Source organism: Equus quagga, chromosome 6, assembly GCF_021613505.1.
Source record: "Equus quagga isolate Etosha38 chromosome 6, UCLA_HA_Equagga_1.0, whole genome shotgun sequence".
NCBI lineage: Eukaryota > Metazoa > Chordata > Mammalia > Perissodactyla > Equidae > Equus > Equus quagga.
In genome coordinates this window covers 123087898-123232076 of record NC_060272.1, presented here as the reverse complement: position 1 = coordinate 123232076, position 144179 = coordinate 123087898, and the positions used below count along the sequence as shown (strand labels likewise).

General features: G+C 39.8%; 1 protein-coding gene across 1 annotated transcript; it reads left to right on the top strand.

The window, feature by feature from the left end:
* Positions 1-50395: 50395 nt before the first annotated feature.
* Positions 50396-121629, top strand: ELAVL2 (ELAV like RNA binding protein 2). Its single transcript, XM_046664876.1, has 7 exons — positions 50396-50467; positions 53232-53475; positions 84963-85066; positions 109882-110035; positions 113149-113374; positions 120692-120730; positions 121302-121629. Exons 1-7 carry the CDS (start codon positions 50396-50398, stop codon positions 121627-121629), a joined length of 1167 nt encoding a protein of 388 aa, XP_046520832.1.
* The last annotated feature ends 22550 nt before the right edge of the window (positions 121630-144179 follow it).

Below are 144179 nucleotides of genomic sequence, written 5' to 3'. Positions count from 1 at the left end.
GTGAGATGATGTGGGCCTGGATGGTGTGCCACCCTGTGGAAAACCTGCCCATAGCAGTCCATCCCAGCTCTTCCTGATTCTGTGGATAATCAGCAGGACAGGCCAATAATCGTAATAAGCTACCACATTTAAGTTTTTTCTTAAGCATGGGTACTTGATTGGAGGCATAGCCACTTTATGGTCATGTGACCTGTACAGTCATAACCCCTCCCCTTTGAAATTCTTAAAAAATTTTGAACAAGGGGACCCCGTACTTTCATTTTTGCACTGGGACCCACAGATTATGTAGTTTAATTGGGTTAGAGGCTTTCTCGATTGTTAATATTTAGCTGCCAGGGTTACTGCTCTATGCTAATACAGTATAGAACTGTTGGAAATCAAAGGCTGTATGTGCTGATGTGGCCACACCCAACTCTTGAATTAACTCTATGAAGGATATTAGATGCATGGAATATTCATAGGTTTTGTTCAGTTTCATATTACAGATGTGGAAGTCTTCATTGGTTCTGGTTACTCACAGAACCCACATATTGTGTTCTTTAATGCCAAATCCATTGTCTTCTATGTTTCCAATTTGGGAAGCCCATTTATCATCTATTTATTTTATTCTAGATAGTAGTTGGTTTGTAACGCTAGTTGATTTTTCTTGATTTTAAGTAATATAAATCTGTTAAGTAGAAACAGGCACTTAAGCCTGAAGGCAATAATTTAAGGCTTTTGTACATTGAAAGATACTTTTTTGTGGTTTAAATAGGATTGGTAACTTGGAATCTGAACTAAAAATAGAAATTAGTCTAGTAAAATCCTATAGAGGTTTTGTGGAGCAGTTAGAAATTTTTTCCCTAACGAGAAATGAACAGGTTAGGCTTTTAGTGTGCATGATGGATATCATAGCTTGAATTTTAGTAAGATCACGGGAGAATTTTTTTTTAAGGGGAGATGACTTTCTGTATCTATAGCCTTGTATTCCATTGTCTAAAACAAAAGGCGACTTCTGTGAGCAGCTCTGTACTAGGTGCCTTCCCAGAGGCATCCTGCCCCTGAATACCCATGCTAAGTGTCCAGGGATTAGTCTACATAAAAATAATCCGTTTTCGGTAAAGGTGTTAGTATTTAGTTTCTCTGAGCTATGGGTTAGGCTTTTAATGTATCCGTTTCATTGATACTCTTAACTGCCTACTTCCCTTTTGAATGTTGCTGAATAGTTGTGTGTGAGGACATTTAAGGGTTTTGCTTGTAAGAGATCTTCATGCAGAGAAGGATGGGTGCTTTGGGAAGGAGTGGAATAGGTAAAGTAACGAAGGAGGTCGTAGGAATAGGTGGTGTAGGATTAAAACCAAACTAATTCGGAGGTTGCCGTGTTAATCACACGTAACTCTGGTTTGTTTCCTTTTTTAACTTGCACTTTCCTAGTACTTGTCTGCATTACTCATTTCCATTTTGTCAGTTTCTGACTGAAAATGAATAGATTTGACCCCCTTTCCCACTTTTAGAAATTCTTTATTTGAAAAAACTTGACAGTTTTTCTCAATAGACTTATTTATTGTGAGACAGTTGTAGTAAAACGGTAGTGTTTTGTTTTTTTTTTTAAACATGTTGAAGGGTTTACTTTAGATAAGTTTTGAACTCCCAGGTTGAAGTATCTATATTTTTCCTGCATCTAATATCATAGTTGTAGATTCATATTCGCTTTTTTACCTTGAATTAAAAAGGGAATCTGTCCCATAAAAAGCAAATTTATATTCTACATGACTAGCTTTTCTTTTCCTGTAGAATTTTTGTTGTTGTGGGCTGTTTATTACCGGAGACAGTTTCAGCAACTTTAAAGACATATGGATGAAATATCACAGAAATCCCTGTTTTCGTAAATATCGGACAGATTAAGTATTCTGTTAGGGTGGGTTTTCATTTTACTTCATTTTCCTTTTGGTTAGCAGTGGGCAAATGCACTTCAAGCTTCAGTAGTCATTTTCTGGACTGATTTTTATCTGCTTATGAGAATAAGGGCACTTGTCCTAGGATTCTTAGCTTTTCTGTATTTCCTTATTATGGAGTCACTGTAAAATTGAAATTTCTTGTTAATATTGAGAAGTTCTGAGTCTCTTTAGGCATCTGGAGAAAGCTGTGGGCCCTCTCTCTCTAGAGAAGTGCCCATACGCAGAAATTCCCATACAATTTTTGCCGTCTTTCCCTCTGGAGTAAAGACTGTTAAAATGAGGTTCTATTTGGGAAATAGATCTTTGAAAATTGGAGTTGTCTTCTTACCCCTGTGAGAGTGGGGCGAGGTCACTCTGAGGAGTTCTCATCAGCCGTAGTCTTAGCCGTATGGGCTCTTAGCTTTCACCCAAGGTGGACTCTAAGCATCCTTGTTTCCTCAGGGTTTGTTTTAAAATCCATTCTGGTTTTGCAAACAAATATTACACATGTAAGGTCTTCTTGTGAGCCTAGTGCTGCCAGTTTAGCTGCCGAGTTGTCTTGCCTCAGTAGGTTTTGTCACTTGGTTCAAATTCTTAATGTAGCAGAGCCAGGTGGAAAATACTAGGCTGGAAGTCGGACGTTTCTCTCATCTGGCTTTGGCTCAATTACCAATGTCCTTGGTTTCTTAACCTTTGTTTGAGTATGAGACCTCCCCCTCCACATCTCAAGGACAGGGCAAAGAAGAGCAAATTGAATTATGAGGTTTTTGGCAGTGGAATGGCAGTGTTTACTGAATTGGAAAGATGGTAATAGGTGGTCCCCATAGATTAGTTATATCTATTTGGTCTTTGATGTGTTATTATGAACCGATGTTTTTAGTGATTCTTTATAACATACCATCATGTAATGTAAATTTCTGCCATGGAAAAAGAGAAAATTCCCAGACTGCAGGGAGGTTTTTGGGAGAATTATGACTTCGAACGTTTCAGTATGGAAATAGATACAAATATATCTATGATAATGGAATTTGGAAGGGAAGCTTAAAATTCATTTCTTCTTGAAAGTATAAATAATGCTAAAAGATTACATGTGAAATTATGAGAATTTAGCCAGCTAACATTCCAGGAATATAAATGTCTTAATTTAAATTTTCCATCTTTTTTCAATGAGAAATCAAATTTTTAAATTTAAGCATTTACATTAAAATAATCAGTCTATATTTTCTTGATTTGAATTGTTTAATCTCTTATGAAGGATCTATTCCTATACATCACAAAATGGAGTTTACACAGAAATGCATTTTTTTCCTGCTTGTTTCAATTCCCTCTCGCCACCCCAAGTGAAAAGTCACTGATGGATGCCCTGTCAAGTAAGTTATTGGAAATTGCTCACTTGTTCAGTTTTTAAAGAATGCTTAACACTTTTTTATTCTTTAGGCGTCATTTGTGTATATCAGAAGTACAAGAAGTATTTCTCAAAGCAAATAAATCACAGTGTATTTGAAAATAAATTCGGTGAATTGGATAAGGAGGAGGAAATATTCCTGGAATTGATCGTACTTGATCTTGAGTTTCCCCTGAACTGCTTTTCAAAAGTGAGATTTTTCCGTCTCACTGATGCTGCCTCTCTACAGGAGGGACCTCTGGTGACGTGAGGATCACCCACCTTTACTGCTCAGCTATCCAGAATGTTTTAAATAAACAAAGTTTATTATAGAGTGAGCAAGTTTTTATAGCTTATTGCCAGGTAAGGCCTATTTCCGGAACATCATTTTCTCTCCCCTACGTGCTTCTTAGTGGTTCAGCTGGCTTATTTTGTTTAAACCCTTGGGGTCCTTTCTGGCCTCTGGCTGTGAATGACTCATGGACTTTTTCCAAATACCAGATCATCAGTGCTTTTGACTTTCATCCCTTCCCTGTCATTGTCTCTGCAAGGAACTTGAACTACGCACAGCCTTTCTCTCCTCTTTCTGACAGCCCTCAGTCCTTTAGTCTCCTGTCTATGCTTCTGAGCCTTGTGCTAGTTCTACTTCTAGCCTGGCACTTCTGGGTCACTTGTCCCTTTGTTTTCTTATCTGGCTCGCAGTTTTGCATTGATGGTTAAGAATATTGTTACATTTTACTCAGTGAAGAGTATCTTCTATGACCACGTGAGTTGCTGCTATTAGACGATGAAGGGGAGAAATGGGTATCAAAGGACCGATAGGACCAGTTTCTGCCACGGTCCCATATGGTGGCCCATGGGCTGTGTATGGTCTGTAGCTGTTTTATTTGGCCTAAACTGTAATTAAAACAAAATAGTGAATTGTTGATTTAGGTGTTGGGAAATATCACGTAAAGATCTACAGCCGTGTTTCATGTCTCTTGAGAAGTTGAGGGGGTGGAGCAACACTGAGCCCCTATTTGCCAACTGCAGCCTTTATATGGAGCATGGTTTGTTGGACTTCAGAATAAGATACTGCCTGGTTTTCGTGGGTATTTAAGTTGGTGACTCTAGCTGCAGTCCTAAAGCCATGGGAATTAAAAAATTGACTCAAATGTAAAGGCAGAGGCAGTAGTTCTAAAGACTTCATATTCTTTTGGTTTTCTTTGTGTTTGCAGATACAGTTTGAATTATGTTAGATGGCTCCTTATGAGTTTGGATCTTGTAGTCTCCTTTACTTCTGTTGGAGAAGTCTTGTCTTGGACCTCTCCTTCCTTAATCCCTGGTTGCAAGACAGTTTCTCCTTGTGTTACAAGATGTGCTTCCCTCACTGTATCTTACCTTTTCCCCCTCCCCCTGGGATTTTAGACCTGCCCTCCTTGGGAACAGGGATTTCCTCCTGCCTGTTGCCTGCTTGTATCTGTTCAGATGCTTTGGGGTCAGCAGAAGTTGCTTGGTGCTGTGAAAACTAGTTGGATGTGATGAGCTGTTTAAAAAGGCCGGTGGCCCACCTGCTCACCTCATTGCTGATGGTGTCTGCTTAGAAAAGGCTTTCTCCTCTCAGATCGCTGTAAGAAAGAGCTGATATGAGAGGTTACCAGGTGTGAGGTTTATATATGTGTTGTTTCTCTCTCCTCTTCCCCCTTATTTTTGTCAGTCTTCAGCCTTTTCTCCCCCTTTCTAGAAATGGCAGGGCAGCTTCAGCAAAGGTTTCTCCCACATGTGAAGTAGAGCAAGCTGATGCGCCAGCAGAAGGAGAAAGAGGCTCCACATGTCATGTTTGGACCAATGCTGTAATTTTATTTTACAATAAGGAAGGTGGATATTATTAATCTACTCCTGAGCATAATAGCACGATTTGAATAGCAGAGAGCAACTTTGGTGTGTGTTAATAATGTCTGGTGAGATGAATACAGATGAATGCTAAGTAGGTAGAAACTGTCAGTGTAGAGCCTTCCTTTTGGTGACTTCAAGCACTTATATTTCTAGTTAACTTTTTGTTCAGCCTGGCAACAGATAGGAAGATCTGTTTTATCAACCCAGCATTAATGTAGCTTCTGAGGATGGAACAATGCTTATAAAGCCCCGCTCTCCTGGCAGCCACTTGAGCTAGGCCAGTCATAACGAGGAATTAGAACGTCTTCCCTGTATTGAACATCTTAGCAAAACCCTTCAGAATAATAGGAGCTTAATGCTGGTACTTTTAAAAATTGGCACAGTCTCCAGCCCAGCCACATTTTTTTGTTTGGGGTGTGAGTAAAAGTGTATGCTTATTTAAAAAACTAATTTTGAATTGACTGTATATTTCAAAAAAAAAATTATTGTAGGTATATTCTGAACTTACTTTTAAGAGGCACTTAAAATAACTCTTGATATCACGCATATCACGCATCTTCGATGATTAATATTCTTTTAGATGAATATGTTGCTTATTTTGATATGCCCGGGATCATCTGGTGCAGGGACTTGCAGGTGTCTTCGTTTTTGGGTGGGGGGGGGGAATTGAGAATTGGTAAAAAAAAAACAAAACAAAACAACCCAGAACGGTGTTTTATTTCCCCAAAGGTAGCGAATCATTGTCATGGAGCTTCTGTTGTGTGATAAGAAAGGCTTTGGTATATGTGGGCTAGTAGTTAACTTGGAGTCTAGACCTTTTCCAAATTCATGTAAAATTTTTTCCTTTTAGTTTTGTTAAAGGATCTTAAGAAATGTCTTCAAGTTTTTTTCTACTGGGACTAAGCTCAGAAGCCAGGAAGGTTGTGTAATGGTTATTGTTTCATCCCACATTAATACTACGTACTAACGTACTGAGAGCTTTAGAGAAATTTATAAAGCATCCTTGACCTCATATTCCTTGGCGCTTCTGCTTAAGGAGATGTGGCAGAAAATAACAATTTAAAAGATGTCACAAGCGCGCCCCCGCCCGTTTAGTAGTGTTTGAAGAATTGAGAAAAGAGACTGTGGTGTTGGCATTAGGGGTACGTGCAGGTCGTGGATATTGCTTTGGGGACAGGAGTGTGTGGCTTTTCTTGGTCAGCTTTCTGTGTCTATTTGCCTAGTTTTTGTCTCCCCCTCGTCCCCTCCCATGTCATTTTTATTCCTTTGGGTTCTCTTTTGTAGTATGAGTAACCGTTTCCTGGTTTGCCAGGAGCCATCACAGGCGAAGAATATTTATGCCGTGCAGAAGCTGCTGTGTTTTAAGTTATGGCTGGAGAGGCGCCGCTGTGACTGTCCGAATTCTGCTCTTGTCCCAGGAAGAACGGATCCCAGGCACATGTGTGTGAACTACAGGCCCGAGCCTTGCCCCCAGAGTTTTATTCTCTCACCAGCATGGTGTGCCAGCAGCCTCCTCTGGGCATAACATTTATTTTTCAAAACACCTAGGAAAAAGTCATGAAGATGGTAATGTTTCTTTGGCTGCTTCCATCTTAGTATAGTTCCAGTAGCAGAAAGCAAGGAAGGGGTCTGAGCTGGCGAGCTTTGAAGAGCACTGGTCTGCACCTTCTTCTTGAGTCTTCGTCGTGCCTGAGACCGTATCTGCTGGGAGCATGGGTTCTCAAGGCTGCCGATTGTATGTAGCTTTCTCATGCCCCTTCTTGGTGTTCTCAACTCTTCCTGTTGCTTTCCTGCATTAATGGTATTTACGTTCCTTTTTCCCCCCTTACTTCTGAAAGGTGATTGAACAGATTATATGCTGCTTCATCTCCTTGGTTTGCTGGGGAGGCTCATTCCCTCATTTGGAACTGGCTGTTTGGGAATAATATGTGTTCTTGCTTCTTGGGCTTTCTTTTAAAAGAGTTTGGCTAATTTATCGGTATTATTTTATGGACAGTAGGGGGCAAAGTTTGATTTCATGGTGAGCAACATAGCTTGTGATCTAGACAAGAAAAGTGAAGAGATCATTTTTTTTTTCCTTTTGTACAACTAAGTTATTGCCTCTTAAGAATGCAGTTAGAGAAAGAAATTTTGTAGTGGACAGTCAAGTTGGCAATGGATTGGGAGCTCCTTGCTGCCTGTTTTTAGTTGCGGAGGGACCTGACTATTCGACAGAAAAACGGATGGAATCAGTAATTGAAGGTGGTGCTCCACGCAAGTCGATGGAACCCAGCTCCCTGGGATAATGACTTTATAGATGAGGGAAATGAGGCTCAGAGGTCAGGTGGTTTGCCCGAGAATTCAACCTACTGAGTGGGGAAGTAGACCCTAGGTCTGTGGTTCTTGGTTTAGTACCATTGACCCCGGACTCCAGAGTGATGTTCTTTCTATCTCTGGTAGTTCTGGTTGTAGTTTAAGGTGGCTGAGGCTAGAGAGACAGATCCAAGAGGCATCTCAGCGAATGTGTTTCATATCCAGACCTTATTGTTTGCCTCCTTAGTGATGGGGCTGTCGTAACAGGTTTTTGTCTTAAAAGCTTCACGCTGGTCCCCATAGCACTCCCAGAAGAACGCCCACCACCTGTTTCCCCAGGGCCAGGATTCTAACCTTGCATTATTTTAGGTCTGCGACTAGGTGACTTCCTGAAGGATTGCATCACAGGCTGCTGTCTTCTTGATGCCAGCTGGCGCTCTGGACTTACAGGATTACTTTTTGGAACCATATGAAGTATGGATAGGTTATTTTCTATAAGAGAGGGAATGAAGACACTGTCTTCAGACTGTTAAAATCAAGAAAAAAGATTAAAATACTGTATGTTCTATTCCCGGTGAAAGTGACATTCAGATAACCCTAGCTCATTGTAGAAGAGAATCAGTAAGGGCTATTCCTTAAACTTGTTAAGTTTCTGAAACTAATATGTTCCCAATCTGGTGGACTTTTAGAAACACCACTGTTTTTGTTCTGAGAGAAAAAAGTCACAGGTCAGGTATTTAATAGGATGTCTGATGTCCAAACTTGAATCAACAAGATATCCACCCAGTAAAGATTGTTATTGATTCATCTTGTTTCTCCAACATAACTGTCAGAAAAATTGTTTGGAGGGTGGATGGGGAAGAATACAGATTGAAGATAATCTTTTTGTTCTTCCCTAGAAAGGGGACATCTGTCTTATTATTTTCTCTCTTATCTAGTATGCTACTTGTTTGCAGTAGAAATTCGGGAAATATTTCGTTCACTTGAATTCAGAGTTTGGAATAGAGATAATAATATAGAGGAAAAGTGAGATAATAGGGTCTTTGGAACTATCAATTGAGTAAGTTTTATTTGCGTCTGTAGGTAAACCATGAATGATAGGTGATCTTATTAGAATTTTAATCACTACAGGGAATTTTTAGCAAAAAATATTGCTTTAACTAATTCTATATTTCCTCAAATCTTAGATGTGCAATTTTTACATTGTTTTTGAATCTCATAAATGTGTCCACTTAATGTAGTGAGTTTTTATTTCCTTCATAGCTGTGTAGTTAGTGGTGCATCTTTCAATCCATGATGTGTTGGAGTTGAGAAGCTGAAGTAGTTGCTTGTTAACAAGTCCTCTGGTTTCTTATCCCTGTGTGTATTTTACTCCTTCAAGCCTATAAATGTCATCCTTGTGCTCTGTGAAGCTGGTGTAAACCTAAATAAAATCAAATAGTCTTTACGTATTTCAAGCAGGTGTCTCTGCTGTAAAATTGGTCCAACAGGCTGTGCACACAGCAGAGAGCAGAGCATAGCAGTCGGGTGGAATCCTGCCAGGGATGCTCCATACTGTTTGGCCATGGTTTAGGACATCACAGGATCAAGCAGAAGTTAGGATAGGTGTTGCGAATTCAAAGCAGAATAGCTTTTTACGTCATTTCATTTTACAGGACACCACGATCCTAAACTTTGGCTTTAATATGCACCACTTCTCTTTAATTTCTGTTTTTTGTTTTTTCTGAGTTGGCCTAGACTACCAAAGATTTTTGATTAACATGTTTCTGTAGTTCCCTAGTTCTCTAAGATTCAGAAACATAAAGAGATCCAGGGATTTGTTGTGAAGTCTGGCTGTCCTATTTTATTTCACAGTTTCCCTGAGGAGTTTTATGGAACGTTATCTGTAAGGAATTTTTCATTATGGCTGGCATTTCTTTCTCGTCTCCATTCCCCATGTTTATTCTTGTATATTCTTGTCTAAAGAAATGAAGCAAATTTAGTGACAGTTTGTGAAATAGCTCATGAATATTTGAAAGTGTTCACTATACCTTTTTGGCAAAATCTAAAATTTTTATTAGTGGCTTCCTTAAAACTTGAAACTTTTCCCTGCCCTACACCTTCATAGGATTTAAATTTTGGGGATTGTATTGTGCCTGCTGACCTTCATGGTATTTTGCTTGGCTATTATTGTGTATTGTTGCTCAACCTTTTCTGCCCTGCAGTAGTTTAAAAACATTTTTCTAGCATGTATGTGAAAATTTCTTGGTTTTCTGTGCAGAAGTTCATTTACTTAGTAAATATTTGTGTTCATACTATATGCTGTGCACTGTCTTAGATATTGAGATCCAGTAGTGAATGTGATTCAGTCCTTACTAACATGAAACTTAGAGTTTCTTGGAGGAGACACATGTGAAAGTTCTGGAAGTTATTTTTTATAATTGTGATTTGTGCAATGGAGGAAGAGTCTTTGGGGTTCCTAAATTAGTGTGGGTGGTTAAGGAACTTCATTTGTTAACTTTATCTTCCCTCCCATCTCCCCTCTCCCTACCTTACGCAGAGGCAAACTTTTTAGTTTTTAATTTTATGGGCATTAGAATATTAGACTAGAAAGGGGTCCTCAAGTTGAACTCTCTTCTTCCTGATAAATTCATGGTGAGCTTTGAGTCCTGGATCTGATCCTGTCACCTCGCTTGTAACCACCATAGATCTGATCTGGCTTTTTCTTTTTTAAACAGCTAAGAAACACATTTTTATGTTCTCTTAAGAACACTAAATGTCCTTAAGCACAGCAATAATTAGGCAGCCTTCACACTTAAGACTATACAATGAATGCCAAGTCCAGCAGCGAGATCTGCAGTCTGCATTCTTTATTCTCTTCGCTTATGGGTTTGAAAATGTGCACTCTCTGTCTGGTTTTGAAGTATAATTTATCAGTATTCTTTTTTGATAGCGCTTTTCCAGTGTATTGATTGAAGTGGTAAACGCTAAAGTGGACTGTCTCTTAAGCATTTTGCTTGGCTAAGAGACTTTACCAACTTACCCAAAATTGTAGTTTGTGATTGGTTGAATTATCTGGTTAGTTTATGAATAACCTTTTACAGAGCTGCTGTCTGCCAGATCTTGGCAGCCCACCCCATTTTTTCACAATACTGTGTTCCTCCCAGTATTTGTTTAAATTTAAATGAAAAACAAGTACCATATTAAGTTGGAATTGGTTTTAAAACATTTGTTGGGATGGGAGAGGCTTAGGCAGTTTTCTTTGTAGAAACCTTGGTAGATGTTTATTGAGAAATACTTTTTCTTAAAATGACCTGACTGGCTTTTGGGCAGTCCCTTAATCCTAAAGGGCTATGTATGTTTGTAAGAGTTTGGTAAAATCTGGGAAATTGCTCAGAGTAATTAGACAAAGACAAGGAGGAAGAAAAGAGGTTAAAGAAAATGAAGAGGAAGTGAATTCTCCATGTGGCTTGTTTCCTCATCCACACAGGTTGTCAGAACTAAACAGCACAGTGAATTTATGATATGGTATTTTAAAATAATATCTTACTTGCTTATTAGATTATTACACTTACTAGAATATATTCTTTACTCACTTTCCAAAGAGAGGTGGACTCTAGTGGCTAAAACAGTTGTTTTCTCTTGTTTTTAATATTATGTGGTTTTTTGGAAGGTAATCAAACTTTGAGTCCCTTTTAGTTTATATCATCTAGAATTGTTTAACATGGATATGGCATTTTTTCTAGTTGGATCTAATTTCATCACAGCTTTTGGATCTCAGCCTTTTTTTCTTTAGTTGTAGAAAGAAGCCTTTGAAAATATACACAATAATCTCCACTCTTAAGTGAGGGAACTTGGAGAGAAGTAAAACAAGTTTCAATTCAGGACACGAGAATTCTAATGTTAACTTCTGGCATCGCATGGACAGTAGGGATGAGAGTTAAGGGGTAGGTGAGGGGAGGGAAGTGGCTGGGATAACAACTACCCATTGTCTTGTCTCTTCTTAATGACTCTTTAAATTGGCTTGCATTTTTAGGACACTTCTTAAATGTTATTTTCAACTACATTGGAACCTCCTCGATGTCAGTGATCCTGTCTTGTTTCTTGAGGTCCTATTTCTTTAAAATAAAGATAAAAATTATAAAATTACACATGGCAAAGTAAGTGTTTCTTTTTTTTTTTAAGTGGTATGCTCAGCCTTGGTACTCTGGTTTCTGTGAAGTTGCCATGTGTAACATACATATTTGACCAATTGGAGTTAATCAAAATTCTTAATGTTTAAACTGAGCATTTTGATTTTTTCATTGTTATATTCTTTTTTAAATTTTTTTCAGTAATTTTATTGGGATTATTATGGTTTATAACATTGTATAATTTCTGGGTTACATTATTATTTATCAGTTTCTGAATAACACTGCAGCGTGCTCACCCCTAGTAGTCTAATTCTTATCCATCACCCTACGTATGTGCCCCTTTGTCCCTTTCGCCCACCATGCTACCCTTTTCCTCTCTGGTAACCGCTAATCTGTTCTCTTTATCCATGTATCAGTTATCTTCCACATATGAGTAAAATCATGCAGTATTTGTCTTTCTCGGTCTGGCTTATTTCAGCTTAACATCATACCCTCAGGGTCCATCCTTGTTGTTGCAAATGGGACAATTTTGTCTTTTTTATGGCTGATAGTATTCAATTGTGTATATATACCACATCTTCTTTATCTATTCATCTGTAGACGGACATTTGGGTTGCTTCCACATTTTGGCTATTGTGAGTAATACTGCACTGAACATAGGGGTGCATATATCTCTTTGGATCACTGATTTCAAGCTGTTTGGATAAATACCTGGTAGTGGGATAGCTGGATCATATGTTATTTCTATTTTTAATTTTTTGAGAAATGTCCATACTGTTTTCCACAGTAGCTGCACCAGTTTGCATTCCTACCAGCAGTATATGAGCGTTCCCTTTTCTCCACATCCTTTCCAACATTTGTTGTCTTTTGTCTTGGTAATTATAGCCATTCTTACCAGCGTAAAGTGATAGCTCATAGTTTTGATTTGAATTTCCCTAGTAATTAGTGATGTTGAGCATCATTTCATGTGTCTGTTGGCCACCTGTATATCTTCCTTGGAAAAATATCTGTTCATATCCTCTGCCGTTTCCTTATTGGGTTTTTTTTTTGTTGTTGAGCTGTATGAGTTCATTATATGTTTTGGAGATCAACCCCTTGTCTGATAAATGATTTGCAAATATTTTCTCCCAGTTGGTGGATTGTCTTTCCATTTTGTTCCTGGTTTCCTTTGCTTTGCAGAAGCTTTTTGGTCTGATGTGGTCCCATTTGTTAACTTTTTCTTTTGTTTCCTTTGCCTGAGTAGACATGGTATTTGAAAAGATGTTGCTAAGACTAATGTCAAAGAGTGTACTGCCTATATTTTCTTCTAGGAGTTTTATGGTTTCAGGTCTTACTTTCAAATCTTTAATCCATTTTGAGTTAATTTTTGTGTACAGTGCAAAATAATGATCTACTTTCCTCCTTTTGCATTGCGGCTGTCCAGTTTTCCCAGCATCATTTATTGAAGAGACTTTCCTTTCTCCATTGTATGTTCTTGGCTCCTTTGTCAAAGATTAACTGTCCATAGATATGTGGTTTTATTTCTGGGCTTTCAGTTCTGTGCCATTGATCTGTTTGTCTGTTTTTGTGTCAGTACCATGCTCTTTTGATTACTGTAGCGATGTAGTATGTTTTGAACCCGGAGATTGTGATGCCTCCAGCTTTGTTCTTTTTTCTCAGGATTGCTTTGGCTATTCGGGGTCTTTTGCTGTTCCATATAAATTTTTGGATTCTTTGTTCTATTTCTGTGAAGAATGTCATTGGGATTCTGATTGGGATTGCATTGTATCTGTAGATTGCTTTGGGTAATATGGACATTTTAGCTATGTTTATTCTTCTGACCCATGAATATGGAATATCTTTACACTTCTTTGTCATCTTCAGTTTCTTTCAATAATGTCTTATAGTTTTCAGTGTACAGGTCTTTCACCTCTTTGGTTAAGTTTATTCCTAGGTATTTTGTTCTTTTTGTTGCAGTTGTAAATGGGATTGTATTCTTGATTTATCTTTCTGCTAGTTCATTGTTAGTGTATAGGAATGCAACTGATTTTTCTAAATTGATTTTGTATCCTGAAACTTTGCTGTAGTTGTTAGTTTTAATAGTTTTCTGGTGAATTCTTTAGGGTTTTCTATGTATAGAATCATGTCATCTGCACATAGCAAAAGTTTCACTTCTTCCTTTCCAATTTGGATTCCTTTTGTTTCTTTTTCTTCCCTAATTGCTCCAGCTGACACCTCCAGTACTATGTTGAATAGGAGTGGTGAGAGTGGGCACCCTTGTCTTGTTTCTGTTCTCAGAGGGATGGCTTTCACTTTTTCACCATTAAGTATGATGTTGGCTGTGAGTTTGTCATATATGACCTTTATTATGTTGAGGTACTTTCCTAGCATTTTGATGTTTTTTACAGACATTAATTATTACTATACAATAGTAATTAAGTGCTCGATAGTAGATAATTTAATGTTTTAAGATGATTTTGTATTAACACTCCATCCATCCCTGTGAATAATTAAGACCTTTCTGTATCTATTTGCAGTCTTCTGGTGGTGAGTTTAACAATTTACATGGACCATGCAAGAAGATGTATCTCATCTGGTGTGATGCTTCTGTAATGTAACCACTTTGACTAGACTGAGGCTATGCCTTTTCCATGTATTTATGAGCTGTTTTAGACGGCTTCAAACCTGCTATATTAAAGAAGTAATTGCTGCTTCAGGACTGGACTGAAGTGGCTGTGTTTGCCAGGATTAAGGAGGCAGGCTCCAGGGATGACCGCCAGGCCAGTCATTTAATAGCAGTGTGAAACCTCCTTAGGCTGTCGGGAAGAATGGCTGCTGTCTGCTCAACACGGCGTCTTTTTAGCAGCAGATAGAGAAGTTGAGGTCTGAGGTGGATGCTGTGATCACGGAAAGCTAACCTTAAGAAGGGTTAGTGGGCTGTACTCCTGTGGTACACGCCTGGCCCCTGCACACACACGCACACAGTCCGGGGTGCAGCAGCAGCTCCATCTGGTATGTGGTAGGCCTGCCGTGACACAGAACTGTTTGTTCTAAAGCAACTCATTTTAAAGCTGCAATATGTTAAATGGGCTGCCCTTCATTGAAGGCCTCGGGTATGTTGGCAGTTTATCAGCAGCAGGGTTGTGATCTTGTCACTTCTTGTTAATGAAGGCTTTTATTTAGCTTAGCAAATCATATCTCCTGTTAACATCCGCTCTTTCAATTGGTAAAATTGAAAGGGATGTTTATGACTTTTTATTAATTAGTAGCCATCGGGGTGCTTGGTCCTCTGGTCCTTGCTGGTGATAGCCATTTAGCTGTATTTCTTCTACTGAGATGCAGCTTGTCTTAAACTAGGAAAACCCCCAAATGATTAAAATAATCCTTTTGTTTGTTTGTTATGTTTGAAATAGTTTTTTATTTTTCCTCTTAGGTAGCCATTTCCTCCAGGTCTCAATTTCACTTCCATTTTAAATTCCTAGCTGGGGTTTTATCAGAGCACATGCCTTCCCACTGTAGCAGTTTTACTTTCCCAGTGCTTGTTTATTTCTGGGCAGCCCAAGAGAATAAGTATTTTGTCTTCAGATTTAATGTGCATTTCTTATAAATAGCAAATTCGAGGACATCAGAGAATATTAGAGCTGAAGGGACCCTTACCCATGGTGTTGACCAACACTCATTTTCTACATGCAGAACTGATGCTAAGGATGTGTTGCTTAATTTCTTATGAATGGTGATGGTGGTTGGTGCCTCTGGACCCATGGTTGGTTCCTAACTTGCCTTTTCTTCTCGTAATCCCATCTGTTCTGTACACCGCTGCATTATTTCTGTTTCACTTTTTAAAATGCAGGCGATGCCTTGGTGGGATTATAAATTGGTAAGTTTTTAGAGGGCTTTTTGGCAGCAACTAGCATAATCAAAAATGCAAATAGACTATGAACCAGCAATTTCTATCTTTAAATTTTTATTTTTGCCTCTTGTGTAAGGTATTTATTGCAAGCATTGTTTGAAATAATGAAACCTTGGATGTTTATCAGCAGGACATTGGTTAAATTAATTTGGGCATATCTCTATTATGTAGTCATCTATAAAGAAAGAATTCTTGATGTGCTGATATTTAAATGTAAAAAGCAGGATACAAAGAGCATTATAGAAAGTCTCTCTCTCTCTGTGTATTAAAGTATTTGCTTTCCTCACCTGTGCTTGTACACATTTATATTCTCTTTGAATGTTAAAATTGTTAATGAAACTGTTAACCTCTGGGGCGTGGGTTGGAGGAATTAGACTTCTGTCTTTAATTTTATGAGGTTCAGCAGTTATGATCTTTTTGCATCACATATATGTTTTTTAATTTGCAAAAATGTTAACATCTAATTACTAATTACTTCAAAAGATAATCCCTCATATTTTTGAGAGCGTTTTAATAGATTTTCCCTATCCTCTACATCTGAACTGTTTGTTAGTGTTCAGTGCCTCTGTTGAGCCCAGCTTTGTGCCCTGTCTTTGGAGTTCAGAATCAGTAGGATATGGATGCTGTCCTTCAATCAATTGTTTAAGTCTGGTTGACAGCCCATAGGCAGGAAATGCCATGAGTTGATTATGGGGGAAGGGGCCTGGTGAGGGCTGCTGCCCAGTGGGAAAAAGTTCATGAAACTAGGTACATGTGTGGTGGCACTCTTGGGAGCTTCTGTATAGGTAGAGGGAGACTCTTTTTTTCTAGGAGAAAAAGAGGAGAGTTAAGCACGATGTACTCAGTACATCGAGTAAACAGTTTTGAATATTAGAGGATGGTTAGGTTTCTAGAGGGTCTTGAAACCCAGGAAGGAACTTTTCCATTTCTGTATGGTAAAGCCTTTGGATATGGAAGTAGTAGAAAGGAAACTTGAGAGAAGCCAGATTGGGGACAGTTTTGTAGGATGGCTTGTGAAAGGAAAGGTGAAGTAAAGGACATAGGCTGATAGGGCAGAAGCAGCCCAGGGAAGGAAAGAGCAGGGCTTCAGGAGGAAAATGGGACGGGACTTGGTGCCCGACTACAGTGCAACTGCCAAATGCAAAACAGCTACTTGACATCCTGTGTACTCCTTCTAGGAGAGACTCGTAAGATTCCCAAGCCTTTTCTAAACCAAAGTAAGTGTGCAACACGAATGATGCTTTATGAAGGTCTTTTCTGAGAACCAGAATATAAAGTTGGAGTCATGGTTCCCTTATTGTGGTTTTATAAAAATTCTATATCAAACAAAGTTAAAGTGATTAAAATAACTCCTGGGCATAAGAAGTAGTTTACGCACTCCCAGGGCTGGAGGAACGTGTCTTTGAAGGTAAGGAAAGCAGTAGGAATTTGTTCTAAGGTTTATCCGTATGTGTTAAAGAAATCCACCATTTAAGAAAACCCATGTTGCAATGAGTTAGACCACTGATTCTCAAACTTTCTGGTGTTAGGACCCCTTTATATACTTAAGTTGTTGAAGACTCCAGAGACCTTTTGTTTATTAAGTTATGTTTCCCAATGTTTATTGTGTTGGAAATTAAGATGAAAAAGCTTAAAAATACTTGTTTAGTTAAAAAAACCCATAACATATTAACTAAAATAGCATTTAAAAAATGAAGGATATGCACATTTTTCTAAAACGCAAAAAATAGTCATGAGTGGCACGGTTTCATTTTTTTCATCTCTTTTCTATCTGGCTGAATAGAAGTCAGCTTGTTCTCATTGCACCAGACTGAATGCAGAAGCAGGTTTCACACATCGCAGAACCTTTGGAAAGCTCTACTATGCATTTATGAGAGAATGAGAGGAAAAAAGATATTGTTTTGACCTCCTGGATCGATGAAAAGGTCTCTGGGGTTCCCAGACCCCACTTTGAGACCTGCTAGGTTGGATGAATTGTGTCTTGGAAGAAACAGAGCGGGGCTCATTTGAACCTTAAAAGAAAATTTAGAATCTGTATTACAGGGAGGAGTGGATAGTCATCTCTCCGGGAAGTGTAAATTTAAGAACAAATGCATGGAATTAGAATAATTGAAGGTGAGACTGTGCTGGCTGTGGAGGACTTCAATGCTGTGACCAGATTCTGTCACTACCAAGTTTTACTTTGGTCCAAGTCTTGGGTCTTACTTTCCTTACCTAAAAATTGAGGCTGTGGACTAGCTCTCAGGAGTCTCTTGTAGCACTAGCGTTCTATGATTTATTCATATATTTTTTTATAGTGCTCTCAGTACTTTCTATAAATACACACATGCCCACACATCTGCGTACACACATTTGGAGCACTTTGGAAGGTCCAAAGTGAGCTAAAAATGAGCGAAAAATGCACCTTGGAGTAGTTCACCTAAGCATTTTCTTTTTCCTTCATTGGTTTCATTGTCCTAGTTTGTTTCTTAAATAGAAATTGACTAAATGGTACTGTGGGTGTATATAGAATCTTAACCTCTTTTGTCAGCTGTTGAACACACCTGCAGTTTTTTTTTTTTTAAGCCTTCCACTGCATTTATTCCCCCTGCTGATTAGTCACAGGATTAGGTGGGTAAGGAGGAAGGTGAGATGTCATTCTAACCGCCCGCCATTGTCAGGCAGAGCTCCACTTGTACCTTCCAGGTTGGGAGAAATGCCACAGTGGTCCCTTCCCCCTTTAAAATGCTAAATGGGGTTGGTGGTGGTAAGGGGGATACTCATTTATTTTTCTGTATATGATTCCACATTTCTTTAATATTTTGATAGAATTAGTTTCCTTCAAGTTTCAAATTTGCTCATTTAGACATTTTCTGCATTTTAATTTGGATAACAAATTCCTGAGCATTTTGTTGTCACATATTGAGACCTGGGATGCCCTGACCTGACCAAGATATATCCACAGCAGTGGCATCTAGCATTCTTAATAGGGTTGATTTCTATTTAAAACTAAAGTCCCTTTGCTAGGATGCCTCTGGTGGGTGTTGGTGAGGATTACTGGTATTTTGGAATTTGAGGTTGCAAGAAACTTACTTCTCTGAAAACTCTGAAGTCCTTGAGGCCCAAGAGACACTTTTATATTCTGATAGTTCCTTGTATACAGAGCTTAATATTTATTGAATGAATGACCGTAAAACTTTTATTTCCTTTCAGACACAAAATTCAAGATAAGAAAGATTAATCACTTTTTTATTTTGGAAATCCCTTGTGGCGATAAAAATGAAATCTTCAAGCTGAGAAGATTTCTGCCTAGTTTAAAAGATATCAGGCAGCTTAATATATACATTAAATTTGAGATGATTTTCAGTGGTGCTGCTTTTGTATTTCTTCTGGGCTGTGATATTTCATACCTTCAGGGGTCTCTGGGTAAGGGTATGTCTAAAGGGAAAGGGCTTTTTTGAGAAAGTCTGGAGGGCAACTGTGTCTGTGTTGATACAGCTCCAAATTGGAAGGAAAAGTAGAAATGGGAGGAAGGGGGCCATCCCCATGGTGTAGTGGTTAAGTCCGGCACGTGCTCTCCTTTGGCGGCCGTGGTTCACAGGTTGGGATCCCAGGCGCAGACCTATATCACTCATCAGCTGTCCTGTGGTGGTGACCCAAGTTCAAAATAGAGAAAGATTGACACAGATGTTAGCTGAGGGCTAATCTTCCTCAAGCATAAAAAGAGGAAGATTGGCAATAGATGTTAGCTCAGAGCAAATCTTCCTCACAAAAAAAAAAAAAAGAAAAAGGAGGAAGGGTTGCTATACAACTCACAATATTTAGTCTGGAAACTGGGTCCAACTGGAAGGTTTATTGGTATATAATGTGTTCTTGATCTGAAAAGCCCAAACGAGGTGCTCTTGTTTCCAAAGAGCGGGAAGAGGATGTTAATGCCAGTTTTTCTGCAGGTTAATAAAGGAATATGGGATCTTCTGAGGAGATATTTTTTTTAAATTGAAGTATAGTTGACGTACAATATTATTTTAGTTTCAGGTGTACAACATGGTGATTCGATATTTTTATATATTATGAAATGGTCATCACAATCTGACAGCATACAAAGTTATTACAATATTGTTGACTGTATTCCCTACATTGCACATTACATCCCCGTGACTTGTTTTATGAGCAGAAATTTGTACCTCCTAATCCCTTTCGCCTATTTCACCCATCCCCCCTACCCCCTCTGGTAGCCACCAGTTTGTTCTATGTATCTGTGAATCTGTTTTGTTTGTTTTGTTTTTTAGATTCGACATGTAAGTTAAATCATACGGTATTCTTATTTCTCTGTCTGACTTGTTTCACTTTGCCTAATATCCTCTAGGTCCATCCATGTTGTGGCAAATGGCAGAGGAGATTTAAGAAGGATATTCATTGCCCTTGAGAGCACTCATATCAAATGAAGATAGATCTAAATTAGTATTTGAATATGAATTCCAAACATTGCATCATCTAAATTTAAAATTTAGTTTTAAACTTTTGCTCTAGCTTATTTTAAATAGGTCGAGTTTTTCTAATTTTGTAGGTTCGTTTGCTGAGAAGGATTCTGTACTGATTCTGCACTCACAGAAACCAAGTAGTCTGGAGTAGCTTTCTGTTCTCGTACTCCTTAAAGATGGGGATGATACTTAGGTCCTTTGAAAGGCTTTTTAAAATTTCATTTTAGCTTTTTAAGAAAGCAAATGGGGCTGCAATCCACGTCAAGTTATCCTTGGATGAGAGGAAAAGGAGCTGGGGGAGAACGTGTGCTAAAAGTTTGCAGGGTCGCCTGTGGCGTTGAGCATGCCACCACTGGTCCTGGCAGTTTAGCAGGGCCACTCTTTGGCTGCACCATTTCGGTTGTGAAGTGGCGCATTTAGGCCCCTGCGTGAGCTGAAAGCCTGGTCACATCTGCCAATGCTGGATAAACTAAGAGTGAGGAATAGAAACTCTTCTGTTTCAGAACTTGATTGTTACACTTGAGGTGAAGAATTCAGGGTCCTTATTCAAGTCACCCAGCCTCTCCAGGCTTAAAGTTTCTGACCTGCAAAATGGGGATAATGATGATACCTATGAGGAAAGATTGATTGGGATGCTATAGTAAAACTCTCAAAAACAGTGGCCATTTTCCTTTCTCATTCCTGAGTTGGAGTTCTTCAGAAGACTGAAGATACTCACCAATGTCAATCAGATTTTTTTAGGAGAAATTGACTGTAAAGGCTTTGTTTCTACAGTATTCAGAATCCTTCAGATTTCACGTAGAGATCCCACCTGTCCTCTGCACCACAGAAACCTTGGACAGCTAAGTTTTTTAAAGTCAAGGGCTTGGGTAGATTTGCTAGGCGACCTGCTCATCTGTTTTGGGAGAGGAAAGAGAATGGAAAACTAAAGAGCTTAGATTTCTCTTTTCAATGATAAATAGAGCCCTTGCAGGGTTTTCTAATTCTTAATGGATTTCTTGCCCAACTGTGTGTCTCTTATTTTGTGTATTAGGTCTGTAAAGAAGCTTAGTCTAGCCAGGAGGGACTTGGGTGTGGTTAGGCAATTACAGGCTCTCAATAGCTGATGCACTAATTAGTGGTCTGCATCCCTTTCAGACTGGGGTGTTGGCTGCTGGGAGTAGCAGGAGTTACTATTAAGCATCAGTGACTAAGAATTAATCTTATTTAGCTGGAAATGGGGATAGATATTGTAATTAGATATGAGAGAGACAGAGATCAGACTTGACAATGGAAGTCCTCTAAATGATTTCAGTTTTCCCCAGCCAGCTGGTGGGGTGGGGAATCTTGTTTTGTGCTGGAGGAGACCTGGGTTCTAGTGCTGGTTTGGCCTGAGTGTCTTAGCATGTCACTCCTCAGGGTCGGTTTCTTAGATCGAAAATATGGGATGAGAAACAAGCATGGGGGTTCCTTTTCTCCTTTAAAGATCTGATTTGCAGATGTTAGAACCAGGGGAACAGTTGGGTGCTGTTACCGGTGGCTCGTTTTCTTGTTTCAGAGTAGTAGGTGAGTGTTAAATACAACCGTCTATTTTGGGCTTTTGTGGGCAGTTGTTTGGAGATGAAGGTGAAAAATTAAAAAAAAAAAGCTGCTGTGAGATTCTGTTAGGCTCTCTCCTCTCGGATTGTCTGTCATAATTGGGTAATAATTAGCACTTTAGAAGGTCATTATGATAAGGGTTTTCATAGTTCTTCCGCCCTTCGCTTTACGTGGCCACCACCTGGGAGAAAATTTTGTGCACCTATCAAGGAAGAAAATGATCAAGTTTTAGATTTAAGAACCTAATTGTTAAGTCTTGATTAAATGATGCCTATTAGGTTGTAATTATATCTATCCATAAAAAAGGATGATAGCAGATTTGATTGCTGCGTTTCCTAAAGCAGTCTTTTAAGATGATGAGTTTTAATTACATACGTGTGCCTGGGAACCATTTTAAGCCATTGAGAGGGGAAAAATGGACAAGACATATTGAAAAAGAAAAGTGTTCACCTAGGTATATAGTTTTTAGCTTGTTTAGGAAGAAACGAACAGAAAAATCGGACTCCTGCCTGCCTGCCTTCTCCCTCTCCATGCAGGTACACCTCATCAAAGGCTCCTGAATCCACATTCCTTTATTCTATATGAAATGTTACACTAACACTGATCAGCTGTCAGAAGTTGAAGCAGTTGGATTAGCATCACTTGGAAACTTTTTCTTTGTGCCTGGCACTGTTCTAAGTAACCTGCATTCTTTCACTCAAATTCTCAGAACTCTGAGATGTAGGTAGTAAAATTTCCCCCGTTTTACAGATAAGAAACTGCAGCACACAGAGGTTTAAGTTACTGGCCCAAAGACACAGTAAATGCAGAGCTAGAATTAGAACTCATGCGTTCTGGCTCCAGAGTGCGTGATTTTAACTATAATAGAATTCTTTGTGCCCAGGTATTAGCCCTAAATTGTTCATCAATGGGAGTACTGATTTTCATGAATGAGCTTCTTGGATAAAAGTAGCCTTGTAGGGTTTAGACACCTTTGAGTTAGAACTTTATATGTAAGAGACAGATAAAGGACAGCTCTGCCTCTCTTGCTCCTGCTTGAGACCATCAGTGGCTCCCTATAACCTACAGAACAGATTTCAAGCACTTTTAGGCATTCAGAGTTCTCCATTCTTCCGTAAGTGTAATGTTCACTTTATGAACTAGCCAAATAATTTTTTCCCTTGAACATGGTCGTTGAATTCTTAGCCCATACTTTTTATTCATTCACATATCTCATTACAGCAACCCTAAATCCTACACATGATATCCTTTTTCATCTCCTCTCAGCCCCTATCTTTTATTAGTTGTCTCATTTTCTCCTCCTCCCCCACAGCACCCTAACTTTCTGTTTTCAATTCCCAGTGCCCAGCATTCAGGGCTCATTTTAGTGTGTATTACATGACATTTACCTTGTGTAAGGCATCTGCATGTCATATTTCTTCACTTAGTTTGTGTTTCTATTTACACTGCTCCTACGATGTAGTAAGGGCTTACTCAGGGAGCATAGATTTACTTTAGGCTGCTTATGTTTTAAGATTCAATGTAATGATTTTTAGAAAACAGTTGTCTTTTGAAGTGCTTTGGTTGGTTGCATTTTTGGAAAGTGCTTTTGTGTTTTTTTTAACAGGATGGAGGTTCACTTTCAGGTTTATGGAAAAAGTAGGATTCGTTCTGCATTTGGGTTGATTTTTGTCTCAAATCTTAAACTGTTCAAACCCTGTTTTAGCAGCTCAGGACTCAGCTGGGCAGATAGTAACCATTGCGCAAGTCAGGACGTTGAAGCATAAAGGTCGGGTTAGTTCAGCCTGCGTCCACTTGGCTAAATTGGCTACTGTGTCCTGCTTGTGGGTTGGACTCTACATCAGCCAGCTTTGCTTTCCACCATCCCATTCCTCATCCTTTGTTGTTTACTGTCTATCAAATGCATCCTTATGATTGGCCGTAAAGAGAACAGGGTTAAAGTGAGTGGATAAGCAAACCCTAAATTTATTCCCTCTATTGCATTCCACGATCATGATATTCAATCAGTAGGGCAACCATGGGACAGAGGCAAGTGCAGTTGTTCTCAGAATAGCTTTCGAATATTTGAGTATCACTCTTTGTTTTGAAGAGACTTAATTATAGAACGATGATTAAATACCTTCTTGTTCAGGGAGCCAATTCTGTACATAGATTTGACAACGATAGTGTCAAGGCTCCCTGTAAGAATGGTAAACCCCTGAATACCTTTCCTATAGAAAATCATTGCCCTGGTGAGGTCAGCCACAGATCTTTGGACCCTAATGACTATACAGCAGAATGATATGTGGCATGATGAGTGATATGATATCTGGCAAATTTGTAGGTTTACCGTTAGAGTGTGAAACTGTTTTTGCCTTTTGGCAGTATTTTGCTTTCATCAAGATGATCTCAGCTTTCATTAAGTTTTCATCTAATTGAAAAGATTGATTTTTGAGTAGGTGAGAGTCTTTTTATGTGATGTCTCAAAGGACAGACTGTGGGTCAAATCACTCTTCAAATGGATGGTAATTGTGAGGAAGAGGCTTTTAAAATCGAGATAGCAAGTTACCCAGAGCTTGTTGGAACTAAGAGCTTTTATATGTAATAAGCTTCCACATTCATAAATAACTGGAACCTTAATAACCCAGTGAAAGCCTGAGACCAAGGCTTGAAGCAGAGCTGTGCTTTCATTTTTATCACCCTTCTAACACTAGCGTTTTGTATTAGGCCCTCCTTCTGTAGGAGGACCTAGAAAGTTCATCATTCTTCCTTGGATTGCTGAAGTGTTCTGCTCTTCATCGTTGTGTTTCTTAAGACTCAGTAGAAAATCTAAAGACCAAAATGAGTACACTTCCTTTGTATGGTACTTCGCAACCTGGTGGGAAAAAATATTGAGGTCAAGTAAGTCTTGGAAGCATTTTTCCCAGTCTGTAAGGAGGTGGTGGTGCCACAGAGCAGGTTGTGAAGAGGAGTCAGTATTAAAATCTATTGCTTGGCTCTTGGAAATACTTTCCTGGAAACACTTAGAAGAAATAAATCAGCTTTCAGGGAGGAAACACATTGCCATTAAATGTCTTGTTTTTCTGTCAGCTTTATAATGAGCAAAGAAATGTTCTTTCTAAAATATGTGGAATCTTGAGATTTTTAAATTCCATCTTAATACTGGCAATTTAAAATTTATTCGCTGTGTAAGATATTCTGTGTTTTATGAGAGTCTGTTCTCTTTGGGGTCATTTTATATGCTATGGATGATTACGGACATATTATTGTCCAGTATTTAAAATTATGTCTTCTCAGTATCTGAAGTAGTCACTGGTAGGATCTTGGACTTTTTGAGACTCTTTATATAAAATAGAAACAAATTACCCATTTAATCATGAGCTTAATACTCATGGTCTATGAAGGTAGGGGCTTAATTTGTTTTTCAATGTTGTTGGCCTTGAAAATATTGCTTAGAAATGTGCTTTAATGACTGAAGAGCAATAATGTTATTTTACTTCTGTAGCTTATTTTGATCACTGTTGATATGTAGGGTGTGTATACCGTTGTTTTCTCTGTGTGTGTGTGTGTGTGTGTGTGTGTGTGTGTGTAAGACAAAATAAGGGGGAAAATTTGATTAAAGAGAAATGTTACTTTTTAGCTTTTGTTAAATTTTATTTTTCTAGGAGCTACATGTAACCTGTCATATATGGTCCTGGCTCTCTGCTTATCCTAACCATAGAGGGTGGAAGCCTTAATCCTTACTTTGCCATATTTATCTGCATTGTTCCTAGATTTTAGAGAACAATGCCAGGTGGTTGGCGTACCGGCTCTGAAAAGATTAGGTTGCATTTTAACCGCATGAATTTTAAAATGATTTTCCTAAACACTGGGGATTGATTGTACAAGCATTGTGTAATTTTAATAATTAGTCTGGTTTGACTAATGTAATTATTTGATCCTGAAAGGGTTGGTATTTTGGAATACTCAAATTCTAGGAATTTTTAAAACTGAAAAGTATTTTATTAAGCCTTAAATTTGAGAAAGGGGGCTATCTATCCTGTATGGGTTAGAATATATCTTTAATCTCTTGAAAAAATTGTTGTCCTCAGAAGCTTTTAAGAACTCTGGCAGGACAGCTTGCCTTTTCTCCTGCAAGAGGCCTGCTGTACATATGTTTAACAGTCAATCTGTCTTAGAAAGTGGGTGGTTCTTTCCCGCTTTTGATGGGAAGCTGATGGCCCAGCCCTCTTGGGCACTTGCTGTTCCAGGAAATGAGAAACGTGAAACAGTCCCTGAAGTCCCCGAATGTTATACTGTCAGCTTGCTTTTGATTCTGGGCCCCGATCTGCTTGGCATCTTTTCTCTGACCTTTCACCCCTAAGTTAGGGTGGGAAAGATGAGCTCCTCAAGCATTTGGAGTGCCCTTAGTGTGCTCATCCATGATGGTCGAGTATCTGGGTGCTCCTGACTTCAGGGCACTTGGATTTGGGTTGGAGCAGTAGAGCTAAGGCTCTTCTAACTGAAGTCTCCACGCTGGTTAGGACTCTCTAAAAACTACCACATATAGGTGCAGTCATTATTGGTGAGGTCTTAAGTGTTTGCATGATATAGTGTATGCTAAGTAGCCAGAAAAGAGCTCCTGGAGGACGTTTTTAAAGGGAAGGAGGGATTTGAAGGTGAGTGAAGTTTTTATAGTGAAGAGCATGTGTGTGAATTGGAACTAGGGGAGAAAGTAGAGCAAATAGCAGTTACAAGAGTATGGGGGCAGAAAGCCCAGCGAGAGGGCCAGAGGCTGTTTGGGGACATATAAGATTAAGAGCCAGGCATTCGGTTTGTGTAAAGCTTTATATATTACTGTTTTCGTCACCCACATGAGGAAAATCAATTAGGATCTAGTGTAGGTCAGGAAGCTCAGTTGTGTCCTCACAAAAAGAGGGTTGACGAGGTGCCTGAAGTTCTTTGGAGGATGGATAGGGGAGGGGATCATTGCAAATTGGGAAAAGCTGACAGATTCCGTTAATCGGAAGTTTTGTTGCTGGGATATAGGTGGTGGCTTTGGAAGTAAAACCATGGGTGTGAGAGGAGAACTGGTTGAATTCAGAGATCAGGTCTGTTGGTGCCTCATGGTGTGTCTAGACCTTCTGTGATGCTTAGGATGGTAAGACTTGTGGGGGGTGAGGCTCTGAAAACTTGCTGAATTTCAGTTATCTACACTCTCCCCCATTTCCTATTTATATGGAGCTGAAATTTTTCTGTGTTGTGTCAGTTAAACATCATTGACTTTAAGGAGAGCACATAGTCTGTTTTCATGTGCCTGTTTTCAGGGGCCAGTTGAAATCTCACGGATTTTCTCTTTCCTTCTCTCAAACCATAAACAGTATGTACATGTTATGTAATTTGCGATTTTCCATTTCCTATTTCTCTCTTACTAGATGATACCATCAGATCTTGTGTAAGAACTTGGCATGATGTCTTGGTGGGGCAAACAGCTTATTTGAATAAAACAAATTGTGTGGCAGAGCGGCATTTTGGGCTGGAAGGTTTTGCCACAGCCCTGTGAGCGTACAGTGTTCTTCAGTAACTTCTCTCTTCCAGCCACCATTTAGAAAGAGGAAGTAGAGCAGAGAGGGCATTCCAAGCTGTTGCGACAGTGAGAATAAAAGTAAGGAAATAGGAAAATAGAAGAGATATTCACAGGATGGCTATGGATCATTTTGACCTAGAGCAGAGTTTTTGCATGAGAAGCTGGGAGAAAACATTAGGGTGGATAAGTTGTTAGAAAATGGAAGATCTTCAGTGCAGATCTGTCTGTACGCAATTGATGGTGTTGAGCAGGTGATGGAGTAAGATGTTTTTGGGACGTTGAAGCAAGCCAGATTGGAATGAAGTGCAGGCGATGGCGGGGAGAGGGACAGGAAGCAATGTGCATGGTGATAAAGGCTTGTCCTGTGTCATGGGAGTTGGAAGATGGAAGGGTAGGTGTTGGTGATAGTGAAGGAAAAATTAACAATTGTGCATTCAGAAGTAAGGAGGTGTGGTTCAGTGGATATATACACAAAATTCAGATCCCAGGAGCCTGAAGGTTCGGTGGCAGCAAGAAAAAGATAACTGAGAGAAAGAACTGGTTTGGGGGTTGTATCAGTCTCCTCAGGCTGCCATTATAGAAAGAACAGAAACCCACAGACTGGGTTGCTTAAACTCAAGAAGTATTTTTTCTCACAGTTCCTGGAGGCTGGAAGTCCAAGATCACAGTGCTGGCAGGGTTGGTTTCTGATAAGGCTTCTCTTCCTAGCTTGTAGATGGCGTAGCTTCTCACTGTGTCCTCAGATGGCGTTTGCTCTGTATGTGAACACTCCTGATAAATCTTCCTCTTCTTTTATGGGCACCAGTCTTGTTGGATTAGGAACCCACTCTTATGACCTCATTAACCTTGATTACCTCTTTAAGGACCCTGTCTCCACATACTCACACTGGGAGTTAGGATGTCAACATAGCAATTTTGGGAGACACATTCAGGCCATAACAGGGCTAAAGGATTTAATTCTTCTGTGGATGAAGAGAAATTACCCTCTTTTCCTTGCATTTCTGATCTATAGTTTTCAGTTTTTCAGTGCAGAAGAGAAATGCTTTCTGATCTTTACAGCTGGTCAAAGGCTCCCACCCCAGGGAGTAGGCATTTCCAATGTGGAGATTTTTTTTTCCCCCTTTCCCCCTGTACAAGCTCTACCTTTTAAAGTTGGATTTTGACAATTGATATACAATTGATTTCTTCTCTCCTCTCTTCAATTTTATAGTCTGACCTCTTGTTACAACTGCTTTTAAAGGCATTGTGCTCATGCTGTAAAAGCCACTTCAACAGAACGTATATTTAGAAGACATGATGCTTTGCCACAGGTGTCAGCAGGGCCTTGGCAGTGTTTTCTCTGAATGTCTGCTGAAGTGTCTGTAGACCTGGGAGACTCTCTGTGCCCCCTTCACTTGGAGAACATCAAGAGGTCAAGGGTTCATTGTGAACCTGTGATATTTGTGTTGGAAACGCTAAGAGATGTGAGATTTGGTGTTTTTCCTTCTTTTGCTGTGTGTACTTACCCGGAGCATACATCTGCAAGTCAAACTTCTTAATAAGGCCCTGGTTTTCAGACTTAAAGAGAAAATTAGCAGTGGACCCTATAGGAAATAGGAAATCAAAGCTCTGGGGTAAATGACTGACACCTAGTTACATTAGCTAGTCAGTGTATAGTTACTGGCCCCGACCTGGCTTAACTGTTGCTTTCCTGCCTCTTCTGGGTAACTGTCAGAGATGCACACCTTTAACTTTTAACTTTCTTCTCTTGGGGGGATCCAGAAAGATTTTTAGCTTTCTCTAGGCTGAGGTTTATACGTGTTTGTCAGATGGGGTTGTGAGAGGGGGATGGCTCCTGAGATGGGTATTATCCCATTTCCTTCAGTCAGGTTCTTAGCGTGGCCTCATTTTGTTTGAAAGTGAACTCCCAGGGCAGCCGATATGCCTGTAATTAATCCTAAGTAAAAAATCCATTCCAAAGCCAAAACTGTATTTTTGCTTTACCTGTACTAGCACAGAAGGGAAAGGGGGTGTGGGGGTCTCTGAGAATGAGAATTCAAGTGGTTTGGCCAAAGTATGCACTGTCCTTTCATCTAAGTACACATTTCAGTCTGTTTTTGTGTCCTCGCTCCCCTACCTTTTCACCACGAAAGACTGTCAAATTCAAGATTCCCTCTCTGATCTCATTATAACTGTTAGATCTATTTTGTTTCCAGTACAAAACAAGAGAACAGCAGTAGGACCCTTCACTTCTTTTAGAGCTGTTCTTTAGCCAAAGAATGATTTAGGAGAAAATTTCTCATTTGCTGGAAGGCTTTTTTTCTTCTTACCAGCAACTGCCATTTTATGTTTGTCTTAATGGTTTGTCTAAGCATTATAGCTGTTTCTCTTTGAAAACTTTGGTTTCAGGCATTAGAAATTAATGTGATTTTTCACTCTAGGAACATAGTTCCCCATTGCCTCTGAGCACCCACCTCTAAGTCAAGAGAGGGTTAAAAGAACGTGGGCCTCTTTTATATACAGCTTCAAATATCTTTCTCATTTGTAAGCTATACTTAGTAACGGCTTGAAAGATATAAGAAGTTAACTCTTTTTTACAACTATACTTTTTTTTTCGTGTGGCCCCCCCCCCCCCCCCCCTTTTAAGAATGTTTATTTTCTTGGAGAAGCAGAGATACCATAGTCAATCATAATGACAGGACATGATAGCTTGTATAATGGAACAAATTATTCAGCAAGCAGTTTCTTACCATTCAGAGGGGGGGTTTAAAGATCACTTAGCTAAAGGATTACCTACTAAGTGTGTAGGAAATTGTCTTTAAGACAAAAATAAGGTATGTGAAAATGAAAGTTAAGTAGGAAATCTTGCAGACTAGTAAGGTTTTATCATGAGGGAGGTGCCAGATTTTAAGTTGTGTGGGTCATTTTGACTAATACTTGAAAGTTTAACCAATCCTATGACTAGATTTAACTGTTTCCTAAATAATATTTGGCTCCAAGATTCAGTTGAGGACATACAGAGTATCATTTAATACATAATTTTATATATAAATTAAATGTATCACTTAGTATATAAATTCACCAACCATTTGTGAAATGACACACACTTTCGCACGTAGAGGGATATGTTGCACCTTACCATTTAGGGAAAATTGCCTTTTTTTCATGGCTGCGTCTAGCTTCTGGATACTGGTCTGGACTGATGTAGAGAGTAATTGAAAATAAAAACCGAATAGGCAGGTCAAGCTTCTTTTCTACATTTACTGAGTCTTTAAAACTATCAAGGCCATCTAAAGCTGTAATGGTAAGAAGGGAAAAATGGGGATACTTTTTTCTTATACTGCACTCTATTAGAATACAGAAGCTCTGGATCTGTTTTCTTTTATTTGGATTATCTCATTTCTTTCAATAAGCCAGCAAGATGTGATTATTGTCTCCATTTTCCAAATGGAGAAATTGAGGTTAGAATGGTGAATGTGAGAAGGCGTCTCCACAGAGCCCAGGGTTGTAACGATTATACTACATCGGACTGCTCAGCAAGCCCTGCTCATTCTCTGTCCCTTCGTGTATTTTATATCTCTGCCCATTGGCTTTAGATTAGTCACCCATTATTTCTTATCTTCCTAAAGTTCATGTCCCTTTTGTTACATTCGTTATGAAAATCATTTTGTGCCCATTTCTTACCTACAGTCTTAAAAGTACAAATTCCCTGACCGTACCTTGTGTTCTCAGCGAAAAGATTCCAGTCGACTTTCTCTGCCTTTTTCGTCACTGCTCTGGTCAGACTTCCCCTGCACGTGCTGTTTTCTGGCTGTGCTGCCTCTGAAACTTCACTGATGCTCACGGTCCTGTTTCCCTGTAAAAGCTGGATGCTTTCCACCATCTCTGATTATTTGACTCTTGACTGTTCTGTAGGATGCAGCTGATATTCCGCTTGTTTTATGAAGGTCTTTGTAGTGGCTCTCAACCTTGGCTGCACATTAGAATCAAATGGGGTGCTTTTAAAAATCCCAGTGTCTGGGCCGTTAGGAGAAATTCTTATTAATTGGTCTGGGGTGAAGCCAGGCATTGGTTGTTTTAACTGCTTTACTGATGTGGTGCAAAGAGCATGTGCTTTACAGTCTGATAAACCTGGATTTGCAAGATTTGTAGTTCTGGGTAAATTAATCTTTTCTAAGCCCATTTCCTCATCTGAAAAATAGGGATAAAATGACCCATTTCCTTAGGTTGTTAGGATTGCATGGGGATAGTGCCCCTTAAAAGGGTTTAACGCACTGCCTGGCACTCCTTAAGTTAAACCAATAATAGTTGTTTTCTTTCTCACCCCAACCAACAATATTGTCTTCCTTTTCCAAATGCCCATATTCTTTCTCACATTTGCCATTTATGTCTTGCCTTTCCCTGGTATTTGAATTCGGTCTTTCCTGTTAAAATTTGTTTACAGGTCCAAGGTCCTCAATGGTGTTTCATTCCATCGTGTGCTTAAGTAAAAGCATGCCTTTTACCTTTTAAAATATATTAGACATGAAAAGCTTGCAAAGAAAAATAGGTATATAGCATCAAAATTCTTTGACTAGGAAACTAAACTGGGTCATGTGGGTGTCATTTTAAAATTTCAGTGGCTTAGATTTTTAAAAGGCTCTCTTTTCATTCTCTCACCACTAAAGACTGTTACTGAATCCACTGCAAGTTCCCGGCTAATACACTTTTTGAACATTTATGTCTTAGTTTTTTTGTCTTAATAGGCTCCTAGTCCTATCCTTACCTGAAGTTTAATTTTTGCCCCCAAGCTGCTTATAGCTTCAGGGTGACTTTTTGAGTGATATATTCTATCTCCAGTGATACAGGGCAGATCAACACCAGTTGAAAAGGATAACTGTCTTTCTATTTTTAAAAGATGGGTTTTTATTGAACTGCGTTTTTTTTTTTTTTTGAGAGTAAAAGACACTCTTTCTCTCCCTCAAAACTCCCATTGTTGTTCTTCTGATATGTCAGTCATCACCTTTCGAGTGTCATCATTTTAGTAGTTCAGGGTCCATGTATATTTCTAAATCATTCATGTCTTATAAATCTCGGTATGAAATAAGCACCCATCTGAGTTCCTTGCCGGAATAGTCTGAGCTGTCTAGTTTATCTCAAAATAAATTAGATCTTTATTGCTTATATCATTTTGATAAAATTAGATATCAGCCTTTTAATTTTCTTAAAGTTCACCTTGACTTTCCTGGTTTATAATAGAATTGTGTTGTTAAACTACTTTTCTGTGTTACTTTTTTATTGGTGCATATGATGTGGGCTTTCACTGCTGGTCTTCTGGAAGGTGACTTTTCTTCAGTAACAGAGATAAATGCGCTGGTACAGACACAAATGTTTCTGATGTCCTTGGAAAGATTTAGAAATTTCTCAAGTTCAGCTAGCTTGAGACAGTGTCCAAAATATAGTGTAGCATCAGTGAAGACCAGCCAGGCTGTGCTTCCAGTAGATCAGTCAGCATGTGGGGAGAATTCCTCTTCAGGGTGACCTCATTTGGTGACCTTCCGGGCACGAAGGTCTGGAATTCTTACTTAGGTCAATATTTCTTCTTTGGGACTATGAATTGAGTGAAAAGGTTGAAATAAGCCTTCTTTGAGTCAGACTCAGTGTCTCTCCAACTCTGCAGAATTCTGTAAACTGATTAACGATTTTCCCGTTGTGTGCCCTCTCCAGCTTTAACCTGTTGTTCTGCTCAGGCTGAACCTCGTCGTACACTTTAGAAATACTTGTTTACAGGTTGACCTGGACCTTGAGTAGCTACAAATTGGCAGAATAGGTCCAGGTTTCTGTGTTAGAGCTGATTAGTGCCTGTAGTGGGAGTTTTGGGTTAACCAGACATGAGTCAGTGATGGGTGAGATACAGCGGCTCCAATTTGAAGGGCATTTTCCTCCTTGTTATTTTTGTTTCCACGCTATCCTTAAAAAAGTATAATGCAAGATTTGGAAAATATGTGAAGGAAAATATGCCAAGGAAAGGCATTTTAAAAAATCTGACAGAATCTCTTTTATTACCATCATTTCCTGCATGCTTAGACACCCAAAAGTAGGGTGCACATAATTTCAGAAGACAAATTGAGTATATTTCACTTTACGAAAAACTCACTACATTTTTCATTTTTTCCTGAACCAGGGAATATTATTCCACAACGTCTCATGAGGTGTTTGGCACTTAGACTCGAGTCTCCTCTTTTCCTATAGACATTGTGTTCCTTCTGTGTTACTAGTTTACTGAGCTCTGTTTTCCAAATGAATTTTCTGATTTAAAAGCTAATGGGCAGTGCAGAGTAAAGGGAGTTAATAGGCTTGGGCTCCACCTCTGGCCGTACCTAGTTCAGTGACCTGAGCCAGTCTCTGGGCTTTATTGCCTTCATTTGAAAACAAGAATGGTTGAATTGGATGGGTTTCAAGGTATCTCTAGGTTCTGAAGGTTCCATAATGGTGAAATTCTGCTTACTGGGGCTCCCTGATTCTGCACGTGATTGCTTCCCTAGGATGAGATTCCTTGGGGCACGGGTCGTATCTTATTTACCACCTCCCTCCCCACACCTAGCATGTTGCATGGCACCCTCACCTCCCTCCAAAGACCAAGTATTACATATGTCTAAACGTGTTCCTTATCTTTAGGTCTCAGTTTAAATGTCACTTCCATATAGAGGCCTTTTCTGATTGCCCTCCCCATTTTATTCCTATGGATTTCTGGGTTTTTTTCCTGGCATGGATTTAAACTGTAGCTGTCCCTCCCATGAAGTTCTCTGAGCGCTGTCTTGTGGACTCTCACAGTAGACATTTACTAAATGGTTGAATCCATGTGTGGCTTGTTCTCTATTTGAATGTATGACAGTGAATAGCCTAGTGCATATGCCCTTTCTCTATTCTCTGAACCTCTGACTTTTTTTTTCTCTGTCATCCAGATATAATCCCTCTTTCTCACACTTGCCAGATTGTGTCCTATGTTGTGGTTCTGCATGTGTTCATTCTTTGCCAGACACTAAATGGGAACTCCTTATCTGAGTCATCTTGAGTATCCAGCACAGTGCCCTGCATGTTACAGGATTTGCATATTAGAATGAATGTGAATGTCTTTGTCCTTCAAATGTGTTGATATTTGAGGCACATCTATTTTTTCCATGTCCTTTCAGTTGTGACTTAAGCCTCGTTCAAAAAGCTGCATCTCAGAGGATCCCTGATGCCTTTTATTTGGTAATGAATCTCCTTGTTTTCAGGTTGGTGTATGGCCACTTTGTAGTCATCCAGAATTGTACAGGTTTGTCATGCTGTCTGAAGTTACGTTTTCTTCAGTTTAGCTTCTTTGGTTTTGCTTGTAGTCACTTCATTTAAGTGGCTCCTGGATTGTAAGCTGAAATCTTGCTGTCTTCCATCCTTGGCATTTTGAGCATTTTTAATGTTCACTTTGGCTATTTTTACTTGAGCAGTAAAGGTTAACAGATGAGGTAAGGATAATTCTGCCCCATGGACCATCTGGGAGTGGTACCACTCCATCCTCCAGAGAGTAGATGTTGGCTACCTTTCACAAGTATTGGAACAAATTTCCAGATATTTCCTGCCTTTTGAGGTATGTTTGTTGAATGCATATAAAATGGGATCGGCTCTCTCCCTCTAGCCAAATATGTATTAGTTAGTGTCTTGGGATATTTGGGAACCCAGCTGCGCTCTCAAATGGGAGAGGGCATGAGAGTCCATCGAACAGCTAGATAAGCTAGGAGGGAAGAAAAGGGCTGATAAGATACATACAAGACTATTGAAGAAATTTGGCCTCTTGCTTTTCTTCTTAGTCTTCCCCACCGCTCCGCCAATGCCACCTTCACCTTCAGTGCTCTGGGGTTTCTGTCTTCAGTTATGCTTTCCCCTTGTGCGCAAGTCTGTTTGGTAGGCTTGTAAGTGGTTTCTTTATCAGTAAATTCAAGTAGGATTGCCTCATCCACAGACAAAACCAGGAAGTATTTGGCTGTGTAAAGTGGTTTTCTTGGTGTGGTATGGTACATACTAATCATCTTCAGGCTTAATTTTAGTTTGTAGTTCAAGTTCTTTAAAATGGCCTAATCTCTTGTACGTATTCAAGAATGCTGAGCAACTAATATTAATCACAGATTACCATCAATTTGTTGACCATGCTAAGACCCTGTGTTAAGCACTATGCTAGGCTCTGAGCAGGTACCCAGCATGTATTTTAACTATGAGTTATTGCAGGATATCTATAGTGTATGGTTCTTAAATTGCCATCTGAACATCACCATCAGCTATTTAGCAAGAAAGTGTTTTGAATCGGTATCTGCTTAAACATTTTTAGGTTAAACAAACTTTACTCAAATAGTCTATTCTGTGTGCAGTAGTGGTTTAAATATTTGGTAGTTGGAACTTAGTATACGGGAATTCTTGGTCTGCTTGCAGATAAGCTTAAGGTAGAAAATGGCCCTATTTTTGTCAGTGAAGAAGGTGCAGCCTGGTCTCTGTGCAACAGATCTATATGTGTGTATCTTTGTTAATTTGGATTTTCCAAGTTACAGTCATTGTGACAGCTTGACCTAAGCATGAATTAGAAATGTGCTGTTAGAAGGGAGAACGTGAGAGCAGAAAACAGTTTTCAAGAAGGTTAGTGTCTTAAGAACAATACTTTGTATAGTATCTCACAATTTTTGTAAGCCATTCTTTTATCTATTTAACTTATGCCTTACAAAAGCCCTGTTTGGTAGGCAGAGTGGGAAAAGTCTCTGCTTTTTAGATGAGGGAAGTTATTGAGGTTAAAAATTTGTCAGAGATCACAAAACTGCTAAGTAATACACTTAGGACTGGCAGCTAACTTCTTAACCTCAGATGGGCTTTTACTTTTAGCCTCCTCTGTTTCCATACCCTCATCAGTTGTCTGTTGGACTAGGACCTGGGAACGAGATGTTTGCCCCCTGAGGTCATGCCCAGCCTCGACTTTGCTTGATGTGAAAGCTTAAATTCCACATTTCTCCTGCCTGCTGCGTAGCAGTGAGCCTTATCTCTCTTTTCATGACCTTGATATACCTGGCCATCTCTGAAGACATGAACTGAAGCCTTCATTTTCATGCAAATAGATGCATTTCGTTCTGGTATTTTAGATATGGGAAACAGTAGCTATACTTGGGAGCTGCTGTGTGTTACACATGATAATTTTGATTTGAGTTTAGACTGATCCACAGTGTTGATTTCTGTGACCTTGGCCCTTAATGATCTTAGTGCGGGCCTACGTAAATTAATGATGTGAGCTACGAGGTGATCTGTTACCTGATATTCGTGTATCCTAGAGTTGAACTCTTATAAGGTCACAGTAAATTGACCAAAAATATCACGAGGAAGTGATTATGTAAAGACCCATAAAGACTCGATGCTTAAACTTTTGTCCAGTTAGAGGTATTTAGTATGTGAAAAGCCATTTTTCAAAGTTTATTAGCCTATAAAAACTTGGTAAGGGTTAATAACAAGTAGCTGTCAGGTGAGAACATAAATACTTGCCAGTGTTTTTATTTAAATAAAATATGAGAATTTTAGATTCTTTTTAGTAAGTTTCTATTATTTGAATGCTTTTGCTTTGGAATCTAATACGTCATTTTTATAAATAAATATAAATTGATTATTATAATGTACTGCTATTTAATGCCAAATGTTGACCTGTTCCCAGTTCATCTTTTATAATACAGCCCTGGAAGAAGAGAGAATTGACGTCGGTTGCCTCTGAGGTTTTGCAGAATGGGTAGTATGTTTTATACATTTAGGAAGCCATACCTCCTTCCCTCGTAATAGATATCGGACTGGAAGTTCATGAGGATTTTTTTTTTTTTAAGGAAAATTACTATGGATTCTGGAAAAAAAATCAATTGCATCAAAGTACTACCCGGTGACCTTAAAGATTTGCAGTTGATACAGAATAATTTAATGTGCCCTATAAAACCCTCAATTTCGCAGTTCCTCTGGCTTTTTATTTTTAGCTGTGGCTTTTAGTTAACAAGAAGAGGTGAAAAGTATAGTTTTCTCCTAGTCTCTGCCTGAGTTACTGAAACTTTCAATGCTAACAGACTTCTCAGTTCAGGAGATTCTTGGGACTCTATTATTATGTATTGTGTGGTGGTGGCTCTTACTCTTAGTTCAGACCTCTATTTTGGGAGAGTTCTCTATTCCTAGAGAATTGGAAAGAATGGTGAATTAATTACCTCAGGATTTTAACCAAATTGTAATTGTTCTAATATTGCCGAATAGAGCTAGGGGCGATTTTTGCTTTAAACACTGTAAAAACAACATAGCGGCTTCGAGGGGCGTGGGAGACTGCATTCAGCCTACCCTCTAGTGTTTGTTCCATCAACCAGCTCCCAATGGGAGCTTTCACCCTGTGGGTGAAGCAGCCGGTCTTCAGTCAGGGCTTTCTCCTCAACCTCCAGAAGGGACAGGATGGACTTAATTCTTTGTGGACGAGATGGCCTTCTAGTCCCAATCCAGAACAGTATCACATGCAACATGGATCTCATTTTAGAGTGCGTCATTCTTTGTTATGGTTATTCAGTGGAATATTCATAGATGATTAGGTCAAAAATTAAACATCCTGAGTTCAGATGAATATGATGGGTCAAAGTAGGTACGATTAATTCAGCCCTTCTCCAGCCCATCGTTAGTTGTACCTCTGTGCTGTGTCTACAGGGAAGTTTCAAGCATTTCGTACTAGGGATTCTTGTCATTTCTGTCCCCCACCCACACACCAATTCTCTGGTCTCTGAACCGCCGCCACCATGATGGCAAGCTGTGCATCCTTCAGCATGTTTGACTTTTAATCTGATGTTTTACTTGAGACCCAACTCTTGCAGGGACCAGGACATTTAGGCAAAGGAGTAAAGCTGGTATTGGGAGAACTGTGGAGAACATGGTCCATTTAAAGGATAGCCTGCTGGCTAATAGCTCTGCGGAAATGTGGCCTCTCTTGCCAGTCTTTTTTTTTTCAGATAGAAGGCAGAATTTTTTTATGTGAAAAATTTTTATGTGAAGAATTTTTTATTTTTAAATGTGAAATTGCCAAATGGATAAAGTTCTAAATGTTGAACACTACTGATTAAAAAAAAGACATTGGATGGACCAAATAACATGTTTGCAGACTTAATCAACCCGCTGGCTTCCATTTGGGACTCTGGCCTGGAGATCTTGAGAAGCATTCATTGCCCTACTGCTTGATTCCACCTATCTGTTGCCTTTCCTCCAAGAGGCTTGTGCATGATCATATGTGGTTACTGATGACTCTTTTTTGGGCCCCTTTCCTTAGTCCTTTTTTCAGATGTGATCTGTAACCTCTTTTTGATTTAGTAGACGAAGCAGGGTCCATTGTTGTCTTTTAATTTTATTTTTGGTTTTACTACTGTGGCTATTGGATCCTGCTATTTATTTGAATGCATAATACTTTAATTAGCAAGACTTTTGACTGTTTCCCTCCTTATGCTCTGTGGCTCCCTCTCTCCCCAACTTTTCTTCTTGCTAGTTAGAGCCACTCTTGAGCCTTGTTCACCATGCCATTGGGTGTATGATCAAGTTTATACCATGAAGAATGTCGAAAGTGGACACCCAGCTGTTGTTGTTTTTGTTGGCCATGTTGAGTAGTAGGTGTTAGTTAATGTGTAGCCAACCTTGACAGATAAATAAGAGGATTCATTTGTTTGCATTTTGGTCAGTTCTTAATATAGGAGGCCAACTGTCTTTAGTTTCAGCAAGTCAAGATATAGGTCATTTTCAGTTAGAACAAGAAGTTACTTTGGAGAAATACCGCTGTGTCTTGGCCAGTGATGCATAATTGTTCTTTCTTGATCTGATGTCAGTGAAATTCACTCTAATGAGTGTTACAATGCAGTGGAAGTTTTCTCCAGTCTTAATTTACTACTCCTGCTTCTACCTCAATGCTTCCCTTCCCCTGTTCTTGTTCTTCTCGAGATGGAGAATGAAAAATAGTGTCCTGACTCGTTAACTCCGTTCCAAGGCCTGCAGTCCTTGGATCTTGCTGTGAATCTTGGCTGTTAGCCTGACACAGAGTGGCTTTAACAAGCCTGCTTGGGTGGGGCTGAGGGTATAGGAAAATCACGTTTCTAAACAATTCCACTCCCCTTACAGTGAGGATTCTCAGCCAGAGAGCGGCAATCAAAATCAAGTCAAGGAACTCTGAAGTCTAAGAAAGAGTGCACTTGTGTAGATTTCTGCTCTCTTTACAGAAAAAGAGTGAAAAATTTGGGTTTGGGGCCATAGCCTCAAGAATGGCTTGAGGATCCTTTTTTTCCAAATCCACCTGAGATTAAAGTAGTAGATGATGGTAAAAATTTCTTTCCTTTTAGGCTGATCTGAAAGAGATTGCTGTCATAACTGCTCTAGACTAGCATATTGCCCGTTCCAAAGTACCTACTTTCTGAAAGTCTTGTCCGCAATAAAATACTGTGTATTTACTGCCAAGCAATTTACGTATTAAATCTGCTATACTGAGAGAGTTCTTTTAAAGAAACTTGCTCTTTATGTGGGATAAATGTATAGCAGGAAATGGGTACCAAGAAACACTTAGCAGTCCTAAATCCGAGAAACTTTAGCTTGTGCTTCTTGGTAATTTCAAATTTTCATAATGAGGCAGACATCCAGTTTAATGTTTAAATGTGAAAGCTCTGCACAATCTCCTATCGTTCTCTGGCATTTTAAACGTTGGGAAGCAAAATGCTTCATTTCTGCTGAAATATGTGTCCAAGCTCAGATGTTTAAGTTAGAGGTGGTAGTTGCCATAGCAGCAATGCCTTTGCCCTTTTATCTTTTTCTTAGAAGCACAATATTTAGCCGAGGTCGTCCAGAGAGATTCTTATTCCTGGCTGTGGGTTCTTAAAGACTGCCTTGGAAGCCTTGATTTCTCTGGGTGCAGGTGTGGTTCCTCAGAAGCTCCATGAGAGGTGGAATTTGAGTATGTTTGGGGCATCCTTGTTTTCCTAGAGTCTGGCACGGTGTGCCGGTCCCACCCAGTGAATCAGGGATGTTGCTTTTCTGGCCCTGGCTGTTTCTTCTGTACGGCAGCTTTGTGAGACTTTGGCTGGGCTGCAAGAGAGAGGGAGTGAACTTCTGGTGTGCTCTTGGTTTTTCACATAGGTGGTGAGGTTTGCTTATTTTCAACTGTGATGTAATGACAGTAGGCCCCTTCCGTCTCTCCCTCCAAAGGCTTGTAGCTAGGGATTAGAGAAAAAGCTGATTCGACTTGAAGCTTGAGCCTATAATATAAGAATTAGTAAGTGTATCTGGAAAGGGGTGTGTGGGTGTGTTAGTGAGGGGCATGGCAGCCTACTATGTCTGCCTTTCCCTTTATTAACAACCTGAGGTGTCTTTGACTGGCTCCTCCAGGTAAATGTAGTTGCACTGGCAAGTTTCCTGCTTGGCGGGGAGTGTGAAACCACATGAAAAATCCCGTAAATAAGTGAGAATTTTATTTGCTCACCACCTTGAATTGCACTTCACGGCATCGATGCTCTTTCTCTTTATGGATCTCTGTGCGTGGTCATTGCTGAGGAGACAAAGGTGAGTGCATGGGCAGACAGGAGCACAGAGGAGGAGTATCTGGCCCAGCTCAGCAGTTCACAGAAGGCTTCCTGGAGGCGTTGTGCCTTCTTTTCAAGTGCTGAGGATGTTTTCATTACCAGAAGAAGAAAGGTAGTGAGGCTGTTGGCAGGCGGAGAAAAGAGCATGAGTAACAGTGGGAAGCAGCCTGGGCGTGGGGGGAACCATGGGGCATTGGTTAGAGCCTCGTGTGCAGTGTGGAGTGGTGGGCATCCGTGGAGAGGAGGTGGGAACCAGGTCAAGTTGGATGCCTCACTGCGGAGTGGAGTTGCTGCTTTGTGGGCAGTGTGGAGGCACTGAAGGTCTTAGAGAGAAACGGTCATGGGATACTGACTGTTTTAGGTAGATCACTGTAGCTCTGGGATGGAGGATGGGATGGAGAAGGGGTGAGCCTAGAAGCAGAGACATCATTTAGGAGGCTTTACGTGGAGTCTTAGCACTGGCTTCAAATCCCAGTTTCTCTACTAAATAGTAGCTTTATGGATTCATGAAGCTTTGAAATCCTCATTTGTAAACTGAAGATAATGTGTATAGCTCATAGTGCACAAAAGGATTAAGTGGGATTTTGTTTGTAAAATACCTAGCTTGAGGCCTTGCCTGGAATAAGAAATCAATAAATGCTGCTTTCTTTTTCTTCCCAACTTTCCCCTGCCCTCTTTTAGTAGTGGGTTTCATTAAATCTACTACAGGAGGCAGTCAGATAATCTGAACCTCTTTCCCGTAGCAAAAGATATCCAAATCCTGTGGAGAGTTCAGGAGGATGCCTTATTTATTTTTATTTTCTTTTAATTAAATGGGTTCTTAAAACCGAAGTTAGTGCAGGCTTCAAAAAAGAATGTTTAAATTCAGGTCATTTTAAAAATCATAATAGGAGAAAGATGGCAGGAGACTGTACAGTTGTGGATGGATGTGTATGAGTCATTTCCATGATCTGTGAATTGTAGAAACTGTGACACCATGTGATACATCTCATTATACACATTATCAGTCTAGACTCTAGAGGACAATCATGGATGCGACTCTGCACTCCCCTTCTCCCTGTCCTGTAAATAATAGATCTGAATATAGGTAGAAGATGCTTGTATCATCCTTGGAGTTCTCAGCAAAAGGAACAGTGAGATAGCAATTTCTAATCTTAAATATTAAAATTCCTGGAGGCTGAGGATGGGAAGACCAAGTTGGGGAGGATGGAAGGCACGTGTACTCATGTGTGTGTGTGTACACTTTTTAAAGTAAGGTAAATTAAAATAGACAAGGCTGTAATTCTGATGTGAAACACTTAGGCTGTTAGCCCTGTATATATTTAAATATAGTCTAGAGGTCTGGGGTTAAAAATTGCAGCATTTCAAGTAAAAATTCTTATCCTCCTTAGTCACCATTTGTGACTGTGTGCTAAATGTAGTTTAACATAGCATCTGCCTCAGAGGCCCTGCACAGGAGTCGACAGTCATGATGGAGCAAAGTCTGCGTGCTGTACTTCCTGTCCACAGTGTTCCCTTTTTATATTAAGAAGCTCCCAACACAAGTCTGCACCCTTGTTGCCCACTTAGACATATTTAAATAAAAAAAAAAGACTAAGCCTTAACCTAAGAGACAGATAAGCACATTCTCTATGAACGTTTTAAAAGAAGCATCTTCCTTTGTCCAACAATAATGATAATAGCCCCGATATTCACTTAGCACTGCAGAATTTGTAAAGTGCTTTGACATATTATCTGACTAAATTATATGTATATAATTAAAGCTTTTAAAGAAAACAGACCTCTTGATCACCTCTCCCTCTTATCAGAGTGGAAATAATTCAAAGGCTAGACACTTTTGTGCTTTGAGTCTTAAGAAAAATTTTCCTATGTTAAAATGTTGTCTGTGATTTCATATGCTCCCCCTTTCTCCACGTCAACTTCTGGGAGATTGATACTGCTTCTCATCAGCTCTTGGAAATATGTATGACATACATAAGTAGGTTCTATATGCATATAGATGCTCACACACCTGCTTCAATGTTCATTTATACAGTGGGGGGCACTTGCCCCAGTGTATTTTGAGAGATCCTTAAGCATTTATTTAAAATGCACTTTACTTTAGTGATATTAAGGTAACTTGCACAGTGAGAAGCCTGACGAACATTGAAGTGACAGTCATTGACAGGGCACCTAAGCACCTTGACTCCCTTCCCTGTTAGGTTATCTGAGATCTGGGATTGGGTGTATGTGCCTGCTACATACAAAGTCTGAAGCTAAGAAAGGCCTTACTTGCTCCGTAGCGTATAGCATTAACTTACTTTGTGCGTGTGTGTGTTTTTCAAAGTATTAACTCTTATACACATTCTTAGGCAGCAGATTAACCAGAAATTTCCTTGTGATCCTCCACTCAGGCCCCCACCCCAAATTGGAATCACTAGGAGTAGAAATAACACTTTAATTGAATGCCACTTCTTGCCCCCCCCCCTTCCCCTCTTGAAATTTAGTGAATAACCAGGAGCTTAATTACATCAGAAGTCACAGATGGACCTAGGTTTTTTTTGTAGCTGGGATGTAGCTTTTAAAGAAGGCTTTTTGGGAGGAAGGATAAGAGGTGGGCCAAAGGAAATAAAGTATCTTTCTTTGTGTGAATCTTGTTTTTTAAGATGCTCCAACTTTCCGTACTAAATAATTCATAGTCATATTTCTAAATCAAAAGTATGTATCTCTTGGGAACGGCAGGACTTTAAACATCAGCTGAAAAGAAAAAGACATTTCATAGGTGAATACCAGTGAGATGATCCCCTTTTCAGAGAGGAAGGGAGCTAGCCGTCTGTATTGATCAAGGTTTATACTCGCACAGTGGACGGTGGGGAGAGCCCGTTATTCTGCTCTCCACAATGCATTAATGTGTTACAGGATTTTATATGTCGAGGGTAGCCTCTCTTTATTTTCAGTTTCTCTGAAGTTCACCTGAAATGTTTGTAGCCTCCCAACATTATTAAGAAAATATACCCTGTTTTGTTGACATTTTGGATACCTTTGTTTTCGTATACAACTACTTGGGGTTAAACTCGGTGGTTTTTGGTTTTCTATCTGAAAGTCTTGCTAAATGACAGTGAAGGGGAAATGTTAACCTTAGGGGCCAGATGGAGTATTGTGGCCCTTTGTAGCCTTCGTGAGTTAAAAACGGTATTTGTGACTGTAAGCCTTCCTTGTCTTATATTTTATTCCCTTTAAGACTAGGCATACTTTCTGTTTTGGAGCTTGAATATGACAGTATTTTAGTGTCTATATTCTGCAGAGGAGCTATGTTTTAACCTACCTAATGAAAATCCTCAACTACAGGGATTAATTTAAGGATTTCCAATCAGCCTTTCACAATTTTTTACTACCCTGAGGGGGTTCCCCTTAGCTGTGACTTTTGTAGAATAATGTGAAGATAATCCAATTTCTGTGTTGATTACTATGTTAACTGTCTTAATTCAGCAATTCAAGTTTATCTGCCTATACCAAACAAGAACTCTGCTACAAAACTGTGGGAGTAGTTGATTTTATTCTTATTATACTCATATCCCTTTTTAGGTTCTATAGCCAAATAATGGCATGGAAATTAATTAGGCCCACTGAGGATGGAATGAAAGAATGAGGTTGGAATGATTCATCACTAGAAAGTAGTGTATTCCAGCCTGTAACCAAGATTGGGTTAACTCCTAAGTTAACCTTCACTACTGTGGAGGTATATAAATGGCCCTGTGGAAGAATATAGATTTTAAAGTTTACTTCCATTTCACAAAATGTAACTTGTGCTCATTACCTTCATTTACTTTGCCTTAAACCTTTGGAGGGAACTTTGAGATATTTTCTTATTTTCAATCCTGACAGCTTTAAAGAAGCTCTCCTAGGTTACGAATCAATTTCTGACATCCTCTTCTCTGTTTTGTAGATGCTTCTTTTAGGTTACAGTCATGCACCGCATGATGATGTTGCGATGTTGGAAAGGTCAACGATGGACCGCAAAAATGACAGTGGTCCCATAAGATTAGTACTAGATAGTGTAGGTGTATAGTAGGCTATACCATCCAGGTTTGTGTAAATATACTCTACGATGTTTGCACAACAATGAAATCGCCTAATGGTGCATTTCTCAGAACATACCTTCATCTTTAATGGATGCATGACTGTGTAAGGACTCTTCTGTTCACATTGGGCCTACCTCGATAATCCAGGATAATCTCCCTATCTCAAGGTCATCTGATTAGCAACCTTAATTCCATCTGCAATTTAAATCCCTTTTGTCATTGTCAGCCTATAAAAATCAGAAACCAGTTCAAGAGGCAGAGTGTTTATTTGGGAGCACAGAATTGGAATTTGGGGAGACAGATTCAGGAAGAAACCCAAATAGTGTCCTGATTACAGGAGGGGTTCAGGGTTTTTATGGGGAGAAGGGGGAAGATGAGGTAAGATGTTTTTAAGAAGAGTTCATCAGTACTGACAACCTGAGCTACTCTTGGCTGTCCATGATTGGTTATTGATTCTATCTTCAGAAAGTCCACAATCATCAGTCTTGTGATCAGGATGTCTGACTTCTCAAACAATTGCTTATAAAACAGTTGCTGTTTTGGCCCAGTCCAAAGGTTGTCCCATTTCCAGATTCAAGGAACAAGACGAACAAGATAGTTCGTCTGGAATGGCTGCTCTGACTCTATTGTAAAATGGCTCAATTTATGTCCAAGTTTTTGCATTATGCAGCATACCATATTCACAGATTTCAGGGTTAGGATGTGAACATCTAAGGTGGACCATTACTCTATCTACCATAGTGGCTAGCTTGCAACTCCTTCAAACTTTAGCTCAAAGCTCACCTTCTCACTGAGGCCTCCTGCTTAATCCTGCAAACTACCCCTCCCCCATCTCCACATTCTCAATCCCCTTACTCAATCCCCCTTACTCTGCATTTTCTTTTATTCCAAAGCACACTTCCTTCTAGCTAATATCTTGTTTTCTTACATATGTTCGTTATTGGTCTGCTGCACACACCTCCCATTGTAAATATACACTCCAGGGTACTTCTTCATTGCTGTATCTCAAGTACCCAGGATGGTCCTTAGCTCTTGGGAGTTATGTACAAATGTTTGTTGAGTGAATGGATGAATGAACAGTGTGTGAAGCTTAAGCAAATCTTTCTGAGCATATCTTTACTTTCCTGTTGCCTAGCCTGGATGCCTGAAAATGGACCTAGAATGAAGGGAAGGACTTGGGACCCCTAAATTCATTAGCTTTACTCTCTAACCTCGAAGTTTTTAATCCTGCCAGCTCTAGAACTACAAAACGTCAGAAAGACTGGCGTTGGAAAGAGTCCGTAGTTGGTCTGTAGGAGCCGTCAAGGGCCAAGAGACAGAGAGATGTTAGTGTTCACTGCCAAAGAACATTCTCCCTGTGACTCCTGCAGCTGTTCGGTGCATTGTCTTTGGCAGCTCTTGGACCCTTGTTAGCCCCAAAGCCAAAAATCTGAGCTTCACAAGGCGGAGGCATCCATAGAGCTGGTGAGGCAGCTAAAATGGTGTGGGGGTTCTGTGGGGAGTTGCCAGGATTCTAGGATGGAGGAAGCCCCATGAAGTTTAAAGCCACAAAGCTTTATTATTTTAGGAACCACAAAGCAAAGTGAAGAGGTTTAAAGAAAACAAACAAATGGCTCATTCTTGTAGCTGACACGTCAGCCTCATGATTTTAGTGCTTGATTGACTCTTCTGTTGCTTAATTCAGTAAAGCTGAAACGTGTCCTTAAATCCCATTTTAGTGGTAAAGATAAAACAGTATTCTGTAGGAATGGCGTCTGCTGGATAGGTGACCCCATCAGTTGCTTACCCAGTTCTCGTATGTATCTAAGTTCTCATTACTCACTTCACTTATTATTGCAGTGCTTTAGCTCCCTGCTTTGAGTTCCCCAAAGCAAGATGTTTCTTGACCAAGGTTTCTGTCTTTATTTTGCTAGGTTCTGATCTTAAAGTTTAGAGACAAGTGGCTTCTGTTTATCTTGTAACTTGGCCTTTAGAGAGGTTTGATGTGGTCAAGGGAAAGACTGCGCTATGCTGGTTCTGTGCTACTCTAGGTATTGAGAACCCTCTGGCTGCAAATAAGTGTCCAGACTAAGGTCACTGTCCAAGCTGGGCCCTTTGAGTGTGAGAGAGATGGTTGTCCTTCACTATAGCCATGATTCCTTTTAGAGATGCTACCTTTTATATTTGCTTAAACTTTTTAGTCTGTATCAAATTAAAACTGTTGGAGATCTGTAACTTAATTATTACGGATTTTTAAACATCTTTTTGTTAAAATCTGCTTAGTTTTTTCACATATACCTCTGCCTCTGCCATTTTCCTCAAGTTAGACCCAGGTTCCAGATGCTACATCTCAGTAACCCTGCTGGCCAGAGACTTGGAGCTACCACGTGTACCATGTTTTTGGATTTGTCTTGGCTTCCAGTTTTTTTGTAGTTGGCAAGTTGGTGTGATAGGCTCTTGGAATAAAAATACACAAGTGATCACTCAAGATAGTTTGCTTTGTTACGCCGTTTAACAAAAATATGGATTTCAGTGGGTGAGGGTGGCTGATGGAGTGTGCCAAAAATTGAAAATAATGCTTTCGTAATTATCTCTGCTTTGAAATACTTGAGGTGGGATAGAAAAACAAGCTGGTAAGTTTGCGTGCATTTAGGGAGGTGATCGCCCTTTCATGCTCCAGTTCTTTTAAAGGAACTGTTCTTGTCCTTACATATGTTTTTGAATGCTTAGTCTGTACAAACCCCGGAAATGGATATAGGGTGGGTATGGCTGAGGCCCTTCCAGGCAGGTGGAACTGCCTGAGCAAAGTCAGGGGACATACAGCTTTGCATGTACTATGAATGTTTGAGGCACAAAGAGTGGTTCAGACTTTTAGGTGCTTGAATAAATGGGCTGGGAAAAGTAGTTAGAGAGGGTCTCAGCTGTTTATACTGTTCATACTGAGTAGTTCCTACTTAATTTGATAGGCAGCAGGGAGCTATCTGTTGAGGGTTTAGGAATATCTGTCTGGGGTTAGTGTGGATTAGGATGATGAGGGACCTTTTGGGATGCTCTTATTCAGTGGTCCAGAAGAGAGATGAGGGTCCAGATCAGGCTGGTAACCATAGCAATGGAGCGGCCCATGCAGAGGGGCAGGCCTTGTCAGGGGATGTGCAGTGACCCTTTCGGCACTCCTGCTATGACTTTAACCTGCAGGGGTCTGGTCCCCAAATCAGGTGGGTTCTAGGTCTTGGACACCTTTTTTTCCCTTGCAGACGTTGTACTTAATGAGAATTCTCAGGATATATTTAGGATGTTTTTCATTAGCAGTCTGCCTTGTTAGGTGGCTGTCTGCAGGAAAGAAGCTGATAACTGTGGTTTTCAGAATTTTTTATTACAAAGTTTGGAAAATAAGGACTTTTCCTTTTCTTTCTTATGACCAGAAAACCGTGGTCCCAGATATGAGAAATCCAGCAGCAGCATTGGTTTCCTAAAAATCCACTGTTGTAAGAAACTTTAGAAATTAAAGTACATAGAGGGCCATTTAAATAAAAAGGGAAAAAAATCAATTTAAAAAGTTTTTACGGATTTTTAAAAGTAAATTGTGTGAGTGTGAAAACAGAGGCCACTCCCCCTCCTCCCAGTAAAATCACGCTCTTACCAAACTAACACCTCATCATTAGCTCTTGGAGCCCTGGGAAAGTTTAGAATATTCTAGATTGATCTATGCTCAAGTGCCTTTTCATAAATTATTACATGGAGAATAACAGGAGAAAAAGCAGTCTCAATTGGCACAACTGACATCTAAATTAAGACATGAACATATATTCAAACATTATTTTTTTAAGCCTTAAAATTAATGGTTCTGTGTTGCTGGAATATGGCCTTTTTTCTCTTCCAAAGAGTTTCAGAGCCAGTAGAATCTATAAATAGTGCACAGCCCGGTTGTCTGTGGTAGATTGAGTAGAGCAGAATCGCCCGTCCTTAAGTGAAGGGGAAGTAGCTTTACATTTTTAGTAACTGAATTGTTGGCCAGCATAAAGGTTGAGGGCCATGTGAGCAACTTATTTATAACTTCCCATAAAGGTATGTGTCTGCCTCAAGCAGAGGAACTATCTGGGGTGCTTGAAATGTAAAAGTACAATAGAATCATTTTCCATACACAGCCTTCCTAGCTAGTTGGTGCAGTGAAGTGATTGTCCCCGTCCCTGGGGCTTTCAGAAAGAGGGCTGTTAATAGATTGGCTCATTAGTGTGCGCCTTCTGTGGAATAGAAAGGACTGAGGCCGTTACGGTTGACTCTGTGGTTTTATGTAGTGAAGAATGTTTAAAGACTAACTCCTGAGGACATTCGGGATGTAAATTTAAGCTTGGGTTAACCTGTTGGGTGTGGTCCTCTTCTTCTACCCATGTAGTCTAACCACAGTTAGGTTCTTGGCAAAATATTTCATGGGTATAAAAGCACTTTGTTTTTTCACAGGTTGAGTTCAACTATAGTGGGTTTTTTTTTTTTTTTTTAATAATATAGAATCAGACTGCGTTCTTTGGCAACAGTGGGAGAAAGGAAGAAGAGTAAAACATTTTCATGGCATCCTGTAAAGAGTATGTTAAACCCTTTTGGTAGATGTCAGAAAATGGAATCCGTTGTTACAGGTTATTAATGTGGTCGCTTGCATCAAATCACAGCCAGGTTTAACTCTAAGGTTGAAATTTTTCTAATTGTAAATCCTCAAGTAAAAGGTGTTTTCTGCCCTCCTTTGTTGCTCATTGTTTATTGTCAGAGACTGAGTTTTTCTGAATATTATGTTGACCATTTAAAGCATCTGCATGTGTGGCTAAAATGTAAACTTTGGCTTTTGTGCCAATGTCGGTGGCTCTGTTTAGTATTCGGGCAAGTTGTGTAAGTGGAAAATGGCCCATTAACTATATTGGAGGCCTCATAGCAGCACTAATTTCAAATCGTGCTGGGTTTACAATTTACATATTAAAAAATGTTCACTTGATTTCGTTCAGGGACAAAGCTGACATCCTATACAAGCATTACTCCAAACAATCCTATTTATTGGTCCAATTATTTCAATTGAAAGATGCTGGTTTACTGCCTCTTAGTATACGTGAACAATTCTCAATGAAACTGTTAGAGAGCGGTTTAACTATAGTGGCAGAATAACCTCACGGGGTTTCGACTCGCTTTTAATTTTAAGTCCCAGGATTAAGGATCATTTATAGTATAACATAACAGTGTGGGCAAATATAGCTTCTCTTAATGCCCTTCTGATATTTTGGGGAACGAGTGCTTTTATGCAAAGCATTCACTTATGAATTGCATGGCTGCCTTTCCTCACTACAAAATTTCATTCACTTTTCCTCCCTTCTCCCACATCCTTAAGAGACAGGACAGCATGCAGTGTTTTGCTTCATTTTATTATTATTTTTAAAAATTTTTGAGATGTGTAAGGTTAGTTCTTTAGGATAGATGCCAAGGTAACTAGTTAATACTGTTTTAAAATCAGGCTCTTAATTAAAAATGCTTAATTTGTGCAAGAAAACGACATGTTAAAGTGAATTTGGAAAGATTAGATTGGAATTGCCTCAAATTCAATTAAGCCACACTGCATGGACGTGCTGGGAATATCAATACAAACACTGTAAATTTTGTACAAACTGATTTGTTGCATTATCTTGCTCATCTAACATACGGTACTTTTTGTGTCCATATTGCAGACGGCAACTCCAAACTAACATGGCAGTCAGACTGTGTGATGTGGCTTCTCTGCTTAGAAGTGGTTCGTGGGCAGCAGAGCCTTGGACCGGGGTCTGTGGGAATTTTCTTAAATTCTGTAGGCTACCTTTTTTAGCATGTTGCAGGAGTGCTGAGGCCATACCAAACACTTGAACTTTTCATTTGGCATTCTAATTATTACATTTAACCTATTGCGGTATGGCCATCATTAGGACTTAAAGCACATTGCAATTTTATCCATAGTGGTATATGTAGCATCAGAACCATGCTTTTGTATGTGATTTTTTATAATCGAAATTAGGATTTAGTGCAGACTCAAAAGAGTGACAAGCTTTTTTTAAAAAAAAAAAAAAAGTTTTGGTATGGTCTGAATACTAAGTTACCGTAATTCTTTAAATTCTGTTTACTATGTATTTTTTTGGTTACTAAATTTTGAAGTTATTTACAATTCCTGATGCTCAAAAAAAAAACATTGTTGAAACTGTAAATCTGGCTGAAAATTATTTGCCCAGTAACTGTTGAAAGAGTTTGCATTCTGTGAACAGTTGTGTTGAGCCTATCAATGGAATATGCATTATTTGTAAAATATAGCACATTAGTATCATTTTATTCTGAGCAGATGGTCCTATAGCTGAGAGATGCTGTAATTTTCAGCGCACACAGCCTACTGCAGCTGTTCACTTGAATGTTGGCTTAGGAGCTCATTCTTGCCACCTGAACATGGAAATAAATGTGCAATTAAGTGAGGAGTGTTTGTTGTCCTTGCTAAATCCTGCTAATTTCAGTCAATGAACACTTTATATTTCAAATGCTATCCCAATGAGCTTTAGTCCGAATCTCATATTTGGGGCGCTTATATAGTTTCTAAATATATCCTGACTTTTGAATAGCAATTTGTTTTAATTGGTTTTGGCCACTTTCATCTTGCAACTCATTGTTTTCATAACTTCTGGGCAAAGGTTAATCCCTCAAGTTTTTGCTGCGAGAAGTGACCCACAGCTAATACTCCACAAACCGAAACAGTTATGCTTTATTAGGTAATCTGAAACCTCCTTTTTCAGTTTCAGATAAATTTGTTAATTATAATAAAGTACATATTTTGAGTTGTTTCAGATATTTTTCATACAGATTTCCAAAGATTTCTTTATTTTCCTTTACTCCTTTAAGTATTCCCTGAGAAAACTTACTGGAGAGAGAGAGTTTGCAGCTTGTAGAATAAATACGTGTTTCTTTGAAAAGGAGGTGAAGTCATGGAGGGGTTCTCGGTTGTTTGATACTCATGGATAGCCTGGATTGTGTCTTCTATTGTTTATCATGATGACACGGATTCTGTCCACTCTGACCAGTCTCAGTCTGTCCTGTGCTGCCTTCTTTATAAACATCTCTTGGCAGTAGAGAGTTCTTCCTATAGGCATAGCCACTGTTGGGCCCTTGTATTTTTCTTAGGCAATATGCTTTTTAAAAGATTCTTTTTTCTCCTTTCTTGTAACGCTCTTTCCCTCTACTTTGCTTTTTTTGTTTTGCCTCAAATTCTTTGCCTTATATATTAAAACTTCCCTGAAACTAACGTCCCATCACTTTAGAATTATCAGTTTGAGAAGGAGTTCTTTGTGGAGATGAGAGATGTATTGGATAAATATGGATAATCCTTTCAGTGATGCTTTCCCCCCAGTCTTGGCTGTCCAAAGTAGATTGTTGTTGGATGATGATTTTAGAAAATTTGGGGTTGTGATTTGTGACTCTTTTGCTCAAAGGGCATAGGATTGATTTTTTAGGACACCAGATCCAAATTTGCTTAATAAGTGATTTTTAGAGTACCCTGAACAGTTTGAGGCCATTTTCCCTGACTGCTGTTTATCCTGTATTTGAAGTGTGTAGGTTCCTTACTTACTGGCATTTTCAACAGGCTCATATGCTCAAATCAAAATTTCTTGGGCTGGTCTGTTTGCAGAAGTTGATATATTTATGTTGTTGTTTTGGTGGATTGGATAGGGTTTTGTTTTTTCCTTTAAAGTCAGAGTCAAAGCAAAATATCATATTGAATTATTTGGGGATTTTATTTTGATGCTATAGACAGTTGCCTTGTTGGTGATCTTTAGTTGCCAAGGTTGACAAGAATGACTTTTAGATTCTACAAGGTGTACACTAAGTGTACGTTAGCTTCTTTCCCAAGTTATCCTATAAATTCCTTTCATGCCCTAAGATATAACAGCTGAGACGATTCTTATTTCTTACCAACATTAGAGGTATAAGATATTGTTAATCAAAAACATTTTCCATATGTAACCAAAACAGTACATGTTGACAAATTTATATTTTTTTTAAAGTACTCTTGCTCCTTGATTTTAAGTTAATGGATGTCTGTCAGTTTTAGAATATTGAAACTCTTAGGCTAACTGAAAATCTCTTCAAAGTGAGGTAGACCATTTTTTGGTTTGTTTTTGGTAGCATGTTAATCACTTTTATTTTCTTGTATGATTTTTAGTCAGGGTTCAATTCTGTGCCCTTTGGTACTAAATTTCCTCAAGTCAGTGGACACTGCAGGTGAGTAAGGGTATGTGAATAGACCCAGAATGCGGTTCTAGAGAATGTTTAAGATTTAAATTGTGCTTATGTGCATGTATGGACTATGTATGTGAAAGTATAATTGTGTTCTTAAATTGAATAGCTTAATATGCTGTAAAAATTAGCGTAGGTGTTGCACTTTTTGTTGGAGCTTTGTTGTAATTTCAGCAGAACGACTTGTGTTTAGTGACAAGTGTTTAAATTCTTGGATGGCATCTCAAATAGTTTGTGCAATATGAATTCTGACATTTCTTATTTTCTCTGTTTTCAGCAGGTAATTGCTGCCATGGAAACACAACTGTCTAATGGACCAACTTGCAATAACACGGCCAATGGTCCAACCACCATCAACAATAACTGCTCGTCACCAGTTGACTCTGGGAACACAGAGGACAGCAAGACCAACTTAATAGTCAACTACCTTCCTCAGAACATGACACAGGAGGAGCTCAAGAGTCTTTTTGGGAGCATCGGTGAGATAGAGTCCTGTAAGCTTGTAAGAGACAAAATAACAGGTATGCAGTTTTATGTAGGTTACTCACATTTAAAGGATTGTGAGAAAATAATAAGTTTACTACTTGTAAACCATTCATTGCTGCAGTTTGTACATCTAGGTATTCTGTTACACTGCATCAGCAGTATGAAACTTAGTTTTAAGAGTTTTATTTCCCTTTTAATGCATAAAATATTTTTATTGGCAGTATATATTATAACTAGACTTTTGTATACTCAGAATGTGCAATAATGTCTTTGAAAAATGTTTTAGAAGTGTACGTGTGTCTTGGCAGCAAGTGTCATGTTAACCTTTAGTTTTTGGTTCTCTGAGCTTACATGATTTAGCATTTCAGCAATGAGATGTAAGGAGAATATTGTGTTTGGGAGAGGAAAAAGACCTCTTAAATGTCCTTTCCCTGAAGTCTGTATGGGCCTTCTGCTTGTAATGTATATGACAGAGTAAATGGTAATATTCATGTTGTCAGTGTGTAAATATTTGCGCTGATAGAGTTTGAGTGTAGCGAGATCTTATGTTCTGTTCCCTGTCAAGGAGAGGAAAAAGTGGTGTATGAGTGCTCCTCTTATAAAGATAAGAATGAAAGGGATGGGTAATTAGGCCTTTAATGATGGTACATTTTGAATATTAGGTAGTGGAAAATCTCCTTAGTATTTTGTAAGATTTGACCTAATTTTTAGAATAAGCCAAAACTTAATTAAGGAGCATGTTCTTGGCATACAAAGGTTACTGCTCCCTGCAGGCATTGTTTTCAGACACTGAAAATGTATGGAGTTAAGTGTAGACAGACTCCTTAGCATTTTCATGTTATTGTTAAATGTGAGTGATTGTGTATATCAAATTGCTTTTACATGGCTTATAACCAAACATATAAAACTACTTGAAATGAGTAAAAAATACAGTTTGTACATCTAGGTATTCTGTTAGGTATTGCTAGGTATTGTGTATTCGGCAGTGTGACGAGTTGGACCAGGAGTCTGAACTTTACTTAGTCATATGACCTTGGACAAGTCGGCTCTTGGCTTCAGGTTTCCCTTGGGTAAAGCGAAGTAGAGGACAGAGGCAGGGTCACACTAGGTGATTTCTGGGGTCCTTTTGACTTTTTCTGAGATGGTACCGTTAGCTCTTCTTGTATCAAGCCAGCAGGCCTTGCTCCCTCCAGGATGAGTGAGTGAGTTCTTGCCGTGCGTGCCTGGGCCTGGCCTCACAGTCACGTTTTCTTGAGCTACAGATTGAGGTTCACAGAGAAAACGTACTCATTGAAACCAAGTAAAAACTAAGTAAAACCTGGTTGTCATCAATCCATACTGAATAACTGTATCATAACTACTAATGTTACTTAGATGTTGACCATGATATCATCCGGGAGAGTTGTCTTTTGTTTATGAGTACTGATAACCAAATGGATGAGATTTCTCCAAAATCAATGTGAGCAGCATACACGAAATTTATAAAGAAACAGTTTTTAAACAGTTGGAACAGGTAGAGAACAAAAGGCTTTTATTATATATGTCCTGATACTGAACTTTATTTTTTTAGCAAAACTCTATCCTTTATATGTGAATTCTGCAACCTCTTTGGCATAAATGACTGATAATGGTATGCAGGCTGTGACATAGCTGATGTGATTTCTGGTTTGATTGCTTAGTAGCTGTCCCTACCGTTAAAAAAAAAAAATGCTTGAAGAAGGCGTATTTACACTCACGTTTTTTGTAGGATACTGGGAGTAGATGAAAACATTAAATAAATCATACAGCCTTTGTATCAGGCATTTTCCACAGGAAACATCTCAGATTTTCATCTCTCATTTCTGGTCAGTCTTGAATTATCTTACTCTCTTGTGAACCTTTTACTAGAGCTGTTAGGTGGTGCAGTAGGGTAAGTTTGAGTTCTGTATCTTCACACCCTTTGCCTCCCCAACTGTAGTGTGGTGGACAGTGGAAATAGACCCACAGTGCATGAGTAATCTGAAATACATGGTGAGATACTGGCAAACTGCATGAATGTTTGTGGTGTGTTTCTTTCAGCCCCCTCCCTCCTGCCGCCCCTCCATTGGTTTTGCAGTGAGAGGGGGCTAACGGAGTTCTCCACCGTGGTAAAATTTCTGTTTAAAACCTCTGGTAAGGAAGTGGAGTACCCAAGAAAATCCACAGTGGGCATGAGGATTGAAAGATGTTTTCTAAACTTCATTCCATGAGATATAGTCACAAATATTCCTCAATATAAGTGTTCCATTGACAGACAAGTTTGAGAAATGCTGCCCTCCGCAGTTTCCTAAGATCCACACTGCAGATCATCAGCATATTAAAAACTGTTAAAATTCTGCAGTAGAGAAACCGGTTTGACTTAGAGTTCCCTGGCCTTGTTTGACCACAGAACTCATTTTGGGGGATATGTCCCTGACACTAGATTTCCACTGAGTAGGTTGCTACAGAAGACTTTGAAGTCATTTGTTAGCTGGTTACCAGACAATCTGAAAACTCTTCCATAACCTGTTCATGTCAAAAAATATGAGCATGTTTCATAAAATGAAGATCCATGATAAACTATAAAAAGTTGGACAGGTACATCTGAATACAAAGGACCTCTTCTTCTAGTAACCCTGCTTTGATGTGACCCACCGACATCTTATTCTCAGTATGGGTTAAAAGTGTTTTTCTAAGAGTTCAACCCTTAGAAGGGTCTGACTCATTTAACATCGAGCATAAATTACCTTAGATTTGTTTTTTTATTCTGAATTTCTTAGGAAATATTTATATTGAACAAAATAGTCTAGTAAATGGTAGATTTCTAAAACTGGGTTTTGAATGGTTGCACTTTGCAATGTGGGCATATCTTCCTAAGAAGCTACTATTAACATGGGTCTAGAAAGGTTTTGAAAGAATTTGTGAAGATTTGGGCCCTGCCCTGTGAGTGAGGAGCATTAGCCAGCTTATACAGCTTATCAGTGCCCATTTTTAGGGTCAAGTCAGATTTCCTTGGTCCCTCTCTGATTATCCAACTTATCCTACTTTCTGGGGAGCTATTGGGCCAGCTCTTTGTGTTCTAATTTTGTAGAAGGTGAGCATTAATTGTCTGGGTTGTAAGAAAACTCTGGGGTCACTCTTTGGGAAGAAAATTTAAATCCCTCCTTTTCGCTTTTCTTAAATCTTTCCTTACTTAAATAATGCTGAATTAGGAAACTGTATTTCAGCTACAGAATATCCGGTGAGGAAAGTGTGCACCTCTTTCCTAAGTCCTAAAAGAGAGTGTATGATTTTTAGATTGTGTTGGTGTTAGCAAATTAATGTCACCTTTTTGATAGAATGAAGGTTAGGAAGATACATTAAGAAACATCTTCAGTAGCAAACACAATAATCTTCTCCCTAGCCTAAATTCTATTTATTATGTTGTTTTTTAGGCACTCTCTTTGGGCTCATGCCCAGCTTTATGCTTCATCCTGTGTCCTATCTATAGGCATTCATCATGAGAAGTTACTGCTGCTTGTACGGCCTAGCTGATGTCGGTCCATCCCTTTGAGTTGTTAAATGCACATCAGAGTCCTTGACACCTGCTGATGCTGCATTCTAGAGGAGTGGAATGGATTTTATGATGCAAGGAATGAATAATAGAGCGTTAGACTCAGAAAAGCCCTTGAGGTGACCTTAGCCAACTCCTTCACTTAACAGGTGATGAGAGCCCAGGTTTGTTGAAATGACTAGTTGAAGGCCCACATGGCTGTTAAGTGGTAGAGTGGTGAACAGAATTCTGGTTTTCTAATTCTTTCTTGGAACGTTTCCTCCTTGCTCTTGTTAGAGGCCAGAACTCTTTAAAATTAAGCACAGGACCAACTGATGAATTTATAGTGAGACATGTAACTTGTTTAGGATCACTGAGGGGCATCTTCTGGTGAGTGTGTCTTCTTCAGAAGGAGAATGGGAGACTTTGAGAGTCAAGGACTGAGGGATACATGACATGAATGAGAACATCCATGCTTCTCTAGAAACTTTATAATCTGTGACTGTGAATTCAGATATTCTAGCCCAGTGATTCCTAACTCTAGCTGTATGTCTTCTCCTGAGGGAGTTTTAAAATTACAGATTCTGGGGGCTTTTGGAATCTGTTGTCGGAAAGCTCCCCAGGAGATTTTGCTGGGCAAGCAAGCAGTTTTGGGAATCAGTCTTTTGAAGTATAGTCAGTAGAGTTTTTGAATTGAGATCACTTGAGTTGACTGCCAGAAATGCAGGTTCCTGGGCCCTGCCCAGACTTACTGAATCAGAATCTCCATAGGTAGGGCCTAGAATGTTCCAGTTACCTGGGAGTTATCCACTTCTTTTCCTGAACATTTTGCAGGGAGATAGAACCAGAGATTTCCAGGTTAATCTGAATTCTGGCTGGAGATGGGTGGGAGAGGCGTTATAACGGCAGTGCCTAATTCTGTGGCAAACTGTTTCAGGTGCTGCTTCCTCCCCAGCATTGGTCCCTGATGGGTTAATTCCTCGGGTGCTGGACGAGAGATGTGGAGTTTAAAAGTCACTGGGCTTCGTCTTTACTGAATGCTTGTCTGTCCCTAAAAGAGTGTGTGTGTGTGTAAGTGTGTAACTAGTTTTTGAAACTCCAGGATTGAGAGAATTAGAGTTAGTTGAAGACCTCAGGTAATGAGTGGTTCTCTTTTTGTCTTGATGCGATGTCTTTTTAATCTGAGAACTGTTTGAGGTGGGTCCTATGCTGACCCCATCAGCTGCCAACTAGAAGCTTTCGGGCAAAACGGAGAAACAGAGACCAAAACAAACAAACACATACAAACTACAGGGGGCTGGAGGAGCGACCTTGCTGATGCTGAATACCTGTGAACAGGCAGTGTCTTGGATGGTACACAGACCTCTTTTTTTTTTTCCTTAGGACCTGTGCAGTAAAATCATTTTTTATATGAGAGTTAGCTAGGTTTAAGTTAAGTCTCTGTTGCTTCCCGAGAACTTTAAAGTTGGTTTTGATCCTGGTTTATCAGAATAATGTGATTTTCAAACTTCATTTAATGGCATTAGAGGCATCCTCGCCTCTTTTTAAAAACAAATACAATCTTAGCTCTCAGGATTGAAACAGATGAGTGGTGTTTTATTAGTCTAATGTATGCCTTCAAATTTAATAGCATTTATTTACTGTTATGCCGTCAGTCAGTCAGTCACAGTGAGCAAGAGGCTATTTTGATGAACACTAATTTTAAAAAGGTGGTTGTGGGGTTGACCTGGTGGCACAGCGGTTAAGTTCGCATGTTCCGCTTCAGTGGCCCAGGGTTTGCTGGTTCGGATACGGGGTGCAGACCTACGCACTGCTTATCAAGCCATGCTGTGGCAGGTCTCCCACAGATAAAGTAGAGGAAGATGGGCACGGATGTGAGCTCAGGCCCAGTCTTGCTCAGTAAAAAGAGGAGGTTTGGTGGCAGCTGTTAGCTCAGGGCTAATCTTCCTCAAGAAAAAAAAAGTGGTTGTGTGTGTCAGTTACATTTTTAAGGTCAGCTCTTAGGTGTCCATAGTATCAAGAGATCAAAAATTCTGATTCTTGCAGACAAGTGATTGAAAAGAGCAGACTGATTGGGTGGTAATGGCTTTGCAGACTCTGGGTGCTGTTTAATTAGAAATTGGGCAGAAGGGCTGGATGTGCGCCCAGATCTTCAAGAAACAAGATAACTTGGCTGCACGGGATAAATGCTTTGGTGGTCCCTACTGTATTAACTATGGAATATAATGCATTTGAGTATGGCTATCTTTAGATTTTAGTGGCTAAATTTATATAAAATGAAATTAGTATAAAATGAAATGAACTTCATTTGTTGGTGGTACTGAAGAAACTTTATTTGCATGTATTTATCAATATATTTGTAAACCTAATTATTTTTCCATTGTACTTTTGTCTTTTCCAAAGGTCATGGCTAATGAGTCATTTCAAACATTTGATGGTATTACTATAGAAGCTTTTAAAAAAGTTTTGGGGGAAAACTTTAAAGTTTATTTTTCTAGGTTCATGTTTTCCCCTCAAACCTTGAACTTGGGTGTGTTAATAGAACAATTTTCACAGTGTCAGTGCTGATTAATTTAGACAAAGGATTTCAGGATGATGAAATCAGAAAATTATAAAATTTAAGAACTCAAATATAGTTATTTACCATTGTTAGGGAGAAAAAACTTTTCCTCTGCCCTCTTAGTTTAATTTGCAGATCCTTAGTCACTGAACCTAACAAAAGACAGAGTATACGATATTATATGTCAGTTATATCTCAGTAAAACTGAGGGAAAAAGAGATTAACAGGAGAAGAGGCACACAATTTTTATTAATATTTGACGTGCACTTGAGTTCACAGGAAAGAAGTGAAACTCGAAGTCGTTACCTTTGGGGGCTTATATACCATTTTAACAAAAGAAAGGGGGTTTGAGTTCCAAGAGACTATAAAACATGGAAAGTGACCAGGAAATATATGGGGGAAACTCATGGAAGATAAGAGCTATTTTAGCAAGGCTCGTTTACACAGACTCATCTTGTGCTAGCCAGCTCTCCATCAACAGTGGTGGGGAGGATTTGCTCTCTTCTTCCTGATACAGGAAAGGGGGACACCTTCACAAGGGAAATGTATGACTTGCTTTTAGGTAGAAAAGGGGAGGGCAGAGAACTCTTCCTGCATGTGTTGATTCTTAATTACCTTCAGCTCAAAATATTCCTGATGCCAAAGTGGCATATTTGGAATGGCATATTCTGGACCCCTTCACCATAAAATAAATTAAACTTAAACGAAACAGTTTCTTCTTTGGATATCCTATAGTAATGAAACCTTAAATTGCTAGTTCTTGGGAAGAAAAAACATGTATTATGAGGATATAGAAAAGTATGAAACAGGCATTCCTGATTAATTTGTTAATCATCTGGATTTTTGTTTCTCTGATTTCTTGATGTTGATATTTGTATTACTTTATTTTTTATTTTTAATTTTTTTGCTGTGGAAGATTGGCCCTGGACTAACATCTGTGGCAGTCTTCCTCTATTTTGTATGTGAGTTGCCACCTCTGCATGGCTTGATGAGCAGAGTGTAGGTCTGCGCCTGGCATCTGAACCTGCAAACCTTGGGCTGGTGAAGCAGAGCGCGTGAACTTAACCACTTTGCCACTGGGCTGGCCCATGTATTACTTTGTATTTTATTCCATTAGAAGAAAATGAAGAAAAGTATTGCAACTCGTAAGAGCTGGTTACACAGTTTTCCAACTGCTTTTTAAGAACGTTTACTGGGAAAATGAGATTGAACCTGTTGGGTCTATGAGGTTTAGAAGTTTGCATTCTGTGCTTTCTTGGCCTTGTTGTCACTGGGGCTTCTAGAATGACCATATTGTCTTGCCGGTAGATTAGGGACAGTATTTAACAGCTTTGACTTTATTCCTTATTAGTTTGGTATAAAACACAAACTTCGTTAATGTGTTCAAATTCATAGAAAATAAAATACAGTTGAAGCTCTCCCATAAGGATTTACCCCGATTATAATTTGGCAGGTTATGAGGGCTTGGGTGCTATTATTTGCTATTCCAGACTTTTTGACTGTTTCACACTATTTTTTTCAGGTTTTTGTGTACTTTTGCATCAGGAGATTGGTGGTATAGAATAGAAACCATGGGGCTGGCTGTGTGGCTGAGTGGTTAAGTTTGTGTGCTCTGCTTCGGTGGCCCAGGGTTTTGCTGGTTTGGATCCTGGGCGCGAACATGGCACCACTCGTCAGGCCACATTGAGGCGGCGTCCCACATGCCACAACTAGAAGGACCCACGACTAAAATATACAACTGTGTACTGGGGGGATTTGGGGAGAAGAAGCAGAGTTAAAAAAAGATTGGCAACAGTTGTTAGCTCAGGTGTCAATCTTTAAAAAAAACAAAAGAAGTCATTTTCAATTTATTGTTTAGTGGCTGTCTTAGTAATAATTGGAAAAATGTAGATTGAATAGATAGTGAACTAAATGGGAGAAGATGAGGAGCAATTAAATTGATACAAGATTACTTCTTTTAGTAATCTGTAAAATGTTAAAATCCTGTTGCTCCTCACGTATGAAATTGACTTACCTCCCCCACTCCCAATTTCATGGTGTTACGCAAAATTAACCTGTTTCTCTTCTGACGGTTTTCATTCTATTACCTTATGTATTACTTTAGCACCAGCCTTTGTTTTTTTTTTTAACTTTCTGTCTAAATTCTGAATAGAGCAAAGCATTTTTATTTTGTACCTGTTGGAACATTTCCTTTCAAACATTTCCTGACAGAGTAGTTGATCATTGAAGCTAAAGCTGTGCTCCAGAACTCGTCAGCTTCTTTGAGGCTTGTTCTGAGCTAATTGACTTTCCGTGAAGTCTGCTGCTCCTGGATTCTGAGAGCTGTGGAAACCCAGAGAGCGTGCCTTTCCAACTAAAAAGGTCAACTTTAAAAAATATTTTCTGGCATTTTACTTTGTCAGGCCTTTGCAGTGGCTCATTTTAGCATGTTTTACTCTTTAACGTATTTGGTTTTGCTTGTTAAAGTTTTAAAGTGTCAATATTATGACACCATTGGATGTCCCTTTTATTGGTGATGATATCTGTCATCAGATATTTTTTCTGAGGGGCTTTATTCTGTAAAGCAGCTTTGGCAGCTCTTTGAAGTACTGCAAAGAAACAGATCCTCAGTCAAAACTATCTTTTGGGATCTAACTGCTCAGTAATCTCTGACATCACACATCATGTTTAGCTAATTGAGAGATGATCATTCTACATGGTTCTAAATTGGAACAGAGATTCTCAGTCTGCCTCCTTCAAGGAAAAAAATGCAAGATGGCAGGATTTAAACTGTGTTTATAAGTGATCTCATACATGTTTCCATGTGAAAGGAATTGAATGCAGTGGTAATAGGATTTCCCAACCCTTGTGTACACTAGGGATGTTATTTGCGTAGCTTGGAATCAACTTCTTGGGATTCACATTGAAACAAAACTCTAGCTACCTTCTGCTCCCCTGCTAGGGAGATGATCCTAATGAGTATTAGTTTTAGAGGTTTTTGCCTAGAAAGAACATGTTACACTGGAGTTCGCATCCCAACCTAGCCACTTACTTGTGTTGTAACCTTACACAGGCTGATTCTTTAAGTTCAGTTTCTTCTTTCAAGTGCCTAGCATGCAGGGTACTCTCTCCTTCCTGTCCCCTTCCTGCCAGTTAATACTCATTCAGTTACATGAAGGTTGCAGACTTACTTTCTTGGGTAAACTGATTCTTGAAAAAAATCTCCAAATGGTTGTCTTAGAATTCTTATAGTTTCTCATGATATAGGAAGAACGTGAAGCTGATTTTCTATCCTTTGCTTTTTTTAGGTGATTTGATCAACATAATTGATTTTTTAGGGATGGGACAAAGCAGGAAGAGGAAATGTACAAGGCAGGACTTGGGAGCCCCAAAAGATGATTAATGATATTACACCAACCTCTATGAACTAGACTACTGGAGTGTGGAGTTATTGCTCTTTGTGGTATTGTGTGAGTGTTATTCGGAATGAATTAGCTTGACTTAAAATATGAAGGTCTCCTCATCCAAGCTTTCCCAGTGGACTGTTATTGGCCTGAAAGGTCAGCAAGTTGTTAAATTGAGCCGTGATGTATTGGGTAGATAAAAACTGAAGCTTGTTTTCACTTTCATTGACATCTTCTTCTTTAAGATTAATACCCCTTTAATATAAATTGTAAATACCATTACTAAAAATTCTGATTTCATAAAATAAGATTTTCAAGTAGAGAAATAGAGATCTGTGTGTTTGAATATTCAGAAGCCCAGTATTCCTGTAGTGTTAGCACATCAGAGGATTTAGGAGAAAGTTGCTATCCCTTTGTTTTCTTTCTGTTGAAATATTCATTGCCAACATTTAAAGCATTGCTTTATTCACTCATCACAGACTTTACAGATTGCAGTTTCAGTGTGTGTAAGGGGGGGTGGCGATTCCGTGAGGGCATGGTTAACTTAGCAGATGCAATTTTACATCTTGTTTTCCTTTTTTTGTTAAATCCTTATGCATATTGTGAATTAGAGTTTATTTTTAGCTCTTAATGAGTTCTTTTCTCATCATTGTACTTTTGGTTGGAACTCTGTTTTGTACATAATGCTTTGATTTTGAAGGGGGAGCGTATATGCCTCACAAGTCCTGGAATCCACCGCCAGACCCACCCCTCCAGCTCAACTAAAATTTGCATTTTTGCATTTGAGGTGATAGATCTTGTTCCTTATTACCTTGCAGAGTAGAAGTGATGGTGCCCTTGACTCTTCACAGCTTGTTTTTTGACCTTGGGCTTTATCCTGAGAAAGTCAGATTCTCCTTCTAAAGTAAGATTTAAAGGAGGCGTAGCTGCGTAAACAGTTAAACCAGGATAATTTCCTTGTATTCGAGGTCACTGGAGCCTGAAGGAACAATTTTATTTCCTCACATTTTGATGCTTTAAATCTAGTCTAAAGGAGTCACTGGGTCATTAACAGAGTGTGGCCTTCAAGGAACTGCCTTCTGAATCCTCTTTCCTAACTCGGATCCTTGCTGGTCTCTGAGAGCTTTTTTCATACCGCTAAAATGAATTATCGTTTTCTCTTAGTCCATTTTCAAATGTCTCTAAATAGGCTGGTTATGGTGTGTCAAATCAATTGACATCTCTCCTCGTATAAGATAAAGGATCTCTCCTAAATGATTTCTGAAGTCTTATCGTGCTCTAACATTCTGTGACTTTTCTCTTAAGTTGGATCTTCTTAAACATAGGGCCAAGGGATTCTGCCATATATGCTGCAGAGAGCATGGTGCCTTCTCAAGCAGAGTGATTTGGGACTTAATATTTTGACCTCAAAATACTAAACGGCGTTTGTTTTTAGATCTTTATATTCTTAGTCTTTTGGGGCCCTTATTTCAGGGGTGAATCTCTTCATTCATGTTATACAGTCATGCATCACTTAACGATGGGGATACCTTCTGAGAAATGCGTCCTTGGGCGATTTTGTCATTGTGTGAACATCGTAGAGTGCACTTACACAAACCTAGATGGTATAGCCTGCTACACACCTAAGCTATATGGTACTAATCTTATGGGATCACCGTTGTATATGTGGTCTGTGGTTGACCAAAACGGCATTATGTGACGCATGACTGTAATAGGAATAAAATGCAGAATGGGCAATACTGATTTGTTACTGAGTTATATCAATACATTTCTTTTTGTAAGTGCTGGAAACCAGAAGCCTTTGCAAAACGGCATGATAACATTTGATGTCTTATACCCCCTATTTCCATATTCTGGAACATTAAAAACAGGACCTAATGTGTTATTTAAAAGCAGAATGTGGAATCTTCTGGGCTTAGCTTTCTTGCTCTTATTTAAGATATTAGTTCTCTGAGTGTTTATAGAAAACAGCATATGTGGATATAGCCATCAGTGTAAGGAGGGCATCTAATCTTCTTTCCTGGCTTCTAGAGCTGGCCAATGGACTTTGTAAGTGTCCCACCACTTTTTTCTAAGGGGAAGATTTGCAAATGGACCTACGTTAGTTTAGTGCATACAATTCTTAGGTAGTTTTGGATAGGTGGAAGCAGGCTCCAAAGAGGGAGGAGTGAGGCTTAGCTGCTTCTCAAGACCAAATCCTGCCACCTGCACAGATGGTTAGCAAGCACAGCCAAAGTGGTTGATACAACTGCTCTGTGAGCTTGATGAAGTCCCAGTTCTCTGTTCTTTTTTAGGTGCTTTGAACACACCTTATATGAAATGTTCACTTGAGGCTGACAGCATTTCAGAGGTGGGGACCTGTGCCCTCTGCATCCTGCAAAAATAAATCCTTCCAAACAAAGACTGGACCCAGGGCCATTTCGTATTTAGAGTTTCTCTCCATAAGGGTACAGATTATAAGTCACCTTGGAGTCTTGTGTCCTGTTTATACAAGGGTGGGTGGTATCTCTAAACTAATTTAGCTCATCTACATGTCTTGAATACCTTTAATTTTACCAATGAGACTCCATTTCTAATACTCATTATACTAATTAACAAATAACTAGCTTAAGGAGCAAAACCCCATTTTGACATTCACTATGCTGATTATCAGAGAATTGGTGGTTGATTTAGTTGTAGATAGTAGGTAGGCTTGTACTAGTCCGTTTTAGAGTTTGGCTCTTACTTGTATTATACTAGTTAACTATTCCTGGACTGCGCACTCATGATGGTGTGTTAGATGACCACACCGGGAATTAAAGCTTAAACTACTGGTGCACACAGAACATCACACTGATTCATACCAAAAAAAAAAAAAATTTTTATTGTGGTAAAATATACATAACGTAAAATTTAGTGTTTTAACCATTTTAAGTGTACAGCTCAGTGGCATTAACTACATTTATAGTGTTGTGCAACTATCACCACTATCCATTTCTAGAATCGTCTCATTATCCCAGACAGAAACTCTCTACCCATTAAACAGAAACTCCCCACCCCATCTTCCCCAGCTCCTGGTGACCACCATTCTACTTTCTGTCTCTACGAATTTGCCTATTTTAGGTACCTCCTATAAGTAAAAAGTGAAATCATACAATATTTGTCATACCAAAGTATTTTAAAAGTAAATTATGGCAATTGTTCAGGAGATACTGGGTTTCTTTCTTGGACTGTAGACTCTTCTGTGTATTTTATTTCCCTTCGTTTCGACATGGCTTTAGGAATCAACCCCTCCCCTTTAAACTTAGTTCTTGCCGTTTTCCCCATAAAGGGAAAATCCAATTAAAATAGTGAATTAGTGCAGCATTTCATGAGATCGCTGACTACTTGCAGGGACTCCATCTTGCCCCGTTACAGTTCTTTCTGCCTGGTTCAGGCTTGTTTTATTCTTTTGCAAGTTACTGCCAATCTCCATCACTCAGCATGATGGCAGGCCACCTGGAGGACGAGGCAGTAGCATGCAGATGGAGTTTGAAAGGACAACCCAAGCCATTTTGCCTCCCAGCAGTCTTCTCTGCCTTTACACTTTTCTACTTCCTCTTTTCTCAGAGAGTCACAGCATCCAGGGAAGGATGTCCTTGTGGGGTCCTGAGCAATATCCCCAGACATCTTTCTCTTCACCTTGCTTCATCTTCTCTTCCACTGAGAACCTGATGGAAATCTTGGCAGAAAGCCATTCCTCAATAGGATTAGCCAAAGAGGGAAAAGTAGAAATTCTCTTCAATAGTTTTAGCTTTTCCTTCCATTTTACCCGCTTCCCGAATACTCTTCCACCCCCCCCCCCCAAAAAAATAACCCACCAAAAGAGCAATTAACTAACCACCCAAACAAACAAAAACCCTGCAGGACAGATCCATTCCTTTTTTAGACCACAGGATCAGTTTTTGTAGTAAAGGAAGACTTAAGCATCTCCTGGAAGCAACTTGGGAGACAGATGCTGGTACAGGTTGAACTTGAGGCAGGTGGACTGTGGCCTCTTTCTGCCTTTGCGTTACTTCGGATTCTGTGTTACTGAGTGGAGCAATCTTCCTTTTAAATTTTAGGTCTCATATCTTGGCCTCCTGCCTTCTCTGTTGGCATCAGCCAAATGCCTGCTGGCTGTAGGAACATCATTCCACACTTAGTGACTGCATTTATTTTCAAATGTTGGCTATTGACAACTGAAGAGCGATTCCATGAGCTGGGACTTAGCAGAAAGCCTCCCCCAGGTCAAGTGAGTTTAAAATAATGAAAAAGATAATACTTCTTATGGGTTAAAGGTCTTAATTCATGCTCCATGTGGTCTTTTCTTCTCCTCACTGCTGACTTTGCACCTGTCTTTATGGGGAGCTTCCGAAGGCCCCTTATTGGGATAAGGAAGATCTCCCTCTGGAGCTGTAAGGTCTTGTCTGGTAGCAGTGGTGAAGGTGACTCAAGCTTAACCACTTGTTTGGCAGCCTTTGTCCAAGAATCCTGGGCATGCTGGAGAACGTCAGCCAGTATTGGGTGCTTGTTTCCAGAATGATGACTATCTGTTGAAGAGATCCTGAGTCATGAGATACTGATAATGTAACTTCTTACATTAAGAATGGTGACTCCTTATTGTTAAGGTGACATAGATGTGGAGGGAACTGGTCATACTTTGGAGGGAGGATGCAGAATATCCTAAACTGGTGACTTTGTTTTGTTTTTGAGCTAGGATTTAGAAGCAGTGCTTGATATATGCAAGGATGGTCTGGCCCACTAATGATTTGTTGGTTAATTCATTTGATGGTTAATCTTTGATGCAGTCTTTTATTTGAACAAAATAGGAGTGGTATTTCTTTTCAGTTTGGAGATTTGTAAGGCCCTTCATGGATCCAAGAGAAAATTCTCACCCTTTCATTTTGTTAAGACCGTTCCAAATTAGGGAATTTTCTTTCCTGGTGTATAGCTAGTAGGAGAGAAATTCCAGAAGCCAGTGGGGCAGGTGCTCTCTGTTCCTGCCTTAGTATAGGCAAGGGCCAAGATGGGACCCAAGTAAAGTCAATTACACATTTTCTCCCAGGACCCAGACGCTTAAGGAAGTGATGAAGGATGAGATGGGGATGCTGACGTATATCTCATCAGACCTTGTCTGCTCTGGCTCTGAGATGGTGGTGGTTCTTCCTATTTCTTGGCCCATTGGAGCCTGGTTCCAAGCCCCTGTTGATTCTGAAAACCTTTTGTGTCTCTTCCAATACATTCCCTTCTGCTAGTTAGCTAGAGTCAGTTTGTGTTACTTACAGTGTAGAACTCCATTGAAAGAATTTTTGTGTAATTCACATTTCTATCTCTTTATCTCAGAGTTTTCTTTTCAACATAGTTGCTGATATTACTTTAACCCATAAGAGAGTAACTTTTGTAATTGTTCAGAAGTCTCTGTTTTGGACTTGCCATCTTTCCATACAGGGCTGTCACAGAAGGTTCAGGTTCCAGGCATCATCTTCTGGATACCTTTGGAAATTGACACTGGCGTCACCAACATCTTGCTTAGAACAGAGTTTTTCCAGTAGGATGTTATTTTGAATCAAAATGGGAGATTGAGCCCTTTTCTGGTTCAGGATGTAGGTATTTTCAGTTAGTTGGATACCTTTCACACCTAGATCATTCTAACCTGAACTTTTAGTCCTTTGAAGAACCTTGTGTGCTCAGCTAGAGTCTCTAAAGCATCTAGGATGCTGTAATCCAGAGTCATCAGTTACTCAGCTCTGTTACTGCTTAATAGGGACAAAAGGTGTTGTGATTTTTATTTGTTTGTTTGGACCAGCTTTTACCTCTCCTGATGCAGTCTGAGGGCTGTTGTTTGTTTAAGGCCTATCTTCTACTTCTGACAAAACGGTTACCCCTTTTGTAGAGTACTCTTCAATGCCATTCGCCCTCCACGCTTGGCATCCTGACTATTTCTCCATTGTCTCTAGGGTCACAATTTCTCTTCCCTCAAACTGGTTATATTTGTCATGGCTGTAATGGATGAATTGCCCAAGCAGACTGCTTACTTGCCCCGAGACATTTAATTTTGAGGAAAACAAAAGCTGTTGGTAAAGGAGTTTGTCTTGTAGGGGAGGAGGACATTTCCTCTCCCCAAATGGGGGTTCGTCTGGCTGGAGAACGAATTAAATTCACATGAGACAGAATAGCAAGAGAAAATTAAACAAAGCTTTATGAGGAACCATGGCCCGGGGCCTTTCTTCCCGAAGGAAGAAAGGGCACCGAAGAAGTGGGGGGCACATAGTGGTTATATACCCCCAAACAGGGTGTTTCACCTGTGATTGAAATGTCCCTCCCACAATAGTCACAAGATTGCCCTGTCGGCACAGTGCTTGATGGACACAGCAGGTAGTGGTCTGCTATCTCGGTGGGCGTAGCAGGAGGCAGGTCTATGCCTGGAGCTGGGCGGTCACAGGTGAGCGCAGCAGCAATCGGTTCCTAGCCTAAGGAAAGATGCTTAATCCTTAAGGAATGCCAACATTAGGAGGGGGAGGGAAGTCAGTTACAGGAGGTTACCAGACTAGCACAATAAAATGCAGATTTTAAGTCCTTGCCTTTGGTATTGATTAAGAGTTTTTAGAGAGAAGGTCATCGCCTTTCTTCTTCCTGGTACAGAGAGGGAGGCACCTTTTCCAGATAGAGATTTGCCTTACAAATGTAAATGTGTCCTAATGAAGGGCAAGTTCCATTCCTCCTTCCCTGTCCCAGTTTATCAAAAGCAATCAGCCTCAAATAATCCTGATGCCAAAGAGACCTATCTTGGGGTGGCCATTTCCAGGTCCCCACAGTCTCTGTTTTCTGAGGTGTGTTGTATGTGTGTGTATTTTATAAATAAAGTCACTTGTCTCTTTCAAATAGCTGACTCATGTTTGATTCCCATTGTCAGTGTTAGGGAACACCAAAGTTCTGATAGAATTATGCAAAAATAGTAGAAGCAATGAAGATGTTGATACTCCCTCCCAAGAACCATCTTGTGACTTCTCCCCCATTTCATTATGTCTCATGATCGTGTGTGACCAAGAACACCCTGAAGAATAGCTCAGATGACCAGCAGTGTTGACATTCTTGGTCATCACTCATCAGGTCTTTCTGGGCGTTTCATCGCTACCTTTGAGTCTTCAGAGCTCAGTAATATTCGTGACTCCTGTTGCGTACAGCAGCTGGTGAGAGCCATAAACCGTGTAGAAAAACAGGCTTGCCTGTGAATCACCTTCGTTTATTCCCTCTCCCTACTTAGTCACCATTTAATTAAAACCCTTTGGTGTCCAGCCATGTGGGGACACAGATATGCTTAAAGGCATTAAATTTCTGTGTCTCATGGAGTCAGTGGTATATATCGTCGACAATCACTTTTTTTTGGACAATCTTCAGTTTTGTTTGAAAAAATCAAATTCTAGTTTTATCTTTATTTACAGTATTTTTATTTCTAACTAGTTACTGATGCAGAATCATAGCTGTTAATTGTTTGAAAAAATATCCAGTCAATTTTATGTTCTTACCTTGCGACCTATTAAGATATTTATGTAAGCTTAAAGGATATCTGTTCAGGTAGCTTTAAGTAAAAACATGATGTGGGGCTTGGGGGGAGGATGGCCTGGCCAGGAGATTATCAGGTTTTAGGAAGTGATACAGAAAATCTTTGAATAATGCTTTAATTAGGCTGTAGATTCTGCATTCAGAAACAAAATTAGGGGGAGAATTAATCATCTAACGTCGCTCCTGGTCACTTGATTTCAGTTTGCTTAGAAATTTTGCTTCGCTTTTTTTTATCTTGGATGAAAATGACAGAATAAAAATGAAGGAACAAGTTAGCTTTGTAAAGAATAATGGAATCAAGGGTCTTGGGGCAGCAATGGACATTGGGAGGGAATTATGTCTCATAGTAAGATTATTTAAACTTTGACTAGAGATAATCATTTGATAAAATTTGATGACTAATTTAGTTATCAGTGCGATTAACTGTTACTCTTTTGTTTCTGGATAGTCAATCAGAAGTCTCAAGAATTGTTAGGAAAGAAGAAATTCTAGGTTAATTTCCATGTTTTAAGAGTGGAAGCACTAAAATTAAGATGGCCAAGTGGCATGGAATAGTTAATTGAATTTTTAAATTATATGTTTAACATAATCTTTCGTATTCTGGATGCTTAAGAAAAATAATTTGCTCCTCTCCCTTTATTCAAAACAGTGCCATTTAGTGCCAGTCAGTCTTTATCTGAATCTTACCAAATCTCAGAGTATCTGATGTTTTTATACATAAGCAAGTCACAACTGTAAATAGAAGATAAAGCTTCTTAAACACAGTACGAGTTCTACTTCCTTTAGTTTTAGATGTAATTTTTTTAGGGAGGAGCGGAGGATTAAGAACCCAAATACAGCATAGAAGGCTTTTGAATGAAGGAGAATGCGTTTCAGTGTATATATGTGTTTTCTTGCTAGGAAGTATTCTTGCTTGAGGAAAGTAGGATTGGTAATCTAGGTATAAATGGAATACCTTAGTAGTGTTGGTGTTTACTAGGAGGACTAGAATGAGCGCCGACTTCATAGGTTGTATTGTATCTGGGAGTAGAGCTTGACTAGTAAGTGATCTGGCAGCATGAGTAAGATTTTTCAAGTTTCTCCTAAAATAAAGGAGATTACATTGTATTGTATAACTATTTAGTCCCCTGTTCCTTTGTAAAAATAGCAAGAAAGAAATTGTCAGCGACAAAATAGGAAAACTCCTTGACACTAAAGGCTGTTGAAGATTGGAATGAGCTGAAAGACTAGTGTTTAGTGAAATCTTCATTTGAGTGGTGTCTTTGTAATTGAATACCCAGCGTTTTGTATAGCATTCTACAGCGTAGGAAGCTCTTTAACATGCTTGATTGTAATGCACAGGTCTGAATTTATTTGTGAAGCTTTCCCAGCAAGGGCAAGGTAGATGGTGGAGTTACAGGGGCGAGCATTAGAGGGTGTCTTTAGTCCGGCTTTTTTCCCAGATGAGGGATAATTTATCAGATCTAGGTCTCAGGGTCAATAAGGCTAGTTAGCAGGAAGCCTAAACTCTTAGCCCCTTTTCTTTGGGGGACACTGTGGCAAAAAGATGGATTCTTCTGAATGAGATAGCTTTCGTCACCTGACTTTGCTCTAATCTTGAAATGAGTTTGCAGAGTAATGAGTAATGAGTTTGCCATGTAATGTGGCCCAATAGCCTGGAAGCTCTGTCTATAGAAGTTACTTCCCACATCAGACAGTCCTTAATAATATTTAATTTGCTGCCACAAAAACAGCATCTTCCCCAGGAGTGAGCCCCAGATATGCCAATAAGCAAGTAATCCACTAAGTTCGGTAATAGCAGGTGAAAGAAAGAATCATTTTAAAACTTCCTGAGATGAGTTAAAGTTGAGGTGCTCTTCTTGAATAAAATTCTTTTTACCTCCACCCTGCTATAGATTCATGAGCACGTGAGACAAGAAATAGTAATAAGATAAAAGGATTGTCTTCGTGTTTAGGTTTTTGCTGTTTCATGGGAAAAATGTATCTAGGGTCAGCACTAATGATTAGATGTACTGAGTTGTGGAATCTATGATTTGAATACTTCATTTTTAATATACTTTAGTCAGTGGAAAAAGCTAAGCCTGAATGTGATGGTGCATTGGCTGTGATGCTGATGTGGACAGGGCCACGTCACTTTTGTGTGCTAAGAAGTCATGGTCTAGGCAAAATCTTTTAAGCATTTGTTTCTTAATCAGAGTGTTTATGTGAATTTTAAATTTGAAGGATTACGATAGCTAATCTATTCAACTTTTAAACCAGGTCATTTTGTAAGAAATGCTTATGTGTGATACGAATGTGGCAATCATAGGAGGTCGACCATTGTGTATTTCTCTTTAGAAGCCATCTGTAAATTGGTGGGCACAATACCTTGTGGCCTGAGAGTGGTTTGCTGTAACATAGCTGTCCCTTAGCAAAAACAAAATGGATATTAATTGCTGTCAGGATACCTTTTTGACTTAATTTGTGGCCATGGTTCCCATCCAACCTGCCGCCTTTAAACCATGACCATGTACTGCTCGCCTTCTTCTGTAGATTGTGTTCCATTGGATTCTTTCCCATTCCTGCTTCAGAGAGTGCTTTCTTGAGGCCCTTGAAGCTGTGTCTGCAGTATTTCAATACGTTTCCTTCACAGTCAGCATTTATACCCTAAAGTGCCGAAACACAATTGGTCTGTTTGGGGATCTCTCCTGAGTATAAAAATCACTGCCTTTGTGTGACTATTTTAAATTGGGGAGGAAAAAAACATGTTCCTCATATATTCTCTGGAAAATGTAACTACTTTTATTTATTAAATATAAACTAAACAAAATGTCCTGTACAAAGAGAAGGAAAATCACATGTTATTTATACCTAAATCTTTGTGTCAACTGGGGACAATGGATGTCCTTTGGAATTTTACTTCCTTTGTGTTTGCTAAAAATATCACTAATTTAATTATGGTCGGTCTTTTTGAAATAAAATGAACTAAAGTGGAGAGTTGTCCCCAGGTGGAAGCTTTCTTATGTATATGGAGGATGTTTTATCAGTGATACAGATAAGAAGGTGAAATGATATGTGTTTTTACTTTATTTGAAACTTTTTTTCTGATGATGTTGAAAGAGGTCTCAAAATTATAGCCTTCCCTGGGGCATCATCTTGGGTTTTGCTTTTTGGTGGCTGGGGCTATCCATACTAGTTAGATACCTAGTGATGAATATTTAAGAGGCTCTTGGGTTGGTGCTCTGTATTAATCTCTGAGTGTTAACTTTAGGTTCAAGACGTTCCTTGTCTCGGTACTCCTATGAAGGTGGGAAGTTAGCATGCCGTGGAAGTTCGGATTTTCCTGGGGCATGAGGGATTGCCTTGACTCTAATCCTGGCCCTTATTCTGGAAGGCCCACTCAAGGAATGGAGTACTTGGTCTGAAAGTTCAATTCTGGGGAAAAGGGACTTGGATTGAGTTAATGTTGGCGCAGATAAAATCCCCTTTCTTCCCTTCTTGTGTTCCTATGGCTGGACTAATAAGAAAACAGACACAAGACCAGATTAACAGGAGAAAAATCCAATTCAGTATGTACGTACTGGAGATCATAAAGGAATGATGCTCAGACAGTGACCAAAGCAGACAGTATGTATATCTTTTACACAAAGGAACAATAAATTTGTGAAGAATTGACAGGACAAAGAACTTACATTTGACGTATGTATTAGGAATTTAAGCAGAGTTTAGATTTTAGATAGTAAATTAGCAAGGTTCATTTCTGCAGTCTTCTCAGCCCAAATCCCCCAGCCCTGGGGCTGAGGATGCAGGGAGAGCCCCTTTCCCATGGGAGATGGATTTCCTGCTTTCGGGGGAATGGAGATAGGAGGGTCAGAATGCCCTTTTTGCTTCCAATGTAACTTTAATTCAAAATAGTCAGTATGCCGTTGTGGGATATTTTGGGGTGGGCTGCCCTGGGCCCCAACATTAATCGTGCTCATTCTAAGCTAAGGGTGCATTTGGCAGAGGCTTAGAGGACGGTAGCATGAGCAGGAGGTTTTGCGGAATAGGAGAATAAGGATAGAAGATTTGGGCTGGGTTTTGTCCAGATGAGAGCTTACCCATTTAGGACTGGGGCAATTTGTAGGGATTTGTGAAAGAGATTTTTATCCTCTAATTTTCGTCTGTTAGAGATCCTGGGGACTTGCTTGAAAGGTATTTGGCTCAGGTCCCCTTTCTGGGCTGTCACGACTTCTTCCTCAGTGGACTCCTTGATCCTAGATCTGCATCCCTCAGTGATTGTTCAAGTCTCCCAGAGGTGACCTCCCTAGGTTTCTCTCGTGTCTGTTGTCATTGTCCCTCCCTCTTGGTGCATCCTGACCTTCACGGGGGCGCCCCTGTTCTCAGGGTCTCTTCCTTTCCTACACACACCTCTGTTGTTCAGCGTGCTTTGGTCTGACCATCTCCTTTCCTCCGCTTGATAGATGAGCTCTTCTCCATGTGCCTGGTTCCTTCATTTCTCTGTCAAACTCTTAAATTTCATCCCCTGTGTTTCAACCAACTAAATACTTCTCTTTTGTCAAGTTCGTCCTGATAAAGCCTGAACCCCCAGTGCCTAATGGTGGCTGTTCATGCTCGTTAGGCATCTGCATCTGCCCTCTTCACTGCCACGCTTTGCATTTCTGAGCTAAGATCTCAGAGGGCAGAGACCATGTGGGATTGATCCCCCCTGCTTTTCTTCAGCGAGGAAACCACACTACGTGTACAAAAGCATTTGAATGCAATCTGCTGACGAGAGAAGTGTCTTGTGTGGGAGACGATTTTGGCAGTAGCAGACATGTTTGGCTTTAGCCATAAGAATTGCTTTCTGAGTCTCTGGAAAAGGAGTATGCAAATCAAGTCCTGTTTTAAATGAATGTTTTTATAATGTGGATATCTCTATCTGTTTTGTAATGATGGATTTGTTTTGAGGGCTTAAGTGGTTTGTGTACCTGCAGGATGTGTTCCTTTTCTTTTGGGTTTTTTTTTTCCTTTATACATAGTGTCTTGATGGATTAAGAAAGGATTGTGAAGTTCCAGTCAATCGATGACATGAAAAGAACAAGAAGAAAAAAAAGCAGATGTATTTGGAGATTGAGTATTCTGGTTGAAAAGTTGTGAACTTTGCGTGCACAGGACCCTGCCTCAAAATAATTCCCAAACATGGCCAAAAGCGATGAAGTGTATGCCGGAAAGACCAGGTTTGGAGAGGTCACTCCTGGCTTTGAAACCTACCTGCCATTTACCAGCTAGCTGTGTGCCTTTGAGAGAGTTGATTAGCATCTCTGGACCTTCAAATTTATATCTGTAAAATGGGTACAGATGTATCTACACAGAGCTTTGTTGTGAGAATTAAATATGAATATATGGAATGTAAGGCTCATCACTTGCTTGATAGCAGTTTATAATTAGGCAGTGGTGCTATTTGCTTCCAGAAGGCTAGATAGAAGCAATTTGGGGGCAGTGGGAACACACTTTTCCCACACACTTTCCGAGCTTTTCACATTGGAAGGTTTTGGCTGGTGAACCTTTAACTTTTGGGTGAGGGAGAGATCTTTTTTTAAAAACCATTATGTGTTCAAGAAGGAAGTTTATCGTCTCTAACAAGAATTTTTTACCACGTGGACCTCGTGGGGTTTGTATAGTCTCACGAATGTTTCCCGTTCTTCTGGACAAAACAGACAGCTCTCCATAGTGGTTTGCAAGACTCTTTGACACAGTTCCAGAAAGGGCACTCAACTAATTATAGTTCTTAGGGCCTTTAAATTTTTTTCTTGCAATCTCTGAATAAAAAATGATCCTTTACAAAGAGAGAAACACATTAAGAAGCTGCCCTGCTCTTCGATGGACTGCTTACAGATTTGCACGCCCATGTGAGTGAGCGTGTGTGTGTAGATTGACACCAGCTGGTATTGCAAGCAACAGCAGATGCCCTTTTTACTGTGGTGGTTGTCATCTGGCTTCTCTCTTTACCACAATAAAATTTTGAGGAATACAGTTCCTTTGCCTTCATCTCACTTGCTATTTACTTGAACAACTTTGTTGCCTTTTAAGTGAGCACAAGGTAAAGCAGATAAGGCAGGCCCCTTTGTGTGTGTTTATGTGTGTGTGTCTGTGGGGAAATCTGTATAAAGTTAATTATAATTAACAAAGAAATGAGAATATTGCAGCAAACTCAGATCTTTCACTGGAAGTACATTTTGCCATAGCTCAGAGTATGTTACTGTCCTCACTTTGAGCTGTAGGGTCTGACTTTCTGGCCAACTGACAGTTTTTTGGCTTTTGCTCTTATCACGGGGGCAGCTCCAGTGTTTGAAGGTGGAACTGCTGATTTTTCATTTAGAGCAACTACCTCAATCAATCAGTGATGAGAACTGGCGTTTGTTTTAACTGTGGTGTGGTGATGCTCCAATGCCTCACTCACTTTCTCTCAAGTTAGGGAATCTGCTCCAAGTTAAAGTCTTATCGTAAGATGTGTTTACTAGAGGAATTGGTTTGTTTTCCCGCTTTAGATAAAGGTCCGTTTTCCTAATCATGCTGGTCTTGGATGTAAGACATCTTAGTCCCCATATGCAGTACTCTAGAATTTAGAGGATTTAATATGCTGTTGCTGTACTCCATAGCCTAGGACTGACTTGTGTGGGAGTTCTTAATGTCTGAAATTGTGATGTATTGAGAACCCATAGTTTCGCCAACTTAAGCAAGGTCGTGCTGCATTGCCAGCAGATTCATAATTACTGGGACTGAAACTATAGGAAAATAGAGCTTTGCCAGTTGCATAATCAGAGGACGGAAATGGCCATTAAAATTAACTTGAGAGGAAAATACCCTGGTGCTGAGGACATTAACTGCTCCCTCTAGAATGAGGCTGCTTAGGTAATATTTACTAAATGATCACTATTTACAACTTTGATTTCAGCAGAAAAGTTAGGATTTAAACTCTTCTATATTATCTCAATATATCTGTGAAATCCTGCAAACCCTTTAAAAATATTGGGGCATTTCAGTCTCGGGCCAGCTTTATTAGCATTTGGGTGGAAGATGAGTCTTCGAGTGAACCATCTGTTTTCTGTATTATGTGAGCGTCTAGATTGAATTCTCCATCCTTGTGATAATCCCTGGTACTGTCCTTTGGGAAGCTGGTAAAAATGCTCCCAGCTTTCAGGGAGGCTGGCTTGGTCTGGAGTAATAGGATCTCACCAGTCCTCTGGCTCACAATTTGATATTACTCATTAGAGGGCGGCGAGGAGGACCTGTTTAATTTGACCTCAGTTAGCTGAGTGTTTAAATGGAAGGACCTACTGCATATGGCATGCTGCATCTGAGGAGACTCAGGCTAAATCAGGAATTAAAATTTGCCGAGAAACGTGACTAGAGAAGATTGCATTCCTCTGTCCTTGTAAGATTCTCTCAAACATTTCCCTTATGTGTGGTGCCCACATGGTTTTGTTACATATGGGATCTGAGATATTAAGAAGGCTCCTTTGTAAAGTCTGGTGCATGTTGTTTTGGTGCCAGAGTTGCAGTGCACAGCCTGTCTGAACAGACACACACAACGAGTGCCCAGGAACAGAAAGTCCATCTGAAGAAATACAATATGTTTGCAACTTTGTTGTGTGTTTGGGGAAGGAGGAAAGAAGGCTGCTACATTGAGGCAAAGGGGTGGATCTGTCTGTAAAAACAAAAAGTGTTCCCCCTTTCGTGTGAAAACTTGTCTTCCTAAATCAGATTCTTTACTCTTTTGTTAAGGGACACAGTTTTATATGGGGGCCGTGTTTGGAGACTGAATTTTTTCAATTTGTTTTTTTCTCCCAAGTGTTACGTTATTAGACCTCAGGTTGAAAATAGTCTTGCTTGTCAGAGAGGGCCATAATGACCTGTTTCTGCTAACTATGGGATTTTAAGAAAGATTTCATGCTGCTTTTGTCCTTTTTTATTTTGTAAAACATTACTACTGCTCTAAATGAAATAATAGATACACATCAATCAGCAGAGTCACCTTTTATTGTTGATTCAACTACCAGGTTTTTACAGAATTCACTCTGCATTTTATTTGACTTGTACGTGAATAGTCTCGGCAGACTTAATTATATTAGTGAAAAAGCACTTTCAACAAAATTATATGCTGACATCCCATAATTCATACTTACAGATTTGTGAAACAGATTTATGTAAATCTATCAAATTACTCTAGATGACATTATTTTTTAAAATTGAGATTTCATTTAAATGGTATTTGTAGAAAATTTTCATAGGAAAAATTTTACATCAACTGTGTAAAAAAATATATCTCACATCACTGTCTTATAAAGACAGAATACTGTGACGTTTGAGCATCTTGTCTTTGTTCTGTAAGCCATCTGGTGCAGTGAGGGGACATGGAGAGCGTGTTTGTAAGGTCATCTCTCTCCTAAACCAAGGCTCCTGGAAGGCAGACGGCTGTTTCTTCGTTCGTTGTTTGTTCATTAGCTTGTTCGTTCATTCATTCATCCTTTCAATGAGCATGTTAATAATCTGTGCTGGGGTCTTCTGTCTCAGGAACTGTGCTCAGCTTACCCTTGCTCAATAGTCTAAAGAGGGGGGGACAGCATCCAAATTGTCTCAACACCCAGATGTACTAAAAAGGATATAATGTAAGGGCTCTGGAAAGACTAGGGAGGAGCACTGAACAGCGTGCTTTGGGCATGGGATGAATTCTGCCAGGAACTGGTCTCAGAGAGAGTCCCAAAGGGTATATGGATGGGAGTTGGGCAGTTGGGAATGTATTCCAGGCACATGGAACTTAACTCGATGTGCATTTTAGGATCTAAGAGTAGGAGTAGCAGAAGTAAGCAAGAAGCTGATGATGACCTTGGAAACCAGAGCATGATCAAATCTGTCTTTTTAGGAAGACTATCCCAACAACAGTATGGTGGAGGATGACTGGTTTTGGAGTTAATAGAAGTCTAGGCAAGGAGTGATGGGTTAGGATTATTGTAGAGTAATCCAAGTTAAATAATATAGGAGGACCAGTGCTAATGCGGAGGGAGTGGGGACGAGGAGCAGATTTAGCTGGTAGAACTGGCAGCATGTGATCCGTGTGGTAGGACGCACCCTGAAATAAGGCCACTTGCAAAGCTTTATTAGACTGTGAGCTGCGTCCTTCGAGTCTTGGATCAGATGTTACGTTCAGGATGAGGCCCACTCCGACCCCTCACCCCCCGCTATCATCTCTCTACTTTTGTCTCCTTAGCCCTTATTCTAATACGGTGTCAAACTTGGTTTTTTGTCTCTTTTTACCAGGATGTAAATTTTATGAAGAGGAACCTTTTGTGTCTTTGCTGTATCCTCAAGGACTAGCAAAAAGTAGACTGTCTATCATTGTTGAACAAATGAATGCTAAATATGGTGAGAACTATGTAGGATGACTTTTTTTTAACCTGGAATTTTATTTTCCACAATTCCATGTGGAGAGGGATCTCACTTAATATGGGTTGGATAAAATTAATGTACCAGGTTTATAATCAAGAATTATGGCAGTCTGTTGCCTTTACCTTTAAACCTGAGGGGGTAATTTGATATCCTGAACATTGGTAGTAATTTGAAAAGGAAAAGACTAAATAAAGTGACCTTTGAATTAAATGGGTCCAGAAGATTGTGTACTTTTAATTAAAATATGCAATTAAATTTTTAATTAAAGTGTGCTGTTAAAAGCAGCGTAGGTGGCAAGGGAATGGCCGCTGCTTTGAATTACGCACAGTTTGGGATAAATTGGAGTTTACTGTGTTTCCCACCAGCAGTTGGTCTCCAAACGGATTCTCTTCCTGCTCTGACCCCATCCAGCTGTCAGTGGGCCTTGGTCCCATTCAGAGGCCTGTGGAGTGTTTCAGGTCAGTGCTGTCCATGGCTTGACCTTGGTTCTGAGCAGCTTGTTTATAACTTTCTCCTTATGCCAGGAGCAGTTTCCAAGTGATTTTTCTATCTCTTGTGAAGAAGGGGTCCCTTTCTGTAGCATATATATTAGATTAAAAGGGAAGATGAAAACAAAAGGCATTCAGATACATGGTCTGCAGAGTACCTGTGCTGACATGCGGTATTGACCTGGAGTATTCAGTACCTGCATGAAGGTCTTAGGCTGTGTAACTGTTCAGATAGCTTCCTCCATAGGAAGTTCTAGACTCGCTGCCATGGCTGTTAGGACCAAGGCTTAGATGAATGGTTCTAAAGTCCCTAAGAGCATGAGACTATGGGTAGCTTGTTAGGAGAGCTGGGAACAAGTGATGTTGACCTTATTCTTGATAACCTTATTCAGTTACCAGAGGAATATTTTGGCTTCTAAAGACATGGTTTATTTGTCTTGATGGCTTTTTTTGGAAAAGCCTTTGCTATGTCATTTTGTTTAGAATTTTCTTTTAATCATGTTGGTTTCTGTAATGGTTATACTTGGAATGTAAATGTAGAAGTTGATAAACTTTTTAAAGATGTGATTCTTGGTTTTGGGATTGTCAGTATGTACAATTCAGAATGATTTGACACATAGACTTGGAAGATATGGATAAATGATGCTTGGTTTCTAAGCCTTCCCTCGTGCTTTATGACTGTTACTGGCTGATGAATACAAAAGTGGGAAAAACTGAATCCAGGCTAAGTATTTTTTCTTCATGTTTGACTTGCTACTACTTTTATTTTTTTAAAAAATCTGCACTTACTTGTATTAACTTGAAATAGGCACTATATAAATAAGATGAAATTTACATTGTCATAGGACTGAATAACAACATAGAAATTTATATATAGTGAAACTGATATTTGCACAAGAAGTACAGGAATTTGAGACAGTGGACAGATGTCTCAAAACAATTTTTTTTTGGTAGAACCCTGTTAGAAAGTGCCTGGTTATATTATACTTCAGGTATATTGAAGATGGTCTGAGTTCAGATATAAACTAGCTGTGCTGGAGTGGACAAGAGCATAGCGTTTGACAGTCCTGGACTCAAGTCCTGACCACTGCTTCCTACCTGTTTTTTTTTTTTATTTGAGGAAGCCGATTGACCTTGTCCAGCTTCAGATAGCATTTCTTTCTTCCAGGAGAAGAATATGAGTATGTCACATGCTAAATGTGAGGCTAAATTTAAACAGTAAAACACCACACAGCTGAAAGGTGAGAATGGGGAGAGACTTGCCTGTCGTGGTGTCATCTGTGATGCCTTTATATATAAGCATCCAGTAAATGTTTGCTGACTTGACTAACTCACTTTAAAATGAAAATCTGTGAAGTTCCCAACTTGCCTGTGGTTCCAGTGCCAGCATGTTAATGTGTCTACTACAGTGGATTTGGGGATACAGCCGTTTCGCAGCAAATATCTTCTTTCATATTATTTTGCTTAGGATACTAGTAAAATTTTGTTTACATCAAACACATTCTAATTGATGGGTTGTGCTCTTCTAATAATGCGACTAAGCAAATGAGAGACTTTGTTCGTGGAGGAGAGGTCATTTGGGGATAAATATTGGCTGAGTGTACTCAACTTACAGGTAGTAGAAATTTGGCTGACTCATTATTTTAGCTAGCCATGACTCCTTGAGGGGTTCAGGTCAAGGACCCATTCAATGGATGGGCCGTCTGATGGGGATGTTGAAGATAAGATTTTTGGTTAAATATATAACACCGCTATGCTTCTCATTCAGTCATTTAGCAAGCTTTTGAGTGCTTACAGTGTGCTAGGAGTAAGAGTTCAGAGGCCAGAGCAGGAGACAGCTCAGCAGACACAGACTTTTCACTTCCCTCAGTGACCCAACTCCAGTGGGCTTTGCTGTGCCCAAGAGCACCCTCAACAGGCCAATAAACTGTTTCTCTGAAGTGATGGATAACATGAAAATTTTAGAAGAAATATCCACTTATATCTTAAAAATGCATCTGTAAAAAGGCAGTCCTCCCTGCAGAGTGTCTTCACATGCCTGGACCGTCAGCACTTGGCCCTGTTCTCAGGGCTCCCAGAAGCCTGATTTGTAGCCCCGGCTTCTCTCTCACCATTAAAACTGTGAGTCTCAACCTTGGCTGCATGTTAGAGTCGCCAGGCTTTTAATCACCCACTACCAGTGCTTTGTAATAGACCACAAAATGAAAGTCTTTGGGAGGGGGGCTCAGGCATCTTTTTTTTAAGCTTTGTAGATGATTCCAGTGTGCAAGCAAAGTTGAGAAAGCACTTTGATTAGAAGCTGCTAAAATGCAGGTGTGAGGGTAGTGCCAGACAACGGGAGAAATGGACTCCTAATGCTGGTACAATTGGTAATTTGACTTATTTTGTTATAGAATAGCAATGTGACAAAACTACACAACGTTCGGCTTGCCTTTCTTTTCCCCATTGTATTTGTAGCATCTTCCTGATTTAATTTTAAATGGATACACGTAAACTCCATATGGTAGATATATGTTATCTTGTTACTTTTCCTCACTTTATCTTTTAACTAGAATGATCTACTTCCATCAGTAGTGAAAGATCTCATCACTGCCTCTGTAATTTTGTAGGGTAGAAATCATTCTCATTTTAGAAATGAGGAAGTTGCGAGTCAGAGAGGTTAAGTAGCTTCTTTGAAGTCACACAGCTGGTGAAGCACTGAGCCACAATTAGAGCTCCTGTGAGGCTGTCTCCAAAGCCTGTATTCTTTCTGTCATGAACTACTTCCCTGAGCAGATTTTGTTGTGTCCACCCATTTGCATCCTGCTCAGTGACAGCAGAAGTGCAGCACATTTCATAAGAGGCACTATGCATGCAATAGACTCATGATAAATGTTTGTCAAAGTAGTGAAAAGCCGACTACTTATAATGCCATGGTTTCATGTGTGGTTTTTTAAAAACAGAACTCTGAGTAAAACAAAATCTCTGATTAGTGTGAGAAAAATAAAGAACTGCATTAGTTTGAGCCCTCCCCTCACCCCCTTTTTTGAAACAGGAAAAAATACAATTTGATAAGAGGGCGTAAGTTAGCGATGATTATCCTAAATTCTTTTATTTTTAATTGAGGCGTAGTTGACATATTGTCGTTTCAAGTGTACAACACCCGAATTCTGATAGTGGTCCCCAAGATACAATCGCAAGTTTTCATGGTTATTAGGTACTGTATTTAGCATGATCTTTTTTTTTTTTTAATAGTTACAGGGAACCACGTCAGAGTGTCTGTTCTAAATGCCAGCATTCATAACCACTTGGACCTAGGGTGTTCCATCAAGAAAAGGAAATTGATGTGAAACAGTATTTAATAAAAAGCATTTAGACCTGTACTGGGCATCGTCCAGGAAGGCCTCAATTAGTTTGCTTTGACTTTTAGTAGATTGAACCTTTCTTATGTCCATTTTTGTCACCTTTCTATAGTGTTTCTCCCCTTTTCAAATGGAGAAACTTTCCCTTAGTTGAAAAATTGAGACCTTAAGGATTGGCTTTACACTCATGCTTCGTTTAACAGGGGTGCGTCCTGAGGAATGCATAGTTAGGCAATTTTGTCATGGTGGGAACATCATGGAGTGTGCTTACACAAACCTAGATGGTAGATAGCCTACTACACACCTTGGCTATATGGTACTGCTCTTCTGGGACCACCTTCGTACATGTGGTCCCTCCTTGACTGAGACGTCGTTTTGGGTCTCATGACTGTCCTGATGTGTGCTTTCTGTTGATTCCAACCCCTTGATACCTCCCATCTTTTGAGAGTTGGGACATCATTGAGTCAGGGGTGAGAGGGCTCAGATGACAGGGAAAAACAACAAAAGACTTATTTTCAAGCAACTCTTATTCCCCCAAATTTTCTGTTTTGTTATTTTTGTTTGTGCTCTCTTTTCTTCCTTTCCCACATGTTCTCCTTGGCTTGGACGTCCTCGTTGTAAATCTTTCTGTTCATATTTCCCTATATTCCTTATCTAGGTCATCCAACTCCTTTTAGAAAATTGGATTCAGTTTGTGTGAGAAAACCCTCCTGTAAAGTAAATGTACATATACATATACGAGCATGCACACACGATTCTTCACCTTTTAAACTCTGAGATAATTGTACTTGGTAAAGGCTGTAAATTTGTCAGGGTACAGTGTACGGGGCACTGACAGATTCTTGGTTGATGCTTACCACCTTCCCGTCTTATGGGTCAGGAAACTGAAGCTGAAAAAGTTGTGCCCGTGACGCCCCCTCAGCAGCTCGGCACAGACTTGCACCCACAGTTTCTGAAGCTGCATGTTGCCTTACTGCTGGGCGCCGGGCTCAGCCAGGACACTTTGGGAATTTGTGTGTTTTTAAATGGCACAGCTTGCTGTGTTCTAACTGATGTTTAAACTTGCAAATGTAGTAGACAGAAGGTGGAAAAAAGACCACGTGTATATTTCTAGAAGAATTAATGTAGACTTCTTTTTACTATTGAGAAAATATGCTGGTGTTAATGACAAGACCATATGCCAGAATGAAAGTGCATCTCTGTCATCGGTGTAGAACTAATGTCTGCCTTTTCCCCTTCCCTTTCCTTAGGGCAGAGCTTGGGATATGGCTTTGTGAACTACATCGACCCCAAGGATGCAGAGAAGGCTATCAACACCCTGAATGGATTGAGACTTCAAACCAAAACAATAAAAGTATGTTTACAATTTTTTTTTTATATTTACTTGCAAAACACAGGTTAAGAAACATAAAGGTCTGTTATAGTTCTTTCCTTTATTCATTTTGTGCCCATATAGGTGCTTTCCTGGGAAGCACAGTGGGATTTTTTGTGTTTGTTGCATTCTGGGGGAAACCTGATTCACGAGTGCTATATGTTATCACTCGTGTATTAACAAAGGACAGAGTGGCAACTTTCTTGAAAAGAAGTGCTTTTTAAAGTCTACTGAATTAAATCTCCTTCCTTTATAGAGAATTACTTGCCTTATGATTTGAGGAAACCTTAGACTGTTTCTTCTGGCACAGAGCTTGGCACACTTGCTCTGGAAAGGGCCAGGTGATAAATATGTTCGGCTTTGTGAGCCGTAGTCTGTGTCCAACTTCTCAACTGTGCCGTTGTAGCTTGAAGCTGCCATAGCCACTACATGAACTAAAAGATAGGGCTGTGAGCGTATAAAACTTGATTTATGGACACTGAAACTTGAATTTTTGTATGTTACAAAGTAGTCTTTTAATTTTTTCCCAATCATTTGAAAATGTGAAGACCATTCTTAGCTCAGGGGTCATACAAAAACAGGTGGCAGCTGGATTTGTAAGGGCTGGGGCTGTGGTTTGACTGTGTCTTAACAGATTCAGCTTGCTTTGAGGAGACTGACTAAAAGAGCTTACATGCCACGCAGGTTGTTTTTCCTGTTACGTTTTCCTTCTCAAGACAAACGGTAAATAATTTTGTGGATGTTTTTCCACTTTTGTGAAATTTTACAATTCTGATGTAGATTCTCTCTGGAGAAGAAGTTAATCCAATTTGCGGTATAGATTTCTTTTCCTTTAGAAAATAAAAGGGATGTTGCCACTGGCAAACTTAGTAAACGTGCCATCAATTTTCCCTCTCCTGCCCAGCGCAGACATTGCCGATCAATCATGGCAATCTTTCTCACTGAGCCTAGATGTGGCTTCCAAATATTTTTCAAAATAGTGTTCCAGACAACTTCTATCAATTGACTCAAGTTGGAACCTATTTTCCACCCTTGATTTAAGAAGTCATCTCAGACTATAGCCTGAAGTGGTGAGGGGAAGTTAGTCAAGGCTGACTGTGGCATCCATCTTGCTTAGAGACTTGTCTAGAAGATTTCTGCTCATTTTTTCAGGTATCTGGAAATGCAGTGTCATCTTTGTGCTTAAAAGTTGCATCTCTCAGAATTGTCAGTTAAGGTAATTTGTTAGCCCTGGGTAGTTTTGACATCTCATTCTTTATATTTATTGGCCCATAGGAAAAAGACCTCCCATCTCTATCTCATTTAAGAGAAACAGTATGCGGTTGATCCCCAAACATACTTGGGTGTAAGATGTCCAGGAATTCTACATGTATATTGATCAAGAAAATGTCCTATGAAAAGATTCACCCTTCAGTCAGAAGATGAACTGGTTATTATATTATGGAAATTTGAGGGGGAAAAATTAGATTTCTAATACATTTAAGATCACAGAGACTTAAGTTTGTTTTGACATTGGTTTTTCAATCTGGATTGCTTTTTCTAATTGTCCATACTTTTTGATGGTGTCACAGGGATTAACCTTTTACTAGCACTGTTAAGTAATAACCAAGTGCTTTTAAAAAGAACATCCAATATCCAGTTACCTTCAGATTGTTTTGTGTCCACTCTATCCTACTGCAGATTTTTGGGAGCCTCCCCAGCTTAAATTGATTTCGAGGATTGCTCCTAATTTGTCTTAATTTTGAGGTCCTAAGTGGTGGTTAAGAAGAAAATGGAATAGATGGTTGGGATGGCTCATTCCATGACATGCCACACCCTTTTTTCCACAAATTCCAGAAATAACCACCCTTATTTCATTCTAGTGAGTCAGTTCTTTTGCTAAAAGTCAGTTATTTTGCAGTAAGGTCCGCAAGAAGGTAGAAATGCAAAGGAGACAGGTCACCACAGAGGAAATGTCCATGGCCTGCACTGAGACCATTGGTGACAGCTGCTTCCTCACTGTCCATCACCCAGCCTTCTCTTCAGGGCCCAGCTGCTCAGGCAGAATACGTGGAAGAAAGGACAGTGATGCCTTGTGGCTTTTACACTGTGACATCTGCTACTTCTCTTCTGATTTTCTGAAATGGTGTGGGGGTGCTGGGTTAGCAGCCAGCTACTTCTTTCCCCGCCCCCATTTGGTTCCTGCACAAATATCAGATAACAGCTGGTATCCTCAACTTGGCCCACATTTCTTTGAGGCAAAGCAAACCATTTTCCAAAACTACATAGCACCATTTTTGTCTGTTTTTTTTTTCTTCTTATTTTCAGTTAGACATGTTTGTGTTCTTATACAGCATCTTGAGCTGGGTTTTTCTAGTGTTCGTTGCTTTAAGTACCTTTTGGAAGCTTCATTTAAGCTTTCCTATTCCCTATTCTATAAATTAGTCTCTTTCTCCCTTCCTCCAGTCCATCTTGGTGTCGGGCTAATCTTACAAAAACACCACCTTCCTCATGTTACTTTGCACTCACAATTCTCTTGTATTTCCCTACTGTTTTTACCATGTAATTTGGCTTCACTCTGGAATTACCCAGTGTTATTACTGTTCTCCATGGTAGTCAGACTGGCTCTTCACTTGCAAGCTGATTGTCTTCCCAGCCTCGGTGCGTATGCTCATGTAGCTCCCCCTCATTTTAGTTTAATGGTGGCCGGCCCATCTTTTAGAGCCCATCCGAAGTCCTTCCTTCAGCTGCTGCCTTGCTGGGCTGTTCCAACTCAAGCTGGGTTCCCCCTTCTTTGAAATATGTTCTTATTATCCATGAGGAACCGCAGAAGTTTGGGGATTGAAGGGCCTCGTATATAATTTAGACTTAAGCACTATGCTCTGCCCCCAATAAAAGAATCGAGACCTCTGTGGTCATATGGTTTAACTAAGATCGGGCAATTGAGGACAGAGCTGTGACTCAACTCCTTGTCTTTTGATACCGACACCAAAACTCTTACCATGACACCATGCTTTCCTTTAGAAAGGTACAGTAGATTAATTAATATATGCATTATATATAAGTATACTAGTGTTTGTGTACTCCTCGACTTCAGGTTTCTGTTACGTCTTCTAATCCACCTAGCGTTTATATGTTTGTTAGAATTCCTAGTTATTGGGATATTGAAACAGTGAATCAAGTACTGTGAGACGTGGTTTATTTAGCAGTTTCTCCTGGGGCTTCCTAATAGTATTAGCCCAGTAGGGTTTTGTTCAATAGATGGATGGTATGTTGAATAAATGACAAATATTCAGTGTTTCTGCAATGAGTGAAGCAGAGTCCCTCAGGCTGTACGAAATCCTAAGGCAGTTATTCCCAAACCTGGTTGCATCAGAATCACAAGGAGAGTGAGTTAGAAATACAGATTTGGGGACCCGCTTCAGACCTACTAGATCAGTGTCCAGGGATGAGATGCAGAAATCTGTTTTTTAATGTGCTTACGCAGGTAGTTTTTGTCAGCAAATCGAAGATCTAGCACTTAGGAACTACCAAAATGTGCCTTTTTTGAATAGGCCGATTTGCTGAATATTTGGTATTTTTGCATGCGAAGTTCAGTTTGTTACCAGCTTTTACGTTGATAATCCTCTTGCAGGTAATTCTCTTAACTGGAATATTAACCATGATTTTTCTTGAGCCTGCTGAGTGATAGTTTAGCACTCAGAATAAAAAGTAGTTCATACGGTCTTTACTTAAAAGCATGCTTAGGAATTAGAACAACTTATTATGTTCACCTTATGTTAGAAAGATATTTATTTTAAGTAGTAGCATTCATAGATTAAAGTTGCAAAGTAGTTATTCTCTCCTAAGGATCACTTTTTTCCCTGGTTGGGTTCATGTCCCAGGAGCTTACGTTGCTGGTGATGTCACACCCTCCCTGAACTGCACTGGAGGCAATATGATGGTAAAGCCTGTCCATGTTGTCTCTGATACTGAGATGGTAAATAGCGTGTGACCATTTCAAGATGTTTTTAACTTCTGACATTAGAGAGAGTAGTGAAAAGGTAGTATATATGCCCAATTCAGGTGTCCAGGTGGAAAAAAATCTTCTCATGGCAGTGTCAAAATTGTATGCCAGGGGCTCTCATCAAGAGCCCTCTGGTCCCCATGGGAACCCGTCATTTTGTGGTTGTGATTACTGTGTTCAGGCTTCATGGTCTTTCTCCCTCATTTTGTTTTTAGGGGGTCTCAAGTATTGATAAAATCTGAACAGTGTATGAAACACTTACGGCTTCAAGCCAATACCTTTTTTCTCCTCCTACGGGAAAATGTATTTTTGCCTAGGTTAATGGTGTCAGACTTAAATTCATGATTAGCAGAGTAAAATCATTCATTTCCGAAAGTGCTTGAAGACTTTTCCCCCCATCAAGTGGTATGAATAGATTATTATCACATACGCAGTGAAATAGATGTCTTCCAGCATCTCTGCCAGCTTCTCCCCCTTCTACTATGGGCCTAGGAAATTTTATTATTCCCAAAATTGGGCTTGCTTTATCTGAAAGTAGGAGCTGTTATCTCAAGGAATAGAACTTTCCATTATTATTGATCGGTACTACCCCTAGAAATCCGTGTCTTCTCTACCTCACAAAAATGAAAAACCATGTCTGGAAATACTACCAGCATAGAAAAACTGCCTAAATTTGTTTTTTTTGGTGGGGGGAAGATTAGCCCTGAGGTAACATCTGTTGCCAATCCTCCTCTTTTTGCTGAGGAAGACTGGCCCTGAGCTAACATCGTGCCCATCTTCCTCTACTTTATATGTGGGATGCCTGCCACAGTATGGCTTGCCCAGCGGTGCCATGTCCACACCCAGGATCTGAACTGGCGAACCCCGGGCCACTGAATTGGAAGGTGTGAACTTAACCACTGTGCCACTGGGCCGGCCCTCTAAATTTACTTTTGATTAAACAGATTTTTTCTTAATCATTCATAGATCAGGCTAAAGTTCACCTTTGTTCAAAAATTATTAATTGATATACATTAGTGTGAAATTTCTCATATTAAAATAATTAAACTATCATTTAAGCACATATGGAAAAACTGTTAAAAAATTGGAATACTAATTACAAATAGTAATATCCCTTAAAGTGTTCAGTTTGTTAGAAAGCAATTAAATAAAGCTAATAAACCTTTATTCTAAGCTACTGTATTGCTTTTAATTATTTGTTAAATTTATACCATTTCCTAACTAGCCTATCCTTTTCTTAATTAGTAAATGTCATGTTCGCAGACCTTTTTTTTTCTGTTTAGCATGAACTATGCGCTTAATAGAGAAGGAATATAGAACTATGTTTCTGAAACCTTACCCTCTCTGACGTGGCTGAAGTGACTTAGCTGGCTGTGTGATCTTGGACAAGTCTCGTAAACATTTAAGTTTCCATTTATATCTGTAAAATGAATGAATTATTCATGACTGAGAGTGCATATTAAGTGCCTCTCTCTCTCTTTTATTTTTTTTAACTTTTTTTTTTTTTGAGGAAGATTAGCCCAGAGCTAACTACTGCCAATCCTTCTCTTTTTTGCTGAGGAACACTGTCTCTGAGCTAACATCCATGCCCATCTTCCTCTACTTTATATGTGGGACGCCTACCACAGCATGGCTTTTGCCAAGCAGTGCCATGTCCACACACAGGATCCAAGCCGGCGAACCCTGGGCCGCCGAGAAGCGGAACATGTGAACTTAACCATTGCGCCACCAGGCCAGCCCCCACCTCTCTTTTTTTTTTTTTTAAACTTTCCATGGTCTGCCAAATTGCAGAATCAAGAAAAGGTGTAACTATTTTTTAATAGACACTTGGTTATCATTTAGAATGATTGAGTTAGTGACGAGATGTGGCGCCCTGTCCTGAGGTTTCCCGTTACCACTGTTGAAAGTTTAGCAGCCACAGTAAAATTGGTGCTGGGAAACGCTTTTCTAACTCAGCCTTCTTTTTGGTACAGGATTACTGGGGATGGGGTTGGTTTAATTTATCATTCTAAGTTGTTATTTTAGAAAATTTATTTCTGACCGTTAGGAAATACTCTGTAGATGCTGCATCAATCGACTCCCCACTGTAGAGAAGGAAAGGGCCTGGAAGCTGGAATGAAAGCCATGCTAGACTAAGAGCTTGCCACCTGGTGGGTGCTTGGTTAATATATCTGCAGCAGCGTTCTGGGGTGTTTGAGACAAGTGGGTTTTATAATAGCAGTAATGCTGAGAGCTCATGCTTTTTTTTTTCCCCCCCCCCCCCCCCGGAAGATTTGCCCTGAGCTAACATCCTCTGCCAATCCTCCTCTATTTTTTCGTGTATGGGACATCTCCCCAGTGTGGCTGGTGAGTGGAGTTGGTCTGCGCCTGGGAACTGAACCTGCGACCCGGGCCGCTGATGTGGAGCATGCAGAACTTTAACTACTTGGCCATGGGGCTGGGCCCGAGAGTTTATGCTTTTGTAAGGAAGTTTGAAAGCAGATCTTAGGGGGACCAGATAGAATTAGCTAGAGCACAAAGCAGGATGGAGGAGTAATGTGGACATGAGCCTGAGAGCATTTGGGGATCATAAAAGGTCGGGGTGCCAGGCCAGGGAGTTGTGGGTTTTATATTAGTTCTGAAGGAGAACCACCAAAGAGTTTTGAGCAGAGCAGTGGTGGGTTGGATTTGAGTATTTATTAGGAGAAGGTCTGCTTTGTATTTAAACCCCACATATACATTACCCCTCATTTCAACATGTGTTGAAATGATCATCATATACCTTTTACCTTGACCAAATTTGGAAAAGTGGGACAGGCTTCAAGTTAATGAATAACTTTTGAGGTGTTAGCCTAAATTATTATTTAGCTGGTCAGACGTCTGTGGAGGGAGAGAAAAGTTGAGAAAATACATCCCAGGAGTGGAGGCAAAAATGGGAACTTTGAGTAAATGATTTCTTTGCGTTTTTAAAAATATAGACCAAGTGCATGTCTTTCTAACTTTATTTTTGACTCCTGGTCTGAAACTTTCTGGAGCCGTGTGCCACGTTTTGACAGTATTTTGCTATATCTGATTATCAGAAACTCTTTAATGCATTTAAATAAATTTCCTGGATCTATATTGAGTCCAGTACACAATCCTTATTTGAAATAAGGAATAACAGATTTTTTTTTGTTTTTCCACGCTAAGGGAGATTAACCCTTAGCTGACACCTGTGTCAGGCTTCCTCTATTTTGTATGTGGGTCACTGCCACAGCATGGCCGCCGATGAGTGTTGTAGGTCTGTGCCCAGGATCCCAGCCTGGGCCAATGAAGCAGAGCATGCTGAACTTAACCACTAGGCCATGCGGCCAGCCCCAGCAGGGTTTTTTTGAGTAATGTGTTATTTGTATAATACCCATCTTGTGTTTTGTAGAATGCTCCATTGTCAGCTTTGATTTCTTTTCTTTTTAAACACAAAAAGCCCCAGAGGTTGTTACTTATCTAGGGCAGCCTAGAGAGTAGGGGTGGGTGGCCGAGCAGGGTCCAGAACTTGGTTGTCCTGACTTCAAGCCTGTTGTGTTACTCCTGCTTCTTCCAGGCTGTCTCCAGAGTGGGCTTTGGACCTTTGAAAACCCCCAGAGGGTGATAACTTGGCATTCTCTGAACTGCTTTTCTCTAGATACTTTTCCACAATTATTGGAGCAGAGGCTGACTGCACAGAGGGAAGGGTGAGGAGGGGGCCTCCTGGTGGCAGTGTCCTGGCTCACTTCCTGCCCATCCTTGCTTGTGAGCCATGGGGTGGGGTGGTGGTGGTGGTGGAGTCTGAGCAGTTGACTGAATCCATCCTTCTTAGGAGAGAGTTTTAGGTTGCTGTGTTCCTCAAGCATGCCTCCACGTCCTGCCTGTTGCATAAATGTGCATCAGCAAAGGCGTCTCTGCAGGGCACCCTTAGCACTTGTCTGCTTCCCTCTCCTACTCTTTGGGGCAGGGCAGGGCTCATTGTCCTACGTTTATGCCTTGGGAGAAGAACTACTAGCTCAGTTTGGTGGCTTCGGTCTATTCTGCCAAGTTACTTGAGAGGTTAAAGATAGGTGTGCTGACTTCTGAAGAAGGGTCCCTTAATTCCTTGCTGTATCTATTTTTTGTAGTATGTTCATAGGACTTTTAGCCTCTGGATTCATGCAAAAACAACAATAGTCTCTTGCAGGCAAATGCTCCCTTTGACCAATGAAATGCAGCTCAAGTTAAGGGCCTTGTTCGAAAATGATATAGCTGATAATACTCTGGGACCAGAAATGGACGTCACGTTGGCTGGTGCTGGTAGCGTTTATTGTTTCCTTTCCATCTCACATTATCAATGTTCAAGTGTTTTGCTTAGGACCCGGTTGTAGGTACCACTATAAACAAACTGAATATTCTCTTGGGGCCCTTAATTCAGGGTTTTTAGCATCCTTGAGACGTTCTGAATCAGATCTGTGTTAGGTGCGAGGGAGTGGAGCCGTGCCTAGTGGTAGAAAAAGTTCTGCTGTCTTTCAGACGGTCACTTGAGACAGCTAGACCTCCAGTTTGAGAAGAAAACTGGTATCTGGAGGTCATATTTAGCAGATAGGTGAGTTAACATCAATTTAAGTATTTCAGTGGTCGTTGGACAGTGAAGGAATTGTTATAGTAACCTTCTGAATCTCTGCTTTGTAGGAGACTACCCATTCTTCAAGAATGTTTTTCTGGTAGGTTCTTGCGAGTCCTAGATGCTAGTTTAAAATTTACAGAAAAGTGCGTTTGTCTCTCTTAATTTGTATGGACTCTTTAGAAAAACCTGTGTGGTCCATTTCTTTTCCTCCCACCTCTGCCAGATTTTCTGTTGTTGCCTTTAGCATCAGTTCTTGTCCACAAATACTACATCAGAATTACTTTGGGAAGTTTCTTGACGTACTGTTTATGGCCAAGCAAGAGAGAGGGCTCTAATTTGAAGACAGTACAAGACATCTGCTAGTTGTCTGCTGCTCCCTGTGAGGAACTCCTTTGATGCCACATCAGGACCGAGAGTCAGGGGTCCTGGGTTTGCTTTCAGCTCTTGCTCTCTTGGTCTAGTTTTCTTATTTGTAAAAGGGTGGAGATGGTACCAGGATACACAGTTCTTGTGAAACGTTTTGCTTGATATCTAGAGGTAGAAAGTACCGTGCTGGCCTGTTACTTTCAGAGAGAGAGGATCAAGAATATTCAATATTTTTCAATCTTCCTTTTTTATATTAAAGTTGTATTTTAGAAATCTAGTTGGGGAGGAATTAAAAAGCTACTTTTACAATGAAGAAAGTAAGTCACAATGTTTAGTTCTTTGGTTTAATTTTGTTGGATATTTAAAAAATTGCTTTAGTTACTTTGTGTTACAGAGACATGGATTTTGGAAAAAATCGATAAATCATGCTGCTGTGCTCTGTTTTTGGTCATTAGTGTAAGGTTACTTCCCTCCAGGGGGATGAGAAGTTTAATCCTGCATAGGTTCTGGGGTTGCTAATGAGTCATGAAATGACCCTCAGGTGAGCAGCGAGAAGGGCAAGGAAAAGCAGAACTTCTGCATGATCCTGGAGACTGGTAATTCAGAAAAAGCTTTAGTTCCCACAAACTTTGTTAAATGACTGTTTAGAAATACACCTATTCCTGCTTGCTTTACCCAAACAACCGTGTTCATATTCCTAGAGAGATTCTGGAGTCATTGAGCGCGCCGCCAACCTCATAAAATCCAGCACAGCAGCCTTTTGCAGAAACTGGCCAGGCTGATGGGCTCCCTAATCCAGCTGAGCCACATCCAGCCGGTCTGATTCTTGGAAATACCTTTGGATGGCTTTTATGGACTTTGTTTTATTTTACGTTTTTGTATTTTGTGATTTAGAGTCACACATATTCATTTCAAGCTACTGGGAATCTGTCCTGCTCATTGGGAGAACGTTAGTGGGTGGCAGGAGAAGGACTTGACCTCTGTTAACTTTTAGGAGCTCTCCTAGAAACCCAGATACTCCCCACAGTTTGAGGATTACCTATTTAAAGTCCCCTGACATAAGGGACTGCCAAAACTTCAGTGTTCATCAGAATCATGGAGTGGAGGGCTTGATAAAGGGCAGTATTCCTGGACCCCAATCGAGACTTGCTGAATCTGGTTATCTGCAGAGTGAGGCCAAAGAAATTGTATTTTAACAACCACTACAGGTGATTCTTAACAAGTGGTGGTTTGACCTGAGAACCGTTATTTAGTGGACCTTAATGATTTGCACTTGGATACGTCTGTGGCGCTTGTTTCAAAACAAATCTACATGTAAATAAGATTTTAATTCATGGGTTCTATCATAAACGATCTGAAATGCCCTTGATTAACAGATATGCTTTTAATGAATATAGTGCTGGACTTACTTAAGAAATAATACATATTTTCTCTCTCTCATACACACACACACTTTACTCATTTTCTGAGCATTTGAATGTTATTAAATACTTTAGCATTACAAGTATGTAAACATCATTTAATATTTGATCCTGAAAGTGGGGAATTTGCAGTACGGTTCTTCTGGGGCCCATTCATTTGAAATGGGTATTTCATAGTATAGAGATTGGGAATTGAACGATATGATTCAAGATGGTTGTGAATCCTTAGATTATGGAAGCTGCTTTTATAATGCATTAAAAAGTTGTCTCATATTTATAGGCTCCTAACCACACCCCTCCCTGGTATCTGGATATTTTAACTTTCTAGTCAGGTTTGGAATAAATGGGCATTTGCTCTATTATCATAAGAACTCCCCCACATGGCATGTTATAAATATCTAAAGAAAAAAGACGTTTGCTATATGGTGCCTTAATTTATAAACCTTTTGGTCTACAAACTGAATTTTGTCCCAGAGCTACGTGAAAGCAGTGCATACTATTGCCTTCTACTCAGGTTTGTAAAAATGGGTTAATAAGTTCTTGTCACCAACTTGCAGGATTTTCCTTAGTGTTCTTCTTCATTAAGCAGTGTCTTAGGGGAATTGTGAAATATGCATTGTCTGCAAGCTCCTCTGGTGCTCAAAGTCAAATGAACTGTGAAGGTGAGGGCTAAAAACACCCCTCTCACCTTTGTACTTTGTTCTTTGAGTATTAAAGAACATTGATCTACCAAGTGGCAAAGGGGATACTATTTGGCGGTTTAATTACAGCCAGTGAATGTTATTGATGCTATCCATCAGCGAGACCCGGGGAAAGGGCACGGTGCCAGACCATTCTGTGCTCTCGACAGTGTAATTAAATACCGCAGGACTGCGTTCTCAAGGTAAAGCGAGGTGCTTCTGCTCGTCTGAAGCAGAACACTTTGTCTTGCAACAAAGGTGAAGGTGGTTATCCCTCCTTACTGCCCCTCTTTAAATTTCCGGAGTGGTTCTATGAGTGGCAATGATCGCTCTCTTCATGGTGTACCATTCAGGTTGTCCGTGTTTTCCTTTAAAACCCTCTTTCTTGTAAAATCTTCAAAACTGTCATACAGAAGGCTTTAGGAACACAGTCATTACCTTTCGTTAAAGCTGTTTGGGGGAATATACAGGTCAGGTTTCTAATAGATATTTGGAGAATGAAGGATTGTCTTCGAATGAAACTATTAGTCCTGTAAATCAGTTCATTTATAAAAGCCTTCCCTGTGATTATTCTCTAATGTCTAATCATGTTGAGAGAAAAATATCTTGGTAAGTTTGAAGTTATAAAGCATTTGGTAATATTTCAGGGGTTATTCCTTTTAAATTATCTGTTGAATAAATTTTTCATAATTGTATAGCTTATGTCAGGTCCACAAAATATATGTAGGTAAAACTTTCTTTGGCTCTGGGGAGGGCTTATAATAATATTTCTATTATCCTTCTTTCCCTTTATCATATTAGCTGTGTGTCTCACACGCAAATTTCCAACTAGGCCTATTTGAGAGATAAGAAATATCATAGACAATCCGAAATGTTTCTTGTTCCTGTGCCCTCCACCCCCTTTTTAGCAGTGTGTAGTCCGTGCCAAGCGAGAACTTCAACCCAGGCTACCCTTGAAAGAGTTGATTTCCTAACTTTGTTCGCGTATACACACACACACGTACACACGTGCTAGATCCCTGACAATTGGGTCAAATTAGGCCCCAAAACAACAGACTGTTGTGGTTTATTGTAATATAGGTTTGGGTTGCAGACTGTTTCACATTTACAACAGGTGTTCGAAGGGGGATTGTTGAAATAAAATATCCTTTGTTTAAAGAGAAAGATTGTTAGAAATTTTCCTTTGGAAGTTTGAGGAATAATTGTTTAAAGTCTATTGAAGCTTTAGTCAGAATGATTATTTCATCTTCAAGAGTCCATCCCATTAGGGCCTTATTACATAATATGGAACTATAACAAGACCAACAGTCAGCCTCCAAGTTTGTAGTGAAGGTCATGTACTTTAACACTTATTAATGTTCATACATATGCTTTTTTCCCTCTCTCCTTACCCTCCTCAGAAAGGGCGAGGAGATCAAATGTAATATTAAAAAACATTTAATTGCAAATTGATTTTTAAGACTATGCATAATGGGTATACAATCTTGGCTAGCCGCTATCTATGAGTAATTAAATAAGTACTAATTCTGTAAGCAGTTTGAGTATCTGGTATGTACCGGTCAGCTTTGCTAAAAGTTGGAGCAGTGCCAAAATATGACAAGATGTCGTCTGGTCCTTGATGTCATCATGTAGTCCGGGAGACAGCACTTACCTTCTGTGCCCATTATTTGGATGTGTGATGAGTGAATGCAGAGTGCAGTGGAAATGGATATGTCACTGGCTGTTGAGAGGCCTCTGCAGGGGTTTCAGAGGCCATAGGGTTTTACAAAGTAGAGTTTATCAGGCAGAGAAAGAAGAAAGGTGTTCTGTGAAGGAATGTCTAATTCAAAGACACAGGGGCCTTTATGTGACGCATACTTTTTGGAAGAAATTTAACATCTGAAAACTATAAAGTGTACTTATTCTATCAAATAATAACCTTCTACAGAAATGGTTGGTAGGAAGATTTGATTAAGCCTAGCTCCATAGTTTACCTTTATCCTTTTTTAGTGAAGATTTTGATTTTGACTATTCTCCTCACCTAGGTTATGATTAGAAAACTCTCTCTATGTTGTATATATATGTGACATGCACATATGCATTTCTGTACTCTGTCACTCCCCTGGTCATAGAAGTTTCACCTTGACATTTAAGAGCTCTAGAATGTGTCCTAGCTTTAGTGTTGTCATTGTCCTACAGAAATTTGTCTCCTGGCTCAGCTGGGCTCTTCCTCCTTAAGTATGCAAGTCTAATTGTCATCTCGTGCTTTGGGTCACTCTGTGCCTATACTCCTGTACACCACTCTCATTATTTATGAAATTTTATTTGTCCCTAAAAGCCTTTCTTTTGTACTGCACATTACCTTTCTCTCCTATTTGGTGGTCTACTCTCTGACAGCAGGCATCTTTGTCTTCAGAGCACCTCACAGAACACTTATGCTTTTTTTTTTTTTTTTTTTGATGAGGAAGACTGGCCCGGAGCTAACATCTGTACCCATTTTCCTCTTTTTTTTGCTTGAAGAACATTGTCCTTAAGCTAACATCTGTGCCAGTCCTTCCTCTACTTTGTATGTGGGATACCGCCACAGCATGGCTTGATGAGTGGTGTGTAGGTCCACGCTCGGGATCTGAACCTGCAAACCCCAGGCCGCCAAAGTGGAGTACGTGAACTTAACCACTATGCCACCAGGCTGGCCCCATTATGCTTTTGTTTATAATTTCTGAGTGAGGAACTTTCTGTATATTGCTTACAGGAAATAGACCTGCTCTGTGTGCTCCAAGATGGGAAAATTCACAATTTAGGTGAAATTAAAAGTGAAACTCTGTCACTTCTTGGCAGGCATTACTATTCATTGAAGATACGGTCAAATGAAGGATGTATAAAACTGCCACCTGCTTTTTCTTTTCTACAATAAGTGAAGATTTAACTATTGTTATCCCTTTATGTGAGATTTTCCACAAAATATCCATCAGCCTGTGTCTTGTCTCTCATCTGTCTCCGTAGATGCAGGACTGTGTGAAAGCCCTAGGACATGTCATCTACCGAAATTGGCTTGTTGAGAATCCTGTGCTTTTTCCACACGTTGCAAACCAGTACTAGTTGGCTTTTAATCTTAAACAGCTCCAGTTTACTTATACTGGGTAGTGTATGGTCCTTCTTTAGGTTTGACTTTCTAACTCAGCATTTTAATCTCTCTACAGTGCCTTAGATATACTAGATGCTTAGATGCTACATAAATTATGTTTTAAGTTTATTTTTGAAGGTAAAGTTGTGACAGGTATCTTGAGAGTCTGGCTCTTGTTGGAGATTGCATCTGATCAAGTTTCAGAACCTTGAAAGAATACTTAAGAAGCCATTACTGGAGAATGACTTTCTAAGAATTGGATGAGTACATCTGTTTTTCTATAAGACAATTTAACTTGTGTAGTTTCCAGCGAAGCATAAAAAGCCAGATTGTTTGGACAAGCATCACACCTTCTAATCATCTTGCCTGAGAGGTGCTTCAGAAATAGCCCCTGCAGGAGGCCATGGAATAGATTCACTCAGCAGATTCCAGAGTGTCGGCTTGGTGGCTGAGGCTATAAAATAGGCATACATACAAGAATTAGTTTCAACCCTCTAGGAGCTTAAAGTCTGATAATATAAAAGCTATGTAAGTGCATTGCAGTACTGTTACCCTGGTAGGAGGGTTTGAGGCTCTGGCAGGGTTGAACATACCTGAGTATTGGGCACTAAGTACTGAGATTTCCCTTTTTCTGTAAGTCTCTCTAACGCTCTCATACTATATTTAGTGAAAGTGTCTAAAATGAAAAATTTACATTACTACCTGCTAGTGTAGCCTCCTTAGTGTTTTTTTATGCTGTGAAGTCACATTGAGTCATTAGGTGCCGGTTGCATGGTGACTTGTAGACCATCCGACATTCAGAAACATACATGTAAACCCTAATCTGAAGTTAGGTGCTGTTCCATTGGAGTCTATTTATCATTTCTGCCACCATCTCCCAAAAAAGTATCCTCTGTTCCTCATTTTGCATCTCACTTCAGGCTGTAAGAGATTGCTATGAGAGAGACTGAGGAAATGGGAGGATTTAAAGTGTGGTAGTTTGATTGAAGAAATAAAATGAAGTTGGCCTTTTCTGTCAGCCCATAAAGATGCTGGGTGTTGGCCCTCTGTGTGACAGTAAGAAAGCCTTTTCCTCCTGCCTTCAGCAGCCTCAGGCTTTCTGACACGCTTGTCTGCTGTTGTCTCACAGAATACTTGTAATAGTGTAATTACGAGTATGTAATTACAAATTGTACTGTACTATTGTAATAATTAATATAAGAATATCTATAATAACTGCCGTGGATTTGGAAGAAGCCTTATTTGTTTAATCTTGGGACTGTTTTGCTGTTAAAGTGCATACGTCTTCCTTGTGCAAAGTCCACTCTGTGTCTATTTATGAAATCTCAGAGATAATAGTAATATTTGAGTTTTTCTTCCATAAATTGAGAATGCTGATAATACCCAATTCGTACACTCATGTAAAGATCAATTGAGTTACTTTATGTAACATACCCAGAACAGTGCCTGGCACATTGTAAGCACTTAGTAAGTGTTGAGGGCTATCATTATGTGTTTTGCTATGATTTTATATATATGAAATGATATATGTGTTGTATAATGAAACCATTAAATTATGGTTCTCCAGCTCTGTGCTAATAGTTTTATTATTCCATTTAATCCTTGTAAGTTCTTTATGAGTAAGGACTATCATTAACATCAGATTACAGAAGAAGAAATAGAGGCTTCCAGGGACCTAAGGAAATTATTTCTGAATTATATAACTGGTAAGTGACAGAGCCAAAACTTGGGCCTAGCTCTTTGGGACTCCGTGCCCTATGTATTCACTCCTTAACTTTGGAGGGCTCTACTACAAGCATTAATTTTGTGCCACTAGTTTGCAGTATGCTCTGTTGTGGCCAGAACTTCACCAGAAATAATGCATTCTCTTCTGTCTTTTATAAGGTTTTTGACCTAGTAATAAACTGACTCATGTTTGCTTCAATTCCAGCCAATTCATGTTCACTTAACGTTTCCGAAGATTATATGGCCAAGTAGATACAGGCTCATTTCTCATTTTTAATGTTAAAAGTAAGGGAGTCAGTTTTCTTAACCACGACTGTAAAATTCCTAATGCAGAGAGGATAGCAATGGACTCTTCGTTACAGCTGAAACTCCCATCGTTTTTTTCTTTATTTTAATGCCTCTTTAGTGTAATCCCTTTCTAAAATTTTAATGCGCCAGGTGAAGGTGCTGGGTTGGAAATGGAGTTGGGAACCTTTTGATTGACAGATTGCTGCTCAGACCCTGGGATGACGGATCCACCACTGCAGTAGTGGACTTGATTCAGCCACCCACCCTGCTGCTTCACATACCTTGTGTTTTATTTTTTGTTAAATTCTTTGCATGCAGAGATCTTGGGGAATTTTGAAAGCTTTTGTGGGCTTTCAAAGTTGCATTTCAAGAATATCTTTACCGTGGACTCCCTGTTTGCCTTCACCAGCACAAGAGACCTGGTTGAACCAACTGTGTGCTACAGCCAAGCAGAAGCAACGATAAAAGGGCGGAGAGGATCTGCCCACTGTGATACTGGAATCAGAAATAAAGATGTGTGTCAGGACAGCCTCTGTGGACTCTCATTTAATTGATACACATGAATGAGACTGTTTTGGGTCGCGTTTAATAAACTCTGCTCAATGTAGTTTTTCAGAGGCTGAGTTTAAGACGTGAAAAAGGAAATTTTTTTTTGTTTTTTTTTTTGCTGAGGAGGATTTGCCTTGAGCTAATATCTGTGCCAGTCTTCCTCTGTTTTGTATGCTGGTTGCTGCCACAGCATGGCTTGATGAGTGATGTGTAGGTCCACACCCAGGATCTGAACCTAGGCCACCAATGCGGAGCATGCCGAACTTAACCACTAGGCCACAGGGCTGACCCTGAAAAAGGAAATCTAATTGGTTGTCCCCAGTGTATAATTGGTTGTACAAACCTTACAACCAGCATATTTTTCTTTTTATGTGGCTATTCAGTAGTTTCAGTATTATTTTTAACAATGCCTTATATGATCACTTATGCTTATGACATTACTTCTTCTTCGCTTCATCTTTAGTTTGGTTGAGAATCAACTGCCTGGAATTTTATTTAATGAAGTTGCACTAAAACTTGAACATGATGTGAAGCTGGGAAGTCTCTCTAGTGTAAAAAAAACCGGTTGCTATTTTCCCTTTCTGTTAAATGGTCTGTAATTAAACCACAAAAAGCAGGCATGTTTAATACCTAAAAGATTCTGACTATTGTAGGTTCATTTTAATTTAATTGGTGCAAAGCATGAGTCTCAGGATTCTTAGTTTGGTTTTTCTCCCTTCAACTCCCCTCCTCTCCACCCACCCCAATGATAGATTTTTCTCAAACATCTCCTAAATAATTCTCAAGCATTAGTAGTAGAAGAGATACAGTAACTGTCCTAAGGGGATGACTTATTTTGATGTATTTCATGTTTCCTTATGTGTATATAAGAAAAAATCTAGCAAAACCTAAAGTTCTTACCTTCTTGTGTATCTCTTTGGGTGCCTCCTTGTAGATGTCTGGTCACCCTCTCGATAACCATCGTTTCACTAGAAACTTGCATGATTTCAGACTGTGCGGTGCAGCCAATGGTATAATGGAAAACCCCTTGACGAAGAGTCAGGACCTCTGAATCTTACACCCAGCTCTGTGGCTTTGGGCAATTCACTTCGCCTTTGTGTGCCTCGGTCTCCCTCTTTTCTAAATATAAAGAGATTGGACTAAATGATTTTTATATTCTCTTTCTGCTCCAGAATTAAGACCCCTTCCCCCCAGCGACATATTATTCTGTCAGAGATTTTATGGCCTCTAGGGATTTGAATCCCCAATTTGCTAAAGGAAACTTTATTTTTTAAATGTTTAATGGAATCTACAGTCTAGTCTGTACACAAAGGACTGTCATGTAGGATTTTTGGTATATTACAAAGTGGATTATGGCCCCTCAGCTTTACAAAATTTCAAAGTTCGTCTTTCCAATTAGTGTGTGATTATAAATCATCTTATTACAAAAAATGTATGGTAGGTACTAGGGTGTACAAAGTGGGATAGAGGTAAGGTTTCTTATTTCAAGGAGTTAAGCCAGTCACAAGACAGGGTAGCAGATGAGTACGTCTTGGTTTGTTTAGTATCTAAGAGAACAAGGCATAGAATGCAGTGTGGGGACAGGTAGGAAGTACTAACCCAGACTAGAGTGGAGAGGTTGGATGAGAGGTGACTTTAGGAACTGGGTGATGCCCATGCAGAGTCTGAAATGACCAAAATTTGGATGAGTGGAAAGAGCAGCCTATGCTAACACAGGGAAGTGAGAGAGCGGGAAGCTTTGGGAAACTATTGTGGGTTGTGTGTGTTTGTATAGAGAAGGTAGTCAGCGTCCTGAGCATAAAGGGCTAAGAAATTTGAAATGAATCTTAAAGCATTAGGGAGTCCTTGAGGGATTTTAAGCAGAGAATAAAACAATCAAATGTATCCCCTGGTATCTCTGAACTTCTCATTTAAATTAAAACAATTTTTATATAGACTTGAAACATTCAACAAATCCAGTATCAATACAATTTGAGATTCCATATGTATTTTCCACTGATGTAGTTTTCTCAATTCTGTGTCTTGAACTCCCTCTTAAAGGTAACTGCTCTAATCTATAATACCTTTTCTAAGCCTTCCTGTTAGGCGTGATTATCGTTTCGGCTCTAACACCTTTGCTACAGCTAATCTTTAATTTCTCACGGACTTATTTCCAGGTGCTTTGTTCTCTCAGGTTTACTCATTTGCAACCCTTCATGATACATGTCCGTCCTTATGCAAAACCTCATCTTGGGCTGTGATGTGTATATGCTTTGATGTGTGTCTGAGACCTCTTCCTGGTAGGGTTTTGCATTTAGAAGTAGATCAAAGTACACTGTTTCCTTTTAGGTGAATTTTGAGGCGTGTGGCCTGAACTGTGGTTAGAAATCACATCTTTGTCTACTTTACTTCTGAGCTCTTTTGGAGGGTGCAGGATAGCTACCTGTCTACAAAGCCTTGATAATGTCACAAAACCTTTGCTCCTGCCTACCAGACCCAGAACTAATTTTTGTTTAGTGATAGTGTCATTTTTCAGAGAGTGCCATCACGACTCCATTTTTTGATATGAACGGCAATTAACACTGTTTAAATAGGCATAACTATGAGCTCTTCTACTCCTTTCAGCTGAAGAGATCGAATGGAGCTTTTCAAAAGTCTGAAGTGGCACGTATCTCATTTTCAGGTTTAGTGTTTGTAGTCCTGGGTCAGTAATTGACAAGTGATAGAAGTTGTTCAGTGGTGATCTTGCCAGTGGGAGATTTTTCAGATGTCCTTAGTTTAATAGAGAAGGAAGTGCTTTGTTCGTTTATAGACCTTATCACTTTAATCTGTTGGTATTAATGTCCACTGTCACTGATCTTTCCGTTGATTAATCAGAATTGAGAACGGTTGAGTTTTTGGACAAAAGCATTTGGACTTTTATTGAAAGTGATGTACTGGGATTTTAAACCTTACTATGTACATGTAATAAAGTACCAATTCTTAGCCATGAGATATTTTTTGTTGCTTTTAATTCTGTATATTTTGATAGTCCATTCGTAGTTTATGTGTTACTTGTCCTTGAACGTTTAATGTATAATTAGTTTTAATTGCTGATGAAGAAATGAGTTTTTAATTACAAAGAATATGCTGTGTCTCAAACCATTCCGTTTTTGAGACCTAATTACTTTGATAAGTCTGTTTTTATCTCTGTTTTGTCCAGTCTGATCTCATTTATGAAGAACAGTTTGAGAAGCCTTTGGGTGGAGCATGTATTTGCCTGGTACTTCTGACTGCCTCCCTTCCTCTTCTCTCAAGGAATCTTACTATTCCTTGTCTTTGTTTATTATATCACTCGTAGGGTTGTGAGAAATTCCAGAATAACCTGAGTTTTAAATTGCTATCTTTGGAGTAGATTGGTGTTCGGTGTTGTACTTCCTGTATCGTCTTTAAATATTTAAATTGCAGACTTTCTGGCTGCCTCTTAAATTAGATCCTTCACTTAGTAGTTTTGACATTTCATAACCTTGCTCCTCAGGCATTAAATATTCACCTGTTTAAATGGCAGTGAAAATTTAAAATCTAAACCCATCTATTAATCCACCAAATGTAGATTGGAGAGCAGCTTGCACTTGGTGAAAGAAGTAGCTGTTTTGACCCCACTGGGACACATGCCGGAGGTTCATTGTATTGAATTATTTCTAATAGAGAATTTGCCATTGAACAAAACCATCTCTTGGGTCTTCTCCAAGGGATTTTAGTCTTGAAGGAACCATAAAGATAGACTTAACGCTTTGAGGTTTCAGATAGCCCAAGAATGATTCTCTAGGTGAATTTTAGAGCGAGGCACCAGTATGAGCTCCAAATCCACCAAAACATCAGAAGGGAGAATTGCTGATATTTGCCAGATTCAAAATTTGGTCTGGAAACTGATTTGAATCTCCAGAGTACAGGTCCGTATCCCACTGCAAGTCTTCTTGCTACTTTGGTCTGAGTACATTTTCTGCTTATAGTCCTTTGAGGTGGAAGAAAAAGAAGAAATGTTTTCCTTTTCCTGGAAAGGAGGGAGGATGTTGCTGACAATGAAATCCTTGATAGAGCATGGGAAAGAGGCTGCTTTAATCCCAAGAAACAATAAAGATTTAGGAGGGAGACATGGCAGTTGGTCTGGGAGGAGGGTGGGTGCTCTCCCCTTTATTTCCTGGAAGTGGGCGGGTGTGGGGGTGGTGGTGGTACATTTCTCATTTAATTGCATTCTAAGAATTAGAAAGTAATGAAATGAATTTCAAAATCCTAATTATGATGTGCAGTTTCTCTAGTTAATAGCAATTAGTGGCCATTCGTCCTTCCTTGGGAAAAGTTACTTTTTAAAAATTACTGATGGAAAATAAAATAACTTTTAACGATAATTTCTCATGCCGTCCTGTTTTCTGCTCTCTCTGCTCAATTTCACTGTGTGTGTGTGTGTAAGAAATGACCAAGATTCATTTCGTTTTTCCAAACTCTCAGAACAAGTGCACTGATACGCTGTAGTGTGGTATTGTGGCAAGAAAACTGGACAAGGAGACAAGAATGTGGGGCCAGAAGATCAGAATTTGGATCCAGAATTCAACACTTGTTGTATATAACTGTAGGCATGCTATTTACCTTGTCTCTACCTATTTTCCTGGCCATAAAATACTAATGTATTTTATACATAGGTTGTTGTGAGGCACAAACAAAATGATTATATTTGAAAATGCCTTGCAAATGGTGAAGTCCCATAAGACCCTAAGTATAAATTAAATAGAAATATTATTTGTTACCACCATGAGTTGATACACAGTTTAGTCCCCTCTATCCTGCCTGTGGTGATGGGAACCAGTTATTTGACAAAGTTACTGAAATATACTGTTCTCAGAAGCTTTGTTATTGGTTCTTGGAGCCCTTTTACTGTGGCTGTGTTCTACAAATGTACCTGAGAGTTGTTTTAATCAGATATGGTAAGATGTGCAGACATGGAAATGATTGTTACAAAGGAAGAAGTTTATACTTACAGATCTATAGTAACAGGAAGCACAATATGCCATGCAGGGCCACATGGGGAAGCACCAGAGATGGTCAGGGGGCAGCGGGGAGAGCAGAGTGTGGTCCGCAGCAGAGCCTTTCTTTGGGTTGTAGTGGGAAGGGAAGGGTGAGGCAGGGTAGATATACTGGGTGAGTTTGGCATTGCATAGTTTGAATAATTTTGGAGAGCTCTTGGCTATAGGGGTGGTCCCTGGTTGTCTGCTACCTGGGCCTGGAGTGATTTAGGGCAGGGGGAATATTGGCTTAGTGTGTGAGTTGGATGAAGGAGATAGAGATGTGGGCTCTGGATTGGTTGGTTTGTATATTAAGGACATGCTCACAGGGGAGTCATTTACTATCTCTAGAAATGAGCTATCCCGAGGAGGGGCAGTCTCTCCAGGCTCAAGGCCCTAAATGCCAGAGCGTCAAGAATACAGAAAATAAGAAAAGAGAGTCCATGCAGGCTGGGAATTAATGATGCAACGTGAACTGGAGACCAGACACTGAAGGGAAAAAAAAGCAGATAACATAACTGACCCAAGTATGTTTTCAGAGCTTTTATATAAGCATTAAATATAGGCCCGTTTTCCTAAATATATTTTAGGATTACTTTTAAAACACTCCACCCACACTCCTCTGAAATGTACAAAGCAGTGAATGTCACTGCATGCGTAAATTATTCTGGAACACAGTAAGAGACTCAGGTTACTCTCAACTTTAATGGTCTGGATCTTTACATTCTCAGATGCATTTCAAGGTAAATAGTACTTATGATGTAGTCACCTAGGGTTTTAGGCTCTGTGCTAAGCATTTTATGTGGATTAGCCATTATTAATTATTCCTAATAACTATTCCAAGAAAGTACAGTTATGTGGTAATAGACTTAAAGAACTTGTCCAAGTTCACAGAACCCTTAATGGATTCGACCTGGTTTTGAGTCCAGGCACACTGGTTAGAGGGATGTCACTGTTAACGCTGTCACACGGCCTCCTGCCCTGCTGGAGCTCACAGGGAGGCTGCCTGCCTGTCCTGCCTGTACCTCAGTCCTTTCGAGTTAGCCTCCCACCTTGCAGAATGTAGAGATGCTTTGTTGCCCCTGGGAAGCGGCTCCCCACATAGGGGCTCTTCCATCCCGTGCGTGATTGGAGCAGACTAACAGCTGGCTTGCTGAGAGCTCCCTGCCACTGAAATAAAGCCCTGGAGCCCTAGACTCGAAGGGAGTCCAAGTGGTGTGATTTCTAGCTTACCCAGACAGTTGAGAATTGTACTTAAGAAATTGGGTATTCGTGTATTCGCATCACTGAATGCATATGTGATTCATTTGCGTTTGCTTTATGTTTTTGTCAGTTCATAGTAGTCCCAAGACTAGACTCCATTTGAATTCTTTTGGAATTATCCTTCATTTTTTATTTTTCACTTACATTTCAGTTCCCCAATATTCATGGTTCTTAAGTATTTAGGCATTAAGAAAAAAGAATATGTGAATAGTTGTCTATCTTCTCTCCACCACGGTTCCGAATTCCTTGTGTCTCTGGGATAGGACAGTGCTAATGTGACTTTAAAATATAGCCTTTGGAACAACAGGTGTATTTTCAGTTGTTAATGAGCAAACTTATTGGATAAAGGATGAGAGTATTAAATGTTAACACTGTTGGCAGGGGTGAAAGATAGCAAGACCTTTATAAAGTAGTATAAAAACTGGCTTTTTTTTTTCTGGAGAGCAAAAAAAAAAAAGTGATAACACAGAGAGCTGTGAGCATAATTTAAACCATGGAGAAAATATTTGGTGTTTCATACCAAATACCAAAAGCTATTTAAATTGAAAAGGTGTTTTTGTTGTTTTGTTTTTGTGATAAGCATTGAATTAGATTAAAGGTGGATGCTACTGGATGACATGAACAGGGAGAAGTTATCATATCCTGGTACTCCAGCAAATCAATCCCAGAGCTAGACTGATTGACCGTTTCTATGAATGATCTGAAAGATGGGGTGGGGAGTATGTTGTGATTGGGGGTATATCTGTCCTTAGAGTTTGTTAGTCCAGAGAGCTTACAGTTCAACTAAAGGGGCTGCAGTCAGGAATAGCAAGTGAGACTCAGAGGTATCTAAAAATTGGCAGAGAGAGGTTTTAGGCAAAGAGCCATCGATTACAATCTTGGCAAGATGTAGGTGACTTGATGAACTGTCCCTTGAGTGCATTGGTCCGGTAAGCTGTTGTGGACACACAGGATCAATGGGGTATTAGATTGGCTTTACTCAGCAAATATTCTGGCATCTGTGACATGCCAGGATATGGAGGAGGATACGGTGATGAGAGACAGCTGTGGTTGCCTCCTCACCTCACAGAGCTTACATAAAGGTTGGTTATAAACAAATACACATGGACTTATTTGTCTGCCATCCTTGAAGAAGTTTAGATACTATATGTCAAAGATAGGAAGCTTTATGAAAGGATGCATAAAATGGCAGGTAAGGTCAATAAAGAGGCTTAAGAACTTTTGAAAATCAAGGTTAAAAAGACTTGTGGACAAGAAAACAATAGAAGATAACAGGGGATATAGCTCCTTTACATATTTAAATTTCTGAGAATTTAGGGGTAATGGAAAGCTATTTTGAATTAAGTCAAAAGGGCACACTTACTGATGATAGGATAAATCTTTTAGAAATGTGGCACACCCAGAGATGGGAGAGGCTTGAAAACAGGTTGCAAAGATGTGTTGGCTGAGTTGAGTCCTTAAGCTTAATCATTTGATTGAGCCTGAATCCCTCCTTTGGGAGGTTGACCCCATTGAGGACAACTTACTACTGTGAATTGTCTTGGACCATGTGTTCTACTGGTCTGTTTTGAAGACTTATAAACCTAGGGTAAATACTCTCTTCTTTCCACCCAGAGGAATGGCATTTCTCATTTGTTGAGAATTTCTCCAGAAATGACTAAAACAGTTAATGCCAGAATTGCTTTAACTTCAATGTTTGTTGTATGCTCCTTATGGAAAAGCTGCCAACTAACTTTAGGCAGTCTTTGAGTTTCTGAAGGGAGGTAACTGAGTGGGCGTATACATTTAATTTTATTTCCCTTTTCCAGGTTTCCTATGCTCGCCCAAGTTCAGCTTCTATCAGAGATGCAAATTTGTATGTCAGCGGACTTCCGAAAACAATGACCCAGAAGGAGTTGGAACAGCTTTTTTCACAATATGGACGCATTATTACTTCTCGTATTCTTGTTGACCAGGTCACTGGTAAGTAGCCAGCTGCTCTGGACAATCTTTTACACATTCTGACCAGCAGATTGTGGAGTTTTCTCCCTTCCCATGCAGCAGTCTTGCCTCTAGAACACATCAAAGGTATATGTGGGCCAGAAAATGCAATTTTCTGCTGGAATTGTTCATAAATATGCATGGATAAAAGTAGACTGTGGAGTGGAGTGAGTGGGCCTGAGTCATCTCCACCCTGAAGGTGCAGGTTCGAAGCCTGTTTTTATGGCTTGTAATGAATTTACAGATGCTGTAATCTTCGTTTCCAAGCTGCTGCGTGACAGAAGCCCCCGTCCTTCTTATAAAGTGCTGATAAAAAATCTTATTTTTGTAAAAATCATAGTTTAACACAGCCATATGCAGCTAGTTCTCCAAGGGGGGGTTATGCTATGTCTACACTGGTGATTATTCAGGAGGATTTCCCGGTCCTTACTGTGTTGTACAGGCATGTGTAAGAGTTTGGAATTCTGAATGTTAAAATTTTGTTATAGCCTAATATAACTTTTAACCAACCTGAAACAGGAAGAATAATATGTTTATTAAAACTTTTTTATGTGAGGGAGCTCTGCCAAAACTTTTAGTTAAAGAGATCTAGCAAGATAGATTTGATTAAGGATTTTTAAAATAAAGTATAGGTATGCTTTTCTATTATAATAGCAATTCTTATTTGTTTTAAAACATTGAAAGTAGACATGGTAAGGAGGAGGAAGAAAAATCATCTGTAGTGTCATATACTCAAGCAGTCACATTAAGATTTTGTGGGTTTGGGGAAAAAATAGATTTTCTTCTCTTCTTTCTTTCTCTCTTTTACTCTCTGTTTCTCTTTCTCTTTCTAATAATGGTAATATCACTGGAGATACAGTGGTGTTGTAGCTGGTGTTACAATGTCTGATTTTTTTTTTCTTTTAAGCAGTGGGTTAACCACAATAAAATCAGGCCAAGTTTTTAATTCTTCAAGTAAGATCAATTTCACTGATCTGAATTTGATCAGAAGCAGCCCATGTTATGCCCCTCTGTGCTGTTAATTGGCTTCATAGGAATCACCATCCTTAGAGTTCTGGGTAGAGAGAGACCTACGACCTATACCTGCTTAGGTGAATGGCCTATGGGTTTTGCTGTTTGGAGAAAATTTAGTCAAGTGAGGCTATATAAGAATATAGTCTTTGCTTGTTAGCTGCATTTCATAATCCTTATGCATTCTATCACAATGTGTTGTTTCCTACAGACTGCTAATGGGGTTAAATAGAAATCCAGGCGTAGCAATTGAGATAAATTTGTTTAAACCAAAAAAAAAAAAAACCCTTTTATTTTGTTCATGCCATTCATGCTTTTTAATTCATTCATTCTTAATGAGGACTTGGTGATTGAGAATAGATTTCCCCTGTGATACAGAAAACCCGTATCATAACTGCACGTCCATCCTGAGTACACAGGCTCACAGGTGGATGTACCTCGCCATCTCCTGGTTTAGTCAGGGGTTCTCAAGTATGGTCCTGCATCTGCAGCATCAGCATCCTCCTGGAACCTTGTTAGAAATGCAAATTCTTGGGTCCCACCCAGAACCTAATGAATTAAACTCTGAGGGTGGGCATTTTACCAAGCCCTTCAGGTTATTCTGATGCATGCTCAACTTTGAGGACCACGGGTTTAGGTGACTCAGCCTGTGCAAAGGCCATTTCATTGCTAAGCTAATGCTTTCCTCATGGAACAGTTAAGTCCTAGGGATTATTAATTCTTAAGAGGAGCATAGGTAACTGAAAGGATGTATTTGCTGCCATTTCACCATTTCATCTTTATACAGACGGCTTTTAAGGTGAAATTATTCACTTTACTTGAACTGAAAAATGCTACAGTTTTGTTATTCAGCCATTAGGTGATAATAACATGCAACGGATATGGCTGCAGTAGCAAAGGTAAAATGAGATAAGCGTATGTGGGAAAAATGCCTTGTCTACCTTAGAATAAAATTCTGAACCATTGAACTTACACAATATTAACTGTAAAGCAAGTGGACCTCCATTCCTTTTCAAAGTTCCTATAAATCGTGATGGTCTGGTGCGTTTTCTCAGCCTATCTTTCTCAATAACCTCTCATTGTTTTCTTCAATGACATACTCTGAGTCATCTAGACTTTTCTAGCTACTAGTCCCACGCTGGTACTGCTAGTACCAGTTTGCTTGCCAAGAACGTGTTTCCCTGCAACTGCTTTATCTCCTGATGGCCGGCGCTGGCCGCCCCCACTAGCCTGCTTAAGCTAGTTCACTGGAAGGAGTTGGGTTTCCCTCTGCCATTGCTCAAAAGCAGGGCAGGTGTCTGGCCATTCCTCTGCTTTAAAGCAGGGAGAGCATGAGACGGGGAATGGCGTTCATCCTCGGGAGTCATGCTGCTAAAGCCAGCAAGCTTGGAGACTTCATTTTATTTATTTAAAACCTAGGTCTTCTTTTACCTCTTTTTCTCATGTAATGTTGTTTCTCTAATAAAGTATAGCCAGTTAACAGCAGTAGAGGAGTTTCAGGGAACCAGAAAAGCCTCTTCAGAAATTTTCCTTAGAGGACCGGTATCCTGTATAATATTATTAAGTAGAATTTTATTATCTAAAAATTTGGCTGAAATATATCTTTCTGCCACTGTGCATGCATTTTTAGCAAATGCCTGGTTCTCTTCTCCTTATTACAAGAAAGGGAGAGACTGTGCCTTTCGTTTCTGAGCTGTTTGTCCAGTAGCCTGATGTGAAAACTAGAACTCAGGCATGCCGTTGGCATCATTAAGGAGAGTGAGTGTCTGGGAGGGAGAGAAGAAGCGGGGGAGAGGAAACACGGGCATGCTTGTGTGCTTTCTCTTCGTCTTGGCTTACTGGTAGGCCTGCGATAGTGGGTATTCAAATTGTATAGGTGACTTCATGCATTGAAAAAATGTATGTAAAATCGAGAGTCTACACCAAATTACTGAGGTCAAACTTTCCTCGTGTGATTTTGTGGCAGATGTTATATGTGGGGGAAAGCATGTTCTTGAGAAGGAAAAATTAATTTATCCTTTCTTCTCTCCCTCCTCTCTCCTTCCACTCCCTCTTTCCCAAATCCTTACCCAAATCTACCATAGGCATATCAAGGGGTGTAGGGTTTATTCGATTTGACAAGCGGATTGAGGCAGAAGAAGCTATCAAAGGCCTAAATGGCCAGAAACCTCCTGGTGCCACAGAGCCAATCACTGTAAAGTTTGCTAATAATCCAAGCCAAAAAACCAATCAGGCCATCCTCTCCCAGCTGTACCAGTCTCCAAACAGAAGGTATCCAGGACCACTAGCTCAGCAGGCACAGCGTTTTAGGTAAGTCTGACTGGGGGCTTCTGCCCAGCTGCTAAACTCAGAACTCTCAGGTTCACTGTCTAGTACTTTTATTGACAGGATCTCTGGTTTGCTATTATTATTGTCATTGTTGTTGTTTTTCCTTCTTATGAGCACAAAGAAAACCTATTGGAGAGTAGTGTCATTTGCTAGTATTGAAGATGAGGACAAAAGGACAGTAACCTACAGCAGTGATTCTCAGTCGGGGATGATTTTGCCCATTGGGACATTTGGCAGTGTCTGGAGACATTTATGTTGGCATAACTTGGGTGGGGGCTGCTACTGGCAGGATGGAGGCCAGGGATGCTGCTAAACATCCTACAGTGAACACTGTAGCCCCCACAAGAGCAGATCAGCCAGCCCCAAACGTCAGCAGTGCCGAGGCTGAGAAACCCCACCCTGCCGATTGCTGGGTTCTTCTCTATTTCTAGTGCTTCCAATTCCTTTCTTTTTAGTTTTTATCTTGATAAGATTTGATTCTCCCATTTCGGTTTTTAGGTCAAGCTCTTTCAGTTACTTTGTTTTAGGATACGTGCACCACTAAGGATATAAAACCTATGTGAATACGTTGTTTCTATAAAGGGTCCCTTTTCCCTTTTAAAACCTTTATTTCTTGTAGTCAGGGGTTGGCAAACCTTCTCTGTAATGGGCCAGATAGTAAGTGTTTTAGGCTTTGTGGGTCACAGTCTCTGCTGCATGTATGTCTTTTTTTTTTTTTTAAATAACTCCTTAAAAATGTAAAAACCATTCTTAGCTCCTGTGCTGTACAGAAACAGATGGCAGCCTGGATTTGGCCTGTGGGTGGTAGTTTTCAGACCCCTGTGTAGTCCATAGAATGACCATGCATCTTTAGCCCAAAGACGATGTTCTGTCTCCTAGACACATATAAATACTCCAATTTTTTAAATTTTATTCTCATCCCGGGGTAACAACAACCAAAACAAGAATCATTTAGAAAACATCCCTTATCTCCATGTGAGAAGAATGGTGACTTAAGTTAAACAGAGAACTTCTGGTTTCATAAGCAGAGTCACTCAGTTTTTATTTTCGAGAACATTTTTTAATATCCTTTTTGACCATATGGTATACTGTAGCCATAATACCATGTAACCCCCATGCAAATTTTTTTTTATCACGAATTCATATCAATTTTCTTTCTTTCCTTACTGGGGCAGAATAGTTAATTCCCAAAAATATAATTATAAATGTAGCTTAATAAGGCGTTAAATGTTTCGAGCTTAAATCATGTGCATTTTTTCATTGGGGTATTTAGAGTGCTGAAAAGAGGGGGATAAAATCGGTGAAATAGCTCCTTTTAAAATAATTATGTCACCTGAGGTAGGAGAAAAACATTTGCTGTAAACGCATGTTCAGTTCCTTCTTAGTGTGGCTTTTGCCCTGGGAGAAGGTGGGTACTGTCAGAAGGCTCCATTTGCCACTGGATGACTGGGTACCCAGTTGGTTGAGCCTTGTGTTCACTTCACTTTCTGCTTTACTTTTCAAGGGAAAAAAAGCAAACACTACCACCTTTGACTCTGGTGGATGGTAGTGGCAATTGGGCTGGAAGGAGAGTTGTGTGGGGCTGCTTGATGGAGAAAGAAATCTCACAAAGCCATTTCTTAGCTTTGCACATAGGTTCCCTCTGTGGCATCTTAAGTGGATAATATTTGTTTTGCAAATTTAGCACAGACAATCTTGAAGGAATTTCAGAGGTGTTTCCTGGGCAGCCCCTTCAGTTAACTTCAGACCTTTCTAGGGCCTCAAAAAGAATTTTGAGCTTAGCTGGAGGAAAATTCTTCTTTGAAACTTACTAGTTGATTTGAACACTGTGAAAGTATAAAATGTTTGATGTTAGTAGACAGCTGTATTTGTTTAAATTGTTAGTTATTTTTGGTGTTTTCCAATTTAAACTCTGGGTTTTGTTTTATGGTAGTTATTAACTAAAACTGTGTTCTTAGAATCAAGATTGCATTCTGAGGAAGATTGGGCGAGAGGACTGAAATGACAGGATATTCAGGAGAAGGCCTGATTGTTGAGATGGCGGGTCCTGTCGGTGACTCAGATACTAGGCTGTGGAAAACTGCTGTCTCTCTCCTCAGCCCCACCGAGCCCCCTCCCTACATGCCCTGTGCTTTTTACTTGGAGTTTGATAAAGCTTTACAGGATGTTCAGATGATCAAATTCAGTATCTTTTTAAATATCTTCTGCCCATTCTTTGTTTTTATCTTTTAGTTTCCTATCTTATTACCTTGGAAATTCTTCCTTTTTTGACTCCTATAAAAAGAAATTTTAGAAAAAGGGAATGAGAGTTGTCTGTTTTCAGAGAAACTTGGTTTCAGAAAATAGGGAAAGATTTTTGTTATTTTTTCAGATGCGTAATTCTTATCTCTATCACCTCACTTCTCATTTCTTCTATAATCTCTGTCCAGATAATAAATTGTGAACTAGTCTTTGAGCTTGGTGACCATGTTTGGTCTAGATTGAGTTTTAGAAGAAATTGAGAGCCTTATTCCTAGAGTTCAGGTTTAACCTGTTGTATATTTGGTGGCTTTTCTGTAATATCTATAAAAACTTGGCTGTCATTACTTTCTTTTTTTTTTTTCCCCTCCTGTAGAATTAAGGTTGAATCTTCTTCTCTCACCTCATAAAGACTCTTGAATTGAGGACTTGCTTATTTCGTTGGTATTTTGCTCCTCTCTAGTTCAGGTCTAGATCATCACACACATATTTTTGTCCCTAGTATCTGTGTCCTGATGCTCTGAGCTTTGAGTTTGTCACCTTCCAGCAGACACTTAGAAAATTTCTCACTGTGTGTTTTTATATTGTCATAGTACCTTGGGAGTTGAGAGAGACTGGAGAATACAAGTTATAAGTATTATAATAATAGTCAAGGATACTTGTAACATTCGACAAGTGCATCATATCGCTTAAGGTTCAAAAAATTAAAATCTACGTAATAAGGGTTAAGTTTAAAAGTGGGGTTGTGAGGTTTATGACTGTCAAGCCATAGGAAAAATTAGAAAGAGAATTCTTTTAACGTGAGCACTGCTGATCTAATATGCTTATTTAATTGACTATGGTTTTCAAAATAAGACCAGCCTTATTTATTTGGATGGATAGTGTAATTCAAGCCCCTTAAGTATATTCTTGGGACATGGGATCTGAATTAAATTTTCAACCAAATTTTTTCATCTCTCTTCTTTTGGAGCAGCTTTAATTTTATTGAATGTGATGTAGTCTAATGGCCTGTGTGCCTGCTTCTCTAAGCCTTTATGCATTAAAGGAACCTTTTAAATCAGCACTTGAGTTGCGTTGAAGGCGTGTGCTGGTTGCAGTATTCCACTTTCCTTTTGGGAGAAATTGGTATCAATCTTCCTGAATAGTTTTTTTCCCTCTCTTAGAAGACAGACGATACCATCTAGTTGGATAAGGGGGTAACTTGATGATCTTCTTGTGGTTTAACTTCAAAGCAGAACTTGGAGATTCTTTGGAGAGTCTTTGAGAACCATTATTTACAGAGTTCAGGGTTTTTTTTTTGTCTTACTCATTACTAATCTGTCTTTATATTTTTATTTCTGACTTTAATTGACTTTACATTTCCCCTTTTACTTGCATGTGGGCCCTCCCATAGTCTGTCAGCTAAATTTCTTGGAAACTAGGCAGGTACTTTTCTTTTTATTCTCTGCTTGGAAATATCTAGCTTTGAAATGGGAATACTCTACCTCATATATGGTTCTGTTCAAAATATTGCCTAGTTATAGTCTGAGTTGTGTTTCTATTGATAGAAAACTGTATGCATATCCCCAGTAGATATATTTGCATAGATTATATGCACATGGGCTTGTGCTGTTACATTCTTTCACTCATAAACCCTAATCAAACTTAGAAAATAAAGATAGGATAAAGATGAAGTAAACAATGCATCAGATGTCTTGCTAGTTATCATGCTGACTGGCTTCATATTTTATTTACCTAATATCTTAGTAAATAATAGACCCTTAAAGCAAGATTCGTAAAATTATGATCTTGATAATTTGGAATTTGTCTGACTTCATGTGAGACGTGTTGGATTGTCTTGTGTCTAACCTGGTAATGTAGCTTGTACTGGGAGTAGGAGAAATAATCAGCTCTCCCGTATTTAGTTGGGCTTCCCTTACTGTGTCATCCTCAGTCTGCTGCTGCTTATTGTTATTATTATTATTGCAGTAGTCTTTTTTGAAGCTACCTCTTCTTTGAGGAGTATTTTAATTAAAGCTAGGTTTCCCCATCTAATCCACCAAATCCACATAACATGTTGTTTGTGAAGTGGATTATGTCCAAGCTAAAGAACAGGTGAGATTCTCCCTCTCCCTTTGGGGACCACTCAGTCTCCCCTCAGGAAAGGATGTGATGCGTGAGGGCTGAGTGGGTGTACTGGGTGCAGTGCACTGATGAAATATGAGTAAAGAGTACTTACTTTATTTTTAAAGTTTAAAAATATGTATTTAATAGATACTTGGATATTTACTTGCCACCCTGCAGTGCACCATCATGCACACCCCCTGGATCATTCTGGAGGCTACTAACTTGGTCCCCATTAAAAATTGGCTTCCCTTTTTAAATGGCCACATATAAAAGGTGGCTGTCCTTGAGCCCTGGACAGACCCAGCAAAGATGTATAGTTCTGGAGAGTAATAGTGGGCCTTGTGTCTGAGCTAAGTATAAACTAGACAGTGCACGCTGCAGCGTTTTCTTTCGTAAAAGCCTAGTTTACAGTTTTCTGACTGCTACAGGCTTGGGGTCCGTGGTGCCTACATGGAGCGCTCGCTGCCTTCTGTCACCTCCCGTGAGAAACGTAGGGATGTGGTGCTGAGAGAGTGGGGAAAGCTGCTGGCCAGCTGCGTGCAGGCACTGGTTTTCAGCATTGCTTAGGTCCTGTTTCTTAGGTCCCGTGTTCTTCCCGCACTCCTCATTGGTGGGCAAGTGGGGAGAGGAAGAAGAGGGAGCGGGGAAGGTTGAGATAAGAGCCAGATAACTTGGCTTAAATTCCTAAGGACTGAATTTTTCCTGAAGAGGGTGTTGAGTGAAGAAATCAGTGGTCAGGATCACAGTATGATGCAGGATTTCATAGGTAGGGCAAATGAGAGACCCATTGAGAGGGATCTCAGAGATCCTCGTATAAACATCCTAGGCCCCTGCCTGGAGTTCCTGGGATGGAGAGTGGGGAATGAGATGTCTCTTCCTTAATGCAGGGGATTCACTCGAGGGCAGTTTTGGTTTCCACCCTCTCTTGAAAATACTGAAAACTTGCTTAGGAGATTCTATCTCTGGACTTTTGATTGGTGTCCTGAGCTGGTGGTGGCAGAGTGTGACAGTCACTACCTGGGCCTGATTAATGGGCAGAGATGATGTAACTCTTTTGAGTGAATCAGTGAGGTGCCTCCGCCTCTGGGCTTTCAGCACTGTGGAAGGAGACCTCAATATGCTGTTCTGTTCTCCAGGAGTGGTATGCCTCATGCATGCTGTATTTGACCATTCCAGCAATGTTAGGAAATTATCCGTGTCAGGTTATTTTATGGTTAGTGATAGTAATTAGTATGCATCTTTATTTCTGGTATTTGTGGCCTTTATTTTGGAGTATAAAGACATGGTGTCTCTGACGATACTCATCATCTCTGCAGAAAACAAAGCCCTCCCACCTGTGTATGTTTTCCACACATGTGATTTCTCCTGTGCGTGTGCAGACAGGCTCCCCCACCAGCCCTCCTGATAGTCTTCATTCAGGATGAAGTAGTTGAGGATAATGTCGGTAACCCCATTGCTTTTGTGCGGTCAGTGTACTTTCTGCAAACCTGCAGTGATCCAGGCCCGCGCTCCACGCTTAGTGATACAGTGAGGAGTGAACATGTCCCTGCTCCCAAGAGGGTGGTGGCACAAGACACACACGGATGAGGATCCTTTGTCATTGTGATTTGTTCCATTTCCTTACGCTTTACATTACATCAGCTCAGTTCTTTCTTTCCGTTTTTACAAAACACACAAAATGCCCAGGGGTGATTAGGAACAGGAATGGGTGAAGATTCTTTTTCCAATTCTGAAAGACCAGAGAGAGAGGTTTTTTGGCTGTTATAAAACTAGAAGGAGTTGCTTTCTCTTGTGTGCTCGAGCCTCACTTGAGGCCATAGGTTAGACAATAAGATGGAAACATTTTTAGAACTTACCTCTCACAGGTTTTTAAAAAAAGGAAAAAAATTGTTCCCCTGATCCAGGGTCTTATTTGGAGAGTGTAGAACATGGTGGCAGTTGAGGATGGTTAAAGAGGCAATGTATGAAGTTATGCCTACCTCCTCTAAATGCGTGTGATTAATTGGTACACATCGTGGACATTTGGAACATCAGAATGGTCTCTTTGATACTGATAAAGCAAGAAGCATCAAGTACTATAAAGTCAGTTTAACTTTTGAAATAGGAAAAGGGTGGAGAGTTTTAAAGTGTACCCACCCACCCCCAACTGCTTTCTTGTAAAAATTTTAAGAGCAGCTCAAGTTGGTTGATTGGTTGGTCTCTCCCTGGCTTCCTAGCCCTTGAGTGAGGCTGCGCTTCTGGTAGCATAGCCACAATAAGCATCAGGCTCGGGCAGAACGGCTCGCTTGTTGCTCGCTGGAGCAGCGAGTCTTCGTCTTTCTTTCTTAGGAGATTAGCTGAGCACGTTGAGGAGTGGGAGGTTTAGCCTAGATGGTCTGTAAAGGTCTTTCTACCTGTGATAACATCACTTTCGTTCTAAGAAATCAAAGTCCTTCGAAGTTGGGAGGTTGAAGAGAAATTCATGGCATTCTGTTACCTGCAGAGTTTGAATATTGATGCCACTGTTTATTAGCCCTGTGTGGTCTTGGGCAAGTCACTTAATCTGTGTGCCTTTCGTGTACTCAGGAACCAGTAGAGTTAGGACAATTAAAACTAGCATAAATCCACGTGGGTGCCCGTGGAGCATGCAGAACTTGCCTGGCAAAAGGTGAGAACCCAAACATTAACAATTCCAGAGCCTCCATGTTTCCTCTCTGGATGGTTTCCTTGGATGGCCACCAGCGTTTCCCCTCATGGCACCGACCCTTGTGTAAACTGTATACATCAAATGAGCTAGTGTTATGGCAGTGGGTACCCGTTCTCTCCGGAAAGTGAAAAGACCCAATGTTTTGAGACTTCACCTACAATTAATAAATACACAGATATCCCCTTGGAAGATGGCAGTAACAAACCCATCTTTCATGAACATCAAGGGGAAAAATTAAAACTGAAGTTTGCTAAATGTGTGTTTTGCAGGTTGGACAATCTGCTCAATATGGCTTATGGAGTAAAGAGGTAATGATAGAGGTTCATGATACTCATAATCCCTCCCATAATTTTGACTCGTTTCTTTGATTTGGGGAGTGACACCCTTCATAAATTTGTGTTGGGTTTTCTTTTGCATGTACAACCTAATGAAAAGCTGCTTTGTGAAGCACGGTTGACTCAAGGAGTATTTTTATACCACTGGATGCCACCTGGTCTTTAAAAAAATCCATCGTTTGTTTTATATTGCATTGCGACGTTATAGCATGTTTATGTATGTGTTGGTTTCCCCCCGACCCCAATTCTGCTTAATTCATGAAGCCAGTTCCCAATATATTTCTTTGCTATTCTGGATATTATTCAATCTAGCATATAATGGCCATTTCATAACTTGGTAATACCTTGACAGTATAGCATGTCACTGCAAGACACACAGACTTTGGTTGAAACATCAATCGTTGTATGTATCTGTTGGGGGAGGGGAGTTACTGAAACTCTTGGGATGGGAAAGGGAAAAGAAAAAAGTCCATTGCTGTAACCAACCTCTGTTTCTGTTGTGTGTGTGTATGTGTGTGTGTGTGTTTCCTATTTTGTTTAGTAGGTTTTCTCCAATGACCATTGATGGAATGACCAGTTTGGCTGGAATTAATATCCCTGGGCACCCAGGAACAGGGTGGTGTATTTTTGTGTACAACCTGGCTCCTGACGCAGATGAGAGTATCCTGTGGCAAATGTTTGGGCCTTTTGGAGCTGTCACCAACGTGAAGGTCATCCGTGACTTTAACACCAATAAATGCAAAGGTTTTGGATTTGTGACTATGACAAACTATGATGAGGCCGCCATGGCGATAGCTAGCCTCAATGGATACCGTCTGGGAGACAGAGTACTGCAGGTCTCCTTTAAGACAAACAAAACGCACAAAGCCTAATGAGCTCTTGTCCTCAGTCCATTTATATATGAAAACTATACAACAAAGGCAAGTTAAGAGAAACTTTATACATTAGTAAATGTCTTTGTAAGTCAGTGTTGAGATGGGGATAAAACGACTACTTAGCATCCTAAGAAATATGTGAGATTTTTTATTGCTAGTATTTGAATTAAAACTTCTTAAATATCTTTTATGTTTGAATATGGACAAGAGGTACAGGGTTTTTACCTGTCACATTGCATTCTATTGCCTTCTTTGAAGAAGGTGGACCTTTTAAAGTGTTTCAGCTAAGGGAAGACATTTCTTTTCTTTTTACATAACTGCCTTGAACCTGTGAGTAAATCTTGAGGCTTTGTGTTGTAATTCTTCAGTTGGTTGTGTCTTTTTTTTTTCCCCCTTTTTTTTCTTTTTCTGATTAGCTTTGTGTTTGGTTTACATTTAAAGCGTTGCTGTTATGTCTAAGAAAAGTATTTTGAAGTTTACATTTTTATTTATGAAGTTAAAAACAGTATTTATTTTGTAATTATGATTTGGGTTGGGGAAGGGGGGGCTACATTATAAACGCTTATTGTAAGAATAGCGGAGAACTTTTCGTAAAGCAGTACCTTGCCAAAGAGATAAGAGCCTCTTTGATGTGGGTTTAAAAAAAGCATCTATTTTTATAAAAAAGAAAATTTGGAGAAACTTTTTACTGGTCCTGGAACAAATATTTTGACTTGAATACTTTGAGAAATCTCTTCATATGACACCTAGTGAGCTTTTAAAATTTACCAGGAAATTTGCAGCGGTTGGAAAATTTAGAAAGATTTATGATGTAGAAAATACTTTTGAGATCTTTGTATGAAAGGAGTAGAATCCATGGGGGAAACACTGCTGGTTTCGTTTTTGTAATCACCAGTGGAGCGTCTGATCATCCTGGTTATTATGTGATAGGTGGCTCACATTGATTTGTGATTTTGAAACAAATAAAAAAAAATTTACAAAAGAATATATAAGAGCAGGCAAGAAATTTAAATTACCAAGAGATGGGGGAAAAAAAATCTGTTCTTCCTAAAGAAATCCCTTCAGATAGAGCTCATGGTGTTTAGTGATGTACTTGCAGTATTGTTTGAAGAATTGTTTTGTCTTAAGGAAAAAAGATGTTGCACAGGATTTGTACTGCAGCAAATCGGCAAAAGTGATCTGAGTTGGATATATTTGAAGGTATTTTAAAAGTTACGTTCAAGGCTAACACCTGAGCTTTGTGTAATGTAAATAAGACCTTGTGTTTATGAACCTTTCAGCTAATTTGATTTTTTTTTCCCTTACATGCCAAGTGATGTTCAGGTTTTGAATGTTTTTGTATCAGTTTTTTCCTTTGTAAATGGCATTAACATTGTTACTTGAGGTCTTGCTTAATCACTTTTGTTGTCCTGAGGACTTGAATTTACAGTGCATCAGATTTGTTGCTAATTTTGTCTGTAGATAGTCTAGCTTCAGCTGTTTATGGTGATGCTACATTTTCGTTTATAAATATGTTTGTGGTAAAAAAAAAAATGAGTATAACCATAGGTTTTGAACAAATTTCCTTACATTTTTCATACAAAAATCATAAATATCTGTATGCTATTGAAATTTAACTTTGTATGATGCTTAAACCACTATTTGGGGAAATAATAAAATAAGTCTTTACCATGTATGAAAGAAATTTTAAAAAATACAAAATATTTTCTGATTAGCATCTAGCTTATAATAAATTTTCAAAAAAGCTGAAGGCAAAAATGCCTTCATCAGGATGCACTGAGAACTATATAGTTACGTCCTGCTTTTTGTATAAACTGAGATGCTCACATGCTTCCCCTTAGAACAGGCAATGTGCTATGCATAACGTAGTTGTACATTATCTTTGCGGTTGCGTTGAGTTTTATTTTTTATCATTTAAAATTGTAGTTATAAAATTTTTCAGTATAGTACAGTACATATACTGTGAGGCGCGTGCTAAAGTGAATAAGCGAGTTTTCATGCTGACCCACTCAATGCTATTCAGAAATCAATTGGCTTAGCACTTTCTCATATCCTTAGGTGCATTTAGATTGTCAGAGTTAACCTTCTGCGTTTAAAAAAAAAACTAAAAAAACAAAATATGTGTATATACTTAAAAAAAAAATAAAATAAGGTTTCCCTCAGGGGAAAACAGCGGCTACATGCTTCTTTCCTATACTACTGTAGCAAACCAAGGCATTGATGAGAGGGCATGCAAATTGTGCTTCACTTTACAGTGTTTATCAGAGCACTTAATAAAATGTAAGGCTGGTATTTATTTGAAGTTGTACAGTATGACTTAATTCACATCTGTTGGAATAGAAAATATATTCTGTTGAGTATTTAAGAGGCTGTACATGTTTTCTTTTGTGTTTGGATTCTTTGTACTTTTCCATGTTCAGTACATCAATAAACAAAGTTGAAGGGAAAGAACAGTGTGGTGAGTAGGTCTTTGTACACGTTCTGGGGGCTCCTGTGCTCAGTCTAATGAACTTGCTCTCTTGAGTTAAAAAGCTTCCCTCAGAGCCTTAGTTGAAAGCAATGTTATCTAAAGAAAGAATTCCAAAAGGCGTATTAATTGAAGGAGAATGTACAAAAATTTTTTTGAGTGACACCTTCTGATTAGTTAGCTTTCAAATATGACGAATAATTTTTATAGGAATACGTGTCTTTATCTGCTAGTTGTAAAGTTTGGGTGATTGGATGCTGACATCACTCTATAGCTCTAATTTAATAACCATCAACCTTTTTTGACAAATGGGAATTGTCCTCACATGTTTACTTGAGCTAAAGAAAAACCAAATAGAAGGAAGTTAACTTCTGCTTCCACTGGCAAGATTCACTTCACCCACAGGATTAAGTGTTGGTGTGTGAAATTTATTTTTATTGCCCAAATACCAGATTGTCAAGAGACCCTTCTCTAAAATCAGAAGCTCAGTTTTCTTTAAGTCAGGATTGATATGTTAGCACAGGTGTGCAAATCATCAGCTGTGCCAACCCCGTGTTTCACGTACATGTTCAATTCTTATAACACATCCTTAACAGATCTGTGAAGAAATAAAAATATTTCTTGCTGATCTTTTATACAGAGATTCTACTTCTAGGGGCTGGCCTGGTGGCCTAGTGGTTAAGTTCACACACTCTACTTCGGCAACCTGGGGTTTGCACGTTCAGATCCTGGGCGTGGACCCATGCACTGCTCATCCCGCCATGCTGCGGTGGCATCCCACATACAAAATAGAGGAAGATTGCTACAGATGTTAGCTCAGCAACAATCTTCTTCAAGCAAAAAGAGGAAGATTGGCAACAGATGTTAGCTCAGAGCCAGTCTTCCTCACCCCCCAACCCCAAAAAGATTCTACTTCTATAGAACTTAAGAAAATTTGATATAATAATATCAATAAGGACATTTTTCTTTTCTTTTTACAACATATACTGAATGGCTTCTTTTAATTTGATTGTGTCTGTCAGCTTTTTGGGTATAAAGCCATACCAAAAGTAATTGTCCTGAATTCACAACTTAGTAGTCAAGAGCATAGCTGAGTGACAAGATGATTCCTTTTCTTCCAACATGCAATTAATTTCAAATCTCCGTCCTCCCTTTTTTATTATATGAATTTAATACTCTAATTTTGTGATGTTGGAACGTCCTCCCCTCACCTCTCTCCTCTTGCATGCTTATCAGTATTTTGACTGGTTTGCATGTTAGCAGTTCTTTTATATTTAAGCAGATAGTGGAAAAATTCTCGGAAGAGGAGGTTTGTGAAACTCCTAGTGTACTTGAGGAGAAATGGTTTTTTCCTTAGCATCCCTCTCACCTTATGCTTGCAAATTATCTAGGGTACCACGATTCGGTGTTGGAGTAGCCTACATAAATTTTTAATCTTAACATCATTTTGCATTCTTTTAATCTAACTTGTGGAAAAGTGTCAGCAATTTAACTAACCTTCCTGTTTTTTAAAAAAGTAAACAGATTACAAGAGTTCCAACTTTATAAGAGGATCAGGACTATAATGGAAACTTTAACTTCCTGCTAAAAGGGTTACCTAGATATAAGAAAATGGGTATATTTTAACAATAAGTGTTAAAATTTTAATAGACTTCCTGAACAGTACACACATACCTTTTATTGGGTAGAAGATAGGAAAAAAAGAGGCAGTGGTTTTGATCCTTTATGCCTCTGTTACCATATTGGAACCTCGAACAGTGGAAGAAAACAGAAATATTGCTAGAATCATAACAATTTATTTTTGTTTGAAGGGCTTTTATAGCCTCAATTATTGCAGTGAGTGGTTCGTTTTTCTCTACTATTCTTTTTACTCTTTCTCTGAAAATTCGCAAAAGTGGGCTCAGTTCCCTTTAAGTTGGAATGATTGAAACGCCTACACCATTAATACGTGCAGCCTGTTGTTATAGGGTTACTGAAATTAACCTTTCTAGGATTCTGGTTCATAGAAATAGACCAAAGTATTTTTTGGTTGTTCAACACGGGTTTCTTGGTTATCCATGTCCTGTGCTGTGCCCCAGGTCTATAAAAATGAGCAAGATGTGGCTCTTACCTTTTGGAAGCTGTCACCTAGAAGGGAGGACAGAGAAGCCACCGGGCCATGACCACAGCATCATAAGTGCTGAGAGCCCAGAAGCAGGTGTCAAGCTACCTTGGTGTCATTTTTATCAACCCAGTTACAGCTTGCAGGAGTGAAACTGCTTGGCTCTCTTTACAGATTCTGCTTTTCTTTTCTTGGATTAGTAGCTCATTTGTGTAATTTTCAAACTGTAAATTTGTAAATCTCCCAACATTTAGTTTAGTGAATCTTAAGATGCTTTCATATTCATTAAGTTGTCCATATCCTTTATGAAGCAAAACAAAAATTATATACAATAAGACACTATCTGAATAGTTAGATTGATGGAGGAATTTGGCTGGATGTTCTTGCTCTCTCTAAACATATAGTATATGGAGTGACAATTTGCAAAGCACTAATATGGTAAAATACTTAATATTGAAAGTATGCTGACAGGCTTTATTTTGAATTAAGACATGTCACAATCTTAGGGTCTCAAACACAATATTAACATTACTTTTAATTTACGTAACTAAAGATGTAGTAGTTGGAACTAACTAGTACTAGTTGATGGTAACCCCTAGAAATACTCATGGATGTTGTGTTTTCGATACCTTATAGCAACCAAGCGTGAACCCCTGCTGTGTACAGTATCTCAAAGGGCAGACATAAGTGTTTGGAAAACATATGCGTCTGCGTTCTCGTGCAGCCTGACTTGTGCTCCGGAAGATTTGTCCACATCCACAAGTAACTATACAGGACGAAGAAAGTCAAGAGTGCTGTGCACAAAGTACATTCCAAAGAAAAGGAAGAAGGGAGTGGGGTGTGCGCGCGTGTGTGTGTGTGTGTGTTGGAGGGAGGGTAGATGGTGAAGTGAGAATGGGAAGCCACACACAAGTGGTAGCAGTTAAGCTGGGTCAATAAGAGTAGGTGGGACTTAAAAGGGCTTGAGGGAGGGAATTCGACAAGAGAACACTGGTCGAAGACATGAAGGTAAGCTTCTGTCAACTTGTAATATTTTCTGAGCACTTAAGTCATATTCAATATAGACCTGTGAGTTCCTTAAACAGTTTTGTGTCCATGACTAGTTAAATCTCAGGTAAGTCAGAAATTCGAGTTCATAATGAAACACAAAGTACCCAAACACTGACACTTTATTCTTGTTCCCTTGCCCATTTCTACTGTAATACTAAAAATATTTGCTATGATAGATTATATGTGAGGTTTTATGTAATGGAAGAGTTGCCTAGAACTTGCTAGTAAGGACGTTGCCTTCTTTTAAGAGGCGTGTATTTGGAGCATGTTGTTCAGTGTATGCACAAAGACCAAACCAAACAAAATCTTCCCAGTAATAGGAACCTGGACCAATCTATTTCTCAGAGTGTCTACCTTTCAGACTCAATAGTGTAAGATGATAAAATGAGCCTTTAGTGTTTATACTCTTTCAAGTGCCATAGTACATGGTTCACTTTTATATTGGATATGTATTTTATGTTTTTCTTACTCCTCTCACTGAAGTGTCACCTTCATAGGAGGCCAGAGGAAACTGTGAAATCCAAATGTTTCTCAGATATTTCGAAGAGGAGGTTTTAGTGTGACAGCTTTTTTCTTTTTTGTTGTTGTTTTGGAAGTTTAGTTAGTAGCCACACCTTCCCTTGCAATGAAGAACCCCAGGAAGGAAAGGCAGCCCATTTAAATAGCACTTCAGGGGAAGCTGGGTTTGTTTATTTGTTTATTCTGAAGGGCCCTTAGGCCTACAGATTGTTATGCTCTCTCTAACTCTGATTTTTGCTGTGCGCTCCTTCCGAGAATCCTTCCTGTGTGGTTTCAGAAGACCCAGCCTTGCTGTGGACCCCCTCGCAGATGTGAAAAAACCAGCAGCCACCCTCAGGGTGACCCAGCCTTTGGAATGAACGACAGTTGGCAAGGTAGCTTTGTTCTCTGCATTGCACTGTGGTTGTGACAAAGGTACAGCAGCTGTGGTGAGTATGGCGGAGGGAAGTTATGACCCATAAATACAGGTGGTCAGGCATCCAGAAAATGCAGAGCCTTGATTTCTTGGACCCTGAAGGAAAGCAGCTGATGGGGAAGTACCGTTGAGCGCCATGTTGAAAGTGAACCCCCTATGTTTACAGGCACTTTATAGATCATTTTTTCCCCTCCTCAAAAAATAGGTTTTGTGAAGTTGCAGGTAGTAATAATTACAAGAAATAATACAGATTTTCACACCAAGTCCCCCAGTTACTATCAAAAAGGATGAGTAGCTATTGCTATCAGTGTCGGACCAGGAATTGCATTACTGTATTACTTAAATATTCTTTAGCAGAATTTCATCTCGAGAATGCTTGCTGCTGTGTGTTCTCCATCTGTACTCAAGTACATGTTGAAAGTATTCTGGTTTTCAGAAGTAACTCTTAGAGAAGTACCTGTCTTACACCCATCCATCGCATACAGAAAGCCTCTTGGCTTCTTCAAGTAAATTGCTGCTCATGTTTTCTGTCTTCAGATTAAATGGCCTGAGAATCAGATGACAAAGGCGAACATTCTGTCTTTCCTAAATGAAGGGTGGGGAGAACTTTCTATAAGTTTATCTGAAACTTATCCCAATAAAGATGAATTATTTTTCAGTGTAATGGTAATATGCTTTAAAAGTTGTGCTTCACAAACTGTTTCACATCGCAGGCTACAGTCCTGAGGAGATGAGCACCTCAACACACCTGCGACCACGTTATGATGTGGCAGCACACTGTGGCACACAGGTTGGGACGCTTTGTTTTAAATATTTTATTTTGTAAAACTCCCCTCCGGTAATTCTTTCATTAAATGTACATCGAGCACCTGCTCTCTACCAGTGTTTCTGGGCTGAACATTTAATTTATGTCTATTTTTGCTCTAGTTTTGAGCTGGAGGACACTTCAGGGGTCTCGCTCAGCTCTTCATTTTGCAGGTGTGTAAGTCAGTCCTGGAGAAGTTAAGGTTTCTCCGAGGTTCTTTTGCTAACATGAGACCTGGCACCTGAGCTCAGCTCTCCTGCCTCTTGGAGCTCTGCCCTTCACTGTCACTGAAGGACCAGAACACGTGCTGAGCTAACTTTCACCAACTGTGTCCTTTTGTGGGATCAGATTGCTTGAATCTGCAAGATATATATGGCATCTAGAAGTCGAATATAGATAAATACGGGTAGTATCTTATTATGATGCACACAATATAATTTACATCCTGTGGATAATTTCAATCAATAATACTAATATAATCACTGTAGAAAATTTATGAATTACAAAAAGTACAATCACAATTTACTCAGGCCTTCCCCTGAAAAAGACATCTGAGTACCTTTTTTCGGACACTAAGTCATGATTGTATATCTAACCTCTTTCATAAACATTTTAAACATTCAAATTTGTTCTTTTTTCTTGTCAAGGATGTTTTCCCTTCCTTTGATTTTGTTCCATGAATGTGTGGGGAATGTTTTCTAACAGACAGAAAATAGTGCTTTTCTGCTTTTGGTGCAAGACATGGCACCTGAAAGTGTTGTCGGGTTTTTATTGTATTGCTTGCTGCTGACATTTTGTCAGGGAAGTATAAAATTCAGGAGTTCCACATGGTTTCCCATTACAACTCCATTCCTCCAGGCTGTGATACAGACTGAAGACAAATTAAAGTCCGGAAACTGGGGTGATGTCTCCAAACCCCAGTTTGGGGAGAGGCCTAAATGCCTCCTTGCCTCTGTCTAAGGCAGGTGGTTAGGTTGCAAGCTTCAGCTAGGCATCCGAGGCCTGCATGGGAGAGGAGAAGGATCAAGCTACTTTATCTCCTTATGGACAGAAGACACGTAGATGTCCTGGAGTGCCGATAAGTCAACTACTTCTGTCCTTTCTTTCCTTAGCCAAAGGAAACACTCCCTTCCCGAATAGGGATGAGGAGGAGAGGACGACGAAGAACCCAATTGTAGGTGAGTGATTTTTCCTCCTCTGGCCTTGGGTCTCTGATTGCACTGATCTCTCTTGCAAGGGTCTGGGTAAATACTATGCAGGCTCCGTATCGCATGTGCTCAGAGAAGTAGCTGATGGTCGACGAGCACTTTGAAGACGATTAAGGAGGCTGAAAGACACTCGTTAGAGTGCACCTGGCTCCTGCCGTGACATCACAGGCAGACCATAAACGGCTCTCCAGAAAGCACGGCAGCCTTTTTTCACCCCTTTCTTAACAATGAGACGTAGATTGGGCTTGTTCTCTATTCAAGCATCCTTATGAGTAAATGTCTATTTTTACGGTAGAGCTGCACTTTAAAAATAGCTCCAATCAGTGCGACTCTTTTCCCCCATATGTTAAAAACTTATACATGAGTTAAAATATCTCAGATTGCTTAAATTCTTCCAGACACAAGGCACTTTCGTTTTTCCTTTTTTCGGGGATGGGGGAGGCGGGGGAGGATTAAATACGAAATAAGGACTTTCTCTCTGGGCCTCTTCAAACCTGTGTTTGTTCTTTGAGACTTTTTTACCAGTAGCAGGGCTTTTAAACCAAGATTTGAGATTTTTGACTGTTAAAAAAAATTCATTAATATTTGGCGAGTACAGTCTTCTTCCTGGAGCGATTGTTTATTTTTGTTGCTGAGAGCAATTAGCTAGAACAGTCACCGTGCAGCTGTTAGATACTGTAAGCTCCAGAGGAGATCACAAGGCCTTATGCACGTTTAGAATTTGTGTTTGGATTGTGTTTAATGGGTGGTTCTTCTGGATTCTACTGGGGTAGCAGGTTCGATTGGGTGATCATGAGCCAGATCGAATGTATGATGAGATCCTCAGCGTGCCATGTTGATCAGGGTCACTTAACACCTTGCTTTGTGGAATCCCGGATGGCTGTGGCTGCTGTGTGCAGAAAGAAACTGCCACCACTCCTTTCTCTCTGATCCTCGCCACGCAAACCTGGATACGGCTCATCCCAAAACACTGTGCTGTTTTCTCAGGACTTCGTCCTTTGTGTTTGCTCCTTGTTTGTTGCTCTTGACTTGTTGGGTCTTTTGTAGGATAATCTGCATGTGCAAGTGTGAGAAGGAGATTCACAGATGCAATCTGGTGCCTGTTTTATATCTTCGGGAAAGAGTGGCTTCTTAAAGAATCTTGGCTCCAGTTTAATGCCTGACACTTCAGACACAGCAGCTCAAATGAAGGGATTGTTTCACTATTTTTATAGTGTCTGCGCTTTTGCTTTTGAATCTAGTTTGGATAGAAGACTGTATATGTGTGTACCGATTTAATGGCCATACTGCTTTAGGATTCACAATATGCTTTTACAAGGTTTTTCTCATTTGACTCTCACAATAACGTGTGAGGCAGGGAGTTCTGCATTGTCCCCATTTTACGGAAGAGTAGACAGTCTCAGAGTAGGTAAGTAGCCAGCCACCTTACTTTTCTGTACTGCAGCCATTTACTTTGTGCAAAGAAGAAAATAGCATATTTTGTGTATTTTACCGCTAGCATACTGACGGGAGCAGGTTGATGAACTCAGCTTTATTTTAAAGGCTGCTAGAGATTGCTTTAATGCACAGAGACTAATTTATAGTGGCTTCTCAGTAAGATAGAGTGGCACCAGGATGTGTTACCTCATCTTTATTTGGGGAAATAATTTGGGAATATTGGAGGGTTTTGGTAATTGTATTATAAGTGGAAATCTAAAATGTACAGTGAAAGTTTGTTTCCTGTTAGCCAGCATCAATTAATTAGAAGTCATTACATTTTGATGAGATTTAGACACTTATATGAAGATATTTTTAGAGCAACCTTTCAAATGGCAGTTGATTGACCAGATGGTAATCTGTTTGATCAGCCAGCTTGGATCTATTGCTAAGTCAAGGAGGGTAGTTCTTCTTTAATCACACCCCCTCCAATAAAAATTTTCATGTAATTGGATGGGTATGAACACTGGTGAATTAAAAATTAATCTAGTAATTTTAATGAATTTTTTCTGTAAATATTTTCTCTCTCTTTGGATGACTATTTTTAGATGATACTATAGTTTCCTAAACTAGCATGATTAGAATTGAATACACAAAAATCTCAGCAAAATGCAAGACTTTGTTTCCTCTTCCCTTCTGAAGATTAAATAATTGTAGTAAAACAAATTGTTGGTGGCTTTCTTGTTTCTTCAAACTCTTTGAGGCAATTTCTTATGTTTCTGAACATTTTGGAAACCCAGCCAATATAGACTAGGGCAGCACAGACATGAGAATTGACGTATGTCTATTAGACAAAGTTTTTTTTAAATCCTCAGACTCGATTATAAGTACATTTGAAAGCTATGTGGCAGCATCATCTTAGATAACTTAGTTAAGGACTCAACAGAGGTGCAGATCAGTGAGATGAGATGGATGTGGAAACATGGGTAGATGGGTTGGCCAGAATATCTGAATGGAGGAGTGAGGGTATCTCTCTGTGGTTCTCTCCTTTCCTTCACATTGAATGGAAGCCTGGGGGTGAGGGGTGCTGATGAATCAGTGAGAACCCCATTAGGAAGACTACTGGATGCAGTTTTTGTCAGTGATCTTGAGACAACTTTGAAGACTAGGCAGCTATAAGGCATCAGATCTTAGCTGAATCATGTCTGAAACAAATATGGCAACACTTCTAAAATATTTTGTCTTCTGCAGCGGTTCTCAAACTTAGGTATGCATGATACTCACTTTTGAAGCTTACTAATAGAGATGCTTGAGGCATACCCCTAGATTCTGGTTCATTGGCTCTAGGGCAAGTCTGAGACAGGCTTCACGGTAGAAGGAGACTTTTCTGCCAAGGTGGAGACATACTGGTCTGGTGGTTGGAATCAGCTGTAGAGGGTACAGAAATGCGAAGTGTTCCTACTCGGCCTGTGTCCTCTTCCGTTTCTATTGTATTGTCTTCACGTTCTGAGGAGCCTGTGGCTGTCTGTTCCTACCTCAGTTTTTACTTAGAAAACTTACATTTGACTGTGTATTTTGGGTCAAGCAACATGCTAAACACTTCGTATGCAATATCTCAATCTTAACAATAGAGGTACTCTACTAATCCCTATTTTACAGAGGAACAGAATGAGACTTAAGGAGGTTAAGAAACTTGTCCAAGGACTACAGCTAGGAAATTATTGAGCCAAGGCTGCAGCTCGCTGTCTGACTTCAGAGCCGCGTTCTGATGACACAGTCTACTGTCGTGGTGAATGGGGGCCGGCCATGTTGGAAATACTGGGTTTCACCCTAAAATCAGGTAGTATGGTTTTACTGCTACAAATACAACTCCTCTTTGAAAAGAGTCCAGCTGGGTTTTTTTGTTTTGTTTTGTTTTGAGATATGTTTGTCTCTGTTTTAGCTCACTTTCTAGACCTGGAAATTCCTTAGAGTAGGATCTTTCTGTGACTTAGCTTGATGTGTCTTTCCCTCTGTGTCCACCATGGTGCCTTGTTCATGGTGAGTACCTAGAATAGTTGTAGAAACGGTAAAAGGGAAGAATGAAGTTGGAGGAGCTACTACCTCCTCAAAAATAGGGTTGGTGAGACCTAGTTTATTCTTAAATTTATTTTCTCTATCAGGAAGTTACTCAATATCTAGACATTTCGGGTTTGCTTGCTTGGGTTGAAGGTGAGTCAGGGTTGAAAATAATACCTAAATTGTAAAATGATGACTCCAGGAAAAGTATGGAAAAGGAATTACTGTGCTCCAGGAGAAATGCGAGTCCATACACCAAGGGACTTTTGCTACACCTTCTGCTCTGTTCTCCTCAGATAAGAAGGTCTTCTAAGTGTGAATGTTAGGGATGTGACCTGCTGACGTCTTTTTCCTGGACAGCATATAAGCTGGCCCTGTGTCTGAATAATGTGTGTATCAGGAAGAATGAGACAGAAATGTAAAGAGCAGTTGAAATGTCTTTGATACTACTTCTCCAAGGTCCCGGGTGACCCGATATTTGGTGTACATTTACAAATACAAGATTTCACAGCTCTTCCCTTTTTTTATGGAAATATTATGGTGACGATAACCTACAAAGTAACCTGGTCTCTTTGAATTTACTCTGAGTAATAGAATATCCCCTGCTTAGAGTTTATAGCTTTACTAATGTCATTTCTTGGCCAAATCCAAATCCTGAGAGAGTCATGGAAGGCTATCAGGGTGTTAAGTAGAGTGTCTTAGTTCAGGCTGCTATAAAGAATACCATAGACTGAGTGGCTTATAAACAGCAGAAATTTATTTCTCATGGTCGTGGAGGCTGAGAGTCTGAGATCAGGGTACCAGCATGGTCAGCTCCCAGTGAGGGCCTTCCTCCAGATTGCAGACTGCCAGCTTCTCATTGTGACCTCACGTAGTGAAAAGAGAGCCAGCCAGCTCTTTGGCCTCTTCATGTAAGGACACTGGTACCATTCATGAGAATCTATCCTCATGACTTAATTACCTCCCAAAGGCTGCACCTCCAAATGCCATCACATTGGGGATTAGATTTCAACATGTGGATTTGAGGGGGAGGGGGCATACAAATATTCAGTCCATAACATACAGTGTGGAGTTCAAGGGTGTATTTGGGCAGATATGTCTAGACTCTCATCGTCTACAACTGTCTCATGATAACAACTTGCTTCTGTTGAATGTCAACCATGCCCAAGTCATAAGGCTGGGCATTTTACATGGGTTATTTCTAATTTTCGCGATAATTCAGAAAAGTACATAATATTATCCCCATTGTACAGATAGGAAAACCAAGCCTGGGGGAGACAAAGTAACCCCTGATGGAATGAAAATGCTTTAGCTTCTTTCATCTTTGCTAAATAAAATGGAAAGGAGAGGTCACCACTTCCAGGCAGGTAAATGATAAATGATGTATTTACTAACAATATGATTGGGGCATAAATTTTGGGACTGGAACTCAGATTATTCCCTTTGTGTCTTGTGGTACATGCACTTCTAAGAAATCAGAAAATGAAAGCTTTAATGGAACCTAGTTCAGATTAAAATCTTTATTTTTCTGCCTTCAGAGACAAGAGGGGGTTTGTTCTTTCAGTGGATACACAGTTATTTTACTGCTTTCAGTGTATAGAAAATTCTTAGTAGCAGTTGTGGTTATTTCTGTTTCCTGTTGGTCATGCTTGTTACTGTACCTGTAAGGAGTATCCAAGCCTGTGGATTAGTTGATATAAATGCCTTCATTTGGCCGATGAGGGAGTTGGGTAAAAGAGAGACGATTGACTTGATTAATGTTGAGCACTCGCTGTGTGATTAGAACTGCAGACCTCCACGTACCAGGCTATAATTTAGAAACTGAGCAGTATCGTGTGAAATGATACCTGGAAATACACTGGCAGTAGCGCTCACTGTCTAAACTGAAGGGCATAAAAATGGAAGGTATGGGCTTTTCTAAAATAAAATACACACTATTGCAGGCAGTGGTCCAATTACCATCATAACGACCTCTTCCCCTTCAATAGTACATAATTTTGGTTTCCAAATTAGATTGCTAATAAATTATGATAGTGCACAGAATAAAAGTGTTGGACTCTGTTTTCTAAGGTCCTTCTGTTCTAAGTATGATCCGTGGTTCAGCCGCACTGACATGGCCTGGAAACTTGTTAGAAATGCAGAATCACTGTGTCTCGGCCTTCCAAGCTACTGAGCCATAATCTGCATTTGAGCAGAATCCCCAGGTTGATCCATAGGCACATTAAAGTGTGAGAAGAAGTGCTGTAAGGCAGTGTTTCTCAAACTTGAACATGCTTAAGATTGACCTGGAGAGCTTGTTAAAACACAGATTCCTGGGCCCGGAGATTGATGTGGTAGATCTGGGATGCATGCACTGGGACTTGTCCTGTCTCTGGACACCTTGCAGCATTGGAAAGATGGCTCCTGGTGATGGGATATTCCTAGTATCATTTGGATGCTTGAACTCAATGAGGTTAAGATCCTGGGCAACCAGTTCCCCGGGTACTTTTACCAAGGGCTGAAGGTGGAGTCCATAACAATTACACGTTTATTTATTGAACAGTTACCCTGCAAAGGACTGAGGTTGATGGAAAACTGTTCTGTGGTCACCAGGAGAAGGGAAGATCTATCTATCTATATAAAGATGAATAGAACAGGGGAACAATGTTCGAACAATTTCCAGTAAACCATTTAATGGGTTGGCCAGGAGCATTGCTCTCTTTATCCATCAAAAAGGAAAAATTGCACATCTCAGCTTTTCTAAGATTCCGCTTCCTTCTAAGAACCCTGATAACTTCTCCTCGCTCCTCTTGCCAAGTACAGCAACACAGACCAGAACTTAGCAGCTGACATGGCCATCTAGTCTTTCCTTTTCAAATTGATTTAGGGCAGTTCTTGTGCAGCTGAGGGTTGGCTGCCTACTACTTTGCCTCAAGGCTTCTTTATGTGTTTATCCCTTGAGAGTATAGGTGCTTTGAGGCTTATGAACAGTTCTTTTGATCAGCTTGGTCAGGAAGTTGTGAAGCCCACCCTTGTAAGACTAATAAATCTGCAGGGAGGTAGATGTTGGATGGGTTTTGATAGGTATGTTTGTGTCAAAATGAAAGCTCTTGGAACTGAAGTGTATTCGTGTTTGTATCAAGAAACTTTAAAACAGCAGTGGCACTGGAAAAAAATCACATGCCCCAAAAGTAAATTTTTCTAGAGGATTTTTTTCCTACAACGTTTAAACTAAACAATGTTTATCTTCTGTGGTTGGAGTTAAGTATTTGATATGTCTTAATCAAAGAAGAAAAAGTGGCTTTGCTACTTGTGGTAGGTGTGATACCCAGCAAACTTTGCTTTTTAAAATATATATATATATTTTTTTTTATTTTGAGGAAGATTAGCCCTGAGCTAACATCTGCTGCCAATCCTCCTCTTTTTTGCTGAGGAAGACTGGCCCTGAGCTGACTTCCGTACCCATCTTCCTCTACTTTATATGTGGGATGCCTGCCACAGCATGGCTTGACAAGAGGTGCATAGGTCTGCACCCAGGATCTGAACCAGCGAACTCTGGGCCACCAAAACGGAATATGCAAACTTAATCACTGTGCCACCAGGCAGGCCTCAGGCTGTGCTTTTTTAAGTTTATAGGTGAAGCTTGGGTATGTGGGGTTTTTGCTCATTTGCCTTTAATTTTCAACACCCTCCTTTAATAATGAAAAGTAATTCATTTATAGATACATAAAGTAATTGCTAAGAGGGAAAGTTTCTTTATCACAGGTATCAGAAGTTTAAAATCTGTACTGTCTGTAAATATTTTTTGTTTCAACATTTTGTGCTTTTGGAACAATTTAAGGGTTGAAAAAGTTGGAAGAACATTTTCTGGCAAACGTGTCCTAGGAAAAAGTTGTGTTCATTTTGGGCATGGCATGTATATGTACTTACTATATTATAAGAAATTATGATATCCCAAAGCCATCAAATAATTTCAGAAGCTTTAGTTGGAAAGGACCATGGGATTAGAAGAAGAAAACCAGTGTTTCATGGAGTATCCACTGCCAGCCAGCACTGTACGAGGCGCACTGCACAATTCTATAAAATGAGTTATCTCTTCCACTCTTACAGCTGAGGAAACAGGGGCTTAAGTAAATCCCCAAGATTTATTTGCAGAGCTGAGATTTAAATTTGGATTTGAACATGGACTCTGAAACACACTCTCAACTGTGCCTTATTTTCTTGAAAGCTGGCTAAAATACATTTGAGTCCATGAGGCCGTTAAAAATGAAAATGCTTGATGCCTACCTCAGAGTTTTAAAGTTTTAAATATATTTTTTAATTTGATCCTATAATCTTGTGACATAGATAGAGCAGGGGCTAATGTGCCCATTACATGTGGGATTGAGGTAGATAGGGAAGAATCTGAAACTCAGCGAGGTCGAAGGACTTGCTGAATTTCACAAGGCTCGCAAATGGCAGAGCCTCTGATCAGACGCTTAACGTTGACTCCAGACCTGATAGGCTTTCTCGTGCCAGTTCTACCCGTTTGTTAAACGTGTATTTAAAAGAGGCTGAAGCGGTTGTTAAGCAGAATATCTCAGGATTGTAACATTTCATAAAAGACTTGTAAAATACACCTTTACGTCCGCGCCCCTCCACCCCCCTGCTCCTTTATAAACTGACAGGAAGCTGTCTGCTGCAGAGGGCCACCGGGATGCAGTGTGTTAATAGCTGGGATCTGATCTAATAATCTTCAATACCCGTGTCTTCAGAGCTTTAATTGTTTTAGGAAGAAGTTTTTAAATGCCCTGCCCTTTTTAAAGTTAAGTATTCTTTCCGGTGGATTGATCATGCTCGCTACAAAAGTTTGTTGATATTTCAACTTATGTTGCAGCTTATAATGTTTACTTCATTAATTTTTGTTTGCATAAAAAGGAGGTTTTATTTACCAAAAGAACCTCTTTAACCTCCTTGCTCGAGAAGCGTTTGGAGTTTGAAGGTGGTGTCCAGTGTGAACACCTGTGACTTTGATGATGAACGTTGTGGGAAGGGTTTTCCCTTCCTGCGGGATTACTTTGCTTTTGTTATGACCGATCAGATCTGCATGTCTGGCTCTATGTAGTCATGTGTGCGGGTCTATGCTTCCTGTCTCCTCAACCCAGGCTTGGGAAGTGACTGTTGACCCTGCCCTGAGAGCCTGCTTGAGAGGTTGGCAGACTCTCCTGGTCCTGCTGTGAATCCCTCAGGCTTGTGAGGGACGACAGATGGTTGAGCTAAGCTTGGAGCCACCCCTCTACGTAATGATGAGAAATGACCAGCCTGCTGGTAAGTGGAAATCAGAACCCATGCACCTTTTAATTCTGATAAACAGGGCATTGAAACAACACAAAGTGAAGAAGGGGGAGGAAAGCCCTTCTCAAGTTACCAGTGTGTCTTTGTTGGTCCTTTTTGCACTTATTAGTAGGAAAACTCTTCGTGAACGTAGTTTTCATCTGTATAGTCAATAGATTGCTGAGAGTGTGAAATAATCCTATGTGCCCTTTTGGGTATAAATAATCTCTGTAAATGCCAAAACGTGAGGAGGTTCCAAGGAAGGTTGCAGGTTGCTTTCTGTACGACATGAGCAGTGTGGAGCCTGCCGTGCTCACAGCCCGGCCACAGCTGTCTGCCGCTCCTGTACCTCGTGCTGAAGTCGTGGCCTCAGCTGCCTTTGCAGCCCAGGCCTTTGTCCCTGCTGCCACTAATTGGCCCATTGGTATCTGACGCAAGAAGAGCCACTTTGTAGTCTGGCCAGTGAGTGACTTGGGCCAGTTAGAGTGGGAGTGAGTTGGTAGAGGGCAGAGAAACAGACGGGCAGGATAGCAGAGTCCCAGTAATTGTTGCAGACAAGAGTGAAGATTCTTGAACTGGTGCTGCCTGAAGTCCCTCTAGTTACTTTGGCTCCACTTATGTCCCCGTGAAGCACGTTGTTGGACTCTTGTAAGATCCTCATCTTCCCCATCACCACTCACATCCTCATGAGGATGCTCCCTTCTTTAAGCTGGCCTACTGGAGGCCCTGTCCACGGGCCCGGTAACAGTGGTTACGAGTGCACACAGACAGCGTGGCTTCCATGCCAGCTCTGCTCAGTGCTAGCTGATGAGTCCTTGGGTAAGGTCCTTAGCCTCTGTAAGTATCAGTTTTCTTCCGCTATAAAATGAGATAAAAGTACCTGCCCTAGAGTGTTGGAAGAATTAATATCTAAAAGATGAAGCCCTTAGCATAGTGCCCAGTACATGTTATGTGCTCTGAAGATGTTAGTTGTTATTGTTACTATTATCATTGTTGTTGGCATTATTATCACTCAGAGACTGATAAATATACTTCCCTTTGCTGGGAGAGTATGAAGTCCCAGGGCTATCATTGTCCAGTTCTTGTCCAGTTCTGCTATAACGGTGACATTAAATCACACAAGGCTTGGCTTTCCTTTCCTTTCCCTAAGCCACTGGAACTCGGACTGTTGGCTTGATCTTTGTCCACAAACCTGAGCCTGTTTTCATCTGCTCCTGTTCGAGAGAGGAATATAGCATACAAAGGGAGCCCCCAACCCCTGAGTCTCAGATTACTGAGGGATAATTGTATCAGGATAAAATCATATTTATATGATGTCTCCTTAAGTACATGTGCACTTTGTCTCTCTGTCAACAAGTTATAAAAAAGAAAGGGATTTTAACGCCATTCCTGTATATTTTCCCAAATAACTTGTTTGCTGAAATACGCAAACATGCCACAATCTTTTTGACCATATCGTTTTCCTTTGATGACCAATGCTCTCCAGGTTTTCTCCTGCTGGTGCCTGGACCAGGAGAAAAAGGTAAGCAGAGATGGTGTTTTATCTGTGGACCGTTCCCTTGGATCAATGCCCTACCGCTTGTGTACAAGAAAGAGAAGTAAGAAGTAATTATTAAAGAGAACTTCCCCACTGTCAGGGCTGTGACCTCCTTCTCTGGCAGCCAACTTTTTAAATAAGCATCTTAATGTTTCAGCAGATGGTGCTAAGGTTTGTTAAAGCAGCCTACAGTATTCCCAGTTCATTCCACATTTCTGGATTCTTTGTAATTAGCTCGTACCATGGGTGAAAGTGAGCTCAGACGTAACCTAAACCCGTGGAGCTTGGCAGAAGAGAAGCATCTGGTGAGAGGAGTGGAATAATCTCACTGCTTCCAGGGTTTCCCCAGAGGTGAGTTCTGGGGTTCACAACGGCTGGATGTCTTTGCAGCTGTGTTCTACAGTCTGTCCTGGCCACCCTTTTGCTTCCGGATACAATTCAGGTATTGATTTTCATTTATAAAGCCCTTTGTCATTTTTGTCCCCAGCCTGGTTTGCTTTAAAATCAACTCTTGCTCCTTGGTTTATTATTTGTTCGTTGTCTCTGTTCCTATGTTTTGTACCTGTGTTTTGGGATCTCATGTAGAAAGTGTTAACAATTTTAGAAAAATACTGAGTTAGGCATTGTAAACAAATAACTAATGTTCTTAAGAAAATCTTGTTAAGACTAAGTTGAAGCCAAGCGCTTCACCACCTCAGGGTCAGTGATAATATTTTCATTAACGTTACAGCTACTTATACTTTCTTTGTAGAAGGAGCCCTTTCTTTCACAGCCCATTCAGTGCCTACATAAGACTGGGCATGTCATTATCCCTTGATTAATTTATGTGGCGTGGCATCATCTGTAGAGGCCTCCAGTTCTTTGGGGCGGCGGCTTCTTTCCCTTGCTGTTGCACCTGAGTGAGGCAGTGTTGGGTGGCTGTGTCAGGCTTTCAGGTAACCCCACAGAGGGTTTGGGACCAAACACATTTCAAAGGTGGGAGTTGTTTTAGTATTCCTAACGATAGGAATAGTGGGTGTAGAACCTGAAAACATCTTTTCTACTAAGCCTTTTCCTTTGTCTCCAAGTATGTGACTTAGACGAAAGTCAGGAAGGCTATCTTTCCCCTGTGACCTCTTCTTTTGGCCACCTTTGTTTCTATTTCTAACAGCACTATGCTCTTAGGAACCTTGCTCAGTCCTGGATGTTAAGGACATATTGAGGACTTACTATGACCAGGCACTAGTAAATGACTTATATGCATTTTCATTCAATCCTTATGATCACTCCCCAGGTCACTCGGTTCTTTCTTTTTATAAATGAGGACTCCTGAGATTACCCAGAGAGTAAGTGGTAGAGCTGGGACTTAAATCGGAGTCCGTCAGACTTGAAAACCTGTTGACTGAGACTGAAGGCAAAGAATCCGTCTGCCATTGCGTTCCTTAATGCTCCTATTTCTAACACCTCTTTCTTTTTTTTGGCGAGGAAGTTTGGCCCTAAGCTAACACCTATTGCCCATCGTCCTCTCTCTTCTTTTTTCTCCCCGAAGCCGCAGTACATAGTTGAATATATGGTTGTACATCCTTCTTGTTCTTCTATATGGGACGCTGCCCCAGCATGGCCTGCTGAGCAGTGCTAGGTCTGTGCCCAGGTTCCGAACTGGTGAACCCCAGGCTGCTGAAGGGGAGCATGCGAACCACTGTGCTGTGGGCCAGCCCCCAACCCCTGTTTCTTAATGCCTAGCATTTCTTCTTTGTCATTTCTTAATTTTGTCTCCTCCTTACTTATGGACGGAACAGACCGAATGTCTGCTGCACGCTGTTTGGGATGAAATGGGGAGAAGCATCAGATCTGAGTTAATTAACTTTGCAAATATGTGGTTTGTTACTCAGTGAGAAAAACTCTAGAACGACAAGGTCAGAATATCAAAGATGAGTTAGAGTGGTTAATGAGAAGGAGAAACATTGCTGTATCGGTGGAGAGCTACTGTTGACAGGTCAGAAAGTAAACATTACTCCTCGTGCTTTCTGAATGTGGCACAAATATCTGGGTATTATTTTCCTCACCCGAGGGATTATTTACTGTCAGGAGTCAACAAATTCTTTGAAATGGAGTCTCTAAATGAGTGGTTAGCTATTCTTGTCTTTATCTTTATGGTCATCTTCTGTCCTTAGGATTATTTGAGATTTTTGTCTCAAGGGCAGAGTTGGAATGCTTTACCGACATTTTGACAGAGAGCAAATACCTGAAGTTCTAGCCTTCGTTATCTAGGATTCCCCTCCTGAATGTTAAGCAAATTCAAATGGCGAAGGTACTCCTAAGGAATCCTTTTTGGCCAGATGGATCAGGGATGCATTTCCAAAATTAGTGCTGCACAGAGAATTCTCTCTCATGGACTAATTCTTCTCTCCTCTCTGAGGACCATCTGTCTCATGGGCAGAAGAAGAATAGGCATCTGTTCAGATCTGCAGGGTTGCCACCTGGACCCGTTCCTAGAGTGTTTCCAAGTGGAGGGTTGGGCTGTCTTTGGGCCAACTCAAGCCTTCAGACTGGGGTCTTAAGTAAGGAATTATAGAATCAAGATTAAATAATTTTGATCCAGAACCTGGTTTTGTAGAGCAGGGATTGGTGAATGATCCATTATTCTAGACCAGGGATCAGCAAACTTTTTCTGTAAAGAGCCAGGTAACATGGCTTTGCAGGCCATATGATCTCTGTCACAACTATTCAACTCATGTGTTGTATCACGAAAACAGCCATATATAATACATGAAGGAGTGATCATGGTTGTGTCCCAGTAAAGCTTTATATACAAAAAGAGGTGGCCAGCAAGATTTGGCCCTCAGGCCGTAGTTTGTTGACCCCGTTCTAGACCACAAGAGTTAAATATACATGGGAGATTTTTCCCTCAAAGGATTTGGATTCATGGAGTGTAGTGAAGGCTGTTTTTGTGAAGTCTATACCCTTGGATTTGTAGGTTTTTAAGGTAGTTTTGCCTTCCGCCTCCACAGTGTTCACTGTTTATTTACAGTTCAGGTTATTTGGAAGTAATTTCATCATCAACACAAGATGACACCAAGAAGATCCTATGCTGATGTTGTACTCCCAGAAGAACACCAGATGCCTTTGAACATCAGTCTGAACACATCCCCTTAGATATGCTGCTTCTAAACCGTGTGACTAGCTCAGTCCTGGACATGGTTGGGTATACGGAATAAAGTCAATCGTGTTGAATAAGCTGTTCCTTTACTTCTCGTCTTGGCCCCCATATGGTTGGAGTTCTTCATCGTGAGACTGATAACGTCCTTCTAAAGATGCTGTGGGTGGTTCAGCTTATCACAATCACAGTGATGGATTTAGACCTGGTAACTTTGTTTCCTTCCCCATTTTGGCTCTGAAAGGATACATTGAGGGGGAAAAAGCTGCAGATGTGCTCCACCAAAATAAACACTCTTGTCACAGAACTGATGCTTCCTGTTTCTTGGTTGAGTTTCAATTCTTTACATCCAGACTGATGGCTAACTGTCTAGGCAAGTGAATTAGAAATTGTTTACAAGCTAGAATGTGAATACCAGTCAAATAGTTCTGCATTATTTTGCATCATTTCCTCTTTCTTCATTCTCCGTGGGGTGGGGTTGTAATTGTGCCCATCTGAAAGTTCTGCTTTCACTGCCCAATTTAAAGAGACAATGCCTCATTA

Bases quoted from the DNA above. Each gene is read 5' to 3' on its own strand.
- ELAVL2 (XM_046664876.1), top strand. From the start codon at position 50,396: ATGGCAGTCAGACTGTGTGATGTGGCTTCTCTGCTTAGAAGTGGTTCG. The intron at 50,468-53,231 runs GTCTGTGGGAAT...CTCTGTTTTCAG, and splicing joins CAGCAGAGCCTTGGACCGGG to CAGGTAATTGCTGCCATGGA. The intron at 110,036-113,148 runs GTAAGTAGCCAG...AATCTACCATAG, and splicing joins TCTTGTTGACCAGGTCACTG to GCATATCAAGGGGTGTAGGG.